At 45.2% G+C, this 142,426-nt stretch overlaps 6 protein-coding genes across 10 annotated transcripts in view; 4 read left to right on the plus strand and 2 right to left on the minus strand.

Moving 5' to 3' along the window:
- Positions 1-3,399: 3,399 nt before the first annotated feature.
- On the plus strand, positions 3,400-70,197 carry LOC146207479 (activating signal cointegrator 1 complex subunit 3-like). Of its 2 annotated transcripts, XM_084587695.1 has the most exons (40): positions 3,400-3,445; positions 3,568-3,631; positions 3,716-3,762; positions 4,067-4,205; positions 4,281-4,396; positions 4,850-5,409; positions 6,124-6,306; positions 6,569-6,699; positions 8,279-8,426; positions 9,596-9,721; positions 9,800-9,997; positions 13,251-13,391; positions 14,930-15,094; positions 16,622-16,870; positions 17,493-17,627; positions 20,781-20,972; positions 21,979-22,203; positions 25,862-25,981; positions 26,602-26,856; positions 29,049-29,225; positions 30,348-30,573; positions 31,758-32,008; positions 35,760-35,928; positions 38,049-38,269; positions 41,566-41,818; positions 42,863-43,008; positions 46,467-46,587; positions 46,868-47,010; positions 48,275-48,412; positions 49,573-49,693; positions 51,950-52,082; positions 52,906-53,031; positions 54,296-54,407; positions 55,762-55,952; positions 58,671-58,839; positions 60,682-60,833; positions 61,507-61,615; positions 63,493-63,601; positions 65,317-65,570; positions 69,981-70,197. In XM_084587695.1, exons 4-40 carry the CDS (start codon positions 4,069-4,071, stop codon positions 70,110-70,112), a joined length of 6,534 nt encoding a protein of 2,177 aa, XP_084443821.1. In that variant the 5' UTR covers positions 3,400-3,445; positions 3,568-3,631; positions 3,716-3,762; positions 4,067-4,068; the 3' UTR covers positions 70,113-70,197. The 2 variants fall into 2 exon arrangements, with proteins under 2 accessions (XP_084443821.1, XP_084443810.1); XM_084587684.1 differs by lacking the exon at positions 3,400-3,445 and having other exon boundaries at positions 3,454-3,631.
- A 749-nt stretch (positions 70,198-70,946) lies between these two features.
- Positions 70,947-92,422, plus strand: akirin. Of its 2 annotated transcripts, none has more exons than XM_084587710.1 (5): positions 70,947-71,179; positions 71,288-71,536; positions 75,801-76,073; positions 84,011-84,082; positions 90,731-92,422. In XM_084587710.1, exons 2-5 carry the CDS (start codon positions 71,359-71,361, stop codon positions 90,739-90,741), a joined length of 534 nt encoding a protein of 177 aa, XP_084443836.1. In that variant the 5' UTR covers positions 70,947-71,179; positions 71,288-71,358; the 3' UTR covers positions 90,742-92,422. The 2 variants fall into 2 exon arrangements, with proteins under 2 accessions (XP_084443836.1, XP_084443829.1); XM_084587703.1 differs by having other exon boundaries at positions 70,949-71,170.
- Positions 92,418-96,419, minus strand: Fdx2 (Adrenodoxin-like protein 2, mitochondrial Ferredoxin 2). The gene is made up of 4 exons (XM_084587719.1): positions 96,159-96,419; positions 95,667-95,779; positions 95,325-95,457; positions 92,418-94,301 (listed from the first exon to the last, which is right to left on the minus strand). The coding sequence occupies exons 1-4, from the start codon at positions 96,305-96,307 to the stop codon at positions 94,202-94,204; spliced, it is 495 nt and encodes a 164-aa protein (XP_084443845.1). The 5' UTR covers positions 96,308-96,419; the 3' UTR covers positions 92,418-94,201.
- Positions 96,420-96,710: 291 nt separating this feature from the next.
- Dlish (Dachs ligand with SH3s) lies at positions 96,711-108,061 on the plus strand. Its single transcript, XM_084587730.1, has 3 exons — positions 96,711-97,083; positions 101,042-101,779; positions 102,642-108,061. Exons 1-3 carry the CDS (start codon positions 97,035-97,037, stop codon positions 102,968-102,970), a joined length of 1,116 nt encoding a protein of 371 aa, XP_084443856.1. The 5' UTR covers positions 96,711-97,034; the 3' UTR covers positions 102,971-108,061.
- A 3,887-nt stretch (positions 108,062-111,948) lies between these two features.
- Positions 111,949-117,633, minus strand: bonsai (28S ribosomal protein S15, mitochondrial). Its single transcript, XM_084587737.1, has 6 exons — positions 117,254-117,633; positions 117,100-117,178; positions 115,153-115,201; positions 114,970-115,054; positions 114,846-114,904; positions 111,949-113,864 (listed from the first exon to the last, which is right to left on the minus strand). Exons 1-6 carry the CDS (start codon positions 117,540-117,542, stop codon positions 113,472-113,474), a joined length of 954 nt encoding a protein of 317 aa, XP_084443863.1. The 5' UTR covers positions 117,543-117,633; the 3' UTR covers positions 111,949-113,471.
- Positions 117,634-136,542: 18,909 nt separating this feature from the next.
- Positions 136,543-142,426, plus strand: part of hlk (hulk) — a 109,286-nt gene continuing 103,402 nt past the window's right edge. For all 3 annotated transcript variants that reach the window (XM_084587749.1, XM_084587767.1, XM_084587757.1), the window contains exon 1: positions 136,543-136,754. In XM_084587749.1, the coding sequence (XP_084443875.1) occupies positions 136,577-136,754 (178 nt within the window). In that variant the 5' untranslated portion in view covers positions 136,543-136,576. The remainder of the gene's footprint in view (positions 136,755-142,426) is intronic.

A 142,426-nucleotide genomic window follows, 5' to 3' on the forward strand; every position in this document is an offset into this window, starting at 1 on the left:
TGAAAGATGGCCTTAGCTCCAAGGAACTATGTGGGGCTAAGGGCATGGATGCCGCATCCCTTCTATACTTGACACTGTCACTAATTACATCAGGACCACAGAAAGATGACGTTCGACCTATGTGGATGCAACATTGTGAACAAGAGGAAGGGAAAATTCATTGATATGCCAGTCCCTTCAGCTACTTTCACAAGTATGTGTCGAAATTTGTAATGTGGTAGTCTTTCAGAAATGCAGTCGAATCCGGACATATTGCACTCGAAGGGGATCGCAAACACAGAAGTGTGATTACGGTGCACTCGATTTCTAGCGGCTCGCTACCTACCCCTCTCGATACCAACAGCACGCCATTCTGGATGTCTCAAAGTTTGCATCATCCGCCACCTTTGGTAGAAGGCACCGCTGATCAGTAGAGGTCCATGCAATTCTGTTACCTCAAGAGAACTTCTTGTTGGGTTAGTTGGTGTCTGTTCATTATAAGTTAAAGGCGCCAAAACAACACGCACACACACAAGAAAAGAACGGGACAGAGCGCCCGTTCTTCTTTTCTTGTGTGTGTGTGTGTGTGTTGTTTTGGCGCCTTTAACTTACAATGAATTCTGTTACCATTGGTATCTGATGTATACAGTAATACAGAAATTAAAATTATGTTAGTACTTATTTCTGCATCGCTTTCAGCGGCAAAGCAGGCCACGCAAGAGCCGCCGTGAACCTTGGGTCAGCTGGGTTGGCTTCATCGCAGTGTGGCCTTGAAGATAAAAACACCAGACGAAGACCACCCTCAAGCACATTCCACATTCACCTCGTCACAAAATTTGGCGCTAGCGCGCCTACAGGTGCTGAAGGCCGCGCAGCTGACATGATTCTTTGCACGAAATAGAGTGATCGTGGTATAATCGTGGGAGTGCAGTCAGGAAAAGCCTTTTAGCAAGAGAAACAAGCGCATTGAAAGATCGCACACGGAAGGAAAAAAACATACAGGACAAGCGCTAAATATCGCCTATTTTATTTGCAGCCACATGCGCAATAAACAACATCAAACCCACCGGCGTTTCACAAACGCCAACTGAAATTTGTAGGAATGCACGTGTATCGATCCCGCTCTCCTTCCTAGCCAGCGCCGAGTGAGCGCGGCACAGTCGACGGACGCGCACCCGCCAGGAGGGTGTGCGGGAGAAGCACGTTATCGTAGGCACTGGGAGAAGGCACAGCGTTTTCCTCACTCATACGGGAAGGGACTGCATTACAATCGCGAGGAAGAACTCGAAACCCGATGCGCAATAACCGATTCCTTCTCAGATAGCCACTATTCATTCCTTCACCTGCCCGGCTGACGACCACAACGACCACGGATAGAACATTCTTCTGCAGTGTGTGTTGCATTGAATTAGAGTTAATAAACGGTTACTAATAAACGTGTCTAGGCCGACCGAGAAATTATTGACGACTGCAAGCTCGGCACCAACGGTACCCTGCCCTGCTGACCATATGGGGTAATGACACTAACGTCTGATCAGGCCGGCGTCCATCTTCGTCGTTTCGCGTCCTCTTTGATGCAGTAAATAAAACGTTTCGTTAATGAAGAGGCGTTCGTAATTGTGCGATGTCAGCGCACGTTAAAGATCCGATTGAAACCGTAGCCCTCCACTACGGCTCCTCTTTCCTTTCACTCCCACCTTCATCCCTCCCCTTACGATGCGGTTCAGGTGTCCACAGAAACAAGTGTGACAGATACTGTGCATTCCCTTCCTGTGAACCAATTTATTATTATTATTATTATTATTATTATTATTATTATTATTATTATTATTATTATTATTATTATTATTATTATATCACCCCTGCCGAGCTTGAAGCAGGCTTGCACTGGGTCTGGGCCGTGAATTCACACCATGCAGCTGCGTCCCACCAGCTCTCAGCGTCTCACAAACGCCTGCATCGACCTCATCCATGCAAGTCCGACATTCCACCGCCGTCAGCCACCATTTCCCCTGTCACTTCCGTCTTCACGCTCCCTCCCTTGCCTACCAGCAGAAGGCTTCAAAATTGTTTTTAGGCCAGGAGGGGGCCTTGACCTCCGCACGACCACTAACGGAGCGCTGCTACAGGCCCTGTGCACTTGCCAACATTGACGTACCAGCTGGCCCAGTTGAAAACCACTAGAGTTCCTGTTGGGACCAACTGGCCCAGCTGAAACCAGCAGATTCCCAACTACCCCAGTTGGAAAGCAGCTGGTACGTGTTGCTGTTGGGACCAGCTGGCCCAGCTGAAACCAGCAAGGTCGCTGTTGGGACCAACTGAAACCAGCTGATTCCCAACTGGAAATTTTCACCTGGGAAGCAAGCAAATGCATGCCGCGTACGAGAAACGTCTGCTCGTAGTTGGCATGCGAGCTCGTTTTCCCCGCCGGTTGTGCATAGTGTGACCCCATAAATTCAACTGGGATCCAACTTGGAATTGTTCCTTAAACCTAGACCAGTTACGCCTTTCCCCTGGGCCGGCATGAATGATGGCCTCAACGACGACTTAATGTTCCTTTATTTGTTTGAGGCCGTCGATGAGTTCAGTAGAGTCAACGAAGATTAGTGCAGTGCACGTGGTGGCGTGGCTGTGGCACGCACGTTTGTCGTATGGTGCCTCGATGTCGGCGCTGCATCGAGGCACCCTAGTTTGTCGTTTATCGAGGTGTCTGCGAAACACAAGCGGCCTGCGACGGGTCAAGACATGCAGTGTCTCTGGATTTGGTTTGATTTGATTTATTTATAGGAAGGGAAAGGCGAGGTAACTGTCTCACTTGTTTTCTGCGGACACCGCGACCGCGCCGTAAGGGAAGGGAGGAAGATGGGAATGAAAGTGGAAAGAGAGAAAGAGGAGCCGTAGTGGAGGGCTACGGAGTAATTTCGACCACCTGGGAATCTTTAACGTGCGCTGACATCGCACAGCACACGACGCCTCTTCGTTTCGCCTCCATCGAAACGCAGCCGCCGAGGTCGGGTTCGAACACGGGTGCTCCGGCACAGTAGTCGGGCGTCTTACCACTGCACCACCACGGCGGGGCCAGTGTCTCTGGAGAACTCAGGGAGGGAGGCACTGGCCAAGAGCGAGGGTGCACCATGACGGATACATTAGGATATTCAGTTAATTTGATATTTTTCAGAATGCGAAAAGCGAAGCCTAGAAATACAGGAGACTGTCCCAGTCGGAACGGTCAGAACTCAAACCGAGCCGGCGTTCCCGCCATTCCCGTGATGTGATCAAAACTCAAAACCCGACAAAAAAATCTTTTTTGAAATAAAAACAAAATATGAGATGATAAAATGACTTTTTTTAGAAAATAAATTCTAGTGATATTTAACCACCCGGCCACTTTGTGGCCACCGCCAACACGCAAGCCACAGGCCTACAGGTGTCGCCACGAGCGGCGGCGATAATCTCGTGCCAGCCGGTCGGTAGTCTTCTGCTTGTGCTTGTGTACTGCGTGCATGATTACGTGCATGTGCATGCAAGTTTATTGCTGTTATATCGTTTCCCGACTTTTTCTGATGCGTGGTCTTTAACCCTGTACAGAGCCATTGAAGTTTCATCGCATTCTGTGACCATTCATCATCCTTACGTTTGCGCTGAGGTTCACGTGAGTTCCGCGTTTCTTTGACGTGTTTGATCTGGTGATGAGAGAGCATCGCTAGAGGTTTGATACGTCTTTTTTTTGCTGCAGTGTCAACGCTAGTGGTCATGAAGCGCAATCATCGGTCTTATCGCGCGGTAAGTGTTGCCTCAGGTCGCCTTCACATGTTTGCATGGTTTGCACCCACTGTAACCTGTCCCGCGAATCGATCATCCGGGAACCATCTGGTGAAATGGTTGTCATATCTCATTAGTGGCGTGCTTGGCATTGACAGGATCCATAGTTTACAAAACTCACGATTTTATGTAAATAGTAAAGGAAGGAATGTGTGTGTCACGCTTTGACGATACGTACCACATGCAGCGTTTTAGAAACTATAACGCAAAAGCAGAATTCGTACTCGAGGCATTTATGTGGTCAATTTTGTCTCATGTCGCGCAGGTATGAATCAGTTGGTGCAGCCACAGTTATCGGAGACTCTTCGAGCATTCTCAGGAGTCGCCGCTAATGAAGCATGTTTTGATGAAGCGCCGGACGCGATCGCCGTGAAAAAGCGCTGTCAGTCTGAAAAGCGTCTCAAGTAAGGCCTTGTTTTTGCGGCGTACACGCTGTTCACATAGACCGCCAGCACTTACTCAAATTGCTTCTTTTACAGGAAGAGTAGCACTATTTGGAACTACTTCAGGCAGGCTGTGTTATCGGTGAAGGATATACCAGACACTGACGTGGTAGTCGGCCTGCGCGAGTTGCTTCGCTGTGCCCAAGAATTTTGTGAGTACAGCACTGATTTTAGCTGGGCTGATTTAATACAAATGCAGAGGCCGAACACGATTCTATTGAATAAAGGAAGTGCGCTTGGGCACCGCTGCACCATCGCCTAATGTAGGGAGGTGTGACTAACCGTTGAGTCATATATAACTTGAAGGTTACCCACTTAATACTATGCTTACTGCATAATAATATCGCTGTTCTGGCAAAATATTTCGGATGGTATCTGCACTCTGCTTTTGTTCTTTTGTTTTCTTTGGGACAACCTAAGCTGTTTTGAATCCTACTCATTCATGCTATTTGTTCATGTTGTACTCCTTCAGCTTCAGATATCTATAGTTCATTGGTGAAATACCATATCCCTTGATCAAAATAGTAAATAGGGCTGGGCTCGAGCGCAGGGCAGTCATTTTATCTGTTTTGCTGACGTCCTGTTTTCTTATGGTTGTTGCATAGCTGGTGGAGAGTGCCTTGAGGAAGTTCTGCACGCATCAGCACTACAGCTGCTGGATATCTTCGAGACAGATGGGGATCATGACTATGTCACGGAGCACCAGAGACAGCAGCTCAAGAGGGCCTTTGGGAGCTTCCCTCCCGACCTCGCGAAAAAGGCCTGCACCTTGGTGCACAAGATCTTCACATGGTTGCCACCAGAAACGAGGGAGATGCTGCTCGAACAGAGGAACAGCCTGGAAGACACATTTCCCGAGAGCACCGAGTTTGCTCGGCGAATCAAAGTTGGTGCCTTTGTGCCGTTTGTGGACGATGAGGTGGACGCATGTTCAGAGGACGAACTGTTTGTTAGAGGTCAGGCCTGCCTGGACATAGGTTTCAAAGAACCGTTAGCAGTGGTGACAGAGAAGCCAAAGAGCCGCTACGATGCCCATTGGCTGAGGAGTCAAGTGAAGGCTGCTCTGTGTGATGGAAACGCCCTGGGGCTTTCAGTGGACGAGTGTGTGAACATAGTGGCCCCCATGCTGGACTCGCAGCGAACTGACAAGGAACTCGAAGGCGAGGTAATTCACTTGCCCCAGTGTGATGTTGTGGCTGCTTTCTGCTTGTACTAAGCAGTACCTTTCCTTCTTTAAAACCACTCAAAGTGACGTTTGTACCAAGCCTAATCTACAGTATGTGTGCTGGTTTGCAGAAATGATTTCAATAGCTAATTCAATGTGATTTTTCAAAACATTAGTCAGTCTAATGGCAGTTGCATGGAATTACACTTTCAGTGATGGAATATGTTAGAGTCATGTGCTTTGTCTCAGTTCAAAATTGGCATCTGAATGTGCATAAAAATAAGCTAGGTTGGCTTTATGCAGTCCTGTTTTTTTTTTTTTTTTTTCTCTCATAATGAAATGAGGGTATCTGTGCGTTCAGAGAAGTTTTGGTAACAGATGAATGAGCTTTCTCTGACTCAGGTTTTAAAGAATTCAAATTAATGGTTAAAAGCACTGGTTTGCTTATTCACATGTCTAAGTCATCAAGAGTAACTGAAAATGTTATGTACAAGCAAAGAAATCTGAAGGAAAATTCAAATTTTGTACAAGCATCTCAAATGTAATAGAGGTTGTTTGTTAATTGATTGTGAACATACATGGCGAAGTCAGTGTATGTACCCTTTGAAAATTAGAGCTGCAGGCATAACTATTCATCTTTTCTTTGCAAAAAAAGAAAAAAAATTAATATTCAAACCAAGGTGCTGGTTTGATATCTCCTGCTTCTTCTTTCAGATGTATGAAATTTTTGGTGCTGAGTTTCTTGGTGTGATACATAATATCCTGGACCACCGTAAAGAGCTTGTGAAAGCCATGAATGCTGATGCATTAACTATGGCTGAGCCTTTTGCACATGTTGCGCCCCCTTTCAAGAGCCAGCCATCAAAGCCTACATATGGATGCCAAGTCACTATTCAGGTAACCAGTGCTAGCACAAATATATGGCTGTATTTCTGCATTCATTGCTTGTTAGACACCCAAATGCTGGAGTGTCCATGGTTAATTTTAATGGCGCTTTTCTTTCCGGCTAAGTCAGATGATAGAGCATCCTCTTGATAACTTGGATTGCATCTATTGAAATTGCCTGCACACTGCTCACTCTGGGTTTCTTGACATTGGCTGTGCAGTCTTTCATTTCTCTATCACTTTTGTGTTGTTTTCAACCTATTTTCCATTCCAGTCTGAACAGGAGAAGAACTTGATGAAAAAGATTCAGAAAGAAGAAAAAAGGATGGGACGGGATCGTATGAAGAATGTGAAGGAGCAGGAAGATGAGACTTTGCTGAATGTTGAGTTCCTTCGTAGGCAAAAGTAAGCAACTACCTTTCTTGTGTGTTACCCGTTTTTCTTTTGTGAAGCATGCCTTACAGCATTCAGCATTCTTTTGTGGCCCCACCCCATCCCTGCAAATTCTCTAATCGCATTTTAAAGGACTTGAGGTTGAGTTCAAAACTTTAAGTGCACACTCTCTACCCCCTCTCACTATAGATTTCTGGACATGGAATAGACTCCTTTCCTTGGTGCTCTTTCTTTCCTTTTTCTACTTTTGTTCCCCTTCCCATGTGTAAGGTAGCCTACTGGGCATCGCCTGGTTAACCTCCCTGCCTTTCTATTCTATTTTCTCTCTCTCTAATCTCATCTAACCAGCGGACCCTTTACGGCCCCCTGCTTTAGGGATCTTGGGCTCATGAAATTCGTTAGCAATAATAGCCTTCAAACAGTTCAAGGTATTGTAAGATTAATATGGCTAAAAAAAATGAATGGGTTTTGAAGAAAAGAAACACACAGTAAAACTGTCTCACTTTAATTTGCTGCTTGAGCATACTATGAGGGAAGGGATGGAAGAGGGAGCGAAAGAAGAAAAAGATGAAGAGGCTCCATAATAATTTAGATTAATTTTGGCCACTGGAATAATTCCGACCACCTGGGGTTCTTCAACCTGTAATGTCATCACACAGAACAAATGTTTTGCGTTTGCCTCTTTTGAAGTGTGGGTGTGGCAACCACGTATTCGCTGTCATGTTCTTAGGCTCAGCAGCTGAATGCCTGAACTTCTGAACCACTGTAGTGGGTCAAAGGTCAAAACAGTTCAGAACAAAATAGCTCGGTACGCATTCTGGTAAATGGTTGGTGTAACGTTAAGAGATAGAAAGCGTGCAGAGTGGGTCAGAGAAATAACTCAAGTTAACTGACATTCTAGTCGAAATTAAGAAGAAATGGGCATGGGCAGGACATTTAGTGTGAAGACATTTAGTGTGAAGGATAACTGATGGTCTCTAAGAGTAACCAATTGGGTTTCAAGGGAAGGAAAGCATAGCAGGGGGTGGCAGAAAATTAGGTGGGTGGGTGAGGTTAAGAAGTTTGCAAGGGTTGAGTGGATGCAGCTTGCACAGGGCCAGGTTAATTGGAGGAATATGGGAGAGGCCTTCGCCCTGCAGTGGGTATAGCCTGGCTGATGATGATGATGATGCACACTGTTGTAGCTGTTGACTCGAGAGAGCTAAGAGCAAAGATAACAAACTTGATCAAAATGATTATCAAAATATGATTTTATGATATGATTATCAAAATTACTTAAGCTGTAATTATCTAAGCTGTATTATAGCTTTGTTCTCATGAACAGTAGTGCAAGCATACTTCTCCTATAAATTTAGTGGTATGTAGAACAAAAATGGAGTGTAAGAAAAGAAAGAAAGAAAGCTAATGGGATTGGTGTGTGTGCGCACACTGAAAACAGAAATTATGCCAGAATATGGAAACAGGGTAAATCACATTGTAGGCCAGAACAGTCTAACTTTGTGTTTCACTTCAACTAAGTCCTTTATCTTTCTGTTCTAGCTTACCTGCTTTAACCATCCATAACCAAATGTTATTATCCTGATTGTTGCAGACATGCTGAACTGAATGCTGAACTTATGACTGCCAAAGCTACTCCACTTCTGGCCAGGAGGCCGCAAGCCCGTGTAGAGAGGTATCCAAATGTTTATGACTCCTATGCTGAGGCCAAGAAATCTGCGGCCTTCATAGCAGGAGCCAAGGTAGGTATTACATTTTCTATCATGGAGAGGGGGAGGACCATTGGTGATGAAATTGAGGCCTGTGCACCAGCCTTTGGGTTTGAACCTTGGTGTTAAATGGTTATATTGTCGCTATTTGCACAAACAACGCACAGTTGACGACTGATTTTTCGGATTCACTATATACCATAGAAATGTTTGAAAAGTTAAATTTTAAATATTAAAGTTACTTTACCTATGTAAACTTCCAATTGCTACTATGGTGGAGGAAGGGGCCAGCAGCTTTGTGCACATTCTGAGGCTTCACGGTCTCACTGTGCAGTTCTTATTTTTTTTAACAAACTTGCCATAAGGCATACAATAGAAAATCATGCAGAGTTTTCTTCCAGAAACCGAGGCTCTTACTTTTAGCGTTTTCCGTTTGCCATTTGAAGAAATCCTCCTCCCTCGTAGCCAACAGTCCCACTTCTTGGAGAATCCGTGTCCTTGACGCCCTTGTTTCTGCACAAGCCCGCAGCGGGTGGCGAGCATCCACCTCTGCAGCCAGTGTAGAACACTAATTGTTTACATAGTTGACAGGCAGCAACCAGCATTTGGTGGCTGTACTGCTGTCAATGATGCGTGCAAGCGAACACGGGGCTAGTCCAGAGGCGAAAGTGAGCTTGCCATTGTGAGCTCACTGAACTGCCGCATTTTGGGGATGCTTCACCACGTAGACTTCACACTCTGTGCGGTGAACTATCCTTAAAACGCGTCGGTGTTGTTATAAAGACTGCTAGTGCATCATACTGCGAAAAGGGTCCCACTTCTATTATGTTCCTTTCTAACTTGAATTGCACATTATATGATCACATTTCAACTCTCTTGAAGCCTGAATGAATGATTTTCCATCTTGCAAATTAAAGGAGGCTTGGCAATTGGCAGCAGTGCCGCAGCGAATGCGAATGAGGTCCGAACAATTGAGCAACCAGTGCATCCAAAATTTTAGGGGCTCATATACATTAACTCCGTGGAGGATGTCGCATTGCCTCGAAAAAGTCCGAATAATTAAGCATGTGCAAAAAAATCGGGTCCAAATTTTCGCGTGTTAACTGTAGCAAATATATACTTGCATTTTGGCCTGTGTCACTTTTTTTTTTAAGCTGCTCACAAAGACTGACAAGATGTTTTCTTTCTGTTATATACAACAGATGACTCTGCCTACAGACTGCAAGATTACCTCCAATGGGAAATATGAGGAAGTATCTATACCGTTGAGTGAGCCCCCTCCAGTGAATGTTGGCAAGCACCTGGTTGAGATAGCCAACTTAGACGAGGTACACCGAGTTGCAATTTTTCGCCTTGTAGGTCATGCTAATGTTAGCTTTTCTTTTTTCGGCATTTCTACTGAGCAGGTCTGCCAGGCAGGCTTCAAAGGGGTAAAGACTCTGAACAAGATACAGTCCATTGTGTTTGACACTGTGTACAACACAAATGAGAACTTGCTGATTTGTGCGCCCACGGGTGCTGGCAAGACCAACGTGGCCATGCTCGCCATTCTGCACGAGGTGAAGCAGCACATCAATGGGAGGACTTTAGGTACAAACTTCAAGGTGAGATACTCGGGGGTTTGTTCACTTAAGCGCCATTGCTAGACCTTGTGGAAACAGCGCAGGATACAACGAAAGAAACTGCTATATTTCCGCGATTCTAAGCATCCCCCCTAACTTCCCCAAAAACTTGTAAGAAAAAGTTTGCATGAGAATGCAAGCACCCCCTTTCTGTGAGGAAGAGGGCATAGACAAGGCATCTGGTGCACTTGCTCACTCATTCGAGCTGAAGCTGCTGGAAACGCGAGGTTTTGCAGTGTCCGCGATGTGATCTCCACACCTTGTGTTGCTTAGTTCTGACACTACGCGACAGCTGGCAGCACGGGATGCCAGAAGCCGCCTGGAAGCAACCCTGATTACTATTAGTGTGTTGTCGCGTCGACTTATAATTGTCACCCATTTGGCTGTTCTCGGCAGGTTTTCAGGCATCGCGGGCTCGCATTGCTTTGTTGGGTATCAGTGTTCGGCATACGTAACGGAAGTTGAAAGGATTTTGAAGAAGGCTGTGGCAGCTTGAATTTCAAGCGCACTGCAGTTGTGTTTGCGGAAGATGTTTTGTTATTTCTCACGCTTGTCTCGTAAAGATATCGACACGGAAACATGGGGGGCATCTTAGATGCTTCTAATCTAAGTACCCCCCCCTTTCACTTTGGGTGTTTAGAATCAAGTAAATATGCTATAGTCAGCACTGCATCATCTTTTTCTGCTTTTTTTGTTCGCTCTGTTTCTGTATACTGTTACCTCGTGATCGTCAGTAGATGTCTACCAATCCACATAGCCACTTGTTCCCATAGCTTGTTACAGCTGCATTTCGCATTTTTTTGCTCCCTATTAGCTTCAAAACGTTCAGCCTATTTCATGTCACATTGTTTTACTTTCTGATAAGCACTTATGCAGGGTTTGTAAAAGGTGACCCCAAGGAAAGGAAAGTGAGCTTTTCTTTTGACACCTTTGCTTTTGACCTTCTTGTCTGTTTTTTTTTTTTAGGTTATCCTCTCATTCCAGAAAGGTTGCAAATGTTTTGATATAAGGTTGTGCGCATGTTGCAAGTGAAAGAGGTCATAGCATTGACCTAGCTGTTGCAAGAATGCATGCTGCTAAGCTTAGCTCTTTGAAGTGGGTTTTGTCCTTTGTAATAACCAATTTTTCATGGCAGTTTTCAGGGTTTCTGAAGTTATTATTGCTGCCTGCCATGGTACTTGCTTATGCCACCTTATAGTAGGGTTCATCATATAGTTCAAACTGTGGCAGCTTTAACCTTGATGCATAGCGATAAATGACAGATATGTGTAGAGCTTGTGAAATATGCCCACATGAATGGTGTGTTGTGCTATAAACAAACTAGGATCCTTCAGCAAATGGATAGACATAAAGCTACCTTGACACCCCTCTTTGTCGGCTATTGTCACGTGACGTTGCCTCCGCAGAAACATTTTTTGAAGGTACACGAGAGTGAAGTAATTAAGCGTTAAACATTTAGCTTCAATGTCTCCTTTACTTGTAATTCTTTTATCCACATTTTTTCTTGCCTTGTGCCTCTGGGAGCTATGGGACCCCTCTACCAATGTCCGTTGTAAATGTGTCCTTCCTTGCATCACATGATGGCACTTTTGTAATTAGAGGGAAATGTGGCTAAAAAAACAAACAAGCAAAGAAAAGTTTACTGTTCCCACCATTAGTGAATACTATGTGGTGTATAGAAGCACATGACTTGGTTGGGAGGTTTGTAGTGGTTTACTGTGCCTGCTGAATGCGTAGACTCACCACATTTACAGTATGGTAGGGATTTTTGTAGCATAATGATACACTACGCGGGTCAGAGCCGAGTTTCGCGTGTGGGCGCCGCCCGTTATGCGCATGTGCGAGAGCCACCAAATTCGAAGTCACTAACCAGAAGTCTTATGCTCAATCATCATTGAATCGATACCTAAAAAATAAATTAATGAACCTTGCCTTCCACCGGAGATTCGAACCTCCATCCCTTGGATCCCCAGCTCAGCGCTTTACCATTGCGGCACGCCCCGGATCATGAATCACTCTTCATAATTCCCTTTGTCTACAGTGAGAAGGATAGTGGGATTCTGTGAGTGACAGATACTGTACCTTTCCTTTTCTGTAGACGAATTATAGAACGCCGGTGAACTTTAATGCGTTCAATGAAATGCTGGTTGTGTTCGACAAGGGGCGCGTGCTTTCCCAGAGAGGCCGCGAGAGAGGCCTGGAAGATTGAATCTTTCCAGTGCGCACTGCCGCGGGCGCTTTGCGCTACGTATATCCAGGCATAGCAGAGCTAAGCCACTGCTATTTCTTTTTTTTAAGGCTCTTTTCGATATGAATTTGAAATAACTGAAGATTACAATTTAAATCTATCCAGTAATGTGCTGTGACAAAGCATGTCAGCTGTCATTACGATTTCAATTTGTTAATTCTCTCTTGTGTTGGAACGTGTCACTCAATCAGCGCTGATTACAAGCAATGCAGCCTGTAACTAGCACTTCCTGTTCGGTGTGGGGAGCCAGAGAGAGGCACAGAACTTGCCCATTGGGCCCTGTCCACCAGGCCATCATCTTAGCATTTGAATTTTGACACAGTAGGGTGAAAGGCTCTATTTTGTAGTAACTATTAAATCTAGCATCAGAGTGGTAAGCTTAAAATCACAGGCATGGCTCTGGTGAGTGGTAGCTGGCAGCCAGCATGGCCGGGCACTATTTGGTTGTACAGTTGCGTGACGACGTGTGACGCGAGCATTTGGAAGGGTGAGCGGTGTCAAACCCCCTCTAGTGGTAGCTGGCAGCCGACATGGCCGGGCACTATTTGGCTGCATAGTTGCGTGACATTGTGTGATGCGAGCACCTCAATTCATTTGGGAGGGTAAGCGGTATCGAACCCCCTCCAGCACCCCGCAATCTGAGTAATACATGATACCCCTAAGCCACGTGCAAGCACGTTTGTATGACTTGGTCAAGTGGGTCCTTATATCCATGCTGGGTGGCCTTCCACATACTAATATGGTTGCTTATGACTGTATGCATGCTAAAGATTTTGCGTGATATACAAACAGAGACACAAAATAAGAAATTTACTGTTTAAGCGAATGGCAGAGGACACGTATGCGAATGGGGAGCTGCGGACGGGAGCGTTTAACACTGTCACATGTATTACTATTACCCCTCCCCCCATTTCTTTTTTTCTGAGTGTGAAGGATTTCTCTAGTGTTTAAATTGAAGTGACTTTCTGCAACTGTTCTGTTTGTCAGGTTGTGTACGTGGCTCCCATGAAGGCCCTTGCAGCTGAGATGGTTCGAAACTTTAGCAAGCGACTTGATTCACTGGGTGTTGTCGTCCGAGAACTGACTGGTGACATGCAGCTGAGCAAAGCCGAAATCATGAAAACACACGTGAGTCTGTTATCGCATGATAGTAGTAATCATTTCTAATGGACCACAGAATGTTTGCTGGATTGGAATGGAAGTTTGTAGTGAATGCTACTTCTGCTGGTTTCCTGTAAATTGTTTGCCCAAACTAGAGGTTTAATGAATTGCATTCATGTGCATAATTTTTTACACTTGCTGGATAAACCAAGCTAAAGTGAAAATCCTTGTCCCTGGGACGAGGAGCAGATGTTTTTTTTTTTGGGGGGGTCTAGTAAGCATGAGAGAAAGAACACAAAACAGCAAAACTACAGATTTACTCACAGCTCAGACTCTAACTAGCCAACATGGCAGAAATGTACACTCCTACTAGCCCAATGTGTAGAATGGAATTTCTCGGGATGGAGTACGTTTCAATAGGGACTAACTACTCTTTAGTGTCCACCTGACTGCAGCCATATGACTACAAAGTAAAGCTACAATAGCACAGTTGAGGAAGGTGCTGTGTCACTTCTCTTTGTAGCTGTATGGCTCCGCTGAGGTGGGTTTCGATGGGCATTTGCACCCATGATTAAAACAAATTTATTCTGTTTCGTGAACTTCCTACAAACACATTTCGGAAGGCTGCGCTACTTGATATACAGAGACAAATGGAAGACGACACACGAATGGAGCGCTTCATTCGTGTGTCGTCTTCCATTTGTCTCTGTATATCAAGTAGCGCAGTATTGCACAGAATGATCAATCAACTGGCCCCCGTGTTTACATTTCGGAAGCCTTGTTACTGCTTTGAGTTGGTCAGTTCTGACTTCCCGTCTTCTGCTAGCCATTCTAGTTAACATAATGGAGTGACTGCCTTTAATAAGCAGCACCCCAGGGTTCGAGCTCTAGTCTGGACTCAACTGTAAGTTTTTCCATCAGCTGTAAAGTTTCCGGAAACCTTTTTGTGCACAAATTGCGTGGGTGCTAAGGTGTAATTAGTAGTACTCCGTTGATTGAATTCATACTCTTGCTGTTGGTGTTTTCCATTGGCACTTATAGTTTGCGATCCCTCTTGCAATGAATAGCTGCACGGGAAGTCAGTTCTGACTTTCCGTCTTCTGCTAGCCATTCTAGTTAACATAATGGAGTGACTGCCTTTAATAAGCAGCACCCCAGGGTTCGAGCTCTAGTCTGGACTCAACTGTAAGTTTTTCCATCAGCTGTAAAGTTTCCGGAAACCTTTTTGTGCACAAATTGCGTGGGTGCTAAGGTGTAATTAGTAGTACTCCGTTGATTGAATTCATACTCTTGCTGTTGGTGTTTTCCATTGGCACTTATAGTTTGCGATCCCTCTTGCAATGAATAGCTGCAGCAAAATAAATGTAACACGGGCAGCTGCATGTTCCATATGTCGGATGCACCATGCATATTTGACGCTTGTACAGTTTGCAAATTGCTGTTAAAAATGTTCAATTACCGGCAGTGTTGATCAAGACTGTCTTAAGCTGCAGTTTTAATGAGGTAACTCAGCCACCTAGCAGCTGTCGACGGCATCTATTGTTATTTGCATGTCTGTTTTTCAGATGCTGGTGACAACGCCCGAGAAATGGGATGTTGTTACGCGGAAGTCGACGGGCGACATTGCACTCAACCAGATTGTGAAGCTGTTAATCCTGGACGAGGTTCACCTGCTTCATGGAGATCGAGGCCCTGTACTCGAAGCACTTGTTGCTCGAACGTTGAGACAGGTACATTCTACTGGTTACGATGCTTTTAAAGGCATAGTATGGTACTGTCGAGATGAGTAGAAAAATATTGGTATATTCTCGCATACCTTCCCTGTCATGACTATAATGAGGGCGGCACTTGTGGATTTGGTAGAAATTTATATTTTAAATTGGATGGTAGCGGCTCGGCTACTTCGGCTGAGTAGAGATACTGCATTTTTTGAATAGGAATACTAGAGTGTTTCTTGTAAAAAAACCTGAAGCGTCCGAATTTTTTATTTTGAAACCACTGTGGAACCTCATAGGGAAAAGTAAAAAAAAAAAAAATCTAATAATAAATAGCTTGATATAGCCGAAATTATGGTGTATTATCCTTCATAAATGCTACTACAGGAGCTGCACGGTTTAGTCAGTAAAGGGATAACTCGTGCGATCCTTGCCCAATGTTGATGGTTCTAGCTTCGAGTTGCCTTTTCATTAAGGGGAGATGCACGTCGAAAAAGCGAGTTTTTCGCGACATTTTTCAATTTTCGGTTTTTTACTGCAAAATTATCTTTGGGCATTCAGCTACAATCCCCCCAAAAATCAAGGCAAAATTCGAACGCGAAGTTAATAAAAAATCCATTTTATTGAGCCAAGGTGACTCGAGAAACTGCAATTTTTCGCGCACATCGTCAACTTTCGCGCGTCTGCCTCTCGAGAACGCGGGAGCGCCCGCCATTGCCGTCTGCTTGGAGAGGAAGAGTAAGCCTTCTTCTCTCCGACAGCATCTCCTGCAGTTTCGTATTTTTGTATTTTTTATTTTTGTATTTTGTGAATAAATTTCATGTGCTTGTGTCATGTTTTTCAAGAATGCAGATGTTTCAAACTTTCAGATGCGTTTTTCTCCAATTCTAATTTTCAGCATTTTTTACATTTTGTGCACAAACTTTCAAGTGCGTAGAATTCTCAGATTTGGATAAAATTTTGCACACAGCTTCTCCAGAGTATGCAGAATGGGCATATCTATCTGGATTGTCAATACCTCTTCTACATTTTTTGGCAAAAATTCAAAATGTTGACTAGCAGCACCCATAATGTACACTTTTGATGTTAGTGAATTTTTTTGCAAATACAGGATATTGTAATCAAATTTCAAGTAGTTTTGCTCATACTACTAAACCTAAGATGCAAAATGAGCTATTGCAAGCTACTCTAAACATAAATTTAATCCTCAAAAAAGTGTGCACAAAAAGCCCTATATTTTACTTTTGAAGACTCTATTACACAAAAACTATGAATGCTACATAAAAACTAAGACCATATTTGGAATCTGCATTAAAATCCTTATCAATGATATAAGTTTCATAATCATAGGTTGAATATTAAGAAAAAAGTATCTTCGAGGAGCATCTCCCCTTAAGCATGCAGAGGAGCGATCAGATGCACACACTCTAAACTATCTACTGTAACGAAATGTTTGTATTTTGTGTATGGGTAATATGACTTTGAGGGTTCCATATATTTAAGAGCTTTCGTGTGCATGCCATTTTTTTTTTCTTTGGTCAGGTGGAGTCATCTCAAACAATGATCCGCATCGTGGGGCTGTCTGCAACGCTTCCTAACTATGAAGATGTGGCTCACTTCTTGCGTGTAAACCCTCGCCAGGGGCTGTTCTACTTCGATAACCGATTTAGGCCCGTTCCGCTTGGGCAGACTTTCATTGGCGTCAAGGCAACATCACCACTGCAGCAGCTTGCTGACATGGACGAAGTCTGCTTCGACAAGGTGTTCTCTGTTGTTCAGAGAGGTTACCAGGCAAGTGAAGGGATCACCACTCAAATTATTACACACAGGTTTGAAGGATTTGTAGGGTCAGGTTAATATTGGGTGGTGCCGTACTATTTTTGCATTTCCTGCCCTTCCTTAATGATTAAAGTGATGCCATGAATTTTATTTTTATTGCTGGGCTTGAGCCAGTATCGAAGAACTAATGTGGAACATGGCTTCACTTCAGCAAGTGATGAGGGCTGGAAATACATAAATGTAATGGAAATGTTTTCAGAACTTTATATTATCCCAGCTTTGATATCCTGTGAAACTCTAAGGGAGGCTGAGCATCGGAAGGTTTGTGATAGCCGCTTTGTTGCACATTCAAATTAGTGCTCTGGAAGTCAAAGGCAGTTGTTGCTTTCATCAGAATGGGCGTCGTGATTGAGCACTGATGGCGGTTTTCTTTTTTTTTTTTTATGTGTGGGTGTTTACTCTTGAAAGCTTCTATTGTTTGTAAATAAAATTGCACTGTAGCTTTGGCTGCATAGCCACAGAAGGTTGTTCCCTAGTATAGTTCATGAACGTGAATGAACGGCGTTTTTGTAAGACGCCTTTGCAACTTCACAAGATGTCCACACAAAGAACTGGCCTTTCGGTTTTCTTTTAGGTCATGGTTTTCGTCCACTCTCGAAACTCTACGGTGAAGACTGCTCGGGCACTGAGGGACATGGCTCAACAGCAAGGAAAACTGGCCAAATTCCAAGTCCAGCAGAGTGCTCAGTACGCTGGTGCTGAGAGGCAGGTAGGTAGATTGCAACACATAAGACAGCTTGACAGACTGTCCATGCAGACCTGAGTGTTGTCTGCTGCTTTGTGGCCTTGATATCTTGAAATCTACTATAGCTGTAACTACAAATTTTTTTCGCAATGAAAAGGTTATCGTGATATATTAATGCTGTGTTGGTGGCAGGGTTTCAAGTTTCAATTTAATTTGCATACACAGGTATTTTGTTGTAGTACAGCCCTTTGGTAGCTACACTTAGAGGACAAGAATTCATTAGGCTGCATGGTTACAAACCATCTGTGTCAGAAATCGTCGAACATTGCATTCCTTTGTAGTGTGCTAATCTTCGTTATAGCCACTGGCATGCACCTGCGCTGCTTAGTTGTGCACGGACAAAGGAACTGAACAAACGCTGAGGTTAAGCGTTTGTCCAGTTCCTTTGTCTATGTACAACTAAAGCAGCGCAGCATTTATGAGATGTTCCAACTAGCCCAGTCCCAAGCACTTATTGCTAATGTATGCCGGTGCGCCCGAGGACGATGAAGTTGGCCACTTGCTTGGTGGTTGTCTACGCCTGACGCTCTGCTGCAAGTTCATCCTGAGCAGCTAGATCCATCTGGGCTTCCTGTATAAATGCACCCCTACACCTTACTTATATGCCCCTTCCTCCATGCTTTGTTGGTGAGGTTTTTTTCCCCATTGTAGATGCAAACTAATGTTTTCCAAATCTTCCTGCTCGTCCAAGCCCAATGCTGCAGTACAGAATGTATCTAATGTACTGCTGAAGCACATGCCACCTTTTGGTATTAGTATCTATCCTGGATATATAGAATCACTGCTTATAGACCCTTTACAGCGCGAGCGCATGGGCGCTGCCATATTTGATCATGTGACCCTTCCGCCATCGCTGGCCTTCGGGCCTTCTGGTTTGACGGCTTTCGGCGCGCTAGTACTCGGCTGCACGGTGCGGCGTACCCGCTATCGCTGGGGACAACCAGCTTGTAGACAGCCGAAACATTGTGCACAATACTTGTGCACAATTTAACATTGTGCACAATACTTACTGCTCAATATGGACGCGCGTGTAATCCCCGACAATTGATAAGATATAATTTTATCTCCTGTAAACGTCCTGGCTTCAAAAGACTATTACGCTGCTTGAAGGCCGCATCAGGCGCTCAGGGCGTTCACCTGCGCTCGGGCGAAGGTGACTGGAAACTGCACCGGAATTCAGAACGCACAGTACGCAGCCCAAGCAAGCGGGGATATAAAAAAATCTTATCATGGTAAATTTCGTCATTGGCCCGTGCATTAGTTTCATAAAAGCAGCAGTTATTACATGTATTTCAGCAGTACTTGTCTAATTAAAGTTTGGTTTTGTTTGTGCGGTGTTACGTCCCAAAGCGACTCAGGCTATGAGTGGAGGACTGCGGAAATTCCCATCCCCTTGGGGTTCTTTAATGTGCACTGACATCGCACAAAACACGGGCACCTGGGTTTTTGGCTCCAGCGAAAAGCAGCCGCCGAGGCCGAGATTCGATCCCGCATATCCTAGGGAATAGTACCTAATTAAAGTAAACAGATTCACTTACATGCCCACACTAACTTTCCTTCTCTGCTCAATCAATTCGTATAACTGCATAGACATTAATAGCAAGGTCAAGGTACCTCTTAACGCCCTGCGAAAAAAACTCGGCAGCAGTGCAAAGGCTCAATATCCAATTCCCGAGAAAACGTCAGGGTCGTTCTCGCATTGCCATGGCTACTGCCGGCGCTAAAACGAGCTGGGGCGTGAGGTATAGCCATTCTCTTCAATTCACAGGCGCTTTCTTGTCCCAGAAAGGAACATGAACTCGTGATACATCTCCCAGAAAAACGGTTGCCTAGGCCATGATGTGCACCTTATGTAGAAAGCGTCTTCTGTTCTTTCGCCATTAAACAACAGGGTCATTAGCTCTACTTCCTCGCAGAATACTTCGATAATACACATGACACCTGCATCAAAGCAGCGCTGTTTAAAAGTCAGCTGGTATTCTTACACAAGATACACAGCAGCAGTTAGCACTGCGCGCCGATGCGTTCCGAAGGCCAGCAATGACGGCCGTCCTAGTGGCGCCACCTTTTAGGGAAGAGTTGAACTACTCGCTGTAAACGGTCTATAGTGAACTGTCAAAAAGTTCCTTAAAAATCTCACGTAAAAATATAGCACTGCTGAATTCATTTATAGAACTTATGCAAACGAAACATTTGCTGTATCAAACTGTGTGCCAGGCCTCTGTAAGTGGTGCTGCATGTAATGTTACTCCCGCGATCACTTTTCCCACATGGAGCAGTGTAGGGCATGGCCTTCCTGCACCTGCTGGCCACGGTAGCTTCTTGAAGACGCTACAAAACTGTCTAATGGGAGGAGCATGGTAATGGGAGGAGCATGGCTGTAGCCTTTGGTCTGGTCGTGTCATTTCCCACGCGACAGAACTGCCTTGGAGGAGAGCCAGCGTTTGATGCAATGCGTACCATGTAGCATAGTCCACCTACATGGCCGAAGTCTACCAACTGCTCCCCATGTTCACCTCACTCGCCTTGTTGCTGAAGCCACTGCAAAAACTCAGCTGTACCTTAACCTTAGCGTGAGGTAATTGTGCTTGTGGCACACAAGAAACCCGATTAGACCATCTGTGCTGGGCAGTGGCTACTAACAAAGCATCATCCAGAGCTGAAGGAGAGAAAAACATTTGGCGGCTTCAATGAGCACTAGGCTGGACCTGACAACGTGCAGCAAGCGGCATGTTGCCAATACGCCAGTGGCTGACACTTTGCTGCAGTAGGGTACACTTTACCCTTATTTGTAGGATACAGATAATCTTACTCATTGCCACGTTTCAGTTTCGAATTATCGATATATCAAACTTCATTCAAGTTTGATATATTTGAAGTTAATGCTAGTACCAGGATATCAAGATTGAGTTGCCTCCACTTCTTTTCAGCAGAATTTAGATTTGCGTCTATTCGTGAGAAGGTTTGGGCAACATTGCAGTGATACATTACTGTTGCTGGGCCCTAGTTTCTAGGCATTGGTTAATCATCTTTGTGTGCACTAGTTTCTCTACTTATTCTTGCATTCTATATTTAGGACCCTCTGATATCCTTCGACTTTGCTCTTTTCTGTTGCAGATGAACAACTCTCGAAACAGCGCCCTGAGGGATCTCTTCCCCTATGGTTTCTCTGTGCACCATGCGGGCATGTTGCGAAGTGACCGAAACCTTGTCGAGAAACTTTTCAGTGAAGGCCTCATTAACGTCCTTGTTTGCACGTCAACACTGGCCTGGGGTGTAAACCTCCCAGCACATGCTGTAGTCATTAAGGCAAGTGTTTTGTCTCTCTTTGATTCTTATTTTTTTCTCCCCTTTTTTCGACACCTATTCCCTGCTTTGCCAGTGTGTCCAAGCCAGTGGTACCAATAACAGTGCAAAACGTCAGAATTTAATACTTTGTCTGTCAATGATTTTTTTTTTTTTTTTCAACACTTCACAAGTATTTACTTTCATTCAGAATGAACTGCAGTAAGATGCATTTAAATTGGCAAGTCAGATTTGTTAACTGTTCATGTCATAGAATTTCATCTTGTGAATTGATGACTTAGCGAGTTCAAAATTGATGCATATTGATCATATTTATCAGGCAGAAACCATGCAGACTTCAGGCGTTTAGAGCAGCACAAAATGAAAATGCTGTGGGTCCTTGGAAGGCAATCGGAGGAAGATTGTTGGCTATATACAGAAACAAATGAGGCCTGCATCATGAATATTTAATTGACAACTCGTAAACACTATTACTGCATGCACATGAGCACATTATGTTAAGAAGGCCGACTCATTGAAACTGCAAAATATGCAGGGCAATTGTAGATTTTGTAAGTTCTTTGTTTAGTGCAGCGGATGTCGTATTTATCAGCCCTTAGTCGTGATGTGTTCTTCATGACGCTGGTAGCTCTTTCGTTCCTGGTGCACATGTTGCAGCTTACAGAACTGGAAAGGAAAACAGACATTGCTGTAGCTGAGCTAGTAAGAGCAGTACAGCATAGGAGTTGATGGTGGAATCTTTACCAGCATAACGGTGTCTTCTGTTATGTATTCACTGAACTCATTGAATATTAGAAGAATACTAATAACAGTGGCTTTCTCACGATAGCTATCAAAGTACATACAAGTAGTACTTTGCTTCCTTCACCTCAGTGACCGATGGGTTCCTGGTATCATACTTTATGCGGCCTTCATCTGGCCACGCTTTGCTTTTTGCTGAAGAGTATGTTGACCAGGGAATTTTCTGCAGGTTCATATGGCTAGTAATAGCTCCTCCTTTTCCCGACAGGGCACTGACATCTATGACTCAAAGCACGGCACCTTTGTGGACCTGGACATACTGGACGTGATGCAGATTTTTGGCCGGGCGGGCCGTCCACAGTTTGACAAGGAGGGTCATGGCACCATCATTACCACTCATGCCAAGCTTAACAAGTATCTGTCACTGCTCACCTGCCAGTTCCCTATCGAGAGCAACTTCCACCAGAGCTTGGTGGACAACCTGAATGCTGAGGTAAGCCCTCCTGTGATTGCACCAAAGATTTTAGCTAGCCTATTGGAAATTTTTCGTCGAAATTTCAGGCTTTAACTCTGGTGCTCTGCTGTGTGTTCCATGCCAGTGCACGTTAAAGAACCCCAGGTGGTCGAAATTTCTGGAGTGCTGCACTGCGGCGTCTCTCATAGCCCGAGTTGCTTTCGGACGTTAAACCACAACCACCTTCCCCCCCCCCCTTTTGGGGCGGCACATATCACTTGTTTATAGGCAAACAGTTCCGTGCAGCTAGTTGCAGTAAAGGAGCAATCACTCATCGAGTAGACGCGAATGAGTAATTACTCCCTTATTACAAATCTACTCCATCTTGAGAGATTCACGTAACATTGAGTGGTTAGTCGCAATTATTGCTAAGTAACACATAGTTATGCGGCCTGCTCTCCAGCTTCTTAATTTTACATTCCTTATTTGCTGCTTTCTAAATGTTCTCTGAGGTAAAGGCTCTTAGGTAAGGATGACCAGCTTGAAATCTAAAGTGTTGCATATTTTATTTCTTGGTGTTTACCAGAAGAAATTAACCCTAAATTTACAGACTACTTGATGTAGCACATGTGGGAACTAATGTTTAAAACGGCAGTGTAATAAAAAAAAGTCTTTTGTTTAGCATGCAAGCCATAGTCAGTAAATGCTGTGAAGGCCCTGCCACAGTGGTGCAGTGGTTAGGGTGCTGGACTTCTGCGTCCAAGGATGCAGGATCGAATCGTGGCCAAGGCGGCCACTTTTCGATGGAGGTGAAAAGCAAGGCGCCCATTTGTTGTGCGATGTCAGTGCACGTTAAAGAACCCCGGATGGTCGAAATTTCCGGCGCCTCCCACTACAGTCTCTCTCAAATCCTGAGTCGCTTTGGGACGTTAAACCTCATCAGCTAAACCAAATGCTACGAGGAATGGTGAATGCTTTACAGTGAAAGCTCGTTAATTCACAACTCGTTAATTCAAAATTTTGGATAATTCGAAATAGTCATCGTGGTCCGGTCCGCAGTGCATAGAAGTCTATGCGCGTAACAGCTCGTTAATTCACTCAAAAATTGGCGCCGCCACCCATAATTCGAACTGCGCGCTGCCAAGCGGCGCTGTTAAAAACCATCGTTGGAAGCTTTCATGGCAGAACGATAGATGGCACAACCATCGGGGCGCCGCTAGGGTGCTGGAACAAGTACTAAACAGTCTTTCCTGCCGCGACTCCTTCGAGGAACGACGTTTTAGTGTTATCGACCATGGTTTCGTGTTGCATTTCGTGAGCCCTCGTTTTGCACGCCGCTTGTTGTGAGCTTGTGTCCGCGAGATGTGTTCGCGTGGGAAATACTGTGCCAAGACGGTGAAGGAGAAAGTGGCTATTTTACGCGAGGTGGATGAACGGAAGGCCAGCAAAGTGGAAATCGCGAAAAAGCACGGGATTCCACCAAGCACGTTGTCGACGTACGTCCGAAATAGGAAGGCCATCGAGGATGCCTATGAAGCCGAAGATTTCGCCAGCAACAGAAAAAGGCTTCGGTTAGCCAAGTATCCGGAAATTGAGACCGCTGTGATCACGTGGGTGAAAGAAATGAGAAGCGCTGACATTCCACTGAGCGGCCCAATTATCATGGCGAAGGCGGCCGATTTCGCCCTGCGCTTGAATGTGGAAGATTTTGTCGCCTCCGAAGGATGGTTTCACCGCTTTAGAGACAGACATAATCTTGTCTTCCGGGTGTTGTCTGGAGAAGCCAAAGAAGACTCCCTGCGTCGCATTCGCATGCTAGAAGACCGAGTGAGTACGGTAGCCCTCAGAGAGAAGAAGCAGAAGATGATAACAGACTTTTTTGCTAAATAAATGTTTTTCGTGCCCTCCGGGCATCAAACGCCTTCATTTTTGCTCACTTTCATTAGTTCGAATTTTGGTTAATTCGAACTGGCCTGGCGGCCCCGTGGAATTTGAATTAACGAGCTTTTTTATTACCTGAAAATTAGGTTTTAAAGGAGTATAGACATACATTTTCTGTTTCGATATTTTTTTTCTTTAATCGATCCCCAATGGTCTAAAAGAGAGGTACTGCAACCTGAAAAGCTCCAGCACAGCTTAGTTAATTATCAGGGCATTTATCAGGACCAGTTTCAGTTTCTATCTCTTCGAGCACGTGTGCGTGATGATGTCAAAGATGCGAGAAAGCTACACGAGCACTCCTGCCTGGCAAGACTGGTGATCACCTGGGCACGGAATTTAGGTACGCATACAAGTGACGTTTTTCATCTGCTTGGGATTGCACATGCAAGAAAATATCATCATCAAGCAGCACTTCAGCGTAGCTGTGGACATCATTCGCCCGATTACATGGACGTTGTCAACATTGCCAGGTGCTTTGATTTTGACCCACTCTCCTGCGACTCAAGCGACGAAGCACGAAGCAGCAGCAACAAAAGCTTGGTCAGTTGGCATGCTGGGAATGTCAACTGGTAAGACATGTTGAACAAAGGAAGTTGCTGCTCTCTCAGCCCGGTTTGTCAGTGCTGTCAGCCAAGCTGGCGTCCGAAAAAGTGCTTTGGTATATAGTTACAGCATAACGTGATCCGCCAACAATCAGCCACCATTACCTACTACACTGCGCGGCTACAATGCATGGTTCCTGTGCTCACGTGCTGATTGGTCCTGATGCGGTAGGCCTCGTGCCGCTGTCCAAGCAAGTGCCGCCATCTGGCGTCATCAGTGCGATCTTCGTTGTTGCTGACGTAGGTACTTGCAGCATAGAGCGATCCACCTGCGACCAGCCACCGTGACCTGCTACACCGTGCAGCTTCCGTGTTCACGCGCTGATTGGTCTCGATGTGGTAGGCTTGCGTGCCGCCGTCCAAACATGTGGCGCCGTCTCTTCAATCTGGGCTTGCAAAGTCATAGCCTTCGCTATCACTAATCTATCGCGGATCACTGTTTATTTGCGCACATAACAACTGCTTCTAGAGAGAATCGACGCCAGGTGAACTAATTGTAACGCGCACCAAAGCAGACAGCATGAAAGGCGATCGAGTCAAGTGCGCAGAAGCACAGAACTTTCCAAGCGTGCGCAGTCTACACAGACGCGGCGAGCTGCCCTGTGTCATTACTTATTTTGCTCTGATGACTCGTCACAGTTGTTTGATGACGTCATGCTATTTACCTATGTAGACGTTTTCGTCACAGAGATGTTACTGTTGATAGGTTTTGAAAAACTGGGTCTTTGCCTGGCTTGTAATTAAAATAAAATTAAAATGTCTTGACAGCAACTTAGGAGGTTGGGATTGCTTGGGGAGCATCTCTACATGCCCAGGAAGGCAATCGTATTTCTTCCGGTGCTTCGAAAATTGGTGCCTATGCTAGTATAGTTGTGCTGAAACACAGCTGATGAAGATGCCTTGTGTTTTCATACATGTTAGACAGATGTTTTTCTTCGTAAAGATCCTGTCATTCATTTAAGTTCTTGAAACCTTGCATTTGCAAGTTTATGGTAACGGCGTTACTGTAGTGGTGTGGGTATCTTTTTTTGGTTAGCGTGAGCTAACTTGCAGCGAGCAACAATTTCCCATTAAAGGGGTCTTTTATTAGATTGAACGCAGTGGTATTAAATAGGTTTGTACTCATCTTTGAATTTCTCTCATCTTCCGTTCAGGTCTCCCTAGGCACAGTGACAAGTGTGAGCGAGGCAGTCGAGTGGCTCAGCTACACGTACCTCTTCGTGCGCATGCGAAGGAATCCACTGGTCTATGGAATCAAGTGTACCTCACTGATGGTATGTCACCGACCCTGCCTTATCTGCTTTGAGGTTTTTGAACATTAAAATAAAAATAAAGCGGCTCATTGCCAGAAGGCAAAGTAAGCTCGAAATGGTTTGAAGCACATCGGCTGCTACTATTCATTCATTCAAATGTCTGTGTGCTTATTTCCATTGGAGTTTTCACTGTCGTCCTACAGCTTACTGAATGCACGCTGGCACATGTGGGCCCATGGCTCAGTCTGTAGCATGCTAGTGTTGGAATTGGTGGGCTGACACTGATTTGTAATTTGTATCATTAGTGGAAGACCTTTTTTTTTTACTCTTTTTCCCCCCTTCTGTTGTCTCATTACTGCAATAGCAGATTTTATGAACAAGACTGCAACAGCCTCGTAACTGCAAAGTATAGTAGTATGGGGACCTCGTATGGGAAATGATTAATCAAATTTTAGCACAAGCTTCTGTGGCTTTTTAGGTGTGGATGCGCGAAAACTGTGGCTCTGCGCGCATTTGAGTGAAACAGGGCTGATATCACCCAGAATCATTTCATGCTTTAACCTGTCAGCCGCCTATTGTTGATGCATGAGGCTCAAATGCTTGGCTGCACTGATGCATGCCTTTTCCACTGCCGTTTGCAGGAGGACCCTACACTGTCCAACTATCGGCGAGAGTTGGTGATCCACGCTGCGAAGGAGCTGGACAAGGCACGCATGATCCGCTATGATCCGCGCTCAGAGAGCCTGGACTCCACGAACTTGGGCCGCACGGCCAGCCATTTCTACATCAAGCATGCCACCATGGAGAGCTTCAACGAACTGTTAGAGCGCCAGGCGCTCTCTGAGGCAGATGTCCTGTCAGCTGTCTCCAAGGCACAGGAATTCGACCAGCTCCAGGTGGGGACATTTTTAGGGCTTTTGTGACGTTTATAGTCAAACCCGAATATAAAGAACCCGGATAAAGCAAATTATGTCACATAGTAAACACTTGAAGTTCTGAAATTATGCATGTAAACTGTCTTTTTTTTATAACGAACTAAACATTAGATATTGTGAACTCTTAGCACGCACGATTGGTCACCAAATGCCCGCCAATGCGCTTCTGGGCTGGCTTCGGGTAGTCTGTGGGCTACCGCGGTACCTGCCATTGTTTCTATGAAACATTGTTTTCCTTGCGAGTGTAGGAAAAACGAAAGAAAATGTGCGGGCCCGCCAAGCAGGACTGGGTCGGAAAAAACGTCGGACGTTGCAGTACATTTTAAATTTCCAAGGAGCACGTTGAGCAGCATCCTGAAAAACAAGTCCGCCATCAGAGACAATGCACAGGACTGCTCGAATGCCGATGGCCATCACCTCCACAAGCCGGCTTACGACAAAGTAGAAAAAGCCCTATACCAGTGGTTTTTGGACGTCCATGCACAAAATCTGCCAGTCTCCGGCCCCATGCAGCTACAGAAGGCAAAAGATTTCTCCTGCATCTGGACGTTGAGGGGTTTGTGATGAGAGAGACAATCTGCAACTGTCTCCACCATGCTGCGTTATGTCAGGAGGTTGCGGAAGTTGCGAGCGCAGTGCAAGGTGACAGCGATATTGCCACGCTCTGCCAGAAATATTTGCCTTCATTGAGGACTTTTTGACAGTCGACAACGACGGTGCTGTGACAGCGGTCTCACTGGACCCTGAAATTATTGCAGGCGCATTGGCATTTGGTGCCGGTGCCACCGACGAGCCGCCACTGGAAGACGATCGTCCTCGCCCGATGCTAAGAAGCCCTTTCTGCTACCAATGTGCTACCGCGATACTGCACCAAAATATAGGGAAGTGGGTTGGAGTTCGTCGGGATGATGTCGCGTGTCAAGAATGCAATTCTCTTTGATTGTGCCAAGCGCAGTGTTCAGGCGAAAACCACTGCCTACTTACTGCAAATAGATTTAGATTTCTGTTTGGAGTAGATTATTTATGGTGAGTGGCGTGATTTTTATTTTGTGTTAATGCGGTTTCGATCAATTTTATAACGAATTATAATGAATTTGATGCTGAAGTTCGTTATGAATGGGTTCAGTTAAAGCGAACTTCGTATATCGCACAAATCGCGTTAAACCACGCTGTTCGTTGTTACCGGGCTTGACTGTAGACACTGAAAGAAAAGTGATTCACGGAAGGCTTCACAAATGCCAACTGGATAGGTTTGAATTGCACTGGAAGCTTTTTGCAAAGTGAAGTTTACTCTTTGTTGTTGCATGTTGCTTTGTTGCTTTGTTGTTGCAGCTTAACATGGCTCTGTGTCGATTTACGTATGCTACATGACCTCATAGGTACGGACAGCTTGCTTGAAATATCTAATAACTAGGAATGTGCACAAAGTGCATTTAAGGTCTAATGAAATTTGATTTGAGTCAATGGAAAAAAAATGTCAGATGTAAAAAATTTAATTTATGTGACAAGATTTGACCGTTGACTTGTGTAAAGCATGAGTAAGCATACCAAAAATGTCTGCCCCTTTTTAAGGAAAATATAAATGAGATTACTGCAGTCAGTGTTGCAAAGTTAAAATTAGACCTTGTTTTTTTACTATTACAGTCTTTTAGTTTTCATTTTTTTATAACCAAGATGTGGAGTAGCAAACATATTCGGGGATGAGTACATTGAGCACGAAAGGCAGGGGAGACAGTGGTATGCCCAAGCAGAACAAGCAGAGGTGATGTAATGCTGTGCATTGTTGCAGATCGGACGTATTGTCTATTTCTCCTTATCTCACGTTTAAAGAACCCGGGCGGTCGAAATTTCTAGAGCTCTCCACTATGGCATCTCTCATAGCCTGAGTCGCTTTGGGACGTTAATGCCTACAAACCAACGTGAGCAAACTAACGGAGCTTAGGCTCTTATAACTTTGCCCTTACCGTTACCACCTCTACGCCGTGTCCGCTCTTTGAGACAGACGAATGCATATGGGGGCTGCTGTAGTAATGCTATTACAGCAGAAACTGAGAGCTTAGTGACTCTTCTCTTGCTTTGGCTGTTTTCGTAAAGCTGTCTCCTGCCTGCTGAGATCAGATATTGATGTGGAAATGACTTGGTTGCACCTACAGGTGAGGGAAGATGAGATGCAGGAGCTCGACATCATATTGGATACAGGGTGCCAAGTGAACGTGGCAGGTGGCAGTGAGAACTCCTACGGCAAAGTGAACATCCTGCTGCAGAGCTACATCTCCCGCTGCCCTGTGGAGACGTTCTCCCTAATCTCCGACCAGGCCTACATTGTGCAGGTGACCACCTTCTCTTGCATGCATTTTAGAACCCAACTGTATTTTTAAAAGCTCCTTCAGTGCGCTCATTTCTCAGTACACTACGCCAGTTGAGGGGAGTGTTCTCAGAGTGCAGTGGGAACGTACGCATGATACAAACGTCAGGAAGATGGGAATTTGTAAAAGTTTTCTGACTGCATTGCACTGAGTACAGCGGGTAGGATTTCAGATGTTTTAAATGCTCTCCCATGCCACAATGAATGATGTGAACGTGGGAACCACGACTGCACCCGTCGGCCTTAGTCACTGTCATCACATTGCAAGTGCTGCTATCGCCAGTCATGAGGTACGAACTGCAAGCAGTGAACAGTGGTGCATGGCTTTAATTGGATTCCATCATCCATAAGCAGAGCTGCTTGAATGCATTGCCCATGCTTCGGCATGCATATTTTTTTTATTGTTTGGTAATACACATTACAGTAATGCAAATATTTTAGTGCAAAAGCAGGTTGACCTGCAGTTGTGTATATACGGTACCACACTTATGGCCTTGAGTAGGATTCGAACCACCAACTGCACGAACACGTAAGCTTTGCTTGCCATAGCTTTAGCCCACTTTAGCCAGCTTTAGCTTTAGCCATCGTTGCAGCCTTTTCCTTCGTGGGTTCAACTGCTACCTTCTCGTGCCGTGCTTTGGATATTGTTGGCTTTCATCATCGCTTTCATCACAGCCTCTGAAATTACAGGAAGCACGTTAGAAATGGTGCTAAAAATCAGCGAATGGTATCGACTTCTCAGCAAGAGTCTCCTAAGTTCTGTTCTTTCTCTGACTAAATTCTGTTTCTTTTGCATGCATTTCTTGCAAAACATCTAATACGAATTTAAGCTATGCCGAACTGCATTGCAATTTATAATTTTACATTGATTGTAAAACTCATGAAAGCTAAACTGACTACTTATTGAATGGACGAGGACAAAGAAGATGACAAATTCCATTGACTCTCATGCACTGCCTTTCACTTCGTACGCACGCATTAAGGAAGAGCGTATACTTATTTTTCTGCAGAATAATGTAGCTGCGGCAATGGGATCATCATTCACCATCAAAGCCCTACCACTCGCACTCATCTTGCGCCTTTGCAGAATGCCACACGTATCCTTCGTGCCTTGTTCGACATGGTGCTGAGGGCTGGCAGGGCAATCATGGCCGGTCGCATGCTGACCATGTGCAAGGTGGTCGAACGCCAGACGTGGAACTTTGAGACACCCCTGAAGCAGTTCCATGACATCAACTACAGCGTTCTGCGCTACATTGAGGAGAAGAACATGCGCTTGGAGCAGCTCAGGGACCTCAGTGCCAAGGATATAGGTGAGGTCTGCAGAGAACCCTGTTCAAGCATTCGTGGCACTTCCCGTTGCACTGATGTTGATGCCATCTGTTCCCGGCCGGGTTGTGTAGCTATCACTTTAGCCTCTAAGGCATGCATGTCAGCAGCACGTCACTTATTGGTAGTCTTAAACATAATATTGGTGAATGCTCCACTTTGCTTAAATTGTCAATATGAATAAATTAACTGTGTAGTCTGCTGCTGTGTGGTTACTGATGGAAGGGGCAGAAAATAGATGTGCGGCAAGGCTTAGCAGAAGTCTAGAATGCTGGGCTAGTGGTGACTCATTATAGAGCTTGTGTGTGTGCTTCTTTATGTGTCCTGTGTTCGTGTGCTAAATACTTTAAAAAGACAAGGCTTTGCTTAGTTGACCCACTCACATTTTGGACATAGTAGATGATGAAACTTAATTTTTTTCAGTAGACGGGGTATCACTCAGCAGTCAAGGCCACTGACTTACAGTTGATGTATAGGACAAAGATGGCTTATCAAGATTTGGAAAGTGATTTCTGTCGCCATCTTTTTAGCCCATTACTCCGACAAATTCTTACTTTACTTATTTTTTTACTGCTGCTTACTCATGTGGTGCATACGTGGCATTGCTTTCTCAGTTCAAACCATGTTGGTTTGGCTTGACGGGTCGTGGCACACTTAGGAAGTGGCGTAGAGATCTACAAGGGAATGTCCTGTGTGACATTATTAACACAAATAATCTGTGGTACTGGTGTCGTTTCGAGCACTAGCTTAATAGCGAAAAGTAGTGGTAAGGCCTGTGAGTTAGTCATCAGCCCCTTGCATCCCATTTGGCATGTTAGTATAAATGTGCACAATTATTTCACAAGTTATTTTCACTTTTTAGCTTGGAGCTTAACATGGCAACATGATCAGCACGAATGATTATTGGCACTAATGCTGTCTGGGAGTCTGGCTTAATTGCAAGAAGCTACCTAATATAGCACTTACTTAGGAGTTAAGCATTCTGAACCCCGCACATGATCTCGGAGACCATGATATTGTTTGCAGCTGTTCGGTGTTCCAAATATTTTTGCTTCCAATTCAAAGCCTGGAGTACACGTGCAGAGTTCCAGTGATTGACAGCTGTAGTCTCACTCTGCAACAGTCGTTGGTTGTTGATGACGGGTCCTTGTTCGCCGTGTGCCGACAGGTTTGATGGTGCACAACCAGCGGGCTGGCCCCATGGTGGAGCAGTTGGCGAGGCACGTTCCTCAGATTTTGGTGGTGCCTCGCATCCAGCCAATCACGCGCACGGTGCTCAGGGTGCACTTGGACATCACTGCTGACTTCCGCTGGTCCGACAAGTTCCACAAAGGGGCCGAGGCCTTCTGGATTTGGGTTGAGGACCCAAACTCGGACGAGATCTACCACTATGAGTACTTCATTCTCACTAAGCATCAGGTGGGTGTGACAGAATGCGCTGAGTAGGATTGTTTGGAGCGGATAAGGTGTTGCATGGTGCAGTTATGTACTATGATGTGATTACAGGGCTTAACATATGTGGACAGAATAGTATCGCAAAATTAGGGCAACTGCAGTTATGCGTGTTGCTGGGTGAGTTGACGAGTAAACACATTGAAAGCGCACAGCATGAAAAACGGGATGAAAGAGGAGTGGACACACATAAGCGCTGAGTGTATAAATATTGTAAGGACGGGCTTGGTAGACCAGGTTTATTAGAGACCTGAAGCCCAGGTTGCACACGGAAGCGAATCCCACACCGAGCGATGACGATGGATCCTTTCAAGAGAGAAGGATGAAGATGAAGCAGAACGTGCACCCATATGAAAGATGAAGCGCCACACAGCGCTCACACTATTTCCCTCGCTGTAGTTGAAGCGTGGCTGCATTTAGTCCGCAGCACTGCGGCGAATAAAAGGCTTCATATGTGAAACATGTACAACTTTAGTTGCACGGTAACGGCTGTCCGCAGGCTGACAAACTGGGGAGACGCGATAATTGACAGGAGAGGTTTGTCCAAGAACTGCGTACGGACCGATGAAATGGCGCTGTAACTTATCACAATGGCCAGAACTGCATAACAGTATCCAAAGTGATACCTCGTCGCCGAGACAGAACGAAACTTGGTGGTGAGTCGCATCGTAGCGACACTTGCGGTCTTCCTGATTGGCTTCAGTGTTGAGACGAGCAAGCTGATGACATCTGGCCACTCAGAAAATGAACTGGTCAGGAAGAGATGATGAGAAACTGGCAGGTGTAGAAAGGAAAGAAGCATCAAGAAGTGTAGCGGTGGAACGGCCGTAAATGAGGAAAAACTGGGTGTAACCTGTGGTCCGCTGTACAGCCATGTTGTAGGCGAACTTAACAAAAAGAATTGCATCCCAATTTCGGTGGTCCTGTTTGGCGTACATCGACAGCATGTCAGAAAGCGTGCGGTGGAATCGCTCAGTACCCATTGGTTTGCGGGTGATAGCTGGAGGTCACATTGTGAAGTGTGTTAGAGACTTCAAACGTCAGCTACAATCGCCTACAAAACATCCGACTGCAGTTACTGAGAAGGACTTGAGGGCTTGCAAAAAGAAGGTCGCGACCTCAGATTCTGAACCATTAGGCAGAGCAGCAGTCTCAGCGTAGTGTATTAGACGGCGGTGACAATCCAGCGATTGCCTCGTGTGGACAATGGAAGCAGCCTGTATAAGTCGATGCCGACAATGGCGAATGGAGTGGCAGGGCAAAGTAGAGGCTGTAATAGGCCAGCGGGAAATGAAGGCACGGCAGACAAGAAGCAACATATTTTGCCACGCTTGAGGAGAGGCCAGGCCAGAAGAAACGGCTTTTCACTCGGTGTAAGTTTTGTGAAAGCCTAAGTGACCGGCTGTAGCATCATCGTGGAGGGCCGCCAGAATATGGGATTGTGCTCTCGGCACCACAGGAACCCAACGGGTGCTTTCAGAGCAATAAATGTAACTGAAGAGCACTCCATTGTCAAGTCGGAACTGTTGAAGTTGCCTGCGCATCCTAGTGGTAGGAGGCTGAAAAGCACCGATAAGGTGGTCGATTAAAGAACGGCAGTATGGATCTGCTCGCTGATGGGAAATAAGGGCGTTGCGATCCGGAGCAGTGGCATAACGTGGACCAGTGATGTCTGGAGCCCTTGGCGACATTGAGGCGTCGAGGGTGCACGCAGGAAGTATCAAAGAAGCACTAACCGGGGACTCTGGAAGTGGGCAACGGGAAAGAGCATTGGCATCTTGATATTTATGACCGGATTTGTCGGCTACATCGAAGGTCTATTCCTGCAGACGCAGAATCAAACAGCCCAGGCGTCCAGTCAAATTTTTGAGGGTAGATAGCCAACACAGAGCAGGGTGATCGGTAACGACCGTGAAATGGCGGCCGTAGAGGTAGGGGCGGAATTTCTGAACTGCCAAAACGACGGCAAGGCACTCCTGCTCAGTGATGGTGTAGTTGCATTCCGCTGGTGTCAGAGTGCGACTGGCAAATGCAATTACCCTCTCCCGACAAGCTGTATCACGCTGCAGAAGGACGGCACTAATACCAAGGCCGCTGGCATTGGTGTGGAGAATGGAGGCAGCATTGTCATCGGAGTGAGTGAGGACAGGATCTGAAGTGAGAGCATTCTTGAGGGTTTGAAAAGCTTCCTCGCATTCTTTGGACCAAATGAAAGCAGTGCGGTCGGTAAGAAGCTGGTTAAGTGGTGCAGCAATGCTAGTGAAATTGCGAATGAAACATCGAAAGTATGAGGATAGGTGGAGGAAACTATGAAGTTCTTTAGTCCGCTGAGGGCGCACAAAGTTCAAAACTGCGGCAAGCTTGTCATGGTCGGGACGAATGCCATCGCTGCTGACGAGGTGACCTACAATATTGATTTCTTTCTTTGCAAAATTACACTTTTTTGTGTTCAGTTGGAGACCGGCGGATGCCATGCGCATTAATACTTAGGATGGCATAAATGATCAGAAAAAGTCTCAAAGAAGATAACTATGCTGTCCAGGTAGCACAAGCAGGTTTTCCACTTAAGCCCTCGAAGAACAGTGTCGATCATACGCTCGAACGTAGCGGGGGCATCGCAAAGTCCAAAAGGCATGACATTGAATTCATAAAGCCCGTCGGGAGTAGCGAATGCGTTTTTTTACTGTGTCGGCTTCGTGCATCGGAATCTGCCAGTAACCAGAACGCAGATAAGGGTTTGGGCAGGAGCAAGCCGAGGGCGCAGTCAGCATGCACTGCACGCCTACGCTTCCACTCCAAAGGAAACAAGAGCACAAGTTACAAGCACAAGCGTTTAATTCACAGAAACCTGTATCGCAAACACTGCAGTGATCTCTCAGGCCTCAGTACAAACCCATAAACCATCCACAGCACCCGAGAGCGGGGCCGTGGTGCCGCGCACACGATGCAGAGGCTACTCACGCACCTGCGGCAAAGCTAAAGGCGCTCGCAGGCTGTAAGGCTAACCAAAGGGTCGAAGTGCACGCGATTCATGACAAGGGAGGATGAGGGAGGTGCGGAGCACATCTCGTCTACACAGGTTGCATGTTGATAACTCAACATGCGTCACCACCAGCACTGGCAAACGGTGACGGAGAACCGTGTCAGACCAGGCCCCCCAACTCAGAAGCGTCGGCGCCGCACAGGCAAGCACCGGACTCCTTTCAGGCCTGGTCTCGAGCAAGCACGCAAGGTGCACGTGCATCACAACCTGCGGTCCCCCGGCCAAGGGTGGCAGAACCGGGAGGGAAAAATTTTCATACCTGCTGCTGCCCAAGCTAATCGCGGTCTCCCCGTTTGCTTCCCACGTTTGGCCTCGCATTGAGCTCAGGTGGCTCAGTCGAGACGCGAGACAGACACTGAGAGAACAGAACAGATGGTACGGCAACAGTTCTCCAAAGAGCTTCCTTCGGGAGGGGTCAGCAGCACGGCTGCCTTAGTTACAAAAACCTTACTCGTTTGTTATGTGATCAAGTTAGGCTTGCTTACAGTCAGAATGTTGCCAATTCTAGCAGTTCTGGACGAATTTTAGGATGGTTCGGGAGGAAGTAATGGGCAGAGAGACTGATTTCATTGTGGCAGACTAGGATTTGCACGTGCCATCTCTGTAAGATTTGGGTCGCCGTTTAAGTGTTCTCGTGAAAGCCCACATCACCTCGAACGCTTCACGCACTTGCAGGTGATCAGACGAGAGACCCAGAACGTGGTGTTCACTATCCCCATCTCAGAGCCGTTGCCACCACAGTACCTAGTGCGGGTGGACTCTGACTACTGGCTGGGCTCCGACCAGACCATCCCACTCACCTTCCAGCACCTCATTCTGCCAGAACGTCATCCGCCTCATACTGGTATGCCTACAAACCACCACTACTTCAAAGCAATAGCATTAAAGGCCCCGCTCTCCAGAAAATCTGGTGGTGTTGCTGCTGTCATTGCCATTATTATCAGTGTGACGGAGAAATCACAAGCACGGCTCTGCCAGGTGTTAGTTGGCAGGTGACAGGGTCAAGCACTGATCGGTCGACGGGCTGTGTGACGTCACGAGACCACCTAACATGGCAGGAGCTGCCAACTCAGGTAGCTCTTTTGAGATGGGAATCAAACCCACCAGGACCCTTCCCAAGTCTGACACGCTACTCCTAGGCCGCGCAGACCTGTTGTAGAGATTAGTTAAAGTAGGGCTTTATAACTTTGTTGGATAGTCTTTCATGTAATATGTTAGCTTACAGCTGTATGCTGGTGAGTATGCCTGAGATAAGAGGGGCACAAATTAAGAGATTTGTAATTAAGTGAGGAACAAAATGCATGTGCACGAACAAGGATTTTCATGTGGAGTTGCGGATGGAAGTTGTTAAAGGTGTAGCAGAGAGAATTTTGAGGTCTTCTTTTAATTGCTGGAGTTTGATCTACCCACTGCAAGCATTCTTATAAACTTTGAAGTATTGCCCTGTGTGGCCACTTTTTCTAGTAAAACGAGATAGAACTTTCCGGCTATCACCTTATTTCCAACTCGTCGTAGAGATTAGTTACCCAACACATGCATTTCGGGCAGTAGTGCGGTGACCTGTTGCTCTGCCATTGGTGAAGTGATTGTGTGAACATTATTCGCTTGCTTGGAGCTTGTTTTTTCTGTGGTGTGTTCTCTAAACCACAAATAAGTAGTGATTATATTAAAACATCTCGCCTCCAAAAGCATTGACGATTACTGTGGGTGTCTTCACGGATTAGTGAATTTTCATTATCCACCATGGATTAATGAGGTTGAGTCTCATGAAAGCAAACAGTGCGTGCTTGTTTTTATTTGAGTTTAATTTGCAACTGTGTTGCCCATGAAGACGACTATGTATTTGCGGAAACTCGTAAAATAAAAGTGAAAATGTAATTTTTCAAAACTCTCTGATTGCACCTTTTAAAAAGCGCAACTGACTTGCTGCACAGAGCCACAGAACCGCAGTGTTCAGTGCTTTTGACTGCTGATCCTGAGGGTGCGGGTTCGTTACCAGCTACGGTGGCCACGTTTTCATGGAGGCGAAACACAAGGTGCCCGTGTAGTGTGTGATAGTCAAACCTCATTACCATGTAACGAATTTTTAAAAAATCCCCAACAGATTTTTATGTTTTCAATGTAACAATATTTCAGAATTACGAATTTCAATATAACGTATATTTCAGAATAACGTGCCTATTTTATTTTTTCTTCTATAATCTAGGAACATCAGTATTACGAATTCAGCTAAAATTAACAGTGCCGCAGCTTGCAACTCTCGCATGTGGGGTCCGTGGATGTAGCTATCGTCATCAGCATATCTAGTGCCAGCTCCTAGCGCCACCACAAAGCTGTGGTTTGATATGCAGTAGCCAGCAGGCCTAGCCACCTGCCTTTTTTCTTGCTGTGCTGTGTGTTATATGTTGGTGCCATTCGCGCGTGCGGGGTGGTATTTTTTGTTTGTTTTTTTTGTTTTTTTTGTCATGGATTATCTTATTGCGAAGTTTGTGCGAGACCTGACAATGGTTGCAGCCAGCGAAGTGCCAAGAAGATAAAAAAGCAGTTTCCAGTGCAAGAAATCGACCTCTGCAGACGGCTAGCATTGCCCCATCGACCGCCGCGATCATTTTGAAAGACCCAGACAAGATTTTCAAATTTCAGGGAGCACTGAAGATGAGGTCATATCTAACTCTGATGTTTCTTTGCACATGGACAAAGTTCGTACTTCCATCGCTCGGTGCAATCACGCACACTACGAGTTGTTGCGTAAAGTGGAAGGTGTATGTGCTGTAGAGGTTTAATGTAGTGCGTGGTCATGTTTGCTGCACGCGGCAGAAGAAAATAACTGATTCTTCAAATAAATCAGCTTTGAAGTTGGTGCAACATTTTCATTTGAGGTTTTGCGTGTCTACACACGTGCCTACTGCCAAGGCACATCATTTTCATACCTGCCACTCACTAAGAAAGCGTTGCCCATTACAGAATTGCTGGACCTGCAGCCCCTTCCCGTTGCGGCATTGTGCAACACTACCTACGAGCTGCTGTACCGGTTCAGTCACTTCAATCCCATCCAGACTCAGATATTCCACACGCTGTACCACACCGACCACAATGTGCTTCTGGGAGCCCCCACGGGCTCAGGAAAGACCATTGCAGCCGAGATTGCCATGTTTCGAGTATTCAACAACAGTCCCGAATCCAAGGTGCCCATTTGAAACTCACCTACTTGGTTTGCATTTTCTTTTCTATTATTTCAGTTTCAGTTTGTACCGTATAGACGTGTGTAGGAGCCGCACTTCTTTTCTTAGATTCAAGGGCCAATTTTCCGGGTGCAGCCTATACTCATGGCACACGAAAAAAAAAAAAAAAAAAAAATTCTTTAAAAGTAAAAACAGATCAAGCAGTGAATGTGTGGCATTTATTTATCATTCAATCATCACTCACGGAGTCTTCAGACTCCGAGCTCCACTACTTTCAGTCTAAAGCCTGCCGTGTAGCTACTTATATGTTTGCCTATTGGGCTAGAATGGCAATGCTCGATGGCAATTCACGAAAAATAAAGCGGAGAACACACAAGGACCGCAACTATGGCATGTGACCACGCCAACCGCGCTACCTCTACTCATATGCCTTTGGCAGTCACAGAGCAAAGCCGGGGTGGCCAGAGGCCGGGGCTGGCGATGCCGACGCTGATAGGGATTGTTGACCCGCGACATTGTGCGCCATCTGTGGGCGGCATCTGGAAGCCCCTATGCTCGTGCATTTGGAAGGCTATTCCCACGTGGCTCGTGGAAAGCTTGGGTGTGGCCCTTATACGCATTTATGCGGTATTCATTGGAACTATATGCTTGCAGGGTCGTTATGTTAAGGGCATATCCTGTGCTTCAAAGGTGCACTTACAACAAACAGAAGTTTACTCATACTGATAGGATAGGTTACTACATTCAAATGATAAAGAAGCTGCGCTAACTGGAAGACTGACATTATTTAAGCTAAAAAAAATGCAAAAAAAGTGCAATACTAGTGTCACCTTTACCTTCTGATTTTGCAGTTAACTGAGGTGCTTTCACAGCTTTTTCATCACTATTCTCAATGGTAAGGCCACACTGCCATTGATTTCAAGACTACTACAAAGTGCTTCTCTCTAGATGCCATGAGCATGAATCGAGGTTCTGGAAGGTTTCTAAATTAAACTTTTCTCTGTAATAAATGCACCTTTTATTGCAGAAAAAAGAATGGTTGAAAAATATAAAAAACAGAGCCGTAGAACTGATTTTTCTGGTAATAAAAATTAATAGCTCTCCTCAGTGCCTTTTTTAAGAAACCTCATGTGACTGCACTGTTGAAGCCTTCACTCCTGCTTCTTCCTCCAGTTCAGAACCACACATTTGCATTCTTTCTCTTAGCTTCCCATATTCCTGAACGATGATCCCGTGTTATATTTATGCATGCTGTAACATTTTTTAAGTTACATCGGATGAGATGCTAAAACCAGCATTAAATTTCTGCTGGTCTATCGAGTTAGTATTGTGAACATTTTTGCTTGCATTTTTGACAAGTTAAACAACTTTTATTGCGAAAGCAATACTACGCCAGGTCTAACTGCTTGTCGCTATGTGCTGTGTCTCTGTCCGTGGTCCCTCATGACATTTGAATTCACATTACCCCTATGCTACGGGCAGGAACTGTTAACTTTTGTCGCTCCTTTCATACGGGAGGGTGATATCAGAATCAGCCTGCCAGAACTGTTTGCATTCCGTAACCCCTATGACATGCAGGCATGTAGGGGAATAATGTAGCAGGCAAAAGAAGCTTCTGCCGTTGCTTTCGCAATTCAACTAAGGTTAACAAGAGCTAACCACGACACATTTTTTTTCGTTAGCCATTGAAGTCATGAGGCTACCTTTAATACTTTCCTGTCCGCGGAAAAAAGGGTGATTTTTGGGTTGTATCGATAATATTTTTTTTCTTTAACAAAGCTTGCTTGGTACAGGAGTGTTTAGCATCAAATTGTAGAGGAGGAATTCCTCTTCACAATGGTGTTAGTGACACTCAACATATTTATTGAATAAGTGATGAAAAAGAAAACTATCAACAAAAAATTGTAAAAAAGAACAAACACACAAAAGCATCAAAGTTTCTTGATAAAAATAAAACAAAAGTTTCAAAATATACGTTTTTTACAACAGGGACCAATGCAACATTGCAGCAAATTCTAGCTTTCTGTGTACAGTATTCACTGAGTTAGGAAAGAAAGCAGTAGTCGGGGTCGACCGGCGTAGTCGACCCCTGGCTGTTCTCTAGCGGAAAACACGACTCCCTGCGCTGCTGGCAGCAAGTAATACCACCCAAAAGACGTTGTGATCTTGCAGATAACAGTTGTGATCTCTTCCGATCAGCACACAGCAAAAGCAAAAATTCTTGATGAGTGAACGCGAAACTTATCGAGGCCTGGCTGTCGACATTCCGCGACGATTTGACGTAGTTTTGCTGCCAGTCCTATAGTCTGAAGAGCGGAATTCGTCTTCCGGGTCATCACTGCTGCTGTTCGAATCCAAAAACTCTCCGATGCGTCAACTTCCGCGAAATCTCGCCGTTTCCGAGCAGCAGGAGCGCGCACGACATCGCCTCCATGATGCAAACAAGGAGCGTCAATCACCTGACTCCAGAGACCATCTGGACGGGTGCGGCACGGTGGGAAATTGAAATCAAAAGCAAAACTGAAAGGAGAGTTCCTCTATTTCCCATTGGAGGACACCACTTGTTAAGGAGCGCTTCGAAAGTGGGAAAATTCAAATAGTGAAACCTTTGATAGCGGGCTATCAATGGGAATAGGCGCGGACAGCAAAGTGTTAAATTAATGGATATTGAGAACCGGAGGTAATTCTCTGCAAAAGCGCCTGCAGGAACTTACGTAATTAATGGCATGTCTAGGTAGTATAAAACATTCTGGGTCTATTCCCCATCATGTGGGTCAGTGCTGACGTAACTGTATGAACATAAATGCACATTGTTAATGTTCAGTGGGAGATACCCACAAAGGCACCATTTGGTTAGCTGCTTAAATGTGAACCCGGTTTTATTCTTTTATGTTTGCCATGTAGTTAAGATGTCCCACCTTCCTTTCTCTGTCATCCTACATTGCTATTTCTTCTCTGTTGGCTGCTACAGTTCACAGAAAAGAAGAAAGATATGGAGAGAACAGAAAGGAAGAATGCCACGAGTGCCGTGTTGAAGCCGGGCAATGACACCATCATTTTAACACTTATTGCGTATCTCACCGAGTGTGGGTAGAGTTTGTCAAATGTAACAGTTTGCAAACCCAGTTATAGCAATGTGGCATCCCTTTAGTAGTATAAATTCAGAATCGAATCTCAATATTATACCGGTCCAGTTGCTTGAACACATGTCAAGATGAAATGTGAACGAAAAGTTGCCACAGAGTGAAGGTGAAAGCAGTCATTTTCTCGCGACCTGCCATTCCTCTACCATGTTGCAGATTGTGTACATAGCTCCGCTGAAGGCCTTGGTCAGGGAGAGGATTGAAGACTGGAAGGTCAGACTGGAGGAGAAGCTTGGGAAGAAAGTGGCTGAGCTCACCGGTGATGTCACACCGGACTTTCGCGTGATCACCAGTGCCGATGTCATAGTGACCACTCCGGAGAAGTGGGATGGCATCAGTAGAAGCTGGCACACCAGAGGCTACGTGAAGCAGGTGTCGCTCATCATCATCGATGAGATCCATCTGCTAGGTGGGTGTTTTGTCTCGTTTCTAGTCAGACAGGTGAAGCAGTGATGTGAAATGTGTGGCGACATGGAGCCTGTTGGGGCACTCCTTGGAGCTCATGAAAGCATTAAGGACCCCAGGATTTGGTTGCATGCTTTTTCTAATAGTAATGTTTAAGACATTGGTACATGAATCAGCCTACATCTGCTAAATGTTTTATGATTGAATTTCTTCTGCTGTGTTGGTTTGGTTGCTTAGTGACAAAATGGGGATTATGGCGTTTGAGAAGTATAGTCTATTTTAAAATGCTCCGATTTAATTGGTTCTGCAAGAAACTGCAATGCCAATGAGGGGAAGAACCAGCCATGATATCACTCTTTTTTTTTTATTCCTGACGTGACTTGATGCTAGCTTTGATGCTATATCGACTCTTGAAACTGCAGCTCATGCACGGTGAAAGGAGTTCTGTTATAACTTAATTACGGGACGAACATTTTGCATTGTGATTTATGTCTAGTTATGCCTAACCAAAATTTAGGGTCTGCTCTTTTGCCCTCTGTGAAATTGCCACAGGTGAAGCATTTGTAGCGAATGCACTTTTGGAGATTATTACTAATGGTAGTGTAGTTGTAATACAGTTGTCATGAGCTCTGAAAGTATTTTTTTTTCTGGTTTATTTTTCTCTAAGAAAAGCTGCTTGACATGTTTGTGTTTACAGGAGGGTCATTAAATTTCACATTAAAAAAAAAAAATTCCTAGAGCACCTAATTTGAGCTTTGCATTTCGGGTTTTCTTTTTAATTGTAATGTTAACGTTCATTTGCATGAAGTACAACAATAAAGGATGCTGTGGAGGCCCTGCAGAAAAAAAGTTATGAAGACCACTTGCGTAGCCTAAATTTCTTTCACCAATATAGTATGGTTGCACACTGTTTCATGATAAAGCATCATTAGGGCGAGTGCCTGTCAAACATCATAGCACGCTTACTTCGAGATTTGTACAGCCTGGGGTCATTTGCAGTGAAACTATGTTCTGTGTTTTATGGTGCATAACCTGCAACTTACAACAGGTGAGGGCAGAGGTCCAGTCCTGGAGGTCATTGTGTCCAGAGCCAACTACATCAGCTCCTACACCAACCGCAAGGTCCGCATAATCGGCCTGTCAACAGCCCTGGCAAATGCAAGGGATCTTGCCGACTGGCTTGGCATTGGAGAGGTGGGTGCCATTTTGCAAGCTGTAAATCGGCTCTAACTGGAAGAGTAAGCTGAGAAGTGTTCTGCACATTGGAAGCCAGCTGGGCTCGTAGTTGGCACTAGAATAATACTCCTGTCACACGGCCGACTCATAACTACCTTGAACTTCCTTGGCCTAAAGGAGTGCAAGGGAGTCATATGGAGTTTCGCTTCAACGATTACACATTGATCTAAGCCAAAAGGCCGAGAAGCGATACGCGCAAGGGAAACGCGCTCGCTTTTAGCTTCGCCCGCGTCAGTTGCAACCAGCAGAGCCTGACATTTCGCCCCTTATGGTTTATACAAAGGCCGTAATCTGCAACGAGCTTCTTAAAGAATCCGTCAGGGGACCGTTAGGAACTTCTTATTTTGTACAAGCACACAACAGAATAACGTTCAGAACAACTGATATATTTTTACACGTCATTTCTTATCAAAATGCAATTACAGTAAAAGCTCATTAATTCGATCTTCACGGGACTGGGAAAAAAAAGTTTGAATTATCCAATGTTTCAATTACCGAATGGCCTTGAAAAAACTAACAAGAATCATTTGCATTATGATAAATGTACCATATTTACTCCGTAATGAACCCACCCACCCCAGATTTAGACTACAAACTTTAAAAAAAGAAAGAAGGCATCAGTTGTTATCTCTTCCCGCATTTCTTGGCAGTGCATCAAGATGCTGTGCAGCGATAGAGGCTTGGCAGAGTGCCAGCGCTTGTCCGATTGCGCTTTGTCTTGTCATGGGCGATTGGGGCGGGTGCCATCTACTGCCACTCATTCATTGGAACGCGTGATTGCAGCCTTTTGATGCGAATGATGCTAAAAGCCGGCGTCATGATCGCGACTATCCGCATGCTTCCGCTGACGACTAATGAGTGGAAGAATGGATGACTCTCTCTCCCCCCCCCCCCCCTCCCCCCTCCCCCGAAAGAAGACAAAAGGTTTTCCTGCGTAATTTGTAGTGCCCGTTCGAAGTCATAGCATTTCATGGGTGTTGGCTTTTACCCCACAAACAGTACTTATCCATATTCTCGAATTGACAGGGCACGAATTAACTAGTATTTTTTTTGGAGTTTCGGTGGTTGCATGAAGAGAGAGCGGGCAGCCGCCACCAGGGTCACCAACCCTTACCATTGCCGGCCGCTGCACCGGTCATGGCGCCACTTAGGCTTTCCCACTCTTTCATGGTTTTACCTGGTTCCATCTGCTGTCCCTGTTTCGAACGTACTCAGCCTCTAACTATGGTGCTCTTTCGCAGTTTTTTTTTTTTTTTTGCCACATCCTCTGTGCCAGGCCGCCCAGACGGGGCAGCACATAGTTCGAATTATCCGTAGCGGAACTGTTGCGTTCGAATTAATGGGCTTTTTTTTTCACTAATTTCTATGTAGCTTGGCCGGACCAAGTAGTGTAATTTGAATTATCAAGGTGAGATTTAACGATCTTTCACTGTATTTATACATATTATTGTAAATTTGAACACATATGCTAAAAACGAGCTTGTTAAAACAGCTTTTTTTTTTCTTTCTTTTTTTTTTTTTTTCCCTCCTCATTCTGCCAAACACCATGCGCGGCGTCTGCGACTCGGCATCCCTGCCGCCGCTATCTTTTGTCGTTCCGTCCACAGTGGTTGTCAGCAAGCTCATGGTTTGGTGCTTTTTGGTCGCACGATGAGTGGTAACTGTACCGTGTTACTTTTCTACCCACATTCTCCACATGCGAGCTGCGAGCGTGCGTGCAACAGATCAAAGTCCAAGGGAGAGTATGGTGCAGTCGCAAGAACTAACCGAGCTGGAATACTCATTTGATGTGGTAAAAACTAAAATATTTGAGGGCAAAAATAAAATTATCAAAGAAAAAGGTAATTTAGCTATCCAGAGGTAATGCACCTTTGGAACGAGAGTACTCCTTTCATCCTTCACGGGAGATGACCGATCTCCTTTCGCTAGGAACTTTCTTGAACTTCCTTTCCTAAAGGACTTCCGTTACAGGGCTGCTATCATAGTTCATGCTTAAAACAAGTGAAAAATCACAGGGTGAAGAAAAAAGACACGGGGTGAACAGAGTGCATTCATAGCTGCCACATGGTTGCTTGCGGGCTCTCACACATCGGGAGCGGGAACAGCGGAGCGCGGCGGCGACGCGGGTCGAGGTGTCAGCTCCCAGGGTAACGGCGATAGGCGTGCGGGAACGTGCCTAAAGATGCAGGCGCCTCCTCGCACGGCGGCGGCGTGAACCGCACACTCTCACCCATACTGACTCCTCCACCGACCACCCTTTCGCTGCTCTCTCGTAAACGCTTCGCGCGAGCCGCGCCGGCGTAGGAGACTGCTGCCACAGTCGTGCTGCGCCCTTAGCGTGATCACGAGACATTTCAATACTTCTATGACCTCAAGTAATTCTGATTTACTGTCAACAGTCTCGGGGTGGTTTCTCTTACAATCAATTCTTAATCTGGCTTTCGTACTGCATTGACCTTTTCAGTTTTCATGAGAAAATTGCACATAACGAAAAATTGCAGACGTTTTACAATTCTGTTATATAACCAGGTTTAACTGTGTATCGTTAATGTTGCCATTGAATGCCTAGGGCTGCACAGCTGACCCAGCTACATTCATTAAGTGTGATCGTTCCTACGATCACACCGTTTAAGCAACTTTTATAGGGGTAAGGTGTGCAGTTTGATGTATCGAATGTTTGCTCAATGGGAGTTCAATTGATGCAAAAAGTGCTGCTGTACTTTTGCACAGGATTTGCAAGGGGATATTTAAACAATTTGATGTAAGCAGTAATTTGTTATTATCTGGGTTCAATACACCCAGGATCAACTAAATGGGACAGGTGAGTGGTGGCAATGTAGAGGTTGTGAGGCCGCATGCTGGGGTCTTGTTAACTAGTCTAAACTTGTAGTATTGATGCAAGGACATGCTTTCATTGCTGATAATTCTTGTGAGATAAGTGTTACATTTAACGAAGGTTAACAGTACACTCACGCTGTTATCGGTAAAACTCTTCTACCTGCAAGCTAGGCTTGCTTGGTGAATGCATGTAGTTCAGTGTGGCATACCGTCACCAGCTGAATCCACCCTGGTATATTATGCAGTGGTTAGTGCTACTTGTATGGATAGTTGTCTAAAGAATAGTGTTACCCAACCATTTCAATGTGAGTGCAGGTACAAATTCAAGCAGTATTGGTGTCAGATGATGCCCTTTCTCTTTCTGGCACCAACAACTCTGCGCTAAATGTAGAGTACTGAATAATGCAGCTCATTTATTTGAACGGTAGGGGAAACGTGGAGGACATAAGGGAAGGAGCTTTAACCTAGAAAAAACTGTCTGGCAGCTGTGCTGCAGTGGATTAAGATAGGCGCCATTGCAATGCAGTTTGGATTTTGTAAAGCCGTTTCAAACAACACACTCTGCTGCCATCTGCCAGGTTGGCCTGTACAACTTCAAGCCAGCTGTGAGACCCGTGCCCCTCGAAGTCCATGTGTCCGGCTTCCCAGGAAAGCATTACTGTCCCCGCATGGCCCTCATGAACAAGCCCACCTACAGGGGTAAGCAGCACAGATACCTGGATCATTCTCTCATTCACTTGCTGTTGTATGTTTAAGTGTGGTTTGTTGGTATCAGATTCATCACCCTTGTTCACAAGTAATGAGCCGTCTTTAGAAAAATTTGCTTGTCAGATAATGTAGAGATCAAATTTGCCCGTCAGAAGGCAGACACAATTGCAGTGGTGTATATTTAAGGTTCACTCTGCAGTTGTCTTACTCAATGCTGGCTATGATGGGCTGTTGAGCTAAGTTTCGCCCCTGCTCCTCTTCTCTTCCGCAGCCATTCAGCAGCATTCCCCTGAGAAGCCAGTGCTCATCTTCGTCTCCTCACGGCGGCAGACACGCCTAACCGCTCTGGACCTGATCGCCTTCCTCGCCGCCGAGGACAACCCTCGCCAGTGGCTGCATATGCCTGACCACAAGGTTAGTGGGGACTGCATGTAGCAGTGGATGATTTAAGTGTGAACTCGCTTTTTTTTTTCCAGTTTAGTTAGCAGCTTGGCTGTATGGCACCTTCTTCAGAAAAGGCTCTTCCCGTGATGGAGTCATAAATCAGCAGTGGTAGTGGAGCATGGTTTCCTACACAGCAGCTGGTAATTTACCAGAAAGTTTGGGCACATATGGCTCCCAAAAGATGGTTGAGGTCACCTGTGTGGTTTTGTGGTACGGAAAAGGCGGGGCATCATTCTGCCGGTGCTGACGGAGATCTGACGTCAGATCTCGGCATCGCATATTGGTCATGCACCTCAGCAGCCTGTTAGCTGCCATGAACTGAAAGGTGCATAAGTGCAAAATGCGTCCGCTGCTTATCTTTGGGTTCAATTAAAATAGGCTAAATTTTCTAGTGATTTGATATGGACTGCTGCGCACGAGCCTCTGGTGTACTTCCAGAAAGGCACCTAAACTACTTGCTCATGGAGTTGCTAGCAGCTGTGCTTCAGGGGGAGCGAGATAAAAGATAGGCATGTAGCTACCGTGCTGGTTGCTATAGTATCAAAGCACTTGGAGCAGGATAAGAAGTGAAAACAGGAAGAAAGCACACACAAATTGTAGCTGGGGGAGGGAAAAAAAAAAAAAATAGACCCAGACAAATGTTTTTCTCATGTAGGATAATGTGGACTGATTTTATGCACGCTTCATGCATAATGCAATAATCGTATTTTTTTCAATTATCCTGTCTTTGGAAGGCTTCTTTATTGATTGATCGACACACCTAGCATGCCACATATCGTTTTTAGGGGCACATTTGTTAAGACAAACTTCTACTAAGACAAACAAACTTTTTGGTCCCTTCAAGTTTGTCTTAAAGGAAATTTTTAGGCGTTGCTCCCGCAGGCCGTTTGCCTAGGGTACATTGCAATGGCGTCGAGTTTCTTTTTTTTTTCGGTTTGCAAGCCTCCCAGGCTAGGCTGCACTGCCATTCACTTCTAGTCAGTAGTTGTAGCGTCCCAATGCCCTTGATGGTGCCTAGTGTCATGATTAAGTCGAGCGGAAAAAAACAAATCGAATTTCTAGCCTATAAAAACCTCTTTTACTGCCTGGCAAGCATGAAGCTACACTAAGCCAGTGAATCTCATTGCACTAGTAAAAAAAAACAGGACGAAGCCGTGCTCAGTGGTGGGCGTTCAAATGTACTTTGACTGACATAGACTTGCTTGTTCAAGTCTCACTCGCTTGTGTTATGCAGATGGATTCTGTGATCCAAGGGGTGCACGACCAGAACCTCAAGCTGGCTCTGGCTTTTGGCATCGGCATGCACCACGCAGGTCTGCAGGAGAAAGACAGGAGAATCGTTGAAGAGCTCTTTGTCAACCAGAAGATTCAGGTACCTCGCAAATCAGCGGGACAGTTTCTTTTTTTAATCACAACACTGCTGTGCCGACTTGTGCATGAGGGTCATAATTTTTATATCACTTCATTGGAAAGCTCTTTTAAATACCTTCTCACCTTAGACATATGTGTTAGTAAATTATGTTCTTGGTCTCTATGTTTTCTTTCCAGCTGCTCAGATCATTCAAAGGAAAGAAAAGAAAAACAATTTCTTGCAGGTTTTATATGGGAATTATTTTACCACTCTTATCCCGAGATTATATTTAAAGTTGGGTAGACTGGTTAAATTCGTGTTAGGCCAACTTGCGACTGCTTCAAGTCCTTTTAAATTCAGAAAGCTTGTGAAATGGCCTGGCTACTGTTTTGTATGTATTGCTGGTGGTTTCGTGCTTTATCCTCGAGTTGTTTTCTTGAAGCTGCTGTGTCTGCCGGAGCACTACACCCTGCATTGTTTGATTTCCGGCCATGCATGTACATACTATCAACAGCAGGCAACTCAGAATGGATTGCTTTTCACTTTTGGTTTTGAAAAGGAAAACAAAATTTCATGGGTACACTTACGTCTGCTTAGGTGCATTAATACGAAAGCATTGTGAATTCTGTCATGTTGCGTGCTGTATTCGCCCCGACACTATGCTAGCGAACTTCGGACACGCTTGTCCAGATGGGTTATTTGTGTGGCATATTTATCTCTCTAGAAGTGGTGCAGATGAAACTTGATGAAGGCGACAATGTTTACTGCTCAGCGCAAAAGTGTGTTGAAGTTTTACAAGAGGCATGATCGACTTCTCTGATAGCATAGCGCTCTCAAGCCTGGGCCAGGAAAGCTGATCTTTTTATTGTGATAGTGTGGGTTCGAAACCCAGTGATCATTATTTACTGTTCGTGCGAACACGCTGTGGCCACAGATCCTGCCCGCGCCACTCATGAGCCAAGAAATGCTTTTGCATTAGTAAACGTTAGTGGTAGACTAGAGATTAGATTGCTGTAATTGAAATGAAGCATTATGAGCACTGCTGGGTCCCAATTATCCAGTTGCTAAGGCTTTCCAGGCTGTTCGGGGAATTTTAATACCTTCAACATATGCAGTTCGTGACTGTTCCTCTTGGAAAGTGGAGGGCAACGCAGTCTTTTTTTTTTTTTTTACCTCTGCAGGTTCTGATTGCCACAGCTACCCTAGCGTGGGGTGTCAATTTCCCAGCTCACCTCGTTGTCGTGAAAGGCACGGAGTACTACGATGCCAAGGTTTCACGCTACGTGGACTTTCCCATCACTGGTACGTCGGTGGCGCTTCTTTCTCTCGCTCTCTTAAAGCAACACTTTAAACTGCACATTCTGTTATGCACCGGTTTTCAGTGCAGATGTGTTTCGATTGTGATTTCATTTGACAAGCATTTATGATTAAGTTCGTTTTAAAAGAAAAAAATATTCTGTAGGAAGATCTCAGTCAAGTTATACAAATGTAATATGTTGTGCCCTCCCTCCTTGAAGAGAATAAAAAATCTCCCAGCTTTTCATCTGGCCACGTTGGCATATACACACTCCTAATGCATATGGGGGTTAACTCAGAATGTTGGGCAGGACCTTTTATGACTTGGTGTGGGGTAAAGTACTGATATACAAGGAAAGCATTGAAATATCACTTGCACTAAGTTTTCTGTAAAAAAAATTAGAAATCAGCCGTTTTGCAGCAAAGAAGGCAGCTTAGTTATGCCGTGTTGTCCTGCCGTCCTCTAACAACTTTTGGATGCCAGTTATAAACAGGTGCAAATTTGCTGTCATCAATGATGACCAAAAAATAAACAGTGCAGACACAGCAGAACTCCACTATAATAAACTAGCATATAGTAAAATCTCGGATACATAGTCTGAAACCGAAGTTCCAATTCACCTTCCATAGACAACTGTACATTTTCTTCCCTTTATAGTAAAGATATTAAATCAGTTACGGTAAAAGCGCCTGGCTGCGGCAAAGACTTCCTACAAAATGACATCGCAAATTTTCATTTCTTATTTTCCAGACAAGGTCAGTTGTTGGGCGAGTTGGTGACGATGTTCCATATCTACAGCGCGATAAACGGGACAAGAGACCACAATAACGACAAACGCAACGCTGTGTTTGTCGTTATTGTGTTCTCTTGTCCCATTTATCGCGCTGTAGATATGTTAAAAAAAAAAACTATTTTTTTTTAATTGCTTTTATTTTTTTTTATTTTTTATTTTTTGCAGCACTCAAAAGAAGCCAACTTTACGCAGTCTTGGAGATGTAAGGGAAAGCATGCAGCGCCTAAGAAAAAAAAGAAAGAGCTGTCTGCAAACATAGAAAGAAAGCGACGCGGTCCATTCAGAAAGTAGAAAAAGTAAAAGTGCCGAGAGAAATAGAGGAGGGGAGAGACGGTCAAACATTTGCAGCGCAGTCAGCACGAAGCACGAATATTTGCAGCAGGAAAGATGGGCAGCGGTGGCGTGGCATGTGCAGTTTTGCAGCGTTTGACTGTCGCATACATTTCTTATCTATTGTCTTTTAAACGACACAAAGAGTGGAAGGTGACACTGTGTTCATGGAAGGCTTCTGTTTTCACATGAAGTCAAACTTTGTTGTATTCATAGCTGCTTTGCCTTCATGCTTAAGAGGTACTTCTGCAAGATGTAAACAAAAAATTTTATAGGTGGAAAAAAGAAAAGAAAGAAAAAAGAAATGGCATGAATAGATTATCAGAGAGAGATAAAAGGTATCTTAGAGTGGTTATTTTTTTTTTTTTTTTTTTTCATTTAGCAATGAGACTTGCTCAGTAAGTAGTCATTTAATTACCAGACCACATCTTCAGGGCCACATCATCATCGATAACTGATATAGTAAAGACTCTGATATAGCAAAGATTTTTGTCAGTCCCAGTGACTTTAATACAAGAGAGTTCTACTGTAGGTTAAATTTTTGCTTTTTTTTTTATCTTTTGGCCATTCCATCTGACACAAACTTGGGCTTGAAAATGCGCTGTTTTTGTTGTTTTTATGAAGGGTACACTCGTGTGACATTGCAGGCAGTTGCCTAGTGTTTCTGGGAGTACTTATTTATTTTTAATAAGTTAACTGTATTTTATACTGACTAATTCACTTTGAGCTGTTGACGATGCAGCAAATCATTAATTACAAAGCACCATGGCATCAAGAGAAACCTTCAAAATAACTCAGTGCTCTGGCTGGTAGCTTTAGTTTAAACATCTCTCTTTTTTCTTTCTCGTGACATGTGCTGATAACATGGTAGAATAAAGCAGATATGCATTCTCAAAGGAGCCTTTTTAATACAGGCTGTATCCTGAGCTGAATTTGTTTTTTGTCTGCTCTTGTAGCCTGGTAACATTGCTTTTTACTGTGTTTTCAATGTGAACTTCCTTGCTCGACTTTTCATGTCCAGTCTAAAGGGTTTGGTTTGAATACACCATTGAGTACACTGATGTACTTTCTTCCACATTTTCCACGTTGCGTTGGTTCTCCTTCGGCACTGCATATGCTTCACGTGGCATGCCTGCAGACGTCCTCCAGATGATTGGACGGGCCGGCAGACCGCAGTATGATGACCACGGCGTGGCGGTGGTTTTGGTCCATGATCTCAAGAAGAAGTTTTACAACAAGTTCCTCTACGAGCCATTCCCTGTAGAGTCGAGGTATGGGTACCATCAAACTTCCATATCAGAGAAGCCTTATGATCTTTGAAAGTGTAGGGAGGCTTCTCACTCATGCAGTGAAATTTCCTCACTTTAACACTTTTAGCTCACCTTCATCTGATGCCGGCAAGATTTCTTTTATTTTGTATGTGGGTATGCATTGTGTGTCTGTTGCCTACGAATTGAAAAATAGGGCAAGGATCTTATCGAGGTGAAGTTTAGTCATGAGCAGAGATTATTTAAAGAGCGACGGAAGAGGCTTCAGAAGCCAGCGAAACTATACAATTCTAATGTGCGAAGCCTCATGTCATTTTGCACTGGTATTTAAAACTGAAACGTGGTCGCTAAATAAATCTATGTTGACATTAGGCTTCTTTGCAACGCAGAGTGACACGTAAGGATCCCGATGGTGATGTCATCTACAGAAACAGTTCATTTCCAGATCATAAACATTTTCTCTGGGGAAGAAAACCAATGCCACAGAAGCTAAGTGTCACTAAGCGTTGTTTGGCGGTATCAGAGGGAAGGGTTTGGGTGAAAGCAATTGAAATTTGAATCTTTATTGATAATGATGCCATCATCTAGTTTCTCCTGATTGCTTTGGTGCTAAGAGGAGAAGCCTGTCATTACCTTGACTAGTCAAGGCTACTTAAGCGACATTTCACTTGGCCGGTTCTTCAGGGTAAACAAGGGAACCGTAGGCTTTCTAAATCGTCAAATGATCTTTTTTTTTACAATTGTTCCCGGACCCAGGGCTCATTCTACAATGATTGCATCATTTGTTGTTGGCCGCACATTTGTGATAAATACCTGTGAATTGCAGCCTGCTTGATGTCCTGCCTGATCATGTGAATGCTGAGGTTGTGGCTGGAACCATCAAGTCGACGCAAGATTGCCTAGACTACATGACGTGGACGTACTTCTATCGAAGACTCCTCCAGAATCCGACGTGAGTACTTTCAATTTAATCGCGAAACATCTCGTAGGTGCAATGCTTTTTCATCACCACCACTTCGGGTCGTTTAGTGAAAAATCTCTGGAATCGTAGTTTCTAATAAAAATGTACAGTCGAACCTTGATATATATCGAACACGGATATATCGAATTATTGATTATATCGAACACTTTCTATATCACGCGGAAAATCGCATGCATTTTTAATTTTTTATTTCGAATGGCGTCGGTTGCCAAATGGATAAATCGAACTCCGCCACCCCAAACCATGTGCACTCTGTTGACAGGAGGCGAGCTTTCCCTCAACGCCCTCGAAGATAGCGGCGGCGCGATGGGCGTTCCCGACTGCTGCGCACGATCGCTGCATACATCGGTCGCGCCGAGGGCGCCATTTGAACGTAGCGGCGTGTGCACACGGCGGCTTGTCCGGGCTGGGTGGCTAGCCTGATTTAGTTTGTCAACGACTAACCGCGTCTCGGCGCCGCCACTTGTGCTGCACCAGTCGTTGTTATCGTGTGTGGCCTAGGCAGCCTAGGTGGCCTAGGCCTGTCACGGCGTGGTCGGTGTTGTGATGGCTGCAAACGCGAAGAAGCGGGCGACCCTGACATTTGCTGTGAAAAGAAACCTGGAGCCAGTTGGAGCGCTTTCTCAGTGCTGAGCCACACAGCATGTGCATTGATGACTTCATTGGCGGTGATGACAGCACCGGAACAGTGGCGGAGTTGACAGATGTAGAGATTGCGGCGGAAGTTACTGCTGAGCGGCCAAACGAAGACGCTGCCGAGGTTGATCCCGTAAGCGCTGCCCCGCTCCCGACTGTAACTGAGGCTGTAGCTGCTTTGGACCTTGTACGCCACTACTGCGGCGCAATAGAAGGCGCTGGACTATCGCTTGTGGACCGTTTAGACTACGTTGAGGACGCCATGGTTAAGCACGCGGTTGCCAATTTGAAGCAAGCTACGCTGCTACAGTACTTTAAGCCAAAGGAATAAATACTTTGTTTGAAACTTCAAGTGAGTATTTATTGCGCCACTGTGTCACGATTGGTTCATTGATTGATTTGTACTAGTTTTTGACGCATTTTCTACGTGATTTTGTATATCGAATTCCGGCTATATCGAACTATTTTGCAATCACCGCGCTGTTCGATATATCGAGGTTCGACTAACTGTTAATGAAGAAATGAGGGTGTACATAACAGGCAATAATTTCTTCATATTTTCACTGTTGAAACCAATTCTAAATTTTTATGCTTGCAGGTACTATGGCCTTGAGAGCGTCGAGCCCAAAAAAATGAACGTTTTTCTGTCAAGCCTTGTGAATAAAGCTTTGCGCACGTTGCAAGACTCCTACTGTCTAGAAGTAGATACGGTGAGTGGCTCTTCTTTTTTTCAGTGAATCCTACGTTTAAATCAGTTGTATGTGTTATTATTTGCAGTGCAATCATATTGTGAAAACATCTCGTATGAATGTGATGTTCATTAAAAATTTTGAAGTGTAGAAAAGATTGGTGTTCAATACATGCATCAGGAAATTGGGGCTGGATTTGCTTTATCTGGAGACTAGGAAACAGCTAAATGCGGAATGTAAGTGCATTGCAGAGGATACTGAAATTCTAAATATGTGAAAAATTTGTGCTGCATGTATGGCCATGCATTAAGCCGCATGCACATTGTTACGAGGGCAAACCCTTTACTCGGTCAGTTTGTGCCAGGCGTGCAAAGTAAGCTCCTGGTAGCATCCAGCCAACCTAACTTCTCCTTCTTTTCCAAATCAACCCTCTGCCTTTCCACTAGCTTGTCTTTGCTCCTCCATGACATTTTCCTCCTGTGCAGCTGAAGCCTACTGGGCGAGTTATGAGTGGCATGGCTTTACATGAGCAACATGCGATAGTGGGAATGGCAACCAGTTGCAGTGGGAAATGCAGTCGGCCATGTGACGTCGCTAACTCTGGCCACAACTGCGTAAGGGCCATCATAGTTCGCGAGTACCTTTTAGTTCAAGCTGTGGCGCCTGACTGGGCACCGTAGCTAGACCATATTGCCCAGAGCGTTGATAACATGTCAGCGGAGACCATTATAGTGGTCTTTGAAGTGCCCTTGTGAAGTTTTGGATTGCAGGCGGGCAACCCAATGTGCTTCTTCAAATAATGAGGTATGCAAGTCAGAGCAGCACCATTTTCCACACTATGTACTGCCGTGTGGGGAAGCCAGTGTTCGGTACAACGCTGGCCACGTGGTGAAGCTGACATAGCTGAATTAAGGTTTCAAAGTTTTCACGAGACTTACTTCGCTTGCCTTGTTTCCGAAGGTGTTGCAATAAACAATTGTGCCTTAACCGTAATGAAAAGGTGTACTTATAGTCCACCGGTAACGTGATTAGGCCTCTTCACCTAGGCAGTGGCCAGTTACAAAACACCACCCACTGTGGCTTTGCTGCAAAGCAGGTTAGGCCTAGCGACATTCAGCAAGCGATGTGGGGCCAGTACACAGGTGAGGAGAATGTCGGTGTAGAAAGCTCGTTCTCAATGTTGGTTCATCACAGTTTTACTTATTGATTGCCAGTAACCTTGTTCATTTCAGTTTTTTGTTTATTGAGTTATCGATATATAGAACTATTCTGTTGAATCCCTTTGATTCCATTATATCAGGGGTCGACTATTGTAGTGTTCTGACACATTTCTTTACTGTTCTATTTTTTTTTTTTCAATTTCGCCTATTTGCAGGACGATCGCACTTTGATTTCAACAGCCCTGGGAAAGATTTCGTCATTCTACTACATGAGCCATGAGAGCATCCGGCTCCTGTACGACCAGCTCTGTGTGGACTCGTCCATCGAGAAGATACTCTCCGTCCTCACCCAAGTGAAGGAGTACTCAGAGTTGCCTGTGCGTCACAATGAAGACCTCATCAATGGGTGAGCTGATGCTTTGGTTTTAATGTGAGTGCCGACAATGCGCAGTATGTGCACTCGGGCACATGATAAATAAATAATAATAATAATAATATTATTTAAGATCAACACTGATTACGCAGTACTCCTGATGCTGCAGGGTGCTAGCAAAAAGCCTGCGATGGCTTGACAAAGGCTCTAGCACCCCGCTTACACAGCAATACAGCAGTGGACAAAAAATGCAACAAAACAAGGGAAAGCCATTATAAACATGACTTAAAAAATAGTACATGGTTTTCACTACCAAGCCAAGTTAGCCAAGCCAAGCTAAGCCATGACAAAAAAAAAAAAGAAACCAAGCTTGTGCGTCTTAGTGCGTGTTATGACGTTGCTAATGGGAGTTTTGATGCTGACCAGCCCGTTAGTGCCTGAAAAGCCAGTATCTGCCGCAATAGAAGGAAATGCGGGCAGAACAGCGAGTGGCAGATAGCCAGTGTAGTGTGGGCAAGCCATCGTGTGATGCTGTGTGCAGCCCATCCAGTTAAGCGCATGGTGTGGTGGAATGTTTGTTCTGTGAATGTAGTTTACTGCATTCTTAAAATCGGTGGGAGTTTAATAGAAAAACGGAATGCCGAAAGCATGAAAGCAAACGAATGCTTGCAAGAATGAGCTGAACCATAAAAAAAAAAGTGAGAAGGATCCATTCACAAGCATTTACTAACCCCTGGTCGAACAGAATTTTCATCTACAGGGTAGTTGCTGGGAACAGCATCATAGAAAGCATAATCAATAAATATATAAGTAAAGTGGTTTTATTGAAAGGCAAGGGAAAAAGAACTTTGTGCAAAGAGCAAGGTATGCAGGGTGCTATGCACTTTCACAAAATGCTAGAGCTGTAGCTAGCAATCATTTGCCATCTTTAACCGCCACTAGTACCTAGCTCCCTAGGTTCAGTAGGCAATGGTATATCTCAGGTAATGTTGTCACTGGCCAATTGTGGAAAATGCGGGATGAAAAGGTTTGGTTTGGTTTGTGGGGTTTAACGTCCCAAAGCGACTCGGGCTATGAGAGACGCCGTAGTGGAGGACTCCGGAAATTTCGACCATCTGGGGTTCTTTAACGTACACTGACATCGCACAGCACACGGGCGCCTTGCTTTTCGCTTGCATCGAAAAGTGGCCACCGAGGCCAGGATTCGATCCCGCATTTTTGGGAACAGTAGTCGAGCGCCGTAAAAGCACTGCGCCACCGCGGCGGGGCTCGGGATGAAAAGGGAATCAGTCAGATATTTTGCATGAGACAGTCGAAGAGAGAAACTGGTGGAGTGCTTGAAGAGTTGATTTAGAAATATAGTCGAACCCGGATATAGTATCGGACTCGAAGGGGATCGCGAAATAGTTCGATATATCGATACATAATTTGATATAGAGAAACGGCTTGAGGCGCTGCTTGCAATCGTGAGAAATGATACCATATTTGTCGCGTAATCAACCCACTCGCATAATGAACCAACCCTCCACTTTTGCCACCAAGAATTTAAAAAAAAACAAAACAAACATGTTGGTTGGTGGCGCATCCCACCGTTTCGGCTGCCGCATCCACTGCTAATTTATTGGCAGCACGCCAAGATGCTGCGCAGCGATAACATCACAGCATGTCTATCTTTTGACTATACTTTTGATGCTAGCTGCTGCAGTGGTAGGGAGCAAACTTGGCAGAGTGCCCTTGATGGCTATATTGCATTAGCCTAGTTCGATTTATTACGGGTCTCTTGAGGCGGGCGGAGTCCACTGCCACAAAATCATTGGAAAGCGCGATAGCTGCAAATGCCGTTTGGAGTGAACAATGCTAAAAGCCAGTGTCATGATTGTAGCTGACTGTGGGCTTTCGCTGATTCATAGATGCAAGGATGGACGAATCTCGCAAAAAAAAATTCTGCTTTTTAACGTCTGCAGCTCACTGTGCTGCACGTTCAGCACGATAACACAAGACGCGCATCGCACGTTACCAGCTGCACACAGAAGGTTCACAACACACGCTGGAGAAAGCATCTGACGTTCTGTCTGCCACGGGCTGAGCTAGCTTGTCGGCGCATGCGTTGTGCGTGCTGCTGTGAACGAAGACCTGGAAAGAGAGAGGAAGGGCAAATAGAGAAAGATCGGCAGAAGAATGGGCACACCCTTGCACTTCGCTCTATAGCATTTCCCCTCTCCCGAACACCATGGCTGCATGGCTGCGTCTGCTTTGTACCGGCCGTTGCCAAACTAGTTCTCTCGTTCCTTCATGCACATAGCTTGCAAACGTCACGTGCTGGCGCGCGGCAGACGATCACCCGCAGATGCGCGTGCCTTTGGGGAAAGGATCTGGCGCTGCTCTAGACCAGCCGTCGCCAAACGGTTCTCTCTCATTCTGCGCGTGGCTTTAAAATGTCGTGCGGCAAAAGGCCAAGGGTGATGTTATCGCCTTTGGGGGAGGCGCACCACCTTTCAGTACGTGGTGCGGAGTTCGATATATATCGAACGACCGGTGAAATAGGAATTCGATAATTTTACATGGGATTTTCAAGGGGATATTCTGTGAGTTCGACATAAGCGAAATTCGAATTATCCGATTTCTATATATCTGGGGTAAACTGTACCTTGCATCAGTTGTCATGGAAACAATTAACGGTGTGCATGAAGTATACAAGGGAGTGTATGTGCTGGAAGATGGCTCAGTGTACGTTCTGGTGTCATCCTGCAGAGATTTGGCTAAGATGTGCCCCTTACCAGTGGACTCGAGCACTCTGGACAGCCCACACACCAAGGCACACCTGCTGTTCCAAGCGCACTTCTCAAGACTGCAACTGCCGTGCTCGGACTACCTGACTGACCTGAAGTCGGTCCTCGACCAGGCCATTCGTATCCTGCAGGTGCGTATCTTGTGGTCTGTGCCCATTGCCACAAGTAGTTATAGCCATAGCTGAGGTGCGCACTTGAGCAGAAAAAAATTCTGTTGCTAGCTGGGCTGATAACTGCCATAGCTTTATCGAGGTGGCTCTTATGGGTGAACAAATTAACCTCTACAGTATAAATACATAGATCGCAATAACTCAAACTCTCATAATTTGTGCTCTTGGTTCATTCAAACAACTTGCAAAATTTTTGGTTGGCCAGATATACTTGCAACACATTTTAAAGCTGCTTGCTTAATTTTTATTGCAGTTTTACCTAAGAGAGACATTCAGGACAGCTTTGTTGTCCTCTGTGAAGATTTCTTTTTCTTTCTGGCCCTGTTGACATTTTACTTTCAGCAGGAAAGATTATCTTCGAAAATCCCTCCCCCCCCCCCCCCTTCCCTCCCACTCTCCCCCAGGCAACTTCTTCGTGTTCTTACTGAAAAGGACAATTTGCCATATCACTTTCAAGCAAATGGCAATGTAACAACATGGCCTCTTGGGTTCGTGCCAAGAAATTGAGGCTGATGCATGCATGTTACTTGCGAGATCAGCTGGTGATGTTGGCACCTGTGTCTTTTTTTTTTTGTATTTCCTACCCTATAAATGCTCCAATTTCTGTGAGCATGAGTTTTTTCGTGATTAGAACCATTGTTTGCTAGAAGACACACGACAGCTTCTGTTTGTCCTCAGTTTTCCTTTAATTCAGACTTTATGTTAAGATCCAATGTTTGTGGTGCACGAAAGAGTAGTAGCCAAGGTTGGATATGTCAGGCTGCCAAGGTCTGGAGATGACGAGTCAGCTGAAGAAACTTTAGCATACTTTGGCACAGCAAGCAATCATATGAGACACTCTTTCTCAAGCCTGAATTTCATGGTGCATCTTTGCCTGCGCAAGCTTTGACGATTATGCAACGCTGGAATCGAGATGATTGGACGGCCCACTCGCCTCCTAGCTTTATTTTCTTATCTTTAGAGCCCACTGTGACAGCGGCCGTGTGTCAGTTAGCCAAGCCCAGCAGCATGCTGCTTGAGACTGATTAGAGTGCCACTGAGAGTGCCATTGGTTTTTCTTTGTAGGGGCCATCTAGGCGTATCGTATCATATCGTATCGAATGGAATGAAATGGAATGGAACGGAATTAATCAGTTTAGTCATTCGACTTTCAAATAAGTCAGTGTTTTTTTCCCACTGCCATGAAGTCTAAATCAGCGTGGTTGTACTCTATTGGAAAACGAGAGAATTACTTTCGAGAGGTGTCTTTCGAGAATCACAAAACCAGTTAGGCAACTGCTGGTTGAATAAATGTATCAATGCATTTCACCCGTATTTTAGGCTGTGCTTATGTTTATAGCTATGCTTGCATAGAGGAAAGGTTCCAAATGCTATTTGTATACATAGGTATCAATGAAGCGAATCATATTCAGTTTTGGATTATATTAATGTGTAGTTCTTATATCTCAGACAAAAATTTCTAATGGCTCAAAGGTTCAATTAATGAGATCCTACTTACTGTAAATAGAAAAATAAAAACAAACCACGCACAAATGTTTCACCACCTTAGCTAGGAATCCAAGTTCTGCCTCAAAGGTTCAATTAATGAGATCCTACTTACTGTAAACAGAAAAATAAAAACAAACTTAGGCACAAGTGTGTTACCACCTTAGCTAGGAATCCAAGTTCCGCCTTTGTGTTCAGGGTCGCAGTTTCTAATGCGTCCGAGTGTAGACAGACTTGCCTAACCGGTGTTTTGCATCACCAAGCTTCGCTTTATTTGTCGCGAGTCTCTGACTGCCTTTTTGCGCGTGTGCAATGCAGGCTATCATCGACATTGTCGGCAACCAGGGCTGGCTGATCCCAGCACTGTCCGGTGTCGTGCTGCTCCAGATGATCATCCAGGCCCGCTGGCACACTGACAACACGCTGCTCACCCTGCCGCATGTCGACAATTCCGTGCTGGAGTGCTTCACGTGAGTCTCCTGTGGCATCATTCAAAGCATCATGTGCACTTTTACATGGAAGCAAATCAGTAAAATTTCTATATAACATCTATAAATAACGTTTTATAGACATTTAAATGTCTTTAAAAGTGCAAATGATATTAACTGAAGGGTTGGCAAGGAAAGCACTGTATCCTGTCAACATCTGCATTTGTATGTTTTACATGAACTTGTCTGCTAACAAGTGCAGCCACAAATGCTTGTTTGTTGAGGATTGAGTGAACGTAGTGCATAATTGTGTGCTCATTAAGTGAAGAATCAAGTGGTGTGTATTCCTGGTCTACTGTAGTGGAGTAGCTTTTTATGATTATGGGCCATGCCTTGTGTCATTCAAATTCCATATGAGACATACTGTTCTATACACTTATCTAAACACTCATACTGTTCTGTGAGTTCTAAATATACTTTTCTCATACTATACTCATACTGTTCTAAACACCAAAGGTCTTGTTTCTGCTGCCTCTTCAGCATGGAGGAGGATGAGCAGTGAGCTCTTTTTTGCTGTTTGTGTTGTGTGCCAGCCTTGCATGGGCGAAGTATTACTACACTTTCATGAGCAGCAGGATTTCTTTCATGTCTACACAACTTATAGGCATACTTATAAGTTCTCGGAGTTCACACTTACCGTTTCACTGTCTACCAGGTCAGCCTCTGTGAACTCCTTGCCAGAGGCTGTGCACCTGAGACAGAGATCACCGGAGGTCCTGGAGAAAGCTTTGCAGGGAAGACTGATGGAACGAGAACTGCAACAGGTTGGCCTCATTATGGTGGTTTGTAAGCACACTGTGGGCTGCCATCCATCGAATGCAAAGCACAACAGAGGCAATGATGGGACTTGGGCCACCCATTTGCATTCTTTTCTTGGTTTGCTTAGCAAGTCATGCCCAGCCCTGCATCAAATGTTTCATGCGGCCACAGTCGTGGGGAAATGCTTGATAGTTTGGTAGATGTCGGTGGGGTCTTTAGTCAAGCTGCATATGTTTTTATCCAGACAGTGGCCATTTGTACAACTGGAAGCAATATGAAAGGGAACACAGGAGCGCGTGGCTCTCACGCTTTCAAATGCGCTGTCACTGACAGGTGATAAGAATCAGTGGTAAAGACACATCCAATGTAAACTTGGTCGGCTGCTGTTTTCGAGCGTACCCTTGGTGCCATCCATTCTCATATTGTGTTGGTGGCAGCACTTTGCAAAGCGCGGAGGCCACATGCTCCCGTGTTCCCGTTCGTATTACTTCTAGCTGTACTTTGGAAATTTTTATTGGTGCACGATTTCTGTGCACTTGGAGTCCGATTTTGGGGGACAGTGTTAAAGTTTGGCTGATAAATTGCCTAATTTGTTGCTTCCTAACTTTTCTATTTGTTTGTAAATACAGTCGAACCCGGATATATCGAACCCAGTTATAGGGGAAAATCCTGCCTCCCAATTGGACACCAGGAAGCATCGTCTGCTGCACAAAAGAGCGTCGTCCGCTATTTTGCTTCGCTGCCGCGTTTCTCCGCTATGATGTCTGGTTGAAAATGGAAGTTTTGAACTGCTCATGCCTAAGGTAAAAACGAAAGCAAGGCCTCGGACGCACAAGGAGCCATCAGACCCACCAGCCCCGGCGACGATTAGCCCACCAAGCTAGTGCGGTGCATGTACAGAAGGATCGATAACATGTGTTGCGCTGGTGCCCATTGCGGCGCCGAAGAGTGTACGCGTAGACACCTCACTCCTTTCCGCAGCCAAAACGTTGGTAATTCATCTCCGCGTGCTAGGTCAGTGATGGCTTTCTGCGATGTTCGCTACCTGCCGCAAGCAATCTTTGTAGTGGGGGCATTGAAGAAGGGCTGGGAAACATGACGTCGTTCACCATGCTAAGCCTCCCAGCTGCAAACAAGCTGCTCAAGCGTGTGCTACAGCTGCTGAAAACTTCAAGCGAGTGATGGAAAAGAAGATGGGGAAAATAAATTGATTGTGATTATGTGCCTGAAGGCTTCCAGCATAAGATTCACAGAAATTTAAGCTTCAATTTACAATGAGTAAACTCTGAGCTTGTTTTGGCTTGTTTTGAAACTTATTTCCTTGTTTTCTTAAAACGGGATTTTTGACTACTGCATGTAGTGTTGCCCACGATGTATCCAGATGTAGCAATCACACATGAGCAATTATTGTTTTAAAGCTGATGAATTGTTCTCTGTAATAAGATATAAATAACTTAAGATTTCCTCTTACAAATTTATTTAAACTACATATAAGGATTGTGCATTGAAAATTTTCACACTTTAGTAGGTGTATTTGATGAGTCAAGAGCTTTTATGCCAGGGAAGCAAAAATTAAAAGGAATGGTATAATTGTGCTCCCTGGCTCTTGTAGAACACATAGAAATCAAATTTTTATTAATATTTTAATGAAGTAATTAAAAACCTGGGCAGAATGAATAGTCATAAATTAATGAATATTTCAAAATTAGCACGTGAGAGGTAAGAATAATTGACTGCATATTTGTGTTCAGCACACAAAAACACATTTGGTGTGCTGTTTGATGTGCTGGTGTGCTGAATCATTCTTTTTTATGACATGAAGAAATCGTTAACGTTAGGACTTGTGGGCCATTGCTTGTTTCTCCCCTTTGCTTCTGCGCAGGTGATGGACACGCTTGCAAAACTTCCCAGCCAGAGCGTCAAGGTGTACATCGAAGGGCTGAGCTCTACTACCCTGAAAGAGTGGACTCAGGTCAAGCTGGAACCTCTGCGTACGTAGCCAGCCATGGCATTGCTAAATTTTTTGCCAGTTGAGCTGCACAGTTGCTCAAGCTTTTGTGGAGCGCTTGGTGCAAAGAGTCAGCTGCAGCTGCCAACAATTTTAAGCAGCGGGAGCGTGCAATACTCTTTGTATGAGGGAAAGAGCACCTTTATTTTTACTGTTTGTAGTGGTGATGGGTGAGCAGTTGTTTTTTAGGGGCACAGTCTCTGGCATGGTTTTTTGGGTGGGGAGTCTTAACACCATAGGGTGGACCGGCTGGAATTAGACAATGTAAGCTCTTTTGCATTTTGGTCATGAACGTGCAGCTTCAGCAGAGAATACAGCTGCCATTGGCTCACAGCAAAGGTAAGCTGTTCAGGACAGGGATCTGCATGTTTATAGCTAGCAGTGCTAGGCAATTTTTTCTATATTTATTCCCCTTGATAGTTGCAATTTTGCGTTCTGTTGTCTGGTTTGCTTAATAGTGTGGTCAGCATTGGCAATTGCCTTGATAGCCCAGAGCATTCACAAAACTGCTTTGTACCAGGTCTCCTCCTTGAAAGGGAGCGCGTCATAATTGGAGCTTAATTGGTACCTTCTGTGAAAGGAAAGAATCAGAAACACGGAGAGTATTGGCCAAACCGCTTTGCGTCTTTCCTTGACATTGAGGCCACTCTATTTGGCTGGCGGAGAAGCTTGCTGTCCTTAAGAAGGGATTTTGAACAAATATGGCTAGCGCAGCAAGGATGTCTTCTGACTATGGAATATGTCTTGGGCATGTGGTTTCAGTTGACCGTATGGGTCTCTTATGCAAAAGTATACAAAAGAAAGAAACTACCTAACTCTTATACAAAAGAAAGAAACTAACCCAACTTCGCGTGCTGATATAGGTGTGTAATAAATTGTGCATGGTAGCTGCTGCTTGTTGCATTATTTACTGATTGACTCTGGAAGGTCAGTCTGGGTTTGTATCGGCTATTTTCAATATTGCTTCCATTGGTTGCCTCTGTGCTTGCGCTGCTAGCATGCTATTCCTGAGCCACTCTGTTATGCACAGGTAGTGAAAAGTGGGGAACAAAATAATAATCTTAGTTCTTCAATCGCTGTTTATTAATTCTGGCTAAGAAGCATTCCTGGGAGCCACAACAGACTTGGCAGCAAATTGCAAAACATTCAGGAACTCATAAAGAAAACACTGAAGCATATCGTAGCTTTGCTGTGCCTGCCTGTATGTACACCATAATACAGAGTATCCTGATTGGACACAAGCATGCGCTGCAATTTTGAGACAAGGTATACCTGTAGTGGAACATTTTTATATTGGTGAAGAATAGACAATTGGGCAAGTTGATATTGGTTCATATTGGAAAGGCACAGTGCAAAAAGACAAGACGAAAAGAAGAAGACACTTCTTTTCAGCATGAACCATTTTATATGCAAGTTTTGTTCTAGCATAGCAAAGTTCATTTATTGCAGATTCGCCTTCTACTCAATACCCTGGTTTACAGAGGGGAAGTGAAAATGTGTTAATCAGCTGCCTCAACTTTCCGTACTCCACCAGTGATGGGTAGCATTATGAATAAAATCCAGCTGTGAGGCTTTTGTTTTTCTACTCCCTTGCATGCCATTACTATGACATCAAGGTTATTGTGGCCATTGGCAATATGACTGACCAAGGAGCAAGCAAGGTAAACAAGCTCTTTTTGTGCCATTGTCTAACCGCAGGTGGTCCCGTGCCGGACGACCGGTGGCTGCCAGTGACCACGTGCACCGAGTACATGCTGCAGGTGGAGGTGTCACACCGGGATGGACGTCACTACGGGCGAGGAGGCGGCAGGGGCAGCTCACTGCAGGCAGTGGCCCCCCGCTTCCCCAAGCCCAAGGATGAGTCCTGGTTTCTCATCCTGGGAAACCGCGAATGCAAGGAGCTTATTGCCCTCAAGCGGACTGGCAGCATGCGGGGGATGTCCAGGCATCATGTACGCGGTTATTCAGGTTTTCCGGCAAAAGCCACTACAGTCAAACCCGGATATATCGAACTCGGAGGGGACCGCGAATCAGTTCGATATATCGATAATTCAATATACGGAAATCGGCTTGTGACGGCACTTACGATGCGAAAAAAAAACGATACCGTATTTGTCGTGTAATCAACCCACTCCCATAATGAACCCACCCTCCACTTTTGCACCCGAGAATTTGAAAAACACAAAACAAAAGGCGTTGGGCCAGCTCCTTGACATGCAAGCGATTGAGCGATCTCGGCGACGAGCAGCAGCGACAGAGCAAAAAATTTTCAACTTGTTGGAATTGCGTCCCCCTCGCCGCTCGAGCCACCGCGGCAGCCCAAAAAAAGTTTCTGTGTTGCCGCGGCAGAAATCGCGAGTGTTTTCGCTTGCATGTCAATGGTGCGCGCCACTCCGTTTCGGTCGTCTTATCCACAGCTCATTTCTTGGCAGCGTGCCAATATGCGCAGCGGTAACATTTTGGCGTGTTTTAACTTTTGATAGCTCCTGCAGTGGCGGGGAGCGAACTTGGCAGAGTGCCCGTGATGGCTTGATTGCACAAGCCTGGTTCGATTTATCACGCCGCTTGGGGCGGGCGTAGTCCACTGCCACAAAATCATTGGAAAGCGTGATAGCTAAATGCTGTTTGAAGCGAAAAATGCTAAAAGCCAGTGTCATGATCGCATCTGACCGCGCGCTTTCGTTGATTCATACATGCAAGAATAAACGACTCCCGCAAGAAAAAATATACCGCCACTTCTTAACGTCCGCAGCCGTCATATCTTTCTTACATTACACGGCGCGTACAGCACAACGATAAAAATGAACGACTCGCAAGAAAAAAAAAAGAGAGAGAGAGAGATTTGCTGCTTCTTAGTGTCCGCAGGCGCCATAGCCACGTCAGCTGCCGCGCACAGAAGGTTCGCAACACATGCTGGAGGAAGCGTCCGACGTTCTGTCTGAAAACGGGCCGAGCTGGCTTGGCGCATGTGTAGCGCGTGCTACTGCGAACGAAGGCCATGAGAGAGGAAGGAGAGAGATAGCTTGGCAAAAAGAATGGGCACACCCTTGATCGCGTTTTTCCCCTCTCGTTCCCACCGGTTCTCTCTCGTTCATTCGCACACATGGCTTGCAAACGTCACGTGCTGGCGCGTGGGAAACGATAACCACAGATGCGAGCTCCTTTGGGGAATGGGCGCGGCGCTGCCCTAGACCAGCCGTCGCCGAATTGTCCCCTCTCATTCCTTCCGCACGTGGCTTGAAAACGTCATGCGGCATACGGCCGAGGGTGATGCGATCGTCTTTGGAAAAGGCACACTTTCCAGTGCATTGTGCGGAGTTCGATATATCGAACGACCGGAGAAATTGAGTTCGATATATGGCGCGGCTTTCCTATACTTTTACATTGGATTTCCAAGGGATATTCCCTGAGTTCGATATAACCGAAATTCGATATAACCGGGTTCAATATATCCGGGTTCGATGGTAGTACTCACCGCTTGTGCTGGGTGGGGGGTGGCATTGATTGCAGTGACCACATGTTGTTAAAAGGATGGATTTTGAATGGCAGGACCGGCAGGTTTTACTGCTTCAACTGAATTTTTTTTATTAGAACGTTACCAGTAAATAGAAGAGTAAAAAGAAAACGAATTTCCTGCAACATGATTATGTAGCCCTGTGCAGAAGGAGTGTGAAGGATGCATTGCTTAGGTCACAAAAACGTGGCTCAAAGTGTAACCCTAAAATTCCTTATGACCCATTTTTGGGGAAGCTGTGAACAAAAGAGGAAATTTAGTTCTTAACACAGCTGCTGCATTATGCTCAAGTATTTTATGCAAGGCAAGTGCAGGGACAAGGGCATCAAGGACACAGATTCTGCGCGAAGTGGAACTAACCACAACAGGGGAAGAGGACTTTTCTAAATGGCCCACCGACAACAAGAATGGGAGCCTGCTCCGGTTCCTTACCGAAAATAATTTGCACGAGTTTCTATAATATGCCTTATGGCAAGCTTGCGTAAAAGAAAAAAAAAAAAAAAGGTCTCGTAAGCTTTATACCAATGGCGAAAGAAAAAATTAAGAAAATAAGCACTCTCTATTTGAGACTTGAGAAAAATTATTTTTAGTTTTTCAGTTTGTGGAACTACGAACCTGTATGTATTGCTTGCAATAGTGTGTTCTATCTATGCCCAGTCATGCACAGTGTAGCTTCCCATTAGAAGCAGTAGCTTAAGGGGCAACTTTGGAGGCTTTTCAAATATCCCGAGTTGACTAAAGCGTTTTTCTTGGAAATCCCTGTCTTAGCTGCTGTTAATGGTTTCCAAAAGTATTGCCAAAAATATTGATAAGGAGATATTTATTGTATGGATACAACCAGGAAGGCAAAACCAAAACTAGGCTTCGATCAAAGTATGACGTTACGACATATTGATTTAGGGCATGACGGATGCTGTCACAAAACCCCTCTTGCACAGGTTGTTTGGATATGTGACAAATTCCATCACTGTTTGTGGAACAGCCAAAAATAAGCTTGACATTTTTTCCTTCTACAAGTACAGAGTGAATATTCATGGGCGTGCAGAATGTGACATCACACACGCTAGGTTGTTTGTAGAAATTGCGTAGAATAGGGCCACAAGATGGGAAAATTTTGCATTATTTTGTGCCGAAATGAACTGTAGCCTCGCTGTGAAATATGGTGCAAAGACTCTGAAGACTCCGGCAGGGGCGTAGCCCTTCATGAAATATTTTCATACTTTCATACACCACAGACCAAAGCAACCACCAGTGCTGGAAATCAGTCTTTGTCTACAATGTCTTTTTTGCGTTCAAAAAGACATTTCGGTGTGAATAAAAGAATGGAAGGTACATTGAGTTTCCTTAATTCATACATCAGACTATACAAACGAGACAAGCCACGCTATCAGACAAGTTGACAAAGCACGCAGCGAGGCCCCATGCTTGAAGAAAGAAAAAATTAGTTGTGGTTTAGCTCTGGTTAACCCTAGTTGAATTACAAAAGCAACGGCGGAAGCTTTTTTTGCCTGCTACTTTATTCCCCTACGTGCCTGAGTGTCGTAGAGGTAACGAGAATGCAAACGGTTCTGGTAGGCTGATTCTGATATCACTCCCGTATGAAAGGAGCGACCTGAATTGGCAGCTCCTGCCCGTGGCATAAGGGTAACGTGAATTCAAACATCATAAGGGACCACGGACACGTACACGGACATGGCACACAGCGACGAGCGGTTAGACCTGGCGTAGTATTGCTTTCGCAATACAATTAGTTGCGGTTTAGCTCTGGTTAACCCTAGTTGAATTGCGAAAGCAACGGCGGAAGCTTCTTTTACCTGCTACATTCCCCTATCACTCCCTATCAGTGTAAGGTGCTACATAATTGGGGACACATAAGCTCATCCTTTAAGGGTATGGCGCGAGAGCATAAGCTACCAGCCCACATATAAAATCCAAGCCGTATGGATGTGCCTGCGTGTCGTAGGGGTAAGGAGAATGCAAACAGTTCTGGCAGGCTGATTCTGATATCACCATCTCATGTGAAAGGAGCGATCCAAGTTGGCAGCTCCTGCCCGTTGCAGCGCCAGCTCGGCGAACACGGACATGGCACAAAGCGACGAGTGGTTAGACCTGGCATAGTATTGCTTTCGCAATAAAAAAACTAGGGGGAAGCATGAGGTGACATGTGCAGCCTTAGCAAGCTGACCTCCTCTGACGCCGCTGCGTCTCTCCGTCGGGGCCCTTGCTCGCAGTGAATCTCGGTGTGTTTAATGACTTTGCATGCTTCGGAGGACAGCCTTTGCCAATGTGGTCTGCTGAAAGTCTGCATCTATTTGTAACACCTCAGTTACTTAGCGTGTGAATGCTGCATTATAATCAGTGTTGCAGGCACACTGGAGACAACAGCAGGTAACCTTTTCATCTACGGGTCTGTCAGGAAGACTATGCATTCTAACTGACGTTAATTGCGTGCATGGGAAACTGGTTTTTATGCATTTTCATTTCTGCATTTGCTATATTAAACAAACCATTTTCGTCTGAAATAATACAGACGCAAGCTACACAATGCAACGAAAACTCCAGGTGGTATTATTATTCCATGCAGTCCTTGCATCCCGGCACGCAGCATTTCCTAGCATGGTTGAGAGATGACAGGTTGGTGACAGGTAGCAAAGTCTGCCCCCTTCGAAAATAATTTCTGGCTACGCCACTGGATTCCGGAGTACCTTTTGTAAAAGGTTCAGTAAAATGCATGGAAATCAAGAATACTCCTGTGTTGCCCTTTATGTTGGCTTCATTATGTTAAGGCTGTAACATTTTCAACAGTATCAGCCTTAAATTCTTTACACTGTTTCCCTTTTATTTTCAGCTCACTTTTCGAGCGCCTCAAGAAGTGGGGCGAGTGGTTTATACCCTCTACCTGCTAAGTGATTCTTACCTTGGATTGGATCAGCAGTACGCAATTTGCCTGGATGTGAAACCAGCGGCGAACAAGGCGTAATCACTGCACCGTGCCTCACGTCGTGAAAGTTATATAATTTTTTTTAATGCAATACACCTGCCAACAATAAATATGGTTGTGTGTACCACACTTGTTTTGTCGTTTATTTCACCTCAGCATGCCAACTCTACACTTACCTGGACAGGAACCATTAATAAGTACAGATTTGCATGTTTTCCATGTACATTTGGTTGTATTGCAGTATGCAAATAGTTAAGTAAACATGCAGCAGGTTTCGTATGTGTGTAGTTTTTCCAAACCATTTCGTTGCAGAAACCATGGGAAAATGCACCAAAAGACACGATACATAAGAGCACACATAGAAAAGATGTGCCCTTCTCTTGTGTGCCATATTTTTTAGCACATTTTCTCACGACTTCTACAGATCACCAACTAGCCTGACAGCGTTTTTTAAATATTTCATTGCACCTCACCGGTATGCATATCTCATCAAGCACTGCATGAAATTGTTGGATGCCGTTTCTAAGAGATTTAGAGAAGTTGTTACGAATGCAATGTAGCCATTTGAAATTACGAAATACGTTGACGCTGTGCGACGTTTGAAATTTTGTGAAAAGTTTTCGAAATACGCGGGTTCGTACAGTCGACTGGTTTAGTACTGTACGACTGCACTACGTTGCGGTTTTTGATATGAAAGAAGCTGTTGCTTCTGAAAATAAATTTAAGCTGCTTTTAGTTCTGGGATATTGCCTACAAATGCCCACAAATCGGCTTTTTGCACGTTTTGCATGTTTAACAGATGGAATATTACCGAAATCTCCGCAAATTTGAACTTCAGTGTACAGAGCCATGCAGCTGGACAAACGAGTGCATAGACTACAGCAAGTGAAGCAAATGACAAAAACAGCGCTCACTAACGCAAGAAATTTACCGGCATAAGCAAAGTGCAAAGTAATCAATGTTTAGAGAAATGTTCGTGTATATGTTCGAAATAGTTGCATAAAATGCAACCAATCGTATCGCACAAAAAAAATCAAAAAGCGTCTCTCGGCGCTGTGGGTCGGTGGCCATCTTGGAGTTCGAGGGGGCTTGTGCGGGTAAGCAGCGTGCGTTTCGATTATTATCTCATCGCTGTTCTGCGGCTCAATATTTCACAGAACTGTCGTCAGTGTTAAGGGATAGCTCCTGACTTTGGGATTTGCCATTGTTTTCAGTTGAAGAACTGCCTCAGAACCCAGGAAGCGTCGGAGAAGGAATCATCTGTGGTTAGGCTTACGAGTGCGGGATGGCTTGCGCGACATTAAAGCGAACACACGACTGGGATCCCCTGCACAGTCCGAATGGAAGATCACCGAAGCGGCGAAGATGTATGCCTTTGTCTGTCAGCCCGGCAGCTCCCCCAACAAGGGCACACCAAATCAATCCTTCGCCGTTCGGCGACGTGCCACCAAAGCTGACTTCAGGTACTGTCCCTTTAATTGATGCCTTGTAATCCGAGAAAACGCCTGTGCCTGCTGTCATTTTTTCTTCCCCACCTGCGTTCGTGCTCGCGTTTGCTAATTCATCAAAATGTGAACAAGTGTTTAGACCTTGATTTAAGCTGAATTTTGTGCTTGACGCACTGGTTTACATGTTGCTGTGTTGTCTGTGGGATGTTTTATTGGGCAGGACGGATACTGGATTGTTTTCCGAATGAAAAGCTCTTGTGATACGGGCATCTTTCTATGAAACCGCTTATGCTCACGGGGTTCAATCGACGTCCTCCTGCTGCAAGTTAGGTGTGTCGGTCTGGTTGTATAAGGACAGCTGATTTTAATCAATTCGCTACCTAATTGCGGGCGTGGGAACTGCGTCTGCTGGGGTCTGGCTGTGCTAGCTGTTTCCTTTTGAATGCACCGTTGGCTAGCCGAAGTTGACGTCGCATTCCCATGTTATGTTGATGCATAAATGCTATTTTTTTTTTTTATTTTCTACTTTGCTCGGTGGGATTGAGAGGCCTGGCTGACATGCACGCTTTCGCTGTCGTTGCATCCATGAACTCTTTGCACACAATCTGCCGTTGCTATCTCACGCAAGGCAGGGCTCGCAGTGAATGGCGTTGGCATGTTCTTTTCATTGCTTATTGGTTGTTCTATGCAGGCCGCTTCTTTGAATTGATATATACCTACTCACACTTCATGCACACCGTGTTGTGTCATGGGCGTCAGAATATATATATACATATATTTTTTTTATTCACGCTTTGCGCAGAACGGCCCTCGAAAGCTTTTTGTTTGTTTTTTCTGGTGTGGGTGCTGTATTTGGCAGCGCGTTTGACAGCATGTATTGGTTGTTGCACCTAATGCAATGTGAATTCAACCTCCTTCGAATGTCGACCTCGCGTGTCAGCAGCAGTCAGTTTTAACACCCTTTCTCAAGTTTTGATGCGCATTTTTTTTCTACGATGGGATAAACATTCTTCCTCTGAGTTGATCTTCCAAGGTATTTCGAAGTCAGTTCAGTTCAGGCGTTCAGTCGTGTCCGACTCTTCGTGACCCTATGGACCATGTCACGCCATGCTTTCCGGTCTCTCACTATCTTCTTAACATCACATAGCTTCATCTGCAATGCCTCGAGAATGCCATCTAACCATCGCGTTCGCTGCCTACCCCTTCTCCGGCGACCCTCAACCTTTCCCAACATCAAATCTTTCTCCAGCGACTCCTCTCTTCTCATCAGATGACCAAAGTAGCTGAGCTTTAACTTTAGAATTTGACCCTCCAATGAGCAGTCAGGGTTTATGGTCGACAATATCGACTGATTTGATCTTCTGGCAGTCCAAGGAACTCTTAAGAGTCTTCGCCAGCACCACAATTCAAACGCGTCAATTCTTCGGCGGTCAGCCTTTTTCACAGTCCAACTCTCGCATCCATACATCACAACTGGAAAGACCATAGCACGAGGAAGATGGAACTCTTCCGCTACTAGCACAAGACCCTCGTAGAGAAACTAACGTATTTCCTATCCTATCCTATCCTATACGGATCTTGGTTGGCAGACTAATGTCTCTGCTCTTTACTAGGCGGTCAAGGCTAACCATTGCTCTCTTTCCCAGAAGCAGGCGTCTCCTAATTTCATGGCTGCAGTCTCCTTCCGAGGTAATCTTGGCGCCCAAGAACAGAAAATCTGTCACAGCTTCCACTTCTTGTCCATTGATGCTCCAGGACTTGATAGGGCAAGACGGCATGATCTTCGTCTTTTTAATGTTCAGTTTAAGCCCAAACTTCTCACTCTCTTCTTGTACGCGCATCAGAAGTCTCTTGAGTTCCACTTCACTTTCTGCCATTAAAGTGGTATCATCCGCATATCTAAGTATCCGCATTTCGAAGTAGAGGCCCGTCATATCAGATAACTGAGCATAGCTTTTGCATCGAGGCTGTGGCCTTTTCACGGGTTCTACTTTGGTTTGGTTTATTTGGTGTCAAGTATAGAAATGACGCTATGAGAAGATGAACATTAAAACAATGCTTTTGCAGTTCCTGTCATTGTAGTTTTGCCATTTCTGCATACACTTAAGTGTGCCCATTATAAGACTTTGAAGAAGGAAGTAAAATTGGAACCTCTCAACACATGAGCTTGTAGGCAGTGAAGGAGAAGGTGTGCTGTTAATTACATCTGATCCAAATCTTCTGTATAAGGAGACAATGGAGACCTTAAATGAATGACATAATTGGCAGTATGTTTCGTAAGCCATCCTCATGCTGTTCCAGTACCACCCACTCGATTGGCATTCTACAGCAAGCAATATCACCAAAACTAAAATGTCTGTATGAGCTACCTGCTGGGGCAAGTATATACTAAATTTTTGGTTGCATTTACCTGACCTGCAGCATTTTTGTTGCTTGGATATCTTCAGGTATGCATGTGTAGCTGAATATAATACAGGGATGACAAAAGCAATGCGGTATGAGCAGGCAGCACCTTCTTGCATGGTAGATGATTTAAAATCTTGCACATCCTGAGTGCGCATACACTTGCTGTCATTGAATTGTGCTTGATTTAGGAGGTCATGGCAGGGCCTTGACAAATTGATTATTAGCAGAAATTTGGAAGGCCCTAATATGTTTGCAGCCAGACATGCAGCTGGATCGGCATGCTCATTGTTTCTGTGGTGGTTGCTTGAATGCCTAGAGGTTGCACATTTTCTTGGAAAGATAAATTAAACTTAATGGCGTAGCCTGCTGGCAAACCACAGTTCTTGGCTTTCTTGTAAGTTTTTAAGTTAAGCCTATTTACAAGAACGCTCTTCTAGTTTGTAATGCCATAGCTGATCTTGCGTTTTTCACATAAATTATGTTCCTAAATTAAACTTTGAAGAGCGCCTTCTCAGTACTGTTAGCAAAGTGCAACCATTAAGATGGAAAAGCCTCTCCCCTAAATTGTCAAGAATATCCTCTTGAGCTGCCTTGAGCCTTATTTTTCATGACCACCCCTTACTGTACCAAATTGTGGCAAGGTGTGTAATGCTGCAATATTTTAATAACAGAAGCCATCATGAAGCTGTTTGATGGAAGCGCTGATAATGTGCTGTGAGATGCCACACAAAGGCATCACATTATGAGATGTGCCACTGTAGCTCGGATTAGGGGTTTGCAAAAAATTATCCTATACCTGAAAGTGGCTTGCGAAACTAGCCAATAGCAGAAGCCGTTGCGGCCACATGAAAGCTTGGTAGAAGCTGAGAATAAAGGTGCCAGGACATCCCTCCTGTGTGCTTTAATGCAGTCTTAACAGTGGAATGCCTTTGCCAGTCTACTGTGACTGGGTGATCACTGAAACAGCTTTAACCAAGCAACACCGCTGAAATGCATCATTCTGCCTCCAAGCTTTGTTGCTTCGTACGGATGTGCCAGCAGCAGCGGTAGGCAATCACCATTACCGTTCTTTGTTGCATTATGTGAACATTGCTTTGTGCTGTTGCCTCTCTAGGTTAATGCATCTAGAAGACGTTTTCTTTTTTTGCTTGCTCTGTCATAAACTGTAGGCAAACAGTGGTTTTCTGGAATATTTTCTACTCTACTATTTTCTGTGTTGTTCCAAGTTGTCTGTTGATTGCATTTTTACAGTCGTTAAGTGTTAGTTTGGGCTCAAAAAATTGGAAACATTTTCAGGAAAACATTGGAAAAACTTGCTTCTATGCACCTTTTCACCATCCTTGGAGAAGCCAGTTTGACTGGGCTTGTTAAGGATGCACTGGTAATTCTTTTCACTGACCCATTCAGTGACAGTTCAACACAAAATTTTTTCCTTTGCTGTTATGAGGGGCTAGTTATCCACCCATGCAGTAGTATGATAATCTTTTTTTCTCCCCACAAGCAATAGCATCCTCCGGGGAGTGCGCGAAAAATTTTCTGCATCTCTGAAGTCTGGTTGGGAACATATATGGCGAGACAACCAACTGTGCACGTGACGTGGTAGGTTCATGCTGGACAGGTGCCACCGTTTCTCTTGTACCTGCCACCAGTACTAGAGCCTGGCAGGTTTTCTGTCAATGGAGTTAAGAGAGCAGAGGAGGAAAAGCATGCACGTGTGGAACAGTCGTGTGAAAAAGGTGAATTGTTTTTATATGGTGTGTTTGTGTCTAGTTAAGGCGAGATTTTTGCTATATGATAAGCTTATGTGCATTGGTTCGTTGCTGTGAAGATAAATTTAACTCTTTGGCCGCTGTCTTTTCCTTTCTCTGTGCAGAGGAGATAGCAGCCAATATTCGTGAAGAGATGCGGCGACTGCAGAGACGCAAGCAGCTCTGCTTCCAGGGTGCAGAGTGCAACAGCCCCCCTGAAGGCTGCTCCCCTGTGGGCTCCCCCTCCCAGCACACTGGTGGCCTCCTGTCACCGGTACGCCGAGACCAGCCTCTGTTCACCTTCCGCCAGGTGGGGCTCATCTGCGAGCGCATGATGAAGGAGCGTGAGAGCCAGATAAGAGAGGAGTATGACCATGTGCTCTCCACCAAGCTTGCAGGTAAGAAGTTCGCAGCTTTCCCATGCATTGACACCTGCTGGCTCATAATGTGAGCCACCTGTGCCCTGCCTTGATTTGGAAGGAATGGCGAGAGGGTCGTAAGGGCACACTTAAAAGCCTTTTTCAACACTAGTGGAGGTGTTGGGGTTTTTTTTTCCCCCTTCCAAGCATTGCTGGCATCCAAGTTGCACGAGTCATCTGTGGCAACAGTATGCTGCTGCTTTTGCACATTGGAATTTTCTGCTACTGCTGCCTCTTGTCTGTTACCTCATCTTTTGTCTTTCATTTCATTCAGTTGAGGTCAGACTTTGAAGTCTTTTAAAGTGCGCACGGACAAGTGAGCATTGCTCGGAGAGATTGTGAACGAATTCTAGTATTCCCCTCCCCTGCCCTGTTTTTGGGCCCTGTGGTGTCCAAGTGGCATGCAAGAGTGCTGTGGTAATCATGTTTAAGGTGAAAGCCTTCTTAGGCTCATGGAACGAAATCCCGTGCACGAGAGTTGTGTACGAGTTCTGTCAACGCTTCCTATCAGGAGGTGTAGAATCTGTGTGTGAGATTCCGCAAGATGTGTTCTCTTTGTCTATAGTCCGTTTCATACATCAAGTGCAACACTTGAAAAATAGTGCCTGCTCTTGACGAGAGAAAATAATAGTTGCTTTGTCTGCAAGCTTAATACATTTTACATTTTCCATCAAGTTCATAAAAAGCAACTTTTTTAAGGAGCAAGGGTCAGATTCGGTGAATTTGTATGCTTTTTATGCCGTTTTTGTTCGTGCCGCGTTTTCGCTGCCCCACAACCTTGCCGGCTGTGCCACTAGATGGCGCTGGCTGCGCATCTCTTTTTGAGAAAATGGTTCTTCGGTGCGCATTTTTTCTATAAGATCCGCACTGCGAAGATGTCTAGGCATGCAAAGCAAGTTATTGCAAACGTGTATGTTCGGAATAGAGTCCAGTTTCAGCAGGAACCACTCGGCTACAGAACGAGTGCGTAGTGATACGCCTCCTGTTTTTTTTTCTTGCAGACTACTTGCGTAGCTTTCGCTGCGTTGCACCTGATGTATGAAACAGAGTATAGCATTCCTGCCATCTGCACTCCCCCACACTTGAACGTGTGCCAAGGAACGCCTTACGACAGGAGCGATGGTGTACCATCCTAACTCGCACACGCCGAAGAAAGTTTGACAGATAATGCGCCCTTCCTTTCCTGTAAAGCAACGAATGCCGATAAGAGGCAAATGATAGGCGAGGGAGGGTAGGCTTTCGCCATTCTCCTCTTGTGAGAAATTTAAGAGACCATCTAATTTTTTTGTCTTACCTGCTTTAGAAACATTTGTTTTACGTCTGTATGGTGGGGCAAAAAATAGGTGTAGTTGCTGGCAGCTGATATTTGGTGTTACCTTGGTAATTGATGGGGATGCATGCAGTTAGTGTTTCACCCTTCATGCTCAGCAGTTGGACCCGAGAATCAATTCACCCAAGTTCTGTAGCGTTTTAGCATAAAATTAAACTCTGCACTAAATGAAAAATAAAATTTATGCTGAGGACATTGCTTGCCACTTGGATCCACTTTCTCTTGGAGGCCAGCACTGCTGTACGAACTACATGGGGCTGCAAAGATGTGAGGGAATTTTGAGCCTTTATTAGAATGAAATAAGAGAGAGCAGAAATTTCTAATTTTGCTCATGCTGAAAGAGTTAATACAGCCAGCAATTGTTATCCTAATACCTGCCATGACTATAGCATATCTGCACTGAAATATACTTGATATGAATAGGAAAAGCTGTTGGGCTGTTTAGTATTGCATTTCTTTTTTTCAGCTACGCTATTTTACTGAAGCACTGCTATCTTGCATGCGCAGTGCCGTCTACGAGCGAGCCAATATTGTCGCCATGTGAGAGCACGCAGCTGAGACAAAGCATTGCTGTTGTGTTCATGTCTGTCCGTTTTCCACCAACGAAGTGCTGAGCAAACAGGCGATGATAACGAAGGCAAAAAGTCTTTTCTGTTAATGCTTGCTACCCGAAGCGCTGTTGCTCTTTGACTTCAGGAAATCTATGTAGCTGTACGCAGCTGAAAAAGCTTGCAACCACAGTGCCTGCGCGGCTGGTTATGAGCTTCACATACAGTGAAACCTCGTTAATTCGGATCGCAAGGTACCAGCAAAAATGTCAGAGTTAACCAAATTCCGGATTATCGAATTTACCATGAAAACACCAAAAAATGTACTAGACATACACATACCTTTATTTAATTAACAACTGCGTCAAGTTGTAGTACGCACGCTCATTGTCGCGTGATCTGATGCAAAATTCCCCAAGTACATCAAGAGTCTCGGCGGCTTCTTGCACAGTGCGACATCGCGGCAGTGGCTGCTCATGACTTTCATCGCCGGAACAATTTCCTTCTTCATCGAGAACTTCTGATAATATGTCGTCATCGGTCAGCCATGCCAGGGACAGCAACATCATCGTCGCTTCACTAGAGTGGCGGGTGTCGTTGTGGAGCGCAACGGCAGCGGCAACAGGCCCCAAACACAGTCTAACAGAGCAATGGGCACTTATTTTCATGATTCGCACGCAGTCACCATCGCATCACAAACAATCTAGACAAAGAAATCAGGCATGCAGTCAGTGCAGCCATAGCAGCCTCGGGACAGCAGTGGCAGTCATTTAACAGCAAAATACAGTCTCGCCACCCTGGCGATGATGATATGGCTTCTCCCTTTGAAACGCACGGTTACCGGCGCCACCTAGCCACTGCTCACATGATTCGCTATCATCGTCATCACATTTCGTGCCCTTTAGTTTTTTTTTTTTGTGCCCCCCCTCGCTGTTTTTTGTTTTTGCAGAGCAGCGCACATACCGACTTGCCTCGCGTAGGTTTCCAGTTGCCTGCCCACTGTGGATGAACATCAATGCTGTATTGCACGGTAACGTAGAAAAGTCTGTAGCCCTCATCCTTGGAGCTCTCAGAGTTAACCGATGTGCGAGTAAATGCCTCCGAGATAATGAGCGTCTGCCACCATTGAACTATACACAGTCTTGCCGGGACCGTGCAGCGAGTCCAAGTTAACCGAATTTTCGAGTAAATGAGATCCAGATAAACGAGGTTTTACTGTATTTCCATTTCCAATTTTTTTCGCTTACGCTGGCTATTGTTGCATCCGAAGATGACGCAGTGGTTCCTAGTAGGTCTGGTGTTCATTGTCATTGTTGCCCAGGGGTGCAACGGCTGCGCCAATTGCGCCATTTTGATACAGCTGCATATTTCTATGCCAAACTGCACCATAAGCATGAAATGTGTTGAATTTGCACCATGCTGCGCCAAAATGCCCTGACTATCCGCAAAAGTTTGCCATACTCAGAGAGAGAGAGAGAAAACTTTATTGTCGGGAGTGGTGTTACTGGGTCTTAGTGGAAGAGCCAAGCTCTTGCGGCAACTTCTTCAGTGCGGTTTACGGCGCCCATTTATATATTGGGGCTCTCGTTACTCAGCACTTCCTCCCGGGATTCAAGTGAGGGAGCATCTATGAGAGCGATGCGGAGAGAAAGCCGATTTTAACCGTCACAATGTTTGACACTGCAGCGTCCTCCCGGGATTCAAGTGAGGGAGCATCTATGAGAGCGATGCAGAGAGAAAGCCGATTTTAACCGTCACAATGTTTGACACTGCAGCGTGTGTCACTGGCTTTTTATTTTTATTTTGAGATAGCATCATGCCGTTCTAACCTCTACTAATATTTTTCTCTTCGCATCCTCATGCTTCCTCCGCTTTAGAGTTTGCTGGATCGTTGCAGTGTGAGGATGCTTTACCACACTAGTTACTGTCCGTGCGGTGAAGCTTTCCCATAACGCAAAGAAGCCGTGTTTGTGACGAGCCACCACTGCTACTGCTTCGCACTGCGAAAAGGGCCGTGGTGGTACTTGTGATTTTGCAGCAGTACTTAACACTGTGTTTTAAGCGCCGCATGCTTTTAATCGATGTATCTCTAGTTGCTTATGCGGCTATGAAAGTTTCCGATATCTTATTGGGTTAATGATGTACAGCAAGTATGTTTTAGTTTTCTCGCCGATAAACTCAATTTTCCATCGTCAAATAGTGTAAGCGGTGTTATGGCTTGTGTGTTTGTGCTTACCGTATTTACTCAAATCTAACGCGCCCTCGATTGTAACGCGCACCCGTTTTTCGTGACCCCCACCCCCGAAAAAAAAAAAAAAAGCTCCGATTGTAACGCGCACCCGTTCTCCACGAAAAAGAGTACCGCGCACCTAACGCTTTCATACAGCAATACAACTTTGTCTCGTTTGGAAAAGCAAAGATTTAATCTCGGTGCACTAAAAAACACACACACAAAAGGAAACGGCTTATCTTGCCAAGATTGTCACTATGCCGGCACAAGGTTCACTCGTCGTCGCTGTCAGACAACTCCTTGTCACTGCTGACGGACCAAAGCATCTCATCCTCGGTGCCGTCCATGGCATTCGATATGCCACATTTTTTAAAGGCCTTGATGACCATGGCAGACGGTATCGTGCACCACGCATCTTTCGCCCATCCAGTGAACTCTTGCAGCGAGGCACGCTTCATTCTGTTGCTGGGAGTGAATTCATGGCAGCCACTCACAAGCCATTCGGTGTACAGCGCCCGAATCCTATCTTTCACTGGCTTGTTCAAGCAAACATCGAGCGGCTGGAGCTGCGATGTCATGCCACCTGGTATCACGACAAGGTCGGTGTTGCACGCAGCGAGCTTGTCCTTGATGCGTTGGTCGAAATGGCACTTGAAAGCGTCGAGCACAAGCATCGCACGCAGGCCCGAACTGCCGCCGGGTCTCTTGCGCCAGACGTTATCGATCCAGTCGGCGACCAAGTCCGTTGTCATCCAACCTTTTTCATTGGCGCGCACAATCACGCCACTCGGAAACGCGATTCCTTTCGGGAGCGTCTTGCGCCTGAATATGAGATACGGGGGCAGCTTGTGTCCATCCGCGGTGCAACAAAGCATTGCGGTGACGCGTGTTTTTTCGTGGCCGGAAGACAACACGTGCACTTGCTTCGCCCCCTTCTTTTCAACGGTTGTGGTGGCAGGCATGTCAAAGTACAGCGGTGTCTGATCGGCATTTCCAATCTGGCCGAGGTGGTAGCCGTACTTGCGGCGCAAACTTAGAACGAACCGCTGAAAACTGTGCAGCTTTTCTTCGTACTCTTCAGGCAACTTCTGGCATATCCCTGTCCGCCTTCGAAGAGAAAAGCCTTTTCTCTTCATAAAATTAGACAGCCAGCACCTGCTCGCTTTAAAGTCGCTCCGCGTTAGCCCTGTTTGTAGGGCTAGCTGCATCGCCCGGACTTTGAGCAGGTCCGTCGTCACTGGCCGCTGCGCCGCTCGCTGCTCTAGAACATATTCTGCGAGCCGCTCTTCTATTTCGGTGAACCGGCCCTGCTTCGGTCCACTGAAACCTTTTCGTGTAGCCTTGCTGCCGAAAATCTTTTCCTTCTGCTTGCGCCAGTCCCGCACGCATGTTTCCGGAACTCCAAATGCGCGTCATGCGGCCCGATTTCCGTCCGTCTCTGCACACACGATGACTTTCCGTTTAAATGCGGCATCATGATGAACTCGACGAATCTTCGGCACGTCCATACTGGTCGGTCAATCGCAGAAAACGGGTAGGCTAACCAAAGCACATGTACCAGAGCACACGAAGGACGCTACTGCAGCTAGGCATAGACAGCTAGACCAGCTAGTAGGCTCGAAGTGCATACCAGGCGGCCATTTTGAAATGCCGATGGCGATATGATATCGGAGATTTAGGGTCGTACTCGATTCTAGCGCGCACCCAATTTTTGGACACGATATATCGGAAAAAAGGTGCGCGTTAGATTCGAGTAAATACGGTATATAACTGGAGGTGATACACATGAAATTTATTTCAGGCATCAGCAGGTCGGGAAACGCGCTGCAGCCTTAGCTATTGAATTCCATAATGCCGCAGTAGAGCTCAAAACTGCCAGAATTAAATCGGCCACTTCCTCTTAACCAAAATATCAGGTCAAAACCACAGTCATCACCAGCCCATAGGAAGCAGAATTCACGGGCCGAAAACTCGCTCACTCGTCACTTTTCTTTGCTTATAACTTGCTTTCTTATCTGCTTTCGACACTTGCCCTTTCGCCTTTTGGTCGCGGTTTTTCTTTTCCTTTTTTTTCTGTTTGCTTTTTAATCAATGCTTTGTTTTTGTCCTGCACTCGCTTGTGGACACAGGCTGATCGCAGTAGCTGCCCTCGCACCACACAAGCTGTGGATTTCGCAGACAGTAAGACGTTGTTTTATAAGCCTTGCAAGCATCATAAGATCCCGTAATTAAGATTGTCAAACCGCACTAGATGCAAAAAAAAAAAAATTAATTATTATCTAGCTTTTTCTATCTTATTTGATCCCAGAGGTTTGAAAAATTAGCTTCCTCAATTTTATGGCTCACATTATCTTTTACATTACATCCCACACGCCAAAGAGGAGGAAAGCATTGGGCATGCTGTGAACTCTCTGGTTGCGAGGCTAAACTGGAAAATGGCGTATAGCTACGCAAGGACTGACCACAGAGACACCAGAAGACTCGCAAACGCTGAGCTTTATTTCAAAAAGTTTTTGAACCTCTGTAAAAGCACCAAAGTGCCCCCGAGGGATGGAAGATTTGTATGCCAAGATTTGTATGTGTGCCCGCAGTACAAGTCTGAGCTGACTGCAATTGCTAGTCTTTTCTGCTTGAAATTGGCTAATCAAGCGTGATGGCACGAGCATGAGAGAGATAGTATGAGGCATATGGGGAGAGAGAGAGAGAATGAATATTGTGCCAATAAATGTTTTTGCCTGCCAGAAGTATTCAAAGTATTTGCTTCAAGGTGATTATTCGAAGGCAACTTTTATTCGCTTCGAATTTGCTTTCAACCAGAAAGTCACTATTCTTGCAGGCCTAGTTAAAAGCCAAGTGATAATCGTAGCCAAATATTTTTGGCTTGATTTTGATGAAACAGCATGGCAAGTTGACGTTTTTGCTTTCTTTATCTCGTGCTTTTGCCATTTACCTGTTTTACAAAGGAAAGCTCTTCATTGATGATGTGTTTGATTTTAAATTCTGTCTCTAGCACATCTCAACAGTCTACATTTTGAAACATCGGTGATTTCATCGTTCCTTGTTTATCCTCAGCCTACATCACCGAGAACAGAGTCTGACTCACAAGAGGTTGCTTCCATCGACAGATAAGCGGGAGTTTATCGTGAATAGTTAAAACAAGCGCAATACCATATAGGCTGGCCTCGGGAGCAGTTGTCCATAGCGCCGATATTTTAGCTCGATTGAGCCACACCTCCCAGGTCATGAAAATTGTAAACACTGATGTAGAGGAGCCAATCCAAAGTATTGACAGAAGTGTTAAATAGTTAATGCCATGTTTATCACTATAGGATTCCTTTTTGCCAACTGTTTGTCTGAATCTCATGCATTCCTGGTGGGCATTTTCTGCTTTAATCCAGAAACTTTCTGAAATGAGGTTTCATTGTGTGTGTCATGAGCTGTACCATGTCACAGCATTGGTGCTCCTTTCAGCCCTTGCTCGTTAGTGCTGTTTGCTGAACAGGGTTTTTGAGAACTGCCATTTGACAGGGGTATTAAGCTATTTCATGTTCACTGCCATGTGGATGTGAAAGCCAAAGATGATAGCAGAAGGATTTTTTCATAATTACGCTTACTGGCACTGCATTGTTTGCTGATTTCGCAATTTGTGCAATAACTGTGTTTTTAGTTGGGCTTATGATGTCTGTATGGTCATGTGCAAGAAGTTCAGACCAGCAGGGTCCTTCCTAAAGTGGTCCTCTTGCATTTACTGTATTGTGGTTGGAAGCAATGTGCTCAACATCGCTCTCTGCTCTGCTTTCTGTTACAGAACAGTACGACACATTTGTTAAATTCACCTACGACCAAATCCAGAAACGGTTTGAGGGCGCCACACCCAGCTGTAAGTGTTTTGTGCATTTAACATTGCTTGGACTCTTGCCATACTTCCTATACTTCGTCTCACAAGATATCTGCAGCACTGCGAAAGGCAGAGGAGCAATTGCAATTGTGCTCGTAAGTGTTTCTCGCCCCTGCGCACTATAATAGAGAATTGTGCTCCTACTGTCACCCCCGCCAATTTGAGGGGCGAGAGGCGCGTAGGAGCGCAATTGCCCATTGTAGTGCGCGTGATCCTTATTGGACCGGGGTGCCTCTGCCTTTTGCAGTGCTGCAAACATCTTGTGAGACGAAGTATAGTTGCTTGATGCACCATTGTTTTGTGGTCAAGTGGTGCTTTGGCACTCTGCAGGATTAGGCCTGATCGTATATGCCTGTTGAGGCCTACCTCTATGCCCGAGAATGCATTTTCGGTATAGTTGTACAGCTGAAATGTATGCAGCAATTGGTTTATAAAGTTTGCGTTTTCAAATGATCCGAAAAAAATGAACTGTTTGCATCTGGTAAACTTTGGTGAAAGACTGGGTACTGATTACCCGATTTATAGGCGAGAACAGATTGGCAGGATCCTTTCTTTCTTTCGTTTTTTACATTTCTGTGAATGCTAAACTGCATACATACTGTTTGGAGCATTCCTACTCTGCTTTTCTGCTACACTAGTGTAACAGCTAGTGTAGGTTAAAAAAATGGGCCTGCTGTGGGAGACAGGGTTGTGGTGCTCACTGAAACGGCAGCAGTGGATGTGTGCATCAGAATACTGTACCGTTACGAGTACTGCTAGAATAAATGCAGTGATTAGCAGGGGCAGTGGTGGCTTTTTGGGCTTCATTTCACATGCGCTCTCTCTCTATAATGTAATAACCCCTTATGGACATCTGTGACTTTGTAAGATTTTTTTAAGGCGAAAGCCTTTCTAATCAGCTGTGGAAATGACTACAGACAACGTTTGCACGAACTGTTATGAAAAAAAAAAATTTGTCTCCACTGGGAATCGAACCAACTATCCTTCCAATTCTCAGCCAAGTGCCTAAACTACTAGGACACCCTGGGTTCGTGAGGAACCTATCGTAATTCTCCTTGTCTAGTGCCCCGCCGGGGTGGTGCAGTGGTTACGGCGCTCGACTACTGTGCCCAAGGACGCGGGATCGAATTCCGGCCTCAGCGGCCGCTTTTCGATGGAGGCGAAAAGCAAGGTGCCCGTGGGCTGTGCGATGTCAGTGCACGTTAAAGAACCCAGGTGGTCGAAATTTCCGGAGTCCTCCACTACGGCGTCTCTCATAGCCTGAGTCGCTTTGGGACGTAAACCCCACAAACCAACCAAACCAACCTTGTCTAGCGTGATAATAATAGTAGCAATGACGACGATGGTGGAGTCTGAAATTATGATGATAATGGTGATTGTTATGACGTTGATACTAAGGATGACAAAAACAGTGCATATAGTGAAAACAGTTAGTGAAAACAGTCCTATGTATGTGTGGCTTTTGCCATATGTGCTCTTAAGCAGACTTAAAGGAGTATAGACAGCAAATTTTCGGGGAATTTTTCTGCATATTAATAATGCGTAAAACATTGCTGTATATGGATCACCATGTAGCTTTCGCCTGTGGCCGCTAAATAATTTGATTGAACTTTCTTTTCATGCCAATTTCAGTTGCGGTTCCAGCAGCCAAGAGATGGCTGTCGCGTCGCAATCAGGCCTAGGTCATGTGCGGCATGAAAAAACCGATATAATTGTTGACTCTTCAATTGTTATGTTTACCTGTTCTTGAGGCAGGCTGGCTTTAGCGTTCTGGTGAGTTAAATGACAGAGGAACGATTATATCGCTGTTTGATTATTCTTTTTTTTCATCCCTCACGTGATTTAACTTGATTTTCGCATCACAGCCATCGCTCAGCTGTCAAAAACCGAAAGGGGTGAGAAAAAAAATTTGATTATGAATTGATCAGTGGCCATAGGCGAATATGACACGGTGATCCATCTACAGTAATGTCTTACGCATCATTACAAAAGATGAAACTCAAACCCAAAAATTAAGTGCCCATTAATTGCAGTCCTGTAATTTTTTTGCTTCTTGCCTTGTGGGACTGGAAAGTGACCAGAAAACCTCCTTTGCACCTGTCTATAATCCAGGGATTGATAGTGAAATTAGTCGCTGGTAAATAATCAAGTTAATTATGATTTGATTAGTTATAGTTCGTGTCTGACATCGTAACAGCTCAATGTTGATGGTGCCAGTGTATGCCCAGGCGTGTCTGAACATGCCAGTCATTGGCAGAACTTTGTGTACAATGCTACACACTGGAAATGTGGACAAAGGTGTACAGCCAGACCAGCAGCAGGAGGGAAATGCTTTCGCCTTGCCGCACTGAAGGAGGCTTAAGTGCCTCTAGGAATTTATTTTAAGGTGATAGCTTATACAGCTCATTCGATCGAAAAGCTGTCGGTGTCGTCAGAGTAGTAGTGGCTGTTGTCAACACGTGTCAGAAATAATCGGGGGCTGTGTAAAAAAATCTTAACCAATCGTGGTAATTTGTGGTTCTAGGATTGATGATTGATAGTGTAATAGGCAATGACAAGTTAATGAAATCATCGTAATTAATGGACGAATTAAAGAAATTGAAAAAATTGGAAAAAGACAGTTCAAAGGTGTCAAAATAGGCCACTGCTTGATGCTAAATATGAAAGTTTAGTTTAATTGACAATTCAATTGGAGTAATATGAAATGTGAAAACGTGGTTTCAAATGTGTCACAGTACTGAGAATTAAATGCCAATTGTTGATGCTAGTTCAAAGAATTTATTGTGTGATTGATCATATAAATGGTTGAAATAACTGAAAAATTGGAAAAGAGTGGTTTTAAAGTGTCATATGCTCAGACTGAAAAGCCAATACCTGATGGTGCTAATTAAGAAAATTTACTGTTTATTTAATCAGTTGCAATAATTGAAAAAAATGAAAGAGAAAAGGGTGCTGCAAAGTATCAAAATGCTATATGATGCTAATTTAGAAAACTTAATGTAATTGATCAATTAAGGGAAGTAATTGAAGAAAGTGATAAATTGGAACGGAAGGGATTTGAAGGTGTTGAAAAGCGAATGCTTGATGATGCTAATTAAGAAAATTTGGTGTGTAGTTGATCAATTGAAATAATTGAAAAACATATTCAAAGGTGTCAAACTGCTGATGCTGTGTATCAGTGCATAAAAAATGAAAAGGAAACAATTAAAAATAAACAATGAAAACATTGTCCATGTTTGTGAAACGCTATCGTGTGATATCTTTGAGGAATATAGATACCTAATTTTGGGTTTGTGTTGTATACTTTACAATTATGCGGGAGACAATACTATACACGGATCACCACGTGATATTCGTCTACGACCGCTAAATCATTGTATTCCTTTTCTCACCTGCCCCAGTTTCGGATTCAATAGCTGCGCGGTTACTGTGACGTCAGTCAAGTCAAGGTCATGTGTGAGATGGAAAAAACAGCGATGTAATCGTTCCTATGTTGTTTGAATTCACTGCAACGCTGAAGAAAACCTAGTTCAAGAATAGGAATTGCAAGTGAAAAGTCAGCGATTATACCACTTTCAAGCCACGCATGACCTAGACTTGATTGTGATGTCACAGCCATCTCTCGGCTGCTGAAAGTGGAGCTGACGAGAAAAGAAAAAGCGATGGAAATTTATTTAGTGGTCGTAGGCAAAAATCATGTGGTGTTCCATATATCGGTATGCCTTACACACCATTAACGAGAATAAAATGCAAGCAAAATTTAGCGTCTGTACTCATTTAAAACGAAAATATAATTGAAACGCACAGAAAAGCAGGCTTAGGCAAAGACACGTGTCGTACGCATGGAGCACTGCTTCGAACCTTTGGCCAAGGCATTACTACTGTCATGTGAGCTTACCAGTAAACTGACCCTGCAACCTGTTTCAACTCTGGGCTGCGGCAATTTTTCATGCTGGTTAAGGGAGGACACATAGTTGGGGCTCTGCTGTCATGAGAAAAATTTTATGGTGATGTGCTGGTCTCCTGTAAGAGCCACTCCCTGCCAGAAATGGAAAAAAAGAAAGTGTGTGCAGGAGGTGCTTACTTTCTGAACTCCTGATGTTTTATTTTTGTTGCATTCGGATAGTTGGAATGTCACCATTTGTTCGGTGCAGACAGTTGCAGACTTTTTTTTTTTTTTTCTTCTTTAACGGAAGCTCATTCAGTTGGATCAGTGACCTAATTTTATGTCGGAGTGCATGGCGTCAAGCCTGACCGTTTATAGAGGCACATCATGATTGGGCCGGCCCTGCGTGTCCATAAGTTGTTTGACAGGTCAATTTATGGGTACATGTGGATTTTTAATTTTTTTTGTCCTTTCTGTACTGGGTAGTCTGGTATCAATATGCCATTTTAAAAAAGTACTGCTCAAGCCACGGAGTACTTCGTTTTATCCTGCTTTTAATGTGGTACTTCATGAACAAAAATATGCAAACCTCTGGCAACCAATTGCTTGTTGCTCCATCATTCATGATAGTTAAAAGAACAATGTTGACGACGACTTTGGCTGTGTTTGAACGATCAGTAACTGAAGTGGTCTAAGATAAGAATCCAGATTCGGGTGGAGGGCATCGTCCAAACTATATTTGTAATAGAGCTGTCAGGAAACAGCTGTAATGACAATGCCCACGCAGTGCGGCCTAGATTTTTCAGACTAGCCTTGTTGTACGCTTTGTCTGGCAGAAATGGCATCGTATCTTGCGTGTGATATCACATGCGCTGAGGCAAGAGCAATCGATGAGTCTCTCTACAGACAGCCCAGAGACTGGTTTTCTTTAAAAAAGGATGGTCTTCTCAGAGGAAGTGGCTTACAAGCAAAACTGACCCCCCCCCCTCTTTCCTTATCTACAGCAACTGTAGCACTTGACAATCCGCGATATGCTTCTAAATGCTGATAATTTGGCCCACTTTGTTTTGATGGTTTTTCCGAAAGGTCTTACCATCGCAGCCTATTTTCAGTTTCTGGGTTCGTCTCGCGCTGGAAAAAAAAAAAAGTGATTGCACTGCAGTTTTGTTGGTCTTATGTGTGGAGCATGTGTGTCTTCAGTGGTACCTGTAGTGACCTCCCTTAAGCCGCGTTCAGACTACGTGCGCAACGCACGTATCGTTCGTAAGGATCGTAAGCGTAAGCGCAAAAAACGTAACGTGTCTGTTCAGACTGCTGTCGTATTGAGCGTAAAATGCGCAACGTACGCAGCCAGCGTGGGCGTAAATGTCGGAGGACCCGCGACTTTTACGACTACTACAGATACGGCCGTTACGCGCGACCAATGCGCACAGCTGTTTCGGTTTTCCCTTTCCGGTCACGGGGCTTCCGGTCCTTTCAGATTTCGCGCTCAAGCCACTAGTAGGCGACATCATCCAACGCTCCTACTCTGCTGCAGTGTCTCGGCTCGCCGGTGTTATTGGTGTTTTGTCGGTGATTGTGTCTGTGTCGGTGATTGTGTCTGTCCGCAGCTTGATCATGTGCAGTGCGGAATCTTCGCTGTGGAATTATCAGCCTCTCATAAAAAAGTTCGGCAGAGGCCGGCTCTCTACTGTCTCTACTACGAGTAGCTGAAATCGCACTGAGAGAAGTGCTAAACGATGCCTGGCTGCAAATTGCCAGTGCGCTGAGTCAAAAGTAGTAAGTGGTTTATCAATCCGTTTTTTCATGCGCGAGCAAGCTCTCAACAAGCAAATGTTTCCTCTAGTTTAGAAAAGTGAGGTTATGGAGGCGGGGGATGCCCGCTTCATCCCCGTGCATTCTCGCAGCCCATCGGCTCCGTTGACAAGTGAGGAAACAGTTGGCCTGCAGCGGAAGGCCGATGCGGGGAGACGTTGCGGTCGGGCCGCAGAACGGAGCTGGTGCGGACTCGTCGAAGTTTGAAAGAAGCTCACCGTAAAAGAGAAAAAGAAAACAGCATTTTCTGAGGGGGGACGAGGTTCCGCGGACGTTTCCAAGTCTGCCGCGCGCCCCGGCTCATTGTTTGGAGTCAGTAGTACGGCCTTTGAGTCACCGCCCCGGCCCGTCTCCAAGATCGCTCCGGGGCACTGGTAAAATCGCAAGCAGGGATGCAGGCGGACCGTACGCCTGTTTTGGTGCGAGAGAGTGCGATCACGGGACACCGAGCAGGAGTGCGCAGTACATCGACAATGAGAGCGGGCGCGTGAAATGTGCGAAGGAGTGAGCGGTGCGAACGTGCGTGTGTGAAACGAAGTGTATTTATAATCGAGTTGTTAATTGTTAATATACCCATTGTTCTTTTTCGTATTTTATTTGTGTGTCCAGTCTTTTCTTTCACATCTCATTTTGAGCTTGAAGAGCCCAGACCTCCGCTATCAGCCGCTTGCTAACCAGCGCCATGTTGAGAGCGCTGAATGGCCGGTCGTAAAGAACGCATCTTACCGAACGGCCCAGTGTGAACATGCGCGGTCGCAAGCTACGTAAACGGGAGTTCCAGTCGCTATGCGCACTGCGATAAATACGATACTTACGACGGATGCGCACGTAGTCTGAACGCGGCTTTAGTCTTGGTCCAATTCCCGAGCTGGAGGTGCAGCTTTGACGATGTTTTGTTTTCCTAAGACGCACGTTTTTGCCTCTTCCAGATTTGTCGTAACAAGACCATGGGCATCACACCACAAAAGAACTAAAGTGGGGGAGATGCAGAAGTTTTGTGCTACTAGAAGCAAAGAGGGAAGTTTAAAATGACGGAGCACTGCACATTTTGGCTCTGCAGGCAGTGACGGCGACAGCGGCAAGCAACGTCAGGCCTGAATGAGTGTATGCTGCAATGGTGTGTCTCCGTCAGTGTATTCTTTGCCCTCCCGACCCCCCAGTTCTGCCCAGATTTTTTTTTTTTTTTTTTTTTTCCTGCCCTCTTCTGTGTTCCTCACCATATCCTTTCTCCTTTCTTCCATTTTCTTGTGACTTTACACAAACTGCTGGTGCGTTCATTCCCCGACAAAAAGAAAAGGACGGACCTCACCAAGGGGGAGAAACAGATCATCTACACAAGCCTTTCCATGTTGGGATTCAAGAAAGAGTGGGGACAGTTTACCTTTTTTTTCCCTCCCCTTTTGCTGTTGCCATCTCGCCATAGGAAACCTGTGATGAGTGGAAAGCACTGAGTGATATGCAAAGGAATTTTTTTTTTTTTTCATTGTGGGCGATGGATGCAAAAGAACTGCTTCTGTATGCCAAGGAGTGAAGTTAGTCACATTTATTTTGTATGTGAAGAGAAAGGAAAATGGGAGAGTGGTGCATATTGCAGCAGGTTTATATGGTTTTTTTTCTCTTTCTGTTTTGAATGAGTGAATCGCCTGCACGTGCTTAAAAGCTATGGGCATATGTACTGTGTGCATGGCTGAAATTTACATTGTGAAATTGCAGCATAGAGAGAGCTTTGTGGATGTTCTGAGAAGTGTATCGTAAGATGCACACTGGTGTGTGCAACAGCTTCACAGTGTAATGAGAGAGAGCATGCTGCAGGCTTTATACTTGTATCTGGCTGAAGAGTATTGATACTGCAGCTCATCATTATTACCAAGCAGTGACTTCAAAATTAGCCTAGTGTACAGATGTATAATATATAAATGCACTACAGGGTGTGTCTGGCTAGCATCTGTCTTGCGTTTAGTTTTGTACTGCTGCGTGTGTGTCTGTTTTTTCAAGGCGTTTTGACTGTTGGCTGGTGTACATAGGCTTGCACAGGCTTTGCCATATCGCTTCCCTTTGGGTGCTGAATCCACAGAAGAGGGTTTTGGGGATGCGACAACAGCTGCCGTGTTTGTGGGATGCCCAAACAATGTGTCACTGGTGATTCTAGTGGAGGCTGAGAAATGGAACTTAACTGGTTACATATTGAATGCCGTGAGAATCGTCTGCACAGAAGAGGTCATGAGTGATCAGCATGCACACGCTGTGGGCTTAGCAGTAATAAAGTGCATTACAGAGAAGTATGGGCCATCTGGCAGAACAGCGTGCTACTCTGTGCGTGGTTGTGGGGGGGTACAGTTTTGTGCAAATGAGTTTTTTTTTTGTAGATGCCTGGCCTGTCTTTCATGCCCATTCTGAGATATGTTGCACATGCATTGATTGGTACCTTGCCGATTAGTTGTGCTTTCTGTAATGAGGTCAACACAAATGGTCAATGAAACACAGTGTTGAGAGTATGTGCAATGGAGATTTTTTTTTTTTTTTGTCGTAATTTCTAGATTAATTTTTCTTTTTTCAAGTGTGTTCAGAAAAAGTGTTTTTGAGTGTATCTGGATGGCTATTAGAATAAAACATTGAGATAACTGCTGTTGCATTTTAATTGGTAGCACATTGAATATTTGTGAACCGTGACAAGGTGTGTACAGTGAGTGGAAGTGCACAGTTCCAGGACAAAAACTTGGCACATGTATGCCCCTGAGCTCTCTCTATTGGTCCACCATCAACTTGTCTTATCCACTTAGACAGCACTCATCACATCTACATCTTTACAATGGATACACACTGGGAGAAAAGTATTGCTTGTGCCACATCAATTCGCCCAAAAATTCATAGCATCTCTTGCAGAGGCTTCACATAGGCATGACTGATGGAGGAATCACAGGAGTGGAAAGTGCAATCCAGGTTGCAACAAAAATTTCTACCACTGCTGCACAGAAGCAAGATTCTGTTCTCTCAGCGGTACATCATTCCTGATTAATGAGCACCACATGCTGTTTAGTGGGGAATTTTATGAAAATGGTTAACGGCACAATTTAAAGCACGTGTTCCAATTGGTTTTGTAGCACAAAGGGTTGGCGCTTTACATAGGAGTGCACCCTCTTAAAACAATTTTCAGCATAAATGAGTAAAGGGCTTTTGAGACTGTTCTGAAAGCAATTATCAAATGCACACAAGCATATATGCCATGTTCATTAGTTGATTCTCACATCAAATGGTGCCAGACTTTCGCTTCTAATTCTGCCTTGATATGACATTTGCCCTCGTGGCATCAGTCGTGTGTGTTGGCAGGGTCTGCCAATTGGAGATTGCTACCCGTCGCTCCTTTGCAGTGTTCCCTTGGGGAGAGCAAGTCCCGCCTCTTAACTCAATCAAGCCAAAGTTGGGGGCAGGAAATTCGGTAGTTTGGTTTCAGCTACTCTGCGCCTGGTGAAAGAAGAGCAATGTTTAAAAAAGATAATTCCTGCGCATGCTAGCAGTGCAATAAACTGCAGCGATAGCCAAATTGTACTCCTCTATCGCTGGGGATTGTTCAAACTGCACTCAAGGACAAACATACCTTTCTGCTTAATATCATTGCCATGGCAACAATGCAACGTTTAAGTGGGCTTTTTTCCAGTTGCTACAAAAGAAATTTGTGTTATCTCATTGGGTGGGCAATGGTTTCTATGGGAGTTTCCTACCCCTGCCACCTTACTATCTTTAATGGGATCTATGCCTGTATTTGTTTTTTCTGGCTGGAGAAAAAAGTTTTTAAAACCCGAGACACTTGGTGCAAGTTTTTATGGGAGGATGGCAGGCAATTCAGTATCTGCCTTTTGATTTTCTTGTACTTGGGACCCTTTAATAAATATCACACAGATTATGTGCAATATCTCCTGGGTATGTTCTACACTTTCAGAAAGCAGAAACATTTAGAAAACTGCCAGGTGACCCATCATTAGCATGCAAATTTTCTTACTAGCCGAGTGTATACATTTTAGGCTGTATTTTAAGATGCTTCTTCAAAGCTGCCTAAAGAGCCAGGAGGGTAAACCAGAAATGGAATAACTACCGCTGAGAGAAGGGCATTGCACATAACTGAAGTGAGGTAGAGGGAGAGATCTGCAAGTAACATACTTAGGTTCAGAGGGTCTGATGGGCACACGGAAATTAGGCTCTTGCAGGAAATCTCTTTGGAAGACAAGTGTAATGCACTAGGCAAAATGCCTGCAGTGTCCATGATAACAAGGCCAGCTTCTGTTTTGTAGTAGTAGGAAATGCACCCAGTGCAAAAGCTTTAGGCCCAGTAATGAAAAAATAAATGTATTTCTAGGTGAACCTAACAAACCCCTAACCAACAGTTTTTCTACACTGCTGCACTGTCACGTGTCTGCACCCCTTGCATCGTTGACACCGGCAGGTACTTTGATTTCCATGCCACTTAGTTCTTTGGTCAGGTACACTTGACAACCAAGTCTGGACCTGGAGAAAAAAAAAAATGGCATCCCAATGAATGACAGAGATGGGTCTTTGACTGGAAATAAGGAGTGCAGCTTGAAACTTTAAAACGTCATACTGTGTCGCAGCCACGCAGTCCCCCATTGCTTTTTTTTTTTTTTTACCAACTTTAGCGAGACTACGCCGGTGCCCATCTGCAGGGATGCGTACAAGTGCACGCTCAACAAAGAGCACAGCTGTCTTTGCAGCTGCCTCATACTGGGTCAACAGCTTGTATGCTTAATTATCACTGCTGCAGGAAGAAATTTCTGCAGCATATACAGACTCTTGCAGGTCAAAGTTCTTAACTCGGAAGGGTATATGCTTGGGGCTGTTAGTTAATGATTACAATGGAAAAATATGCAAAGAAAAAAAAAAAGTACGCTAACAGAGAAAGAGGACACACAGCGCTGTGTGTGTCCTATGAACACTCTATTACAGGTGTGTTCATCAATAAAATGATAAAGCTGAACGTGAACTGTTGATGAAATCGGGCAAAAAATTGCAAGAAGTCTGAAAGCAGTGCTTGATTTGTGCTGTATGGACTAAAGAATGAGGTAGTTTGGTGCACCAAGGCGGCACTTACTATGCAATTAATGAGAATGTTTCAAAATTTTGTACTGAACTGCTCAAAAGTATTGCAAATGAAATAAACTTATTTCAAGGTCAGCACAGCCTGCTATGTTGGAAGGTGGGGGCATGAAATGAACTTCACAAAAGTTGTTCTCAGTTAAAACAAGGCACAAAATGAATTAGTTCATATGTGGTATTCGAAAAAGGTTGATTTCCCTTGTTACTTGCTTCACACCACTTTAGGATTATGTACAGGTGCTCTCACTAACTTGGCTCAAAGGCAACATGCGCAGTTTTGGCAAGGAATTGCACTAGCCAAACCAGATTTCTATGCTTTACACTGCAGCCTTTTCAAGGACACTTCATTAGCTTCACTGCCCAGCACGGGAAGACGCGTTTCCGGCTCCGCGCTGCAAGATCATGCAATATTATTACGTTTCGCATAGTCCGTAGGCAAGGTCCAGCATGTCTAGTTCTTCGTCTGAAGGAGTCTCCTTGAGCCTCTTGAAATCCTCCGGTTTGAATATCAAATGACAGGTGGAACAAGCCAGCGTGCCTTCGCAGGCGCCTGCAAATACCGAAACATAAAAAAAAGTTAAACCGAAATCGGCTTCGTCTTGAAATGGCTAGTTTAAGTAAGCTTCCAAGAGCGCACCTCATGCATTGGTGCAGCATTGGCGCCGTAAAGTGATTTAATGTATGCTGGCTTAAGGTGCCGGACTAGGCGCTAGAGAATGGGCGAGTACAGCAGTTTGTGATGATAATGCTCGCACTCACCGAAACCATCGAAGTCAAGGTGGTTGTTAATAATGACATCCAGGAGGCTGTCTCCCACTTTTCCACCCGCGCTGACCCTCTCGCCGTTTTCCCGTACAAATGTCACGTCAAAACTGCAAGTGGATGGTAAAAAACGAAGCGATCACATTACACGGTAGTTTAGTTAATGTCTGTCTGCTACTAAACCTGCTCAACTAACTTTACAGTCTGATTTCGTTCAAAGCAAACAAGTCTGTACCAGACGAGGAAAAGAAAATACTTTCACTGTACCAGCTTCTCTTTATTATCCCGTAAAGTATCGGTCAATGGGGGTCCTTCTCTGCTGTTGAACCTTGACTTTATCACGACACCCTCCAAACGATTGCCTATGGACGGTGCGATAAAGTGAAAACGCCCGTTGCAAGAAAACTAAGAGAGGCGATTGTAATATACTGGTCTAAATGAGTAAAGCGCAGCTAAAATGTGGCTTAACAGAGAACCGGATATACATACGTTTCTTTTTTTCTGACGGGAAACGTGGTTGAGATACACCGGGAGGATGTGAGCGCCGCTGGTCCGTTTGCGCACCGTAAACTTGCCAATAGCTGCATACTCCGTGTAACTGAAAACTTCATTAAACCTACCCGATGAAACAGCGACATAATGCTTCAATATATTCGTAGTTTTAGACTCTTAATTCTTGGCGACGAGCGCCGAGGATAACGTACAGGTACTGATATGTTGCAGACGGTACGGATCATAATTAGAGTTTGACGAGCGTCAGTATCGTATACAAAAGACAAAACGAAGCTTAATTATTACTAGCTTATTTCGTACAATTAATAATAAAAGCAAACTATTCATAATACATAAGATAATGGTTTTTGTAATACGCTTTACTTAAAATGCAGTCTTTAATGAGATCATCAGAGCTTACAAGTTAATAAGCAATAGTTTAATTTCAGGCTATTTCACGTTTTATTTATTTTAATAATTAATTAGTTATTTCATATACGGCACTGTGACCATGACAGAAAACTTAGAAAAAATAACAAAACAAAAATTGAACGGAGTATCTTCGTTTGTGTTCTTTTGCAGAGAGCGCATTTTGCGTAACCTGTCGTTGGGCAGCAGAACTAGGCAAGGAATTTTCGTGAGTGCCGGTGAAAGAAAAGTTTTCGAGGTTGTTGGGGTTCACTTCTGTGGATGTAGAACAGCGCGGTTAAAGCGGCTGTTCATGTATTCTGACCCCAGACAGTTGCGCTCCCACGACGGGAATGACATGCCTTGAGGAGATTTTCTGGTGGGAAAGAGCCACATGAAAGCTGTCAAGCTGGCGTAAGCCTCGAGTGGGCACAGAGTTTGCGCACCTGTTGCTTCGCCACTGTAATGGCGTTTCTTTGCCCGGTGAGAATACGACGAGGGAAACGAAAGAAAGGTGAGATGCCGGTTTAAAGGTGATCAGTGTGAAGTGTTGTTGTACTGTGTGGCTAATGACCCTTCGTAAAATAGAGGTAGCGCCAAGGAAGCCACCGCCTGACAGGTCGCGCTGCATTATTTTTTTTTTTTCCTTCAGCACCCGGTCCTTTCTCTTTGAAGAATTCTTATATCATTCGAGTGCTCTTGCTGAAAAGTAACCTACCATTTGCTCGTTTTGATTCTTCCGTTTATTAGATCTCACCTGCTAAGCGCACTTCTAGTCGCGTTTCTTTGCACCGTTTCATGAATGAACTGGATCATTGCGCCAGCAGTCACCTGAAGCACACAAGCGTCTCCTGAAGAATTTGTCGCATTCTTTATTTTGACAGTAGTCTTGAGTACTTAGCAAGTATCAAACATTTTAGCGCTGCAATAGCCTATGCACTACATTTGTTTTTGCTTAATTAAAGCGGTGAACCGGTCTGATATCTGTGTCAAGCTTGGGGGAAAACGAAGTGATCTCAAAGCCTTGCGCACCGATGTAAGCGTGTGCCTTCTCAGCTATCCTATCGCTACAGCGCAAGTGTGTCGTCCTGCTAGAAATCTTTTTAATTTCAATTATTTATCTTAAGAGCTTGACGGGTAAAGAAAGTTTTTTTTTCTTGGGAGGGAGGGTCCGACTGGGCAGGGTTCGAACCTTGCATGGTTGACTTGCGCGTATATGACATTTTGAATACTTTGGGCCTTGTTACCCAGCTTGGTATTCAGTCACTTGGCTGTGCCGTCGTGATTTAAAGTTCTGCTATCCGCGCACGCATGATGATCGAAATTTGCTTTTTGGAACTGTTTGTTAACTGCAAATTTCGTTTGTGTCACTCGATAGTGCAGAGCTCTGGTAAAGCAAGGGTTTGAGCAGGCTTTGCTGTTTACAGCTTTAGCAGCCCGTTTACCTTCACATGGTTTGCGCGAGTCACACGAGCCCAAAAGCTGTAGCTTGTGCCTACATCTGAAGACCAAGCGTTGCCTGACGTGTTTCTTTGAGACATTGCTACTAACTCCACATGTTGCAGATGTCTGGATAGAAGCTGTCATCTCCCCAAAGACCTAACAAATAACTGCATTTGTACCTTCATCCTAGTTCTCCAGGTCTTAATTCACTGGTGTTGACCTCTTTCCGGGTGTAGAACACTGTGCGGATGCATGCATCCCAGTTAAAATTTTCTGTGAGCTAAATGGAATGCCTTGGATGCCCATTACAATCTTGAGTAATGTTCTGGGGTGCATGCACGTTACATGCTAGTGTCTCAGCAAGTTTGTCTTCTCACTGGTACCATCAGGTGAAGGAGCCTGCACTACATTTGTACGATATTTCATTGCGTAATGTTCATTTTTTAACAGCTTTCGGGAAGGTACAGTGTATATTTTGTTTAATGCTGGCACTTTTTTTCTGCAATTTCATTACTTCAGGACTTGGGAAATAATTTTTAAAGCTGCTTGGGCAACGTTTGGCACCAACAGCAGCGTCTGTCGTGCACTGTTCTCAGAAAGCTGTGACACTTGGTGTACTGACAAGTGCGAGATGATGAATGAAACCTTTGCGCATAATACTTGCTCAGATCAATGCTTCGCATCTTAAAGTCTCTTTTCCAGCAACTGTATTACCAGAGCTTCTCAAGAAGTGTCCCAGTTGAATGCAAAATGTCTGAGTCATTTAACTGCATAATCTGGTAGCAAACACCAAAGAATTCCTTACTCCGAGTGCACTTCTTTGAATTAGTATCTTAGACACAGTGCTCACATTCATTGATGACACTATGAGTTTGTATACTGTGATATTCGTGGTTAGAACACAAAGCATTTGAAATTCCACCTTAGCGCTTACCTTATTTTCAGGTGTATAAGACATGTTTTTTTTTTTTTTTCCCCTATGCAACCTATGCAATGTTGAATATTATATACATTTTGTTTTTTCCTTGTACAGCATTCCTGAATGAAATGAAAAAGATTCAAAGTTGTTTAAAATAGCTTTAATGTTGCACGAAGGCATTTAAATATGAGGGGCGTATCTTATGCAGCTGGAAATACGATATGAAGCGGTGGCTTTGTGATAGAGCATCTGCCTCGCATTCGGGAGGTACCGGGTTCGAACCCTAGCCGCCGGGCACCCACTGGTTTTTAATGGGTACAAGCTTTCCCCCGGCCTGATGCTTGGCTCTTCTGGGATGAAATGCCTGGGAAAGGGGTCATGGCCCAAATAGTTGCGTAGATGGGACAGTGATTCGTTCGCCATCGGACAACCATAAGCCCGCCTCGCGCGGCAGAAGTCCATATGTGGCTAAGTGTTCGACTGGGGAGTCATTGGTTGCCCACATGACGGGAACTTTGGGCGTAGGCTTTCCTTTCCTAGGTGGTACACCCCTGAAGAGCCAGGGGCTTGGCCGGAGGATCCCTGTACCCAGATGAATTAGTTGAATTAACCGGTTGGGTAACTGGCGGCAGCGGGAATCAAACCCACAACCTTAATAAAGCTGCTTGAAGCTGGATGTCATCGAAAATGCAGTAGTTTTATGAAAGGGGTGTCGAACAGATCACGAAGGAGGCTACAGAAATGAACTTGCAAGCAGAGAAGCATTTAACTAACACCAATACTGATTGCACACTTGCTAGCCACCGGGCAGAAGTTGCAGCGGATGTTGTTTCTGCCAAACAATTCAAGTAAACGCCTTTTTTTTTTTTGATCGTGAATATGTTAAAATATTTTTTGTGCTGAAAGAAACAGAAGATAGGAAGCTAGAGTTTTCTTCCAGCTTTATATGTAAAGAGACACAAAGCTACTGAACCAGAATGGTATCTATATAGTAGATGTTGTTGTAGGAGTTGTTGTTGTTGTTGTTGTTATATCAAGCAAATAAAAAGTATGGTTGCCGAGAAAACTTGCAAAATCATACATGCTTGCTTTAAAATTCTAGTTCAGGTAAAAGAAGCCAGAATGGGGAATAAAAGAAACCCGAATGGGCTAGGTGGTGTAGGCTCTGAAAAATCTGAAAAAAGTGCTGCTCATTCTCTATGCTCAGGGTAGAGTCCTGGTATAGGCATAATTTGTGATGTTCCATGTTAAATTGACTGCATTTGCATATGAAGTGGTCAAGTTTTCCTTCTATGATGCATGCAGAGTGCAGTGGATTAAAAACCAGTTCATATAGGACTTACTTGATGCATGATACATCAAAGCAAATTTGGTGGAGTCAAGTGTGGGCACACTTCTCCAGGTTAGGCAGCATGTGAAGTTTAAAGTGGGGTTGATGCATTGAAAACGACCAGGTTGATGGTCGGGGTCACATCAAAGTGTGTGTTGCAAGTGTCGGGCTGTCACAGCCGCAGGTCTTACTCTTAGAGAAAGGAATAAGGATAGCCTCGGATGAACTACCATGCGCCGATCAAGTGCTGCGCCATCACTGTGGTCATTGCTTGCGATGCCACAGTGACCAGGTGACTACTGCAGCACAACACTAAAGCACAGTCCACAGGTCCCTTGGTATAGTTGTCAATATGCACAGAACACTACAGTAAGGAAATGTGCTGCTTCACAGTTTGCCTTCCTGTCATCACACGAATTCAGTCTTCTTTGGTATTCGTGTCATGCTGCTATCATGGCTGTGGCATTTAATTTTAACAGATTTGGATGTTGTTTGCAGTGAGAGATTATTGCTGTTCTTCACACTTGGTTGTGGGGTAAGTCTAGTGCAAAAGCAAATGGCAGTACTGAACTTGAGTGCAGGCTCCCTAGTTACCTTGGACTGGTGAAATCTTTAGTATTAGTTGATGTGTGCCTTTACAGCATTGGACATGCACTGGGATGTCTGCTTTACAACCTTTTTCACATTTCCTTTGGTGTAATAGTAGCAGTGTTTGGGGTTTAGTGGCCCAGCAATGACTGAACCCATATTGTGCTGATCAAGGTTTTCACTCTCATACAGAGAGCAATGACAAGCTATCTGCACGTACGCCAAGCATTGGCCGCATCACAGGCAGTGCCAGCATCGAGACCCTGGTGCGTGTGGGCATCGAGAAGGAGCACGGCTTGTCGCCAGATTCCAAAGTGGTGGTCTTGCATGACTTCACACCCTGTGTCGACGATGAACTCGAGGTGCGACGAGGCCAAATAGTCAATGTGCTGTACCAGGAGAACGACTGGGTCTACGTAATTGCCTCCGAGACCGGTCATGAGGGCTTCATCCCACACTCGTACTGTGCCCCTTACGGCAGCCAGCTCGGGGACCTGGCCCTGACAGTGCGTCACAAAAAGCTGCCGCGTGGTGCGGATGATGAACTCCTGGACCAGGCATCATCACGAGGCACGCACTCTGTCGACAGCGGCCAGCAGTCGGATGCCGAAAGCTTCGGCGCCGCTGCAGGAGCCAACAACAGCGCCCAAGAGCAGCGCTCCAGGATTCCTTCGGGCCCAGGTCACTCATGTTCATCAGGGGGACCTCTGCCGGATGTGCACCCATTCTTCAAAGACCCGGCGGGCCGCTATGTGGTGCTATACACATTTGTGGCGCGTGATGAAAATGACGTGAGTGTAGAGCGTGGTGAACTGGTGACAGTGCTGAACCGTGAGGACCCGGACTGGTTTTGGGTGTTGCGCTCTGACAACCAGGAAGGGTTCGTGCCCAGTGCGTTTGTATGCCCAGCTGTTGCTGATACTGTCCAGGGTGAGTGAGCTTCCTGTTATGACCTCTTCAGTACGCAGCTGTAGCTTCTAGTAGCCCACACTTGGTATGCTTATTTGTGTGTTCAGTGGTCAATGGTGCCTTAGCTGTGCTACATGTGATGTGTGCAAAATATTGTTCCTAAATACATCGCATAGGTGTGGGAAAGCTTTGTGTGTTCTTCAATACATAAACTAGGTGCATGCCAGCTGTATGTGCATATCATAGTGCCTCTAATATTAGCGTGGGGAACTGCTATTGGCAAAGAGTAAGCTTATGTAACAATGTTGCATCATATGCAGTGACAGGTCAGTTGATACAAATGTTTTTCCCTCTCTCTTCACAGCAGAGTGATTAGGGTATGGTGATATTTTTTGTTGCAGCAGTATTGAGAGAGGAATAAGCAACTAAAGGTGACGGTGAATGAATTCTGCATGTGTTCTTGAATTGTGCCTGCATGCTACTTTTTTTGTTTGTTCTGACTTGATTGCAGTGTATGCTGTATGAAAACAGAAGCAACCATGCCAGCTTTTTCATTTTACGTGCCTTGTTTGCTGTCAAGGAATTCAGGCTATGTCGCGGTGTTGTAAGCTAATCCTGTATGCTGTGTGGAAAAAACTGACATGGGAGATATTTTGATGGTTCTCAAAGGTATGGTATGACAGATACATTCACATTTGCATTCTTGCAGTTCTTATCATACCAGGCTAAAGCATGTTTTGCCTCCTTGAGTTCTAGGCAGACAGCCCTGAGCATTGTGCAAGCAGTGTTTGCTGTTTGCACAGGCCTTCATTAAGTATGTTGTTGGATAAAGAAAAGAAAGGAAGGGTGCGTCTTACTCATGCATTGGGGTTTCTGGTTTCAGAGAGCCAAGGAACTGTGCACGGTGCCATGCAGCAAGGTGGCAACACCGGACATGGCGTCTCAGGACACACCAATGGCCATCATGGCAACATGGCCAACACCACAGCCACCACCGAAGAACTGCGTTTTCATGGAAGCGAGCTGGTCATGCTGTACGACTACAAGGCTCAAGCACCCGATGACTTGACTGTGCGTCGCGGTGACTGGGTGTATGCAGACCTCACCAACCAGACAGTGGAGGGGTGGCTCTGGGCATATGCACCCAAGGTGCACAAATATGGGTTTATCCCAAAGGCCTATGCTCGGCCACCTGCTATGACGTCACTGTGATCCCAGTGCGGTCGAGGTTGTCCATGAAACTTTCAAGTGAGGCCGCATTTATCCGTGCAACAGAAGTGGCCCTGAGCACAAGACTTCCATGCAGTTGTTGAAGTGGTGCAAAGGTAACCAAAGTGATTTCGTTTTGGTTTATGGGGCTTGCGATTGCCAAGCAGACAGTTGACCACCTGAGTCATATATGCTGAGCATCGCCCGTGGAACGGTATTGTCTCATTATGCAATCTCATAAACTGTAGCTGCTTGCCATCATTGCTCGGAAAAGAGCATAGATCATTAATTGGTAATGTCTCTTAGGGATGTGGCCAGGTTACTGTCTACCTCATTGTTATCAACACCTGTTGTGATGATATAACACCTTCAGTGCTTAAAGGCATCAGATGGAAGTGTGGACAGTTCTTTTAGGCAGATTTGAACATCAGCTGTACTCTTAAGGTCTAAAAAGAGACCAGTCTAGCTTATATTGTAGTGACACTAAGTGCACGCCTATGTGATTGCTTTCACTGTTGCGGACAAAGAGGGTAGCTTCATAAGCAGCAGTGATGAGTCCCAAAATAGCTTTTTCCACACTTGTGAATTAGAACAGTGCATTACACATGCATTGTATATGTGGTTGTTACTGTTTATTTGATTTCATAATTTCTTAGTACTTTTCAAAGTCACACGAGCAAAGTCACACCCCTGTTACACGGGCAGTTTTAATGCCCACTGGGTCACTTGACGTCAAACTCATGGGGATTAGCTGATGCCGCACAGTAGTTTTCTATAACCATTGAACCTAATGTGCATCGACTCAATGGAGGTTCTCAACTGGCCATCCAGCTTCGCAAGGCCACCCAGGACGAGCATACCTCTTCTCCTCCGGCTACAGTGGTTGAAAATGAACCACGAGCCCCAAAAATACACAAGTCCAGTTCATATTATCAGCAGGCACATGCGACGGATAGGGACAGCTATCAAGCGTGCACGCACAACTTAGCAGATGCAATTGACGCCCTGACGAACCAGACCACAGCTGCGTCTCTCAATTATGTTTGTTTTCCACTAGTAGCAGATGAATTTTTCTCCTCTTTCCACAAGGCACCACATCTTGCGAAAAGGAAAAGGGAGAACAGCCTCGCCAAATATCGGGAAAAAAAGAAGAAAATAAGTAAGATGTAAATACTCAAACTAAACAATATTCTTTTTGATGTAATCACGGCTTTTCAGACCAAATTAACCAGTTCATAAACTAATTTTTATTCCATAGTCAAAAGTTACAGCTTTGCAGGCTGTCTGGCAGTCATGGTTAAACAAACAAACCAGCTGTGATCCTGTACGGCCTACTGCTGTATTTCACACATTTTCACCTCTAGTGCTCAATATGGCAACCAAAACGAAAACTTACTCTGCAGCTGCTGAAATGATGGTAGTTATGGACATGACAGTCATGATCGCTGATCTGTGGAAGTGTTTATGGCAAAAAATAAATGCTTATGAAACAAAGGTCGCATTGTTGCCTATTGTAGCTCGTCATCGCTGTTTATGAATTGTCGCGAACTCTGAAGAATTAATAGCTTTTTTCGAAACCAAATTTGAACTAAAAACGGCGCATATGTTCAGCTTGTTTTATTCTGCTTCACTTCATATTTATATTGAGTGTCGTTGCCCCTAGTATTATCTGTCAGGTTTCATGCTCGCCACTCATTCATCATTGAAATTGGCCATGTGGCAACGGTGCATCTGGATGGCCATCAAAAGTTGTGCTCATTGACTCAATGGACTTTGAGAGTGCCCATGCAACTTTGCAGTTTGTGTGTGTAGCCAGTGCATATCAGTTTAAACCCACTGTATATTAGGATCGTGTTTAGAGCTACCCACAAGTTGATTATATTGAACAAGGCTATGAAATGCAAATAATTTCATCAAATAGTATTAAGGATCTTGCAAAACCTCTTTTGTCATTATGCAGAATGATTAATCAGCAACACTGAAGTAATTCCGTAGTGGGTTCCTGTTTGCCTACGGAGGCCATTTTCTTCAACATACATAGTAGTGTCCATTCCTTATAGGTGTATGTTAAATGTCGAAATGATAACCGCATAATGTAGGTTAATTTCATAAATCATGTCCGCTAAATTGTTTCCACGTTATAATTAGGAGTGGCTTTTTTTTTTTTTCTGATGGCATGGTTAAAGTGGCTGTGCTGCTTTGCATATTTTAGATCTGTGACCTGACCATGAGATGGTATCATATTCTAATTATCCAGAATGTACATCATGTTCAGATTAGTTAAGAATATGAATTGTCAGAGTTCAAGTTTTCAATCATGAGCCATGAAACCTAATGGTTGGAATGCTTTCTCTCACATTTACTGGTGTGTAAATGTTGCTGCTAATACAGTCTGCCTCCAGTAATTGTTGTTCTCATGATTTCATTATCATCCGTTGATAGCTTAACTGGTCATAAAATTTCAAAGTAACTTATAGAAACCAACTCAATCACTGCAGGAGTGATCAATGTCAATTACAGTCCAGCAAGCTGCTACTGTTTTACTACGGAGAAATTCTTAAGTATGCACAAGGAGAAAAATAGCTGTTTGAAGTGTAATAAAGTAAGTATTAGTAATTTGGTTGGGCACAAAATATTTTACAGCTCGGCAAAGCAGCCCATTTTATATATGGAAGTGAAACCCAAGGTGCCTATGCACTGTGTGATGTCAGTGCACGAACCCCAGGTGGTTAAAATAATATTGAGTTCTCCACTACGGCATCCCTGAGAGCCAATGCCGCTTTGGGACGTTAAACATCACTATACCATACATCTTGCTATTTGTTTTTCAAGCTAGAAAGGTGCGAGTTTGTCGCAAGTTCTACGTTTTTTAGTGTTTTTATGCGTGATTACAGACTAAGAGGCCAGGGATTCCTGAGGTTGTATGTTTAATAAATGATGTAGATCCTTCTCTTATTGGAGGCTCGTCAACATAGCACGACAAGGCAATCACTCTGGCCAATGTACAATAAATTATAATGCTGTCCCATAGCATTATGTAGAAGGTTCATGACCAGTAAGGAAGTATCAAATTACCATCGTCTCGCCATGCAGACCCTACTAAACTGTACAGCTAAGTGGTTAGTATGCCGGGTGTATTTTCTCAACTTTCACATAGTGTAAAACAAGACTGCTTGTAGAGGGATTTTCCTGCCTATAAGCTCATTCCGTTTTTCTGTTGTTTGAAATAATGCATTTTCACTGTTGTTGAATGCACACACACATCTGTGATACTATTTCACCGAGCAGCTTTTCTGTGCCTTAATTCCAAAGGTTTTCTTGGTGCCTCTACAAAGATATCAAGCTCAAATGTACTGCCATAGTATTGCTTGCAGCACAAGCATTAGGTCACATATACCCAAGACATTTTTTTTTCCTTGCGTGTATTGCCTTTGGTAAAAAAAGGAAAAGTTGGGGGGATAGTTTTATTGCACAAGTGCATTTTAGCGATATTTGTTACCTCTAATTTTACATTGCTGGCATAATACAGGTTATTTACAGCAGAAAGAGCTACAGAGTTGCCTTCTTGCTGAACGCTAACCCTTGCCAATTTACAATGAAAGGAAGTCGTTTTCCTAAGCCCGAGTTATTTGCACTCATCTGTATGAACACGTGCAGCTTTGTTTGTGTGTCCTGAATGCCACAGCTGGCACAAGAAACATATTGCTTGTTCTCTTGGTGCTACATGGAGAATATAGCACAGAAAATAGCATAACCTGATGTAAAGTCTTAAGAAAAAAGATTTGTGTAGTTTTTACAATTACAGTATTTAAAGGGATGCTGAAAACAGCTTTGTCTAGCTGTACTCACTAAAAATTGATTCTCTGGATCTCTCTGGGAAATAAGTATAGTTTTGTGATTTGACCTGAATGGACAAAATGATCAGGGAAATGAATTTTGTTTGTACCATATTTTTCAGTGTATAGGTCACAGTTTTGTATGGGTTGCATCTCCCTGGAAACTGCACTTTCCGAAATAAGTGAAAATAGCACATAAGCAGCATTGGGGTATAGCACGCACCTGCTAAGTGCCATAAAAATGTACTGAGGATCCCTTCATTAGATTGAGATGAAGGTAAGGTCTTATGGCAGCTGCTGTGTTATGTGATCAAGCTCTGGCTAGCGTGGCTCCTTACCATTAACGGTTTGCCCTTTTCTTGCCTTCGTCGACCAGAGCGTATATGCAGTTCTGTATACTCAACAACAAACGACTTGATTTTACATCGTAGCTCTAACTTGCAGGCAGCACCATGCTCAGTACGAACAGCACTCACGAAGCCAAATAAAAGTTACACGAGATAAAAATGGTGCTGCAATTGAAACTTTAAAAATCATGACTTGACCGGATGCCTCACCCATCAATTTTGTTTTCAAAAATGGCTGCTGGGCATGGCAAGAGATGACAAGCAGTGGCGTGTCATTTTTTGCTGCTTATAAAATGCAGTGTTGCATAAGATGCACTGACAAAACTTAAGAAAAAGCAGTGAGTTATACACTGGAAATAGGTAAATGTTTCATTTATTCCACAAGACCTAAATGTGCCTCAGCTGCAGTATTGCTTTGTCTTATACTGGAATGCATGGGCTGCCTTCTATTGAAGGGCATTGTGTATGTGTGCTTATTCTTGGGAGTTTTAATTTGTCGATTTATGCAGTCTTTTTAGTGCTGTATTTGCCTGTGGTGCTTCTGGGTGCTTAAAAAGTGTAGCTTTGTTGTTCTTTGGCTGTTAACCAGGTTTGCAGAAGGTGCGTTTCAATTGAAGATGCACATCCCTGTCGGCAAACCTCAATTTACTAAAAGCAATGCCTTTCTGTGCCATGTGATGTTGTTCCCTTTTGGGTGACTACTCTGTACAATGAAAGTTTTTGATCGTGATTGTATCAAAGATATTTATTCATAAGATTTACCTCTCGAGTATTATGATGCACTTGTACATAATTGTGGGACCACTCTTGTGGTGCGCTTTATTGAAGCTGTCAAACATGTGGACACAAAACTTCCATGCAGCCAAACTTTTGTGCCTTCTTGCAGTGGTAATAAAAAAAATTAATCTTCACTTACGTTTGCTCAAGTGGCCTCTTTAATGTGACATGGTTAAATGAAGGAATGTGTTGCAAGGCAAACTGCAGTGCACTTTGCTCAGTGTGTTCCATTCCTTTCAAGCTTTCCTGAAAAAAACAATGTTATACCACAAGCAGGGTCGCATAACACCTGTTAAGTGCCTAGGAATATAGACCACGCTTCTTACAAAAAATTGCAGTTAATTGGGGCACCTTAAACCCCCACGGAGTGCGAATGAGCTTAGGTTAACCAGTGGTAAATGAGCGCACGGCGGAAGTAATGCTGAGCCGGCTCCTGAAGGTGAAGTCGCATCCTAACGTTGCGATTGAGAAATAGGCGAGAGTGCGGCACTCTAGAACTTGCTTTCACACGCTTTTAACGCTGTTGACGTGTTTCAGTTCGGAACACGTGCATTAAAAAATGCCGATGCCCAGTGCCCCCTGCCGATATCCCCGAAACCACTAAACAGACAAAAAATAATTCCCACAACCTCCGAAAGTGATGACATCGCCAAATAAAACTTCCGGCGAGATGAGACTCTCGTCGACAGATCGAGCTGGAGCGCCCAGATTTACTCTAAATGACCAGCGGAATGTGCACAACCTATCTTGGTCGACCAGGGGAATTCGAAATCGTCCTCTCGCAGCACGAAAACTTGGTCCGGAGCAACCAGTTAAAATCGTCATTAGTTTCTCAATGTTGTTGACATGTCTAGCTTGTTTGAAATTAAAGCTTCAGGATCATGTTTTTGATCTATAAATTTCTTCATACTAGTTTTTATATTTTCAAAATCAGTTTAACTATGACATGCAGACTAGTATAAATGTCTGCATTCTGCTTCACGACCAGCAGGTTTTCAAAAATTGTCATCGACATGGCTGGAACAGCTACCTGCTGGGTAACACTATGCACCTTAACATTCGAAGGCATCCTTTTTTTTTTTTTTTTTTTTTTTTTTGAAGGCATCATATATCTTTTTTTTTAACACTTATAGCAAAAGCCTACTGTCTAGATAAGTACAATTATGGTTTAACTTAGCATATTGTCTAGAGAAAAGGTGAGAAAAAAAAAAGCATATCTGGTCGCTCAGTAATGAATAAAATGTAACCATAACACATCGAGGTATTCAACCTTGTAATGCAGTTCATGAACAGCTATGTATATGCTGATTGGCTTCTATTTTTTGCAGTGATTTCTTAGTTCCAGAAAGTTTTAGCACCCAATATGTCCTACACAGGGTGATTTTTTTCTTGTGCCAACCAGCAAATGCAGTAAAGAGTAACTCTCAAAACAGTGAGCCTGGTAGCATGTCCTCCACCATATTTATGCAGACATAGTTTGTCACTTTTTCCTGCTTTTCTAGCACCATGTGCATTTTCAAAATAAATATGGATGTCCTGATCCTTCAAGTGCTCATTAAGCAAATTGCAATGTCTCAACGGTGTAATTTCGGACCATCGTGGCACTTGGTACAAAACTGTGCACATGCCTTAAAAAAATTGCCATCAGCGTTACACTACAAAGCCGGAAAAAAAATTTCCTAAAAGTCCACAGATTATGCTAAGTTTGAAAATGTGTTCTAACATGGTCCTTATGAGGCATTGCCTTTGAAATGTGCGAGCAGAGACATATTTTCAGAAGACCCAATAATAGCAGAGTTACAGCCATCAAAATTGACCTACACTGCCATTTTCCTCTCCTTCCCTTCAATCTCTAAGAATTTCTCCCTCCTGCCTGATCGACTATTCTCTACAAATGAAATTGTGTGTGTGTGTGTGTGTGTGTGTCTCTCTCTGAGGTGATCTTTCGTTCGAAAGCTGTTTTGAGATACAGCACCCTGACGATAGTTGAAGTGCTAAAGTATATCAATAGGGGCACCATAAGATGTTATCTTAGGCCCCGCTGACATCACTGAACGTGAGCACTGCGTTCGAAGAAATAATTCAGAGATGCAACTTTTGCTTGCCCATGTTTATAGGAAAAATGAATGCGAGAGCAAGCACTGCTGTTTCTGAAAACCTGGCTGTTTTGGCTCTCCTAGCGAGCGGAAATAATTGCTACTTACCGAGATATCAGATTATAGGAAATTCGCAGTCCGGCCGGTGAAATATTTTCACACTTGCTGGATCATTTTAAAGAATATTTCAATATTCGAGATAAACAGATGCTCCTGATATAAACAGTACATCGAAGAGACAGGGCAATCAATTAGATTAAATGGTCATTGGGCAGACAAAGGCAAAAACCTCCCGAAAGCAGTTTCCTGGCATTTCAATCAGAATGGCCATAATTTTGTTGCAATTAAATTATTTTCCAGTTGGGCTTTAAATCCTTTAGGGACAGAAAATATAGGGAGGCATTTTTAATCCATAAATTTATATCTCTGGAACCAACAGGAATGAACATCTCAAAAGAAATATCAGAACCCCTTAAATATATTCCCCTCTGGAATACTTGTCCCCTTTCTAGAAACACCTATCAGCATCAAACCTGCTTAAGATGCTGACTCATAATTTACCTCATATTGCAGTTTTTGTAGCAAAAGCTACATTGGCCACGAATTTGCGATTTTGCCGTGGCGGTGCTCCGAGGAGGCACAGAATGACCTTGAGCCGTTGCCTGGCGGACGCCGCGTGCTCGGCGCGGAGCTGGCGCCACCGTTTCGTTTGACGTCACACCGCTTGCCTCATTGTTGCGCTCGCTTTCGCTTAGTCACTAACCAGTACTAATAATTAACTAGTCACTAACTAGTTCTAATTAGTCATGACTAATGACTGGCTGTGACGTCATTGGTCGTGACAATGTCATGGCCACTGACGTAATATTAATATTATTACGTCATTAGACGTAATGTTAGTCATGACTAATGACTGGCTACGACGTCATTGGCCGTGACATCATGATCGGATGTCCGGCCATGTCTAATAACCGGAAGTGATAATGACGTCATATCCGGTCATAACGTCAGGACTAGTGATGACGTCACCAGGCAATTCGCATATACGAAGCTTACCCCGCCGGGGGTTCGATCCAGGCGTCCGTGCGGCGCCTTTCATTTGCCGCTTCCTCGAATGCCGCACCCCAGAGCATATAGAAATAGACGCAGTACAGCAGGCATCAGCAGCGTTTCAAATTGATTGACAGCAAATAACAGGCACAGTATCTGTCACAATTCTCTGCGGACACCTTAACCGAGCTGTAAAGAAAAGGAGGGTGACAGTGAAGAGAAAAATGTGCCGTGTGGAAGGCTTCGGACCACTTCGCAACAGACGCTTTTGCCTCGTCGTACTTTAGTGGTCCAAAGTGCCCCTAGAATGTTTTTCTCATTTTATTTTTCAGGTGATTGGACAACCAGTTCCAGGTTCATGGAAATTGATACCCAAATAAACGTTGTCATTCCTTGCCCAGCTCCTTTCTCTCTCCTTCTTCACTTTTCTTCTTTGGAAGTAGAAGTACATTTAAACCCTTCCCCGCCAGTGATGATCGCCCCGCCCAGATGAAGGCAAGCTCCCTTGCCGAAACATTGGCTTGGCTTGCGAACTGAGGCTCACCCCTTGCTTAGTTCTCTTTCATACTGCGTAGCCATCTCCTTCTACTACACTGGATCCACAACTAACTAAAGGTTACTCAACATCGCTCTAGCTATTGGTGGTAATATTTTAAAACAATTTGTCTATTCCATGCTCATATTGTGTTGCCCAAATTCTGACTGTGCACACAACTTTCCAAAAACGTGTTTAAGTCTGTGATGCTGTCTGCATTTAGAATCCCCGTTGGACAGAATGGTAAGGCCATTTCGTGTTCAGAAGAAATTATTTTTTAGTAATAAATATGTACAGGGGTGCTGAGTAAGAAAGGGAATGATTAGTTTGAATAAAAGGACTAAATTGTGCATTAGTTCTCTTCCAAACTCAAAAATTACTTTCAACTATTGTACACCACAAATTCTAGTTAGAAAACAGTAAAAAGTGTACTTTTCGTACATTAAACAGCTTGAATTTATTCAATGCTCAAACTTTAATCCCTTTTATGTCATGGTTTTAGGTTGCACCTTGGAGATGTTTTTATGTGTGTGAATGTTTTACGAACAGATACTGCAGCAGTGTTTCCATTGCAGAAACAGCTTTGGTTGATAAAGTAGGTAAGTTGGCACAAGTATGTAAGGCTACAATTCTGCATGTGTGGACGTAAATTATTTTGTGTTTTGAGCCATTTGCTGTATTTTCTGAAATATAGGGTTCTAAACACAAAGCAAAAAAATTTTCTTATGGTCTCTCTGGAAGGATTGAAGCAGAGAAGGCAGGGTCAGCTGCTATGAGGTGTACCTTTCAGGGTTCGAGGTTCATTTGGAAGCTCTCACTGTGAATCAGCAATGGGCAGAATTTGTTGCTTAGTTTCCTTATACCGTGCTGTAATTAGTACCTCCTGCAGTGGCTATGGGTTGAACTCAGTGCTTCGGGGTGAATTTTAATGGAAGCAAAATGCAAAAACGACTGTGCCAAGACCAAGGGTGGAAACTTGGGCTAGTCGGCAACGGTGTAGCGCATCCATTGCCTGTCCCATAATTTTAAGAATATTAGGAAGAAAGCGAATGTTCGTGTGGTTTTTTTCAGCCCCTGAAAAACTTAGTTCCTTATGCAAAAAACCTTGCCCATCGATAAACGTCTCCATAAGCTCCAATGCACTACTAAGCACCGTACAAACTTTGTAAAATGCACTGAGGACAAATTTTACAACATCCTTCTTTCCTGTGGTAAACAGTATGTTGGTCAGTCCGGGCGTTGGTTGAATGAAAGCTTTGTGAACACAAAAACAATATGAATACACTTACTGGCAGTAATCTGGCTCTGCATTGTAAAGGATGTGGTTGTGTACCGTTTTTGGACAAATGCTCAGTTGTGGCTAAACACTGAGATCAGTTCACCCGTGAGACCATAGAAGCTTCACAGATCGCTGCTCTGGATGATAAGTGTGTCAGCAAGCCGTCTCCTGTCCAAATGTGAGCTGGCATTCTTAAGGAACGTTAATCACCGAGCGGTTTTTTATGTTCTTTTTTCACTGGTTTTCTGGACGCATGCGCCTGGTAGTCATTACGTGTCACGTGTTGCCTTGGTCGCCTTAGGTTCTTTCAGTTGGAAGTTAGCGCCTGTGTTGCTTACCCTTTCTGCGTCTTTCGTCTTTTTTCACTACAGTCTCATGTCATGGATTGCCAAGACCAAATTCCAGAGCCCTCTACGACATTGTGTGTCACCACCCATAGTGTTGCTTTCATGCAGAGAAGCTATCAACTATGTTACACTGTTCTATCCTACCAGTGTGGCTATTTCACAAAGGTGAAAGATCTGATAACAACTAGATTTTACTTTAAAATCGCCAGCCACAGGCAAGCAAAAGTGTCGAGGCCATCACTGTGTGTGCTTGAGTTTGTCCAGTACGCCCGCATGTTCGGTGCTTTTGCGTTCTTCCTCAGTGAGCCCGAGCCTTTCCTCCTCAGCACGTATCCATTCTTCGGCCTTACGCTTCTCTTCCAGAAAAACCGCTTGTTCAGCTTTGAGCTTCTCGTGAAACGCCTTCATCTTGTCTTCTTTCACCTTTGCACAGTATTCCCGCGTCAGGCGCCGCAGCTCACCCTTCTTGGTGATTGGTTCTGTTATGTAGTGTAGCCTTGCAGGTTTGTAGGTGAGTTGCAGAGTGCGAGTAACAAAGTTGAAACGTTCACGATCATACTTGTACAGATACTTGAGGTGCCTGTTGCGTTTCTGTATAGCCTTCCACAACCAGTCCTTGATGTGCTTCGCCTGCATAGTGGATACATAAGGAATACCCTATTATGGTTACAGAGACAAGATTTCATTAGATCATTTGTTAAAAATTCATGAGCACATTCTTCAACTGCAGTGGTTGCATTGTTATTGCTATAGCACAAGACACTTTACAAGCCCCAAGTGCTAATAAATGCAGCATTGGAAAGTACTTTTCCAGTTTATTCCAGTACAGATTGTCCCCTCAAGCAGTTCACTTCTGAGTGGGCATGTGTGTCAGTACATGACAAACCAGAAGAATGAAGTCCCTTGAAAGATTAGAGACGACTTTCTCAGAGCCAATATCTCAATGCAACAAGTTTAACAAAGCAGTGACTTTACAAACTATTTTACCTGCTGTGCAAAAGCTTTTCTGTGATAAAGAATTGAAAGGAAGTGACTCATCATGTCGAAAAAGATCCCAACGTTAAAAAGCCTAAGTAATGACATGGATGCTTCAAGTAACTGTACCTTTTGTGGGGCATGCACCAAGCATATTCGAAATGCCTCACCACACTTTACAGCTCCATAGCATTTTCAAGGATGCTTCCTCCCAAAAAAATTCCATCGCGTTGCTGAGGGATGGATTGAGAATGTCCCACTACTTGGAGCAGTCACGCTTGCGATGACATGTCTACCAGCCAGCTTTTTTGCTCTCCTTGCAATCTCATAATATGATATGCTCAGTATGGTCCTGTTGACCTCTAAAACTAGGACCTCGTTTGTAATTGTCATGGTGGCTGCCAAAATAAGAAGCCTCTCAGCAGCATCAGTGGTGCATCACTCTACTGCAGTGAAGTTTTTGCATGGCCTCTGTAATTATGCTAAAATTTAATGGCTATAATTATCATCAAGGTATGGCGTTGAAATGAAAATGAAGGCCACTCAACTAATGGTGCATGCATTGACCTCAGCCATATTTTGTGAAACAATGACAAATTAAAGCTAGTAATGCAGCTGTACGGGGTGCATACTAACCAATGGCCTTCTGTTGAACACCTCCTTTAACTTTCTCACAGTGAATGTCTTCCGAGCAACTGCAAGTCAAATAAGTGAGAATATCACTTATATGGATAATGCACAAACAATGGAAAGCATTTACCTTTATACTCGAACGAATTAAAATCGTACGGGTGCCTTTGACAGAGCCTTACGAATCTCAGCTCTTTTGCTGCGTGAATCTGCTTCTGTTGAGAGACAGAAAGGAAGGTGCTTGAGAGAGGCACAGAAACTGAAAGAGGGGACATTGCAAAGTACAATACAGATGACTAATGAAGATGCTCACCAAGCTCGCAAGCTGCAAGCTGAAAACTTTCTGGACCTCTGGAGAAGCCCTACAAGCAAAAATAAGAAAATGAATTGGGTAAAGCCAGCAGCAAATGCCAGCGTGGCACTGGAAAGAAAGTGATAGCATTTGTATTGGTACAAGAACGGATACAAGCCGCAGACAGACATGGTTCGCACAATCCCGGTTTTCAAGCGCCAGTACTCAACCAGGTGGAGTTCCGCCGAAGATGTTCTCGTTCAAATATTTTACAACTGTTGCAATGCTGTACAACCTGCTACCAGCACTTGAAACACTGCTCTGAACCGGACTCTTGTGGAGTTCTATGTTTTCTGAACAGGCTGGCCACGCATATTTCGTCTCACAAGCTGTTCGCAGTACTGCAAAAGGCAGGGGCGACCTGGTCCTATCAGGGTCATGCGCATTACAATAGGTACCCGGGTGCGGCAGGTATTTGAGAACAATGTTATGTCCATGTGCGAACGGATACAGATACTGGAGAGAGATAGTTTAGGACCATTTAACAGTGTGTACATACCGGTAGCCATGCGTGCAATGAATGTTATTATTCAATGAAACTGCGGAGAGCAGCAATCGCAGAGTCCACACGCTGTCAAAACCGACTGCAGGCAGTGATCAGGTGAGTCCTTGGAATATTCGCCATTGCGTCAACAATAGTGCCTCTTAGAGCCGCAATGGTGTTGTGTGGGTGTCTATTGGACTCCCTCTCAACCACGCCCCATATTGTAATAGTCCTTTGGGTTGAGATCTGGGGAACTGGGAGGCCATATTTTGGAGTGACATGATCATGGAGGTTTTCAGCCATCCATTCTTGGGTTGTATGGACACTGTGTGGGATGATGCAGAGCCTTGTTCGAAAACATATGGCCTCCCATGTGCCACAGAAGTAATTCACAACCATGTTCAGTGCCTCTATGTAAGCATTAGCATTGACCCTGCTACCTTGGAGAAAAAAAAATGTGAAGGCATTACATCTCTTTTACTGCTTAGAATGCCCAGGACTATTACTGATGCTGGAAATTTTGTCACCACAGTTGGAACTTCCTCAGGACTTTTACACAGCTACCTATCTATCATTTCTGCGATTCAGCTTCTGGACGAAGTTTTTTTTTTATTATTTTTTTTATTTATTTTTTTTTTTCCTATCGGAGAAAAACCACAGCATTTTAGGCTCCTCTGGGTGTTTCAATTTGGTCAGGAGGCGCTTAACTCTGCTCAGGCGGTTTACCTTAGTTTTTTGGACATGAACGGTCCTCTCCGCATAGCATAGAACTTGTAGCGAAGGTCTTTATGAACCACTCGTCTGACATTGGCATTATCAACCTCCACCACCTCCTTGGTGATGGCTCTTGATAGTTTAGGCGCGACGGCGCGACTGATGAATTCTAGCACCCTAAGAGTGCTAAGAGCGTCAGAATATCGACGTCATTTCCTTTGAGAAACTGCGTCCACATCCCATTTTGCAGTCTCCACTTCTTTCGAAAACTTTGAAAACAAATGATCGAGTAACCTTCAAGAATGTCGCAATCTCTGAATCGGGGTGTCCTGCAGCCAAGGAGAGTAGAACAGCATGCCTCTTCATTTCTTGAGTGAGCTGAAGTTCTGCCATGGTTACCTCAAGCGAAAAAAATTTTTTAGCCTTTATGCGGATGATGCGGTGTCACCTGTTGTCAGCTGCGGCGGTGTGTTCTCCAATACCTGCCGCGCCGCTCGCCATGCGAATTGGTGGGGCGACAGTAAGAGTATACAATTATCTATTATAGTACCCAGGGGCAAGAGGCCACAACTACCCATTATAGTGAGCATGATATTGAATGGGCCATGGCTCCCCTGCCTCCCTGCCTTTCATAGTGCTGCAAACATCTTGTGAGACGAAGCATAGTAACGCAATTTTGTGAAAATTAGCAAAAAAGGACTGACACTTACGTCTTCAGCTCTTCAGACAACTCAAATCCGCACAGCGGCATGGTTGGGTCGGTCGGTCCCGTGTCGTGGACCAGGTCACCTGAAAAAGTCGAGACATGACTAGCTTTGCTCTGCAGGATACGAGTCTCGGCTAGAAACGTTGCATTAAACTTACCTGAGTGTGCTATGAGATCAAAAGGAGGTGGGTATGACCACTCATACGGGAGGTAATCGGTAGGCCAAGACAAAATCTGCCTGCGTCTGAAGCGTCTGAACGAAATGTGCGTTGGTAAACTAGCATGCGAGCGGCGGCGCAAGAGTGCGTCGGGACTGCTGCCGTCGGCGGTCGCAGCGCAGTGCAACGCGGCACTTGAGGCTCTTGTGATGCTGTCGGTAACAGATAGCTTTGAAAAAAGCGATCTGACAGTGTTTATAGAGCACGAAAGCCGCACGAATCCACTCATATTGACGCTATAACCTAAGGATAGCGTCGCACCAAACCCTAAAGCAATTTTCTAGTTGGGCGCAACCATCAAGGTCAATGCAACCATCTTCGTGTAGAAATGTAGACAGATGATTGTATGTAAAAAAAAAAGGAAAATGTTTACGTGCATGGACAAATAAGTGGCATGACTTATACAAGTGTGTGCTGCCACCCTGCGGCCATTTGCTGAAATTATAGCTGCACGAACCCTACCGCGGAAAGTTCAAATATGTAACTGTTGCTTTCTATCTCTAGCTAGCAAAACTCGAGAATAAAACCATCGAGAAGAATAAGCGTCTTCTTGCTAAGGTGGCTTCGCATCGCTCCTCTGAAAATCCTCGCCGTTCATGTAAATACATGTCCTGTCTCCAGAAAAGTGGATCCTCGCCTTCCGAGAAAGCTCCAGACGTGCTCTCGGTGTCAGGTTGCGAGGCCTCCAGCGCATGGTACTCAGGTGGGCACTGAGGCTAGGCCTAGTGCTGTGGCTTCGCCGGCGGTATATGTTGAAACGCGTATTTCTCATGTGCGCCTTTCTATCGAAAGCTGGTGCACATCATATCAAGAGGTAGTAGCAGTAGCTGTGAAATTTACGAAAGGAACCGTTGTGATTGTTTCATATTACGTTAGACCAGCTGGAGGCGCTCCTTCCCGTATTAATCTTGGTTAGTTATTAAGTGTCCGTCTGCAATACCACGGGTGTCCAATTTTAGTCGGAGGCGACTTCAACGCCCCTCACCCGGATTGGCGGTATCCCACTGCAAGCCCTCGTGGTGAGCGTGTACGGGATGTCTTCACTGAGGCCATGTTTGTTCTGCGTCATCACTCTGGGACAGCGCAACACGGCCTGTGCGTCATATACGTACTGCTGCCTATACTCCAGACTTGACTTGGTGGTTGGGCGCGAGAACTCCCTCATGGCACATGGAGCTGCAGACTGCTGGGGAAGTGATCACCACCCTATCATCATCGGCCTCCATCCCTCCCGTCTCCGCCATTTACGCCGCAAATGTTTTGTCATCAACTGGGACAGCTTTCGCTCATGTCTTGACAGTATGTCTTCAGATTCGTCGTCACTCCCTGTTGACTGCATACAAAGAGCACTAAACAGCGCTACGACTACTACCTGGATGGATGTTGGTCGACCGGCACCAGATCTCGGCCTGCTTAACTTGTGAACCCGCCGTCAAGCTGAGCTGGCTGCTACCACCTAATCCCCAGTGCCTAGTTATTGGGTTTAATTTTTAAATGTTTTTTTCCTCCTCCTCCTGCTGACTGCAATTGATGCGAAACGGAAACCAGCGCGCGGCCTGGACAAAATTCAGTATGAGGTTTACAAGAACCTCAGTACTGTTGCACTTCCTCAACTACTAGACACCATAAACAAGGTATGGCTGGATGGTGTCGTGCCCGAGAGCTGCAAAACCGCTTTCGTGATCCCTATTCTCAAACCTGGAAAGCCTTCAACAGACCTCGCCAACTTACGACCAATCTCCTTAACATCAACGCTTTGCAAGCTTTCAGAGCAAATGCTGGCCACACGACTTTCTTGGTGGCTTGAGCAGCACGGTTTTCACCACCCCGCTCAAATTGGATTTCCCATTGACATGCTTAATCTTCCTCCAGAGTACGCATTTTTGTCACATCATTTTTGGACGGAGGAAAATTTGCAATACGCCTCAGTGGTGACACAGTTGGTTCATTCGTTTCACTACGCAGCGTGCCCCAGGGATTAGTATTGTCTCCGACGTTGTTCAATATTACTTTCATTCCACTGGCATGGCGCTTACATGCTATCCTTGAAATCAAGTTTTTTGCAATACGCAGATGACATCACGTTATAGAGCACTCACCATGATCTGCTCACTCAGGAGGCCGCCCTTCAATCAGCATTAGACATAAACTCTGATTACGCTTCCTTCATTGGCCTTCAGCTTTCTGTGTGTAAAACTACATACACGTCTGTCGCCAACCGCTGGGGACACCGTGAACTTACTTCAAATCCAATTCGTCTGTAGCAGAAAAAAACAAGAAAATCCGAGCATGAAAATTCTGGGCTTAACGATTCACCAATCAGGATCAGTGAGTGCTTGGCTTTCTCAGGCAAAAAAAAGCAAGCAATTCAGACTATGAGTTTGATAAGAAGAATTGCGCCTAAAACGGGTGGCGCTGGCTAGTCGGTTGCACGGCAGTTAGTGAGGGCGGTTCTGCAGCCACGTGTTGTATATCAAGGCCACTTTCAGCATCTCACAAGGGCACAATGGTATCGCCTTGAAGCCGTAAACTGAGAAGCTACGAGGACTATAACATGCCTTCACGACTCACACCGGTCGTAGCGTTACAAGAGAAAGCGCAGCTCAACGCCATCGATGAGTTGGTGCACTGAGGGCGTATGCAAAGTCACACATTATTCTTCAGCCACCTGCGCCAGTTCTCCCTCCCTGAAAATTTGTACAGTTAGAAGACAACAAGATAACTGATATCCGAGGACTAACGTCTGCCAACTCGGCATCGTCTCTTCGCCAGAGATTTGAAGAGCGAGATACTCACTCACCTGCCTCAAAGGTCTATTGTAGTGTACGTGGATGCAAGCCTATAAGGCTGTGAAGCAAAAATAGCAATCTACTGTCATGGAGACCTAGCCTGAATCAGACCTCTACGTTTCAACTTTCGGAACCACTTAAATCTTTCTGCTCTGATCTCGTGGCAGTTCAGGAGGCACTCTGCTTCGTGGCTATCATAACCATGCATGCTCCCTGCAGCCCACGTTGTCATCCGCCCTGACGCACTTCAAGCAGTTCGTTTGTTCCGACTTGTCAGCCGTTGCCCTAAAATATGCCAAGACATCCACTAGCTTGCGGCGCGCATACCGCAGTCAGTACGCATTGAGTGGGTCCCACGGGACCTGCTGCCTTGCCAAAGTCAAGCAGATTTAGCGACCCGCCTCGTGAACCAAGACGCATCAATGCCACGGCTCCTTGAAGTGGACGACGCTATACCCTCCTTTTATGAAGAAAGGAACACCTCCGGCGCCGCACACAAACTTATCCCTCCGTGTGTGGTATCCTTCCCCGCGGTCTCACCCGTGCAGAGGAGGTTGCGCTTAGGAGGATCCGGGTCGATCTCGCCCTCACACCAGCTATCAATGTTACCCCTACCATTTTTTGTTCCATAGCCCTCTGCGTTGTCCTCAACTTAAAGGGGGGATGAAACGGCTAGAAAGGTCACTGACAAACGTTTTCAATGCGCAGAACAAATGCTTCCGAGCATTCGTTCAAAGTAAAACTCATCGGAAAAAATCCAGCGATTTGTTATTAATTTTTAAAAACAGCGTTTTTTGAAATTCGCGGGCTGCGCCATTTCCGCGTGGCGGCGAAATTTGGGACTATTCTGCCGTGATTTCCTACGTCACCAGTCCCAGAGTGACAGGCCACGACAGGCTGCCATTGGCTGCAGCCGCGACGCCCACTACGTCACTGACACACTTCCGGTAGCTGCGAAAGTCGTCTGCTCGAGTGCTGCAATGCATGCGTGAACCCGAGCTTGGCGCTTCGGTTCGCGATGTTAACCGAAAAGGTGGTGGCATCCGACTGAAAGTGCGCGTCGGTGCAGGAGTGCGAAAAGAGCACTAGCTGGTCCGATTTAACACCGCACCGATTAAATAGGCAGCATCAACCTTTATGTACCGACCGACGGCGCAGCAACGTACTGTAGTCCCGTCTCGTCTTTGCCGCATCGACCATTTGTGCGGCGTGTTAATAATTAAATGGAACGTGCGTCAAAAAAAAAAGGTGTACCCTCAGCTTCATCGCGAAAGTACACAAATTCGCACCGCTTAAGTGCAGCACCCGATGCTGCCAGGCGCCGGCGCTGCTGCCGACGGCACTCCGGTCATGCGCTGCTCCCTGCTCGTCGATAGGCCTTGTTTCTTTTGCACCGCAGCCACGGCGGACGGCATTTTAGAATCGTCCGCTTCGCTGCGTCTCTAGTGTAGTCGCTCGCGTGCTCCTGTGCACGATTCTTGCGTGTAGCTTCGGAAAACAGTGACAACCTGCGCTGCCGAACTGCATGTGGCGAGCTGCTTTGCTTATGTTTTGCGCCGTTGTTTCTGGATCGGCCGATGCGTACACATGAGATAAAACACGCGTGCACGTTACGCACTGGCACTTCCTAAACTATGTGCGTCCGACTGAAAGTGCGCGTTGGTGCAGCAGTGCGAAAAGAGCACGCAGGTCCGATTCAACACCGTATACCGATTAAAAAGGCAGCATCAACCTTCGTGTAAATGAAACGTGCGTCAAAAAAGGTCTGTCCTCAGCTTCATCGCGAAAGTACACAAATTCGCACCGCTTATGTGCAGCACCGGATGTCGCCAGGTTACCGCAGAGATGCCGTCCGCGGGCGCTGCGACCAGAGCTGGATCAACTTTTCCAACTCCATGATCTGCGGGCGGCTCTTGCCAAAATGAAACGGGGCACTGCCCCGGGAAGGGATAAGGTCACCGTCAAACTTTTGACGAACCTGCCCGACTCGGCTTACCAGTCCCTCCTTGACTACATCAATGCGATTTGGCGCGGGGACATCCCCCTGCCAAGCGACTGGAAAACGGCTCTGGTAACCTTTATTCCTAAATCAGGGAAACCAATTGACACAGATAACCTCCGTCCCATCTCTCTCACCTCCTGTGTGGGCAAACTAATGGAGACGATGGTGCGGGACCGGCTATCTGAATATCTTGAACAAAAACATGTATTCGCAGGCACCATGTTCGGATTCCGCCCACACAGATCCGCTCAAGATGTCCTCCTGCAACTCAATCGGGAAGTCCTTGACCCAATCGAATGCCCCCATAATGACCGGGTAGTACTCGCCTTAGATCTCAAAGGGGCATTTGATAATGTAACACACGAGATTATACTCACCCACCTAAGCCAGACCGACTGTGGTCTCAACACATTCCAATACATCAAGCAATTTCTCACGGATCGTCAGTGCTACATTCGCATCCAAGATAATGAGCATGGTCCTTACCTACTCGGCACGCGGGGAACCCCCCAAGGCGCAGTACTTTCCCCGCTGCTCTTCAATTTGGCTATGATGCACCTGCCTGCCCAGCTCGATGGTGTCACTGGTGTGCAGCACGCCCTGTATGCCGATGACATCACCCTGTGGGCCACGCATGGCAGTATCGGGGACATTGAAACCAGCCTGCAAACAGCGGCGACGATAGTAGACAGCTACGCCCGCCGCTGTGGTCTTCAGTGTTCACCACAAAGATCAGAATTTGTGCACCTCCGCCCCTCGCGAAAGTGCACAACTCAAATCACTCTTTCTTTAGACAGTGGTCCCATACACGAAGCTGACGAGATACGGGTACTCGGACTCTACATACACAAACACAGACGGTCAGACACTACATTGGCCAAACTCCGTAAGGTGGGGGACCAGGTGGGCCGCATGGTCCGCCGGGTTTCAAACAAACGCGGGGGGTTGCGAAGTAAGGATGCCTTGCGGCTGGCAAACGCCTTCGTGACTAGTCGGATTCTATATTCGACACCTTATCTCCACCTACGGAAACAAGAGGAGGATGCCCTTGAGGTTATCCTTCGCAAAATTGTCAAGCGTGCCCTGGACCTCCCCATCACTACTTCAAACAGCCGTCTTATGGCCCTTGGGGTGGTGAATACTTTTCGGGAGCTCCGGGAGGCGCACCTTACAAATCAGTACACGCGTTTGTCGCAAACGGAGTCGGGTCGCCGCCTTCTTGCTCGACTCCATATCCAACACACCACACTCATGGAAGACAGGTTTCGCATCCCAGAATTGTGGAGACGCGCCCTCTGCGTGCGACCTCTGCCAGCGAATATGTCACACGAAGATCATAATGGTCGGCGCTTGGCACGAGCGGAAGCCCTAGCCCGACATTATGGCAACAAAACAGGTGTATACTACGTGGACGCCTCCGGCCCTCACCACGGGGGATGGTACACGGCCGCTGTAGTTCACAACAGGAAAACGGTTAATGGTCTCACCTTCAGAGCCCAAAGTACAACACACGCAGAAGAGGTGGCGATTGCTCTCGCGGCCTCTCATTCCGACTCAAAATACATAATTACCGACTCGCGAGGAGCCTGTCGGAACGTCAGACAAGGCTGGACTCCCTTACTAGCCTATAAAATTTACTTAAACTGCATACGGGATACGGACCCCGCACACCGCTACCTTATATGGGCCCCTGCTCATCAGGGTTTGGCAGGAAACGAGGCAGCAGACGCAGCCGCCCGCGCGCTCTCTCACCGGGCTGTTTTCTCCTCCCTACCCGATCAGGAACCCGATTTTAATCCGGCCTACACCTTCAAAGATATCACGACGTACTATCAAAATTGTCATCGCCTTTATCCCAGCCCATGCAAAGGTCTCAAAAAGGCGGATGAGCGGCTTCTTCTCCGCCTTTTCACCAATACATTGCTGTGCCCGGCAGCCCTAAAACATTTTGACCCCTCCTTTAGTGGCAGCTGCACACACTGTGGAGCGGTGTCTTCTGACATCTATCACATGGTGTGGGCCTGCCCCTCCAACCCGGCTATTCCCCCCATCCCCAACCCAACCCGGGAGAACTGGGAGGCGGTCCTTCTCGGCTGCCACGAATTACAGGCCCAACAAGCCTTAGTCGGACGCGCCCGAGCTAGCGGCGGCAACCGCCACTGGGGTCCCCAACTAGGGACCTCCACCTAGTGCTTGTAAGGATCGGTCCCTTATGGGCCGATCCAAACATACCTCCTGGCCCTTGTGTAAATAAATGTTCTTACCACCACCACCACTCCGATCGTGCGCTGCTCCTTGGTCGTCGCTAGGCCTTATTTGCATCGAGGCCACGGCGGACGGCGTTTTGGAATCACCCGCTTCGCTGCGTCTCTAGCGTAGCCGCTCGCATGCTCATGTGCGCGATTCTTGCGTGTCGGTGCGAAAATCAGTGACAACCTGCGCTGCCGAACTGCATGTGCCGAGCTGCTTTGCTGATGTTTTGCGCCGTCGATTCTGGCTCGGACGATGCGTACACATGAGATAAACACGCGTGCACGTTGCGCATTGGCACTTCCTAAGCGATGTGCGAAAGGACGTCAAAAAAAAAACAAAAAAAACACTACACTAACTTTTTTGTTAATCTCAATTTTAAGATTCGCGGACGAATAATTCGTGCTCACCTGCCATCCGATATCCAAACTCTGTAGCGACCATCAGTCCGTGCTCTCGTCGGTGATACGTACTCGTATACATTCCATTCGTTATGCACAAGAGATGCCTCTCGCCGACCATAATGAAAGCAGCTCCGGACTAAAAGTGACGACGACATATGTTTGCACGCGGGCAACTCGCACGCTCGATCGTCTGCCAGCATCCATGCAGAGTCGATGCTATCGCGTCAACTCCGCGAGGGGTCACCGGCCGCCGTTGGTCAAACCGCAGAAGACGGTACCAAAGAGACTGACCCAGGCAGCGCGAGAGAAGAAAGCGGTCTTGTAGAAAGCCGTGCTCGGCAGGAGTGCACGCTAATTTGCGCTGAATGGGACAGGGATATGAAGGGAAGTGCTCCCTCCGCGGCGGCCGCCGGTATGTGTGAACTCCCACCTGCAGGTTATGCGCTCGCGAACGACCCGAGTCGTTCAGGCTGCTGTCGCACACAATTCCGAGAGGTCAAGAAACTGAAGACACCGGCGGCCGAGGAAGACAGCAGGCAAGGTTGAAAGCTATGCAAACGCAGACGGGACGGGAAAGGCAGACCGTGAATGCATGGACGACGCTCGGGGGAAAACAGGCGCGACGACCGGAAGTCTGAGAACCGAGCGTCACCCGATGGCGCTTCGTGGGCGGGGCTAGCGGGCCGGAGTTCCCGAGCTGTTTTCTTCGTTTTTTTTTCTGGTGTCTCAGAGTGTTGAGTTGAGGGGAGCGAGGAGGAGCGCCATTTTTAATCGCCGATATCTCTGGTGTTAATGAAGCTAGCTAAAAAATTCATGCGGTGAATTGACCTGTGAGGGAGTACCTATCTCTCGACCGATTTGTTTTACCCCGTTTTAGGCATTGCATGACCCAGCCTCCACGTTTTCGGTAAGATGCAACTGTTGTATACTTTCCTCTTGAGCGATACCGTATATTCATATACATATACATATATACATATACGACTATACATATATAGCGCTAGCGTATATACATGTAAACTCGCACATTCCCTGAATGGAGTTCTAAGCAAAGTTCAAGCATCTAAGCGCGCTCGCCATTCTGAGCTGTCCAATTACGAGCAGCGAGGAAGGAAACATTCAGTTCGCAGTCAAGAAACCGATTTGTTTTTACTGTTGCACTGAATTGCAAAATGAATGAAATGGATCATGCATTTAGAGTAAGAATGCTTATAAAATGTATACTTCTAACTCACGTTTCAAGAGCAACCGCTAAATGCCAGCTGATTACGTCGTTTCACGTTGCTTCCGTTTCAAGCCGAAGGTCAAGGAAAGGTGCTTTCAGGGCTCTAAAGAGTGTATAGCTTCAGGACCCCACAATGTGGGCTATATACGCAAAATCCAGGATTGTAGCGAAACTCGAATGAGCAGCGAAGGTGTTTCAAAAACTGGTATTCTGAGACAACCCGCTATTGTTGCGGCTGCTGTGCGTGATCGTCTGTAATTCTGCAACCACCTCACAACATTACAGTCGGCATGCCACTTTATACCTCGAAAGGGTCGTTTGCGGCTGCCGGTCGCAGCTTTTTACCTGTTGGGTCTCATATGTTGTTGAATTTAGAATCACATGGACATATTATTTTTTATAGTTGTGGCTTGGTCACCGTCCAAAGCCGGCACGTCACGTGAGCAAGTACAAGCTATAGGGAGGGGTTGTGGTAAGAAGGCGCGGAGAGGGCATCGGCTGGAGCGCCGCGATAGCGCTGTTTCCAAACGAAGTACACAGGATGCCCACACAAAGAAGCGGGTCGCTCACCGGAAGAGGAACTTGAGTATAGGCGCAGGCGCGCCGAGGCCACTCTGATAAATGCGTGTCAAAACAAATTAGCCCGCTGTTGCAGAACATTTTTTCGTACGTAGGAAGAGGAATTCCCGCTCAAATTTTACACACCGTTTGATTTTACTTTCACAGTTTTTGTTGTCTTAAGATAGAGGGCTACATAAGGGCGCTCTGCGCATATGGTTTGTATACCAAAGCGATAAGCCTTGGCCAAAAGCCGATTAACTAACATAAGATGAACTAAATAACGTCTTAGCGCTGTGGTGTCGTCTTTCCTTTGCACGCGCGTGTACTTAAATCGAGCAGTTTTTGCCACTCAAGCTGAAGTTTTGGTTTCAAGGGGCAAAATTATAGTGCGAAACTGAAGGCCGTCAACACTGAAGATGAGACCAATTTTAATTTTTTCTGGTTCGGCTTGGTGCTTATTTCAAAGCATCAAAGCCCCGCCGTCGTAGTCCAGTGGTTATGGCGCTCGACTACTGTGACCAAGGATGAGATCGAATCCCGGCCGCTTTTCGATGGCGGTGAAAAGCAAGGCACCCGTGTGCTGTGCGATGTCAGCACATTATAAATAACCACAGGTGGTCGAAATTTCCGGTACCCTCCATTGTGGCCTCTCTCATAGCCTGGGTCGGTTTGGAACATTAAACCCCATAAACCAAACCAAGCCAAAATAAAACATCGAAGATGAAAGATGCGCCATTTAAAGTTCGTTAAGTTGACTTTGTTGCGTTACGCCTCGATAAAATGTCACCACGCTCACATTTCTAATGCAGCTAAAAAAGGAGGTTGTTTTTCTTAGTGTCCAAAATTTGTGCGGAGAGGGAACTTGCTTCAGGTTTATTGATTTACCCTAGGGCTGTATTGGGGACTACGGTGGACACAACGTAATGAGAAGAATCCTCAGTTATTGTGCTAATTAATTAAAAACAGTAATTAACTTTTTTATTTTCTAGTTTAGGGAATATGTTGTAGTTGCAGGATTGGAGCTCGTCCTCCAAATAGTATAGCTGAGAAAAAAAATATTTAAAATAACTGTAGCGGGCGCTTGCAAGGCCCACAGATGTCAGCCTGATAGGCGGACTCACACCGTAACACATCGCCAGTGCGTCCGGCGTAGATTGCTCCGTCTTGGAACTTTAAGCCCTAATTTCAAGAGAAATGACTGAGCGGACTGGTTAGTGACGTGACGACTATCAGCGAGGCCGCGGCCTAAGTGAAATTAACTACGAACCACCGTGCACCCATATGACTCTCACAGAGTGATGAAACCTCTTGAGTGGAGCGATCTGTATATGTCACAGGGGCGGGCTGCCACTATGTTACGGTGTAAATCCGCATGTCAGGGTGGAATCTATGGGTTATGCAACTTGCGCTACAGTTTTTATTTTTTTTTTCTCTCTCTCTGCTTTACTAGTTGGAGGACGAGCTGCAATATCCACTGCATACCCTCTAAAATAAAAAAATAAAAATATAGTTAGCGTGTCAAGTAAATTAGCAAACTAATTAAAGCAGTCTGCCTCTTAGCTGGTGCCCGCTATAACCTCAAAATTGCCGCAGGGCTAAGATAAATATTAATCCAGTTACATTTTTTCTTTTTTTGAAAAATAATTAGACTCTCTAAAGAAAGACATCCTGTAGACGCATGCAGCTTGTCTATTTTACGATGCAGAAGAATTTAAGTTAATTTTGGCGATGATACCACGCGCAGAGGCATCATTTTAAATATGTGAAACGAGGGATAACGAACTCAGCGAGCTTAACAAGCCAAATTCTGACGGTTTTAAATATGGCAATATTATCTCGTGCCATAGCACCAGCAGCTAGACCGATGTTCAGTATCCTTTATTTAATTATAGATACAGGGCAGAACGAGAGAAAGAAGACGGCTACAAAATGTGAAGGAGAATTGAACAAGGGTTGAGGGGGAGAATCAGTTCCCAAGTCAAGCCAACGTTTCGAGGAGGGGACTCGTCTTCGTCTGGGCGCAGTTTAATAAAAGTCCTCTTGTCAAAACTTTGGCTCAGTGGCTTGCAAACTGAGGCTCCCCCTCTGCCCTTGTTCAGTTCAGAGACCTGGAGCAGTATTGGGAAGAAGACGAAGAAGTCAGGGAGCTGTCAGGCTGCCTGCTCGTCTCTGCGAAATCTGTTTGATTTTCCATTTAATACTCGATATATATGTCCCGGATAGCCTATATATTGCAAGATCCTGACATGTTATCAGCGGCGGGTGCGGCTCCACCAATGCCGCACCCTGAATCATCTGGCATCGCGTCAGGCCTACCTCTGCAGACTGTGCCAGCTCTTCAATCATCACCCGTCATCCCAACCTGTGTATCATGCGGTCACCTGTCATCACCAGGTACTTCAGGACTCTCACCCTCTGATGCTCATCTACAACACGCATCTGGTCCTTCCACCGCAAGCTGGGATCGGCTGATACCTACAGGTCAGGATGATTTTCCTGATAGCTCAGATACTTCGTCTGCCATTACCTGTATAGATGCTGCGGCGAAGTCTGCTCAAGAGCCAGACAAATTTATTCAAGTGCCATCGAAGCGTCGCCGCAGCTCGAGGCGGTCGAATTTCAGTGTCGACGCAACAAACGCTTCTAAAGCGCCCAAGTGCAACCTCACAGTAATCATAAAACCAGTAGATACCGGATATCGTATTACTCGCTTTAATCCGCTGGCAATGAAGCAAGCATTTGAATCTCTGGGTCCAGATGCCGTCCTTCAAGTTCGCCCCAACAAGCGGCTTAATCTTCTGGCAGTTGACACCCGAACCGCGGTCGCTACTGAACGCCTTTTACAAATACGATCAATAGCAGGAATTGCAGTGCAAGCATACGAGCCCCGACCAAACAACTGTGGCGTAGGAGTAATCAAGGGTGTGCCCCTGGATCTTTCTCAAGAAGATATTTACTCGGCACTATTGCAGAGAGTTCCAATAAAATCGGTGCGCCGTCTGGGAAATTCCGAAAATATCCGCATTGTTTTTGTGACAGAATCTGCGCCAGAATACGTTATTCTTGGATATACAAGATACCGTGTGCATGAATACATCCAAAAACCACGACAATGTGGTAGATGTCAGCGCTTCGGCCATGTGACTACTGCTTGCCGACTAGCCTTGCGCTGCCCACGCTGTGGGGGAAATCATGACCGTACCACGTGCCCAAGTGACATCCCCATTTGTCCCAACTGCGGAAAGCAGCATGAGGCAACGTTTTCCAGCTGCACTGCCTACCAAAAGGAGAAACTAATCTATAAGTACAAGATATCCAACAATACCGACTACAAGTCAGCAAAAGCTGCTTTAATTGACCAAAATCAAATCAGGAGTAGTCATCACGGAAAAAAACCATTGACGGGAAAGAAATCACAAGGACAGTCACAGAAAGATGATGCTGGTCATCCAAGAATTGATGACGTGGTTGAATTTCCTCCTCTTCCACAACAATCAGAGGTTCAACAACCATCTGTACCAAGCCCACAAAAAATTACTGTACAGCAGCCTCATTCGAGGTGTGCATCCCGGAACCGCTCATGCGAAACCTCTATTCGCAGAAACTCTGACATTTCTAGTTCCCAACTGTGCTCACTTGTTGAGGCTGTTCGTGCTTTTCTTATACCACTCTCCTCGCCGGTGGCGAAAGCCATCCTTACAATTCTTGATTTCATATCTCCTCTCCTCGCGCAATGGCGGTAGCAGACAATCAGTCGTCTGCTCCACCCAGCGTGCAAGCCATCCGAAATAAGGCCACCATCTTTCAATGGAATGCCTGCAGCCACCGCCCCCGTCTCTCTGACTTTCGACACTTCGTCTTCAAGCATCGTTTCCCTATAATTGCTATATCAGAATCTCGGCTTAATACTACAATCCGTCTATCAGGCTACACAGTACTGCAATCAACAACTGGTACAGACCTCAGTAAAGTTCTTCTGGCTATCCGGAAAGACGTCAACTTCATCCAGCATCCCATACCAACTGATCCACATAATGAGTACGTTGCAGCCACTTTAAAGTGCATGAACATGCAGTTTACAGTAATTGCTGCCTACATACCACCTCGTGCTAATTTCAATATTGAACGCCTACAAGATATCATGCGAAGTACTCCTGTGCCACACATTATAACGGGAGAATTCAACGCACATCATCCTGCTTGGGGAGGCGTCAGATCGACAGCCAGAGGCCGGCAGCTATTCGACTTCGCACTTTCCAACAATTTATTATTTCTCAACGACGGCCAAGCAACTTACTATCAAGGAGCACGGTCCAGTGCTCTTGATATCTCCATGATCTCTGCTATCTGTCAGCTTCAACAACCTGGTCTGTGGACATCGAGACTCATGGCAGCGATCACCTACCTACATATATTGAGGTTTGTGGCTTTTCTCTCGCCTCTCAGCGGCATAAAGTTCGCTACACGAACTGGGAAGCTTTCGCTGATGCCGTAGAAAAGCAGGATCTGTCAAACTTAAATTATGACTCCTTCATTGCTGCAGTAGCACATGCTCAAACATTGCACACGAGAGTCCTCCACCTGCCAAAGGTGTACTCAGCTGTTGACGCCGAATATGAAAAACTTCGAGCAATACGTCGCAGAGCAGAAAGACGAGCGCGCAAGACACTTTCTAGAGACGATATCCGGACTTCTAGGCGAGCACAAAAACACGTTCAACGCCATTTGGACAAGCTAGAAAGAAGGAAATGGACATCTTTTTGTGCAAAATTAGATCCTAGAAAGCCACTATCAAAAGTATGGAGTATTGTACGAGGCTTGAGAAGTCAGCCTTCACAACTACATCCTTTCGAGTGCGTGGCTCTAAATGCCAATACTACTTGTCTTCATGTAGCAGAGACTTTCTGTTCAAAGATGATTGCTCCATTAGCAGCTCCTTCACTGCAAAATGTGCTCCCCACCTTTGTCCCGTCGCCCAACACTTCTTTACTAGACGAATTGTTCACTATGGAAGAACTTCAAGCTGCGCTAGCAGTTACCAACAAAAGATCTTGCTTAGGGCCTGACCATGTTAGCTACACTTCGCTGTCGCGTCTTGGAAGAAAAGCCAAAACTCAGCTGCTTACCATCTATAACAACTCTTGGATAGCTGGAAGCCTTGTAGAGAGCTGGAAGACTGCGCGCGTAATACCCGTTCTTAAACCTGGTAAGCCATCAATTGATCTAAACGCTTATCGTCCTATTGCACTGCTAAGCTGTGTTGGGAAATTGATGGAAAAAATGGTTCATTCACGCCTTACCTGGGACTTGACGAATAGGGGAATTTATCCTCCATCAATGTCTGGCTTCCGAAAAGGCCGAAGCAGTATTGATAATGTTATTGCTCTTGCCAACTGTGTCAGGCGCAGCAAAGCTGAGCGGTCTCTAATTATTGCCGTTTTTCTTGATGTTAAAGGAGCATTTGATAATGTCACGCACGAGGCGATTCATTCAGCCTTGCGTTCAATTGGCATTGCTGGACGAATGTATAACTGGCTTTCTGATTATCTTCGTGATAGGACCATTTCCATGTCAACGGATCACGGTGACACGTCCTTACATCATGTGTCTCGTGGCGTTCCTCAGGGAGGGATTTTAAGTCCAACCCTCTTCAATATATCTCTTCTTGGTTTGGACAGGTCCTTGCCACCTACTGTTCAAATCTCCCTCTACGCAGATGACATCTGCATATGGTGCTCCGGAAGAAACAGGCGCATTGTGCATGCTCGGCTACAAAAAGCAATAGTTGGCATTGCATTATTTTTAAACAAGCGAGGTCTTGGTATATCTCCAGAAAAGTGCGCAGCAATTTCATTTTCACGACGTGATCTCTCCCGTTATGTACTGAAAGTTGCTGGCACTCCTGTACCGTATGTCAACCATCAAAAATTTTTAGGTGTGACCTTTGATAGGTCTCTTTCATGGTCACCACACGTTCAACAACTTAAGACCAAACTCTCTTCATACGTATCTATATTCCGTATGCTCTCAACGACCAGAAGAGGCTGCTCTACCGATTCCTTATTACGGCTTTATGGAGCACTTTGTGAAGGTCTTCTGCGTTATAGCCTCCCTGTTCTTCAAGGCCTCTCGCAGTCAAGCATTAAACTACTTGAAGCCATGCAGGCCAAAGCTTTGAGAGTGTGCCTTGGTCTTCCAAAAAACACTTCCACAGTGGGCACTCTGGCGGAGAGCAGACGTCTATCTGTAACCGTGCTGATACCGCAGGAGCTGCTTCGCGCCCAGCTGCGCTTTGCACGTGAACCTACCCACCCGTTTTCAGAGCAAAGCATGACATCACTCTCCAATATACTGCCTGCGCAGTATCAACGCGCAGTACCGTCATTTTTCCCACCATGGAGGTTTGCTTCATGGCAAATTTCGACAACTATACCTGGCATCAAAAGAAAAGCCCACACCCCAGGACCCGCACTTAAATACTTCGCCCTTGAGCACATCTGTGCACGCTACAGTCATCATTGCCACATCTATACTGATGGCTCTGTCACAGCTATTTCTTCATCCATCGGCGTGTGGATACCATCAATGCACACCACAATCTCGGCAACACTCAGTCATCGCACTTCAGCTGTGGCTACTGAGTTAACAGCTCTGAGAGAAGCAATTATATATATTCTACAACAACGCCCTGCAGCATGGGTTATCTTCAGCGATTGTCGCGCTGCACTACAATTGCTTAAATCATCAAGAATTCAGGAAGAGCTCGTCATTGACATAAATAAGCTACACACAGAGGCCTATGACCTGAGTCACAGCATTGTGCTACAGTGGTTACCTGCTCACTGCGGCATCGCGGGCAACGACCTCGCAGACGCCGCTGCAAAAGAACTAAAAGATTCCACAAGGACAATTTCAATACCCTTCTCACGAAGAGATGCAGCAAGACTTGTAGCAACTGAATCATGGCGATTGCAACGCTCTCTGTGGTGTGACCCAAACCATCAATATCGACCTCTACACCGAATAGATCCCACTTGCGTCTTTCGAATTCCTCACAATTTGAACAGGTGGCATCGAAACTGAATCCGCTTAAATGTGTCATACACAAACTACTTCCTACATAAAATAGGCATAGCGAGCAGGCCTCTGTGCTCTACATGTGATGTGTGTGAAAATTTTGAACATTTGGTAACCTCCTGTCAACGGTTTACTGCACATCGCAGGACACTGCGCAATAATTTACGCTTACCTAAAGAAACAACCTTGCGCCTTGAACATGTCCTGGGTCCTTGGTGCGACGGATCGTCTGCTGCGCGAGCTACCAAGGCCTTACTAACTTTTCTGAAGGACACAGGGTTGATTAATACCCTTTAAAACTCATCTGTGTGTGATTATGTGCGTGTGAAAGTTAACTTTTCTTAAGGACACAGGGTTGATCAATACCCTTTAAAACTCATTTCTGTGTGCTTATGTGCGTGTGAAAGTTAACTTTTCTTAAGGACACAGAGTTGATCAATACCCTTTAAAACTCATCTGTGTGTGCTTATGTGCGTGTGAAACTGTGCGACACCGATTCTCTCTTTTTTTTCTCATTTATTTCCCCTTCGCCTCCCACACTCTGTCACCCTCATCCCTCAACCCTCATCAGGAGTAGCATGCTAGGCTTACCAGCAGGCAGACGTCTCCTGTTGCCATTAAAATATATATATCTCTCTCTCTCTTGTTCAGTTATTCGTTAGGTAAATGTCATTTAGTTGATGTCTGCTGCATACACATTGTCAATCTTGCTGTACAATCCACATGCACAGATTGTACAGAAGAATCTCAGTTTCTAGGGAAAAAAAGTCATTCATTAAAAATTAAAACATACCCTCTATATATAATCCTTATCTTTCGGGCTCTCATTAAAAGTGTCCTAATAAAAGGAATGCCATCACTGAAGATTTATTAAGATCTTATACAGAGATTAAAACTCTTCAAGTAGCTTGCAATTCATCTTATAATGTTAAATAATGGCACTTAATGAGATATTGTAATTTATAAGAGCACTACGTGATCATAAACAATGATATTTCAAATAATATGTGTGGCTATCAAGTACGTCTCTCCTTTTTGAATTTCTGAAGAGGCGGTGCCTACGCTCAGTTTCAGTTTTAGCCTTCGCAAAGCCGCCTATTTCTTCAGTGAATTTGTTAATTCCCCAGCCCCAGCTTTCTTTTCTCATTATTATTATTATTATTATTATTATTATTATTATTATTATTATTATTATTATTATTATTATTATTATTATTATTATTATTATTATTATTATTATTATTATTATTATTATTATTATTATTATTATTATTATTATTATTATTATTATGCGAACAGTTGCGCTCGATTCTTAACACCGCGGGCTTGGCGCTGTTCTCTGTTTATCTAGTTTCATTTACGCAAAAATTCCTGTACGCATGTGCGTGTGTGAAGATGAGCTGAACTAAAAGACAGAACACCACATGTCCTTCAGCTTCTCTTGTCATCAGAAACCTTGGCCGTTCGGTCGCTGATGCTCCATGGGAAAATTGGCAGGTGGCTCCGTTCTCTGCACCCCTAAGCCTCCTTGAGCAGGGCTTTAAACCCTGCTCAACCCACTTTTGACTTAGCACATCCACGACATGGTCCGGAGGTGAGGAAGAGCTGTGGTCTATTTGTAGCGCTGGACACGGTCGCGCGCTAAGAAAAGTCTGTTTTCTCTCTTTTTGCGCTGGAAGAGTCAAATCGTAGCAACTTGTTAGAAACGCCGAAAGAGTTTTTCTTTGCGCGAACGAAGCACCGAGAAACTGATATTATTCGGTTATTTGCAGCGCAACACTGTGGCGAACTTTCGTCCCTCCAGGTCCATCACATCGGGTCTGGTTACTGGCAAACCTCGAGTGGACAGCCGCAGTGTCTTCACGGACTAATAACGGGTACAGATTCTAGATTGAACTTGGCAGAGATAATATTCAGAGGAAGTGGCAAGAGAGATAAAATACTAGCCATCTGCAAAGACACTGAAAAAAAAAAAAAAATTCCATGAAGTGCACTAGACCCCAAGTATAATGCCATAAAAGAGAAAATCAAGTTACCTTCTTTAGAATTTGATCTATTCTGAGGCTACACGAGAAATTAAAGCACGACAAGATGCCTTATAGTCATCGCTACAGTAAAGTCGCAGCGACGCCTTGATGGCAGAGAAAGTGAGATGGGAGAGAAAAAGTCTTCGTGTCGCCCCTTTCCCCAACCTTAACTGGCACCAGCTTAGAAGATGAGGACACAGAAGAAGCACACATGGCAATCGTCGAATCACCAACTCGCCGAGCTCTTCGCGTTGGTCATTTTCCCAAGTGCCCGGCAGGCCGTAATTTTTTAAAACTATAGCGCACCTTAAACCAGAAAGTACTGCTGCACCACGCCACATCACATACTTGCTTTAATGACCGACGCGAGCTGTCGAACAAGATCTACTCAGCACGATTATCAACGCTGGGTTGGCATATCTTATGAAAGATCTGAATTCCTCACAACCCCGCTAAGTCGAACTTTCTTTCCCCTTTCTCCTTCTCTTATCCTCCGCTATATCCCTGTACATCTAAATCTCTCTCTCTCTCTCTCTTAAAATCGTTACCGGGACTGTTCGCTACTAATAAAAACAGATCATCCTTTGCTCTGGGTATTTACAGATATCCGAACTGGTTCCGTACGAGATCGCAGGTTCTTTGTGGTGGTTACGCATCATTTCGTTCATCCTACCGGTAGTTCATTACCACAGGAGTAGGTGGGGAAAGCATGCCGCTGCCACAGGAGGGAGCTGTGAGAAGTGGTCGAGGAGGAGGGGGAGATGCGAAACTGTTGCAGTGGCGGCAATCGGTGGCGCTCTCTTCTGTCGGCGAGGCAGTGGAATGAGGAGGAGGAGGAGGAGGAGGAGGAGGAGGAGCAGGCGCGGATGGGGGAGAAGCGCGCGCGCTGCGGATTCCCGTCTTCGACGGCAGTCGCGCGCGGGGGAAGATGGCTGGGCGCGTGCTCCTGAGCCTCGCGCTACTGCTCCTGCTCCTCACGGGGCACTCGAGCAGCGGTGCGAAGAAAACGAAAGCGGCGACCACCGACGCCGACGTCATCGAGGACGTGAGCGGCAAGCAACTTGAGAACCTCGTCCAGACCGAGGAATACCTCGCCGTCTTCTTCTGTGAGTGGCTGCAGCTCCGATTGTGCGTGCCTGTGTGTATGTGGGTGCACACCTCGTCGGCTCTGAGAGCGGAGAAGTTTGCCTATTGCAAGCGGGATAATATTCAACCGAAGCTGGATTAAAATCAAGCTGTACGACGCAAACAAATTTTGCTCGCGATGCGGTGCTGCCATCACCGCCGCCAGGGAGTCGAACCTCCGACCTTGGGATGATTGAATTTGTTCTTCTGGTCAACGTTGTCGAACAAGCGGGGGCGTTCCAGAGATCCCCTGTAGGAGCGATTCCACCCATTATGAGGAAGGTTAAAAACTAGCGCTATAACTAAAGTTTGTCCCCACGAGCAACGGTGGTCTACGCACGGTCCTAGCTTTTGACTTCAATGGTACACGTCCCTGCCGACTGATTAGGAAGCCTCTGTCCCAACCCCAGTTCATTCCTGGTTTAAGCAGCCCTGTTTTAATGGCAAAAAAAAAAAAAAAAAAAACATCCGTGCCCCTTTACATCAGTGCTTGTTAGAGCTAGCCTAGAGCTTTACCGTTAACTCCGAGCCGTCTATTATCATGCAAAAATAGATGGGCAGCATTAGACCGAGAAGCCAAGGCTCCTTTTCTGTTTGAAGTTACGTCTTACGCTGGCTCTGTTGCACACGCCAACGTTTCCGAATTCCAACATGGCCCGGCTCAAGTTCGCTACTTGGCACTCGTCGTCATGCGGTCCCTTGAAAATGCAGCTTTTGCAAGGACCAGGTCAAGGGTCACGTACTTACGGTTAGCGAAACAAGGATATTAATCCGAGTTTCTGTGGAAGGACGTAATAGGAAGCTAGCATTTTGAGCTTCGCTATTCTCTTTTATCGAAGTCGCTTGTAAATTAATTACATAGGAATAATTATATCAAATTAATGCGGCGGTTCAATTTATGCAATTTTTCGGCGTGCAGAAACCCGTCCAGGGTTTCAAAAAGCAGTACCATTTTTTCCCCCTGATCACCTGGCTCGTTTCCAAAAACGAGAAATGGCTTCATTAACCCTCTCTAAACTCCTGCCTGATGAAAGATTCTCGTTCGCGCCAGGGCTGCTAATTTGACCTTCAGCGATGGCGTTGAATGCCTTTTGCGCTACCGGTTGGCCCCGATTAGTCTCGAAGCGGTGGCGCTGTTGGCGCTGCTGGAGGCACACAATTCTCCAGTCGGTCGGAAAGTTTGCTCTGTGCAAAGCTTAGTGGACCGAAAGTACGCGGTAGCAAACAGCGTGTCGATCGCGAGCTTCGTGGCTCCGTCGTTTTATACCAGAACTGTGCTCTTACTTCATTGTTTCCGACATTGTAGTTTGCCTCTGCAACTTTACTTGAACTTTAATAGGACCCGGTCTTTTATGAACATCCTACGTAATTATTTTATTGAGCACCGAAATGGCAGGTTTGCTTTATTCAAGTAACCGTGTTCCGCGTCGTCTTAGCGAGAGCTTTGCAAGCGAGAAAAGTAAACCGGCCACTCGCAGACACGTACTCGTGCATTTTCGAAGAGATCTTGACCCGGATTCACTACATTATACAATGCAAGTTGTCTTTAAGGTATAAAGTCGCTGATTTCAAAGCAGCGCTCAGGAAACAGATTTGCTCACACGGGCTTGTCGAGTCAAAAGGAGGACCACCGAGTGTGAAAAAGCAAGGAATTAGCCTCCACGTTCTCGTCCCCGGCTGCCGACAGCCACGGTCCCAAGGGGCAAAGGAAAAGCCCCGGCAGCGCGGCAGATGCGGCGAAACTGTGCCGGCGTCGAGCAGTGAGCGCGCTCGCGGGTCGCTCTAAAAATAAGGCGACACGACGGTCCGAAATTCTCGATGGGGTCTGGTAAACAATTTGCCCCTGGCTTTTCTCTTCGCGGAGCCCCCCGCTAGGCCTTTGCATCGTTCATCCCGCTCTTCTTTATTCGCCTGTCCCGACTCGAATACAAGGTGCTGAGATGATCGGCTGCGGTGGTTTCCCAAGAGCCTATATAGCAGAGGCGACGGCTCGCGTGGAGAAGGCGGCCGCTGGAGCCGAGGCGGCGGTGTCAGAGTCCGTTCTGGCTGCGCTTCAAACTTTCTCCAGCCGCTCTCTAGGTCCGCTCTCGGCGCACCTTATAAAGTTTCGGAGCGGACCCAGCGCAGCAGCCGCTTCCACTGTCGCTGTGGCTTGTCACACGCCCGCCCACACCGGTCGCTAGCTCGCAGAGGGCAGGAAAATGCTTCCTCCCTACTTGCTCGTTTGTTGGACTGCTCGTCAGGCGTCAGTGTCGTCAAAACACGTCATTGATATGCGTTCGAACCATATCCGAGCTTTGTGCGATGTAAGATTATGTCAATAACTCTAATAGGGATAATCACGTTTAAAAGACAGGTGTACAGCGAAAAAAGGAGCTCTGTATTGTCAATGGTAATGAGCGACGGCTTCGTCAATCTCTCGCATTTAGTTGCTAATGATATATTCCGTTGCACGATACCCTCTTTCTCTTTGCTCTGTATTCGCATTCTCAGTTGCATGGCTTCAAAATGTGTCTTTCGGATTTAGGGTTAACTCCTTTATAGCGAAGCAACTTTAATGAACACGGTTTGTATATAAAAAAAAAAAACCCTCACATGTTGCGTACAGAAAAGACAAGAATTGACCTCGCATATTTGCATCTTTGTAGGGACGTCACATTTGACGTCCCTACAAACTTGCCATAAGATTTATATACATCGCACTGTTGGAAGTTTATTCATGTTTGTCTCTATCTTAAAAACAACCTAATATATGAAAGAAAATTATGTGAAGCCAGGTTCAAACTGTGTTGCCACAAAGTTTGCTTCCGTGGTCTAGACCGTAATCGACTGCGCAGTTTATCGTAAGGTCTACTACGACTTTGCCAAAGCGTTATCACTTACTCTAGCTTAGCATAAGTACTGCTAGTTAGCGGGGTGTTTTGTCCACTTCTTTCTAGTCCCGTGTTTCCCGCTATATTTGATAACCGTACCTTTAAGCGTTCCGACTGCAACTTCGAGCCTTGAGCTCCAAAGAGAGATGCTGCAGCGCGGAGCATTGCAGCAATGTGGAGAAGAAACCTTGCCAGTAAAGTTCTGCACGACATTGCGTGCCGCCGTGATGGCTCAGTGGCAAACGTTCTGCTGATCATGTGATCGTCGAATCAAACTCTGACCACAGCGAACGCACTTTAATCAAAATGAAACGCAAAACAAGTTTTTCATGATACGATACGTTTAATTGTTAAGACTAGGTTCTCGAAATTAAGGTTCCGTTTTATTTACGGCGACTCTTCCTCTGTGCCCGCTTTGATTCCCTGCTAAATTCCTTCACTTGTCGAGCAGTTGAGGTGTCCACCAAGAACTTTAACTCAATGGCGATACGGGCGTGTTGGAGATACATTTGCGAAAGACAGTGCCAAAATGTTTCTTCTCTTCGTCTCCGTCTTTCACGCTTGTAATTTAAAATGTTCAAATAGAGGGCATCAAATAGTCCGCCTTTCATTTCCTCAATAAATATTTTAGTTTGCGAAGCGGGCGGCTCTAAGGGTCAACGCTATTATTCCCTCCAGAGTTGCTTTCGGAGACAGGACGAGAGGCTCGGGCGCGCCGGGCGAATAAGGGCTACTAAAATGGGTCAGCAGTATCAAAAGCTGTTCTTCATTTCGAACAATTTACACTTAAAGCGCTGCACAGTGTAAATGAACAGAAATTATAATCTAACTGTAAATATGGAAGGAAATTCTTGTAACGCAAAGGTGCCCCCGTTAGTCGTTATAATGCAATACTTTAGGTCAGTTAGTTACGCAGCTTTGCGAAGTATCGAGACCTGTCCTTGCTGGCAATCTGCAGCTCAAAGGTCGCGCATAAAAATTACCCTGCATGCTTACTTTCTGTGCTTTTTCGCACACAGCTGCCACACGAGTAAAGCGCCGCGGCAACAATGATGTAGCCATGGTTAAAATCAAGTGCGTTAATTTCAGGTTATGAACATTTCACGGTGCCTGTGTCGGCCTAAATTTTCCTCGCTTTCAGCATTTCCCATCTTCCTAGCTACATTCGCTCGCTGCTTGCCCTTTTTCCACCTTGCCACTCCATGAAGAAATGTTCGTTTTTTATCATTCCAGTTGCATGATGAGGGCGGGGAAATTGTTTTGACTTTTGCAGAGCCATGATATATTTAAAAACAGCAGTACAACCCTGTGCTGTCAATTCGCGCTCTAAATCTTTGCAACTTCAGTGGGCATCGAATCATTTAGCAAAACGTTCCATGTAGTGCTGGTTGTGTGCGTCACGTGCGTTAGTGGAAGTTTACAATATGAAATGAACAATTTGAAGCAACAAAGCAACTACTTAATTATAACTAATCTCGCTTCTTCCACTGCTGTTCTTGCCATATTTCCAGCCAAATACCCACAACAAATGGGGCCACTTTGCCCGAAAGGGGCTTTTGACAATATTCGGAGCCTTGGTTGCGAGATCAGGCAGTCGCCTGCGGATGATGTTCGCGGAACACCTTCCGAAGAGAGCGGTCCGTGTTTCTTTTACATCTCATTATCGTGCAAGACTTGTTATCGTTCGCCACATAAGTGTTTCTGCAAGCTCTCCGCTGGTCTCGCAGCTGCTGCTGTTGTCGGCTGCACTTTAGGCACACCTCTAATTAGTGACCGCGCTCTTGTCCTGGCGCCAAACCATATTGGTATCCGCGTTTTAACGCGATATTGTTAATGATCCCGTTAATAAAAATGAAAAATAAATAAAACGGCGTCGGCGTTCTGAGCTGAAAATCGCGGACATGGCACTTGCAGTTAGTAGCTGGCAGCTGGCGTAGCCGGGCATTGGTTCTTCAGTTGTTTGTGTGACTTTCACATGCGGGGAACTAATACAATACTTCAAATTAGAAAGAAAACGATACGCAGAACCACACAAAGACCTCAGGACACAGGAGGCAGTAACCTGGAGGAACATACAGGCTAGGACATTCCCAAACCTAGCAAAGTACCACAAAATCTGGCCCGAAAAATTCAAAAATAACACATGCACTGCATGCGGTGAAATCTCGGACATCATTCACATGATATGGAACTGCAAAGAGCAATTAGAGAAATATAAAGCTCGAGCATTCAGCCAAGCGGAATGGGAGGCAGAGCTGGCCCACACGGGTCCCTCTGAGCAGCGCAGCCTGCTCACCAGGGCCCGGGCAACCCAAGCCAATGATATCCTGGACTGGGAAAACCACCCACGCTATTCCGTTAACCAATTAAAGTTTACTCTCTCTCTTTCTCTCTCTGACTAGACGAGACCACATGGTATCCGAAAGTTGGTAGGAGCCATCAACTCGGCTTGCTCGTTTGAGGTGGGAAGGTGGAATAAGGACCAACCATCCAGGGCTCACTGCTCCTATGGGTACGCAGGCACGTTCATACGGCTTAGTTAAAATAAGAGGGGGGGGGGGGGGTATATGGGGGCTGGCAGCCTACGCTACCGCGTCATGCTCTTAAAGGCCGAGTTTAAGTTGGGCCCATAACTTTTACCCTTTCTTTTACTCTAATTTGTGCTCCATCTGCGTTCGTAGCGTCTAAAAGACTGCACCAATTTAGCGAAACAGATTTATGTCGGGGTATTTAATTTATAGTTCATTACTTTATCTTGAAACTACTAACATATGTCAGTA

Source organism: Amblyomma maculatum, chromosome 1 (genome assembly GCF_055883805.1).
Source record: "Amblyomma maculatum isolate TAMU_Amacu chromosome 1, ASM5588380v1, whole genome shotgun sequence".
In the NCBI taxonomy this organism is placed as follows: domain Eukaryota; kingdom Metazoa; phylum Arthropoda; class Arachnida; order Ixodida; family Ixodidae; genus Amblyomma; species Amblyomma maculatum.

What these genes read in the sequence shown, in the direction of transcription:
- LOC146207479 (XM_084587695.1), top strand. Translation starts at nt 4,069, where the DNA reads ATGAATCAGTTGGTGCAGCCACAGTTATCGGAGACTCTTCGAGCATTC. An exon ending in CGATGAGATCCATCTGCTAG is followed by an intron (nt 41,819 to 42,862) that starts GTGGGTGTTTTG and finishes AACTTACAACAG; the next exon opens with GTGAGGGCAGAGGTCCAGTC. An exon ending in GGGGGATGTCCAGGCATCAT is followed by an intron (nt 65,571 to 69,980) that starts GTACGCGGTTAT and finishes TTTTATTTTCAG; the next exon opens with CTCACTTTTCGAGCGCCTCA.
- akirin (XM_084587710.1), top strand. Translation starts at nt 71,359, where the DNA reads ATGGCTTGCGCGACATTAAAGCGAACACACGACTGGGATCCCCTGCAC. An exon ending in GCCACCAAAGCTGACTTCAG is followed by an intron (nt 71,537 to 75,800) that starts GTACTGTCCCTT and finishes TTCTCTGTGCAG; the next exon opens with AGGAGATAGCAGCCAATATT. An exon ending in GCTCTCCACCAAGCTTGCAG is followed by an intron (nt 76,074 to 84,010) that starts GTAAGAAGTTCG and finishes TTTCTGTTACAG; the next exon opens with AACAGTACGACACATTTGTT.
- Fdx2 (XM_084587719.1), bottom strand. Translation starts at nt 96,307, where the DNA reads ATGTCGCTGTTTCATCGGGTAGGTTTAATGAAGTTTTCAGTTACACGG. An exon ending in CCCGTCAGAAAAAAAGAAAC is followed by an intron (nt 95,780 to 96,158) that starts GTATGTATATCC and finishes ATCCACTTGCAG; the next exon opens with TTTTGACGTGACATTTGTAC. An exon ending in GCCTACGGACTATGCGAAAC is followed by an intron (nt 94,302 to 95,324) that starts GTAATAATATTG and finishes TTTTTTCTCCAG; the next exon opens with GTCCAGACTTGGTTGTCAAG.
- Dlish (XM_084587730.1), top strand. Translation starts at nt 97,035, where the DNA reads ATGGCGTTTCTTTGCCCGGTGAGAATACGACGAGGGAAACGAAAGAAA. An exon ending in ACGAGGGAAACGAAAGAAAG is followed by an intron (nt 97,084 to 101,041) that starts GTGAGATGCCGG and finishes ACTCTCATACAG; the next exon opens with AGAGCAATGACAAGCTATCT. An exon ending in TGTTGCTGATACTGTCCAGG is followed by an intron (nt 101,780 to 102,641) that starts GTGAGTGAGCTT and finishes TTCTGGTTTCAG; the next exon opens with AGAGCCAAGGAACTGTGCAC.
- bonsai (XM_084587737.1), bottom strand. Translation starts at nt 117,542, where the DNA reads ATGAGTGGATTCGTGCGGCTTTCGTGCTCTATAAACACTGTCAGATCG. An exon ending in TTGTCTGAAGAGCTGAAGAC is followed by an intron (nt 115,202 to 117,099) that starts GTAAGTGTCAGT and finishes TTTTGCTTGTAG; the next exon opens with GGCTTCTCCAGAGGTCCAGA. An exon ending in GCTTGCAGCTTGCGAGCTTG is followed by an intron (nt 115,055 to 115,152) that starts GTGAGCATCTTC and finishes GTCTCTCAACAG; the next exon opens with AAGCAGATTCACGCAGCAAA.